This window comes from Mauremys mutica, chromosome 1, assembly GCF_020497125.1.
Source record: "Mauremys mutica isolate MM-2020 ecotype Southern chromosome 1, ASM2049712v1, whole genome shotgun sequence".
In the NCBI taxonomy this organism is placed as follows: domain Eukaryota; kingdom Metazoa; phylum Chordata; order Testudines; family Geoemydidae; genus Mauremys; species Mauremys mutica.
This window is the reverse complement of record NC_059072.1, coordinates 135,305,467-135,407,213: the sequence shown is the minus strand read 5'-3', so window position 1 is coordinate 135,407,213 and position 101,747 is coordinate 135,305,467. Positions and strand designations below refer to the sequence as shown.

The 101,747-nt window shown below is 44.5% G+C and overlaps 1 protein-coding gene across 1 annotated transcript; it reads right to left on the bottom strand.

Moving 5' to 3' along the window:
- Positions 1-16,340: 16,340 nt before the first annotated feature.
- CCND2 (cyclin D2) lies at positions 16,341-70,962 on the bottom strand. The gene is made up of 5 exons (XM_044996892.1): positions 70,239-70,962; positions 68,569-68,784; positions 65,751-65,910; positions 49,361-49,509; positions 16,341-22,449 (listed from the first exon to the last, which is right to left on the bottom strand). The coding sequence occupies exons 1-5, from the start codon at positions 70,431-70,433 to the stop codon at positions 22,294-22,296; spliced, it is 876 nt and encodes a 291-aa protein (XP_044852827.1). The 5' UTR covers positions 70,434-70,962; the 3' UTR covers positions 16,341-22,293.
- Between the last annotated feature and the right edge of the window lie 30,785 nt (positions 70,963-101,747).

The window sequence follows — 101,747 nt, the reverse complement described above, 5'->3', positions numbered from 1 at the left end:
CATTGTGTGACTGAAACCCAAAGGCTGTGCCTATTATCCATAAAAAAGACGGTTACTCACCATTGTAACTGTTGTTCTTCGAGATGTGTTGCTCCTATCCATTCCATGTAGGTGTGCGCGCCGCGCGTGCACGGCTCTTCGGAACATTTTTAGCCTAGCAACACCGGCGGGCCGGCTGGGCGCCCCCTGGAGTGGCGCCGCTATAGCGCTAGTTATATACCCCAGCCGGCCCGTCCGCTCCTCAGTTCCTTCTTGCCGGCTACTCCGACAGTGGGGAAGGAGGGCGGGTCTGGAATGGATAGGAGCAACACATCTCGAAGAACAACAGTTACAACGGTGAGTAACCGTCTTTTCTTCTTCGAGTGATTGCTCCTATGCATTCCATGTAGGTGACTCCCAAGCCTTACCTAGGCGGTGGGGTCGGAGTGAGACGTGGCAGAGTGCAAGACTGCGGAGCCGAAGGTTGCATCGTCTCTGGATTGCTGCACCAACGCGTAGTGGGAGGCGAAGGTGTGGACAGAAGACCAGGTGGCCGCTCTACAGATGTCCTGAATGGGGACATGGGCCAGGAAGGCGGCAGACGAGGCGTGCGCTCTCGTAGAGTGAGCGGTAAGACGGTTAGCTGGCACCCCAGCCAGCTCGTAGCAAGTTCTGATGCATGTGGTGACCCATGAGGAAATCCTCTGAGAGGAGACCGGCTTGCCTTTCATACGTTCTGCAACTGCTATGAACAGTTGTGGCGAACGCCGGAAGTATTTTGTTCGATGTATGTAGAAAGCAAGCGCCCTGCGGACATCCAGGGTGTGTAGCTGTTGATCCCGACTCGAGACATGAGGCTTCGGGAAAAAAACGGGAAGGAAAATGTCCTGATTTACATGGAAGGCTGACACCACCTTAGGGAGGAAGGCCGGGTGAGGCCGAAGCTGGACCTTGTCCGCATGAAAGATGGTGTACGGAGGACCGGCCGTCAGGGCCTGGAGCTCAGAAACTCGCCTCGCCGAGGTTATGGTGACGAGAAAGGCTGTTTTCCACGACAGGTGGAGTAGTGAACACGTAGCCAAGGGCTCAAAGGGGGTTCCCATGAGCCTGCCCAAGACCAGATTCAGGTCCCAGGGCAGAGTCGGAGGCCGCACTGGTGGGAACAAACGCTCAAGACCCTTGAGGAAGCGGGAAACCGTAGGATCGGAGAAGATGGATCGGTGACCGACGGGTGGCCTGAAGGCAGATATCGCCGCCAGGTGCACCTTCAACGATGAGACCACAAGACCCTGCTCTTTAAGTGACCAGAGGTAGTCCAGGATCGTTGGGATAGGTACGACGAATGGATTCAGATCTCTCTGGTCGCACCATATGGTGAATCGCTTCCATTTAGAGAGGTAGGTCGAGCGAGTGGAGGGCTTTCTGCTCTCCAGCAGGACCCGCTGGACTGCCGCCGAACAGGCCCGCTCAGCGTGGGTCAACCACTCAGGCACCAGGCTGTCAGATGGAGGGACTGCAGGTCCGGGTGGCGGAGCCTGCCGAAGTCCTGCGTTATCAGGTCCGGCCATAAGGGCAGAGGGATGGGATCTCGTACCGATAGCTCGAGCAGCAGAGTGTACCAGTGCTGTCTCGGCCAGGCCGGAGCGACGAGTATGAGGCGGGCTCTGTCCCTCCGAAGCTTGAGAAGCACCCGATGTACGAGCGGGAACGGAGGGAAGGCATACAGCAGGTGACCCGTCCAGGGGTAGAGGAATGCGTCTGACAGGGAGCCCGGGGCACGACCCTGGAACGAGCAGAACTCGTGGCACTTCCTGTTCTCTCTGGAGGCGAACAGGTCTATCCGGGGAAACCCCCACCTCCGGAAAATCGTGTGTACCACATCTGGGCGGAGGGACCACTCGTGGGACAGGAACGACCTGCTGAGATGGTCGGCCAGCGTGTTCTGCACCCCTGGAAGATAGGACGCCACCAGGTGAATGGAGTGGGCTATGCAGAAGTCCCACAGTAGCATCGCCTCCGTGCACAGCGGGGAAGATCGGGCTCCACCCTGCTTGTTGACATAAAACATCGCCGTTGTGTTGTCCGTCAACACCGCGATACAACGCCCTTGGAGACTGAGGCAAAAGGCTTGACAGGCGAGGCGAATCGCCCGGAGCTCTCTGACATTGATATGGAGGGAGAGCTCTCGGGGCGACCAGAGGCCTTGGGTGTGCAGGTCGGCTAGGTGCACCCCCCACCCCAGCTCTGACGCATCCGTGGTCAGAGTGGCGGATGGTTGAGGAGGGCGGAAAGAGACTCCGGCACACACGACTGCTGGGTCCAGCCACCAAGTGAGCGAAGCAATGGCTGGCTTCGTGGGCGTGACCACCATATCGATGGAGTCGCGGTGGGGCCGGTACACTGACGCGAGCCAAATTTGAAACGGGCGAAGGTGCAACCTCGCGTACTGAGTGACGAACGTACACGAAGCCATGTGGCCTAGAAGGCGGAGGCAGGAACGCACTGTTGTCCGTGGGAAAGCTTGTAGGTCTCGAACTAGAGAGACCAGAGACTGATGCCGAGGTTGGGGCAGGCAGGCCCTGGCCACATTGGAATCCAGGACCGCACCGATGAACTCCACTCTTTGCGAAGGGGTCAGCATCGACTTCTCGGCATTTATCATAAGCCCTAGACGCTGAAACAGGGCTAGGACCGTGGCCATGTGGGACGCCACCAGTTGGCGGGATGGTCCTCGGACCAGCCAGTCGTCGAGATAGGGGTAGACATGTATCCGACGACGGCGGATGGCCGCGGCCACCACTGCCATGCACTTGGTGAATACCCTCGGCGCTGTAGAGAGGCCGAAGGGCAGCACTGTGAATTGGTAGTGCGTATTGTTGACAACGAAACGCAGGTAGCGCCGATGAGGAGGGTAAATGGCGACATGAAAATACGCGTCCTTCATGTCGAGGGCGGCAAACCAGTCTCCCGGATCCAGGGAGGGAATGATAGTCCCCAGGGTTACCATGCGAAACTTGAGCTTGACAAGGTATTTGTTGAGCTCTCGGAGGTCGAGTATGGGTCGTAGGCCTCCCTTCGCCTTGGGGATTAAGAAATATCGGGAATAAAATCCCCTGCCTCGCAGATCGCTTGGCACCTCCTCTATAGCACCCAAGCTCAGCAGAGACTCGACCTCTTGTAGGAGGACTTGCTTGTGAGAGGGGTCCCTGAAGAGGGACGGGGTGGGTGAGAGGGTGGGGGCGAAACAAACTGAAGATGGTAACCAGACTCTACCGTGTGTAGCACCCAGTTGTCCGATGTAATTTGGGACCACGCCGGGAGGAAATGGGAAAGACGATTGAAAAATAACGGGGAAGGATCCAGAGGAGAGACTGATGGGCCGTCCTCGGGCGTCCCATCAAAACGCCTGCTTCGGCCCTTGGGGGGCCTTGGAAGGCGCCTGGGACTGGGTACGCCGATTGCCCGATGGTCTACGGCGGTTCAGTCTGCCCCTGCGTGTATTATCAGGCCGTGACCTGGACTGATTGAACGGGCGAAAGGGCTGCTGCCTGAAGGGCCTCCTCTGTGTCGCAGGCGTATGCATGCCCAGTGTACGGATGGCAATGCGCCCATCCTTAAGGGTCTGTATCCTGGAGTCCGTTTTCTCCGAGAATAAGCCCTTGGTATCGAAGGGCAAGTCCTGCAAAGTATACTGAACCTCTGGCGGCAAGGTGGACGATTGCAGCCAGGAGATCCGTCTCATTGTCACTCCCGATGCCAAGGTCCTGGCTCCGGAGTCTGCAGAGTCCAGTGAGCCCTGAATAGAGGACCTGGTAGCTTTCTTGCCCTCCTCCAGCAAAGCTGAGAACTCCTGCCTGGAGGATGATGGAACCAACTCCGTAAATTTAGAGAGGGCCACGAAATTATCGTAGGCATAGCGGGCCAGGAGAACCAACTGATTGGCTATGCGTAATTGGAGGCCGCCAGCCGAATACACCTTCCGGCCCAACAGGTCCATCCTGCGCGCGTCTTTGGACTTAGGTGCAGGCGCAGGTTGCCCATTTCGTTCCCGGTCATTCACCGACTGTACCACTAGGGAGTCCGGGGCCGGGTGGGTGTACAGGTACTCGTACCCAGTCGGGGGTACCGAGTACTTCCGCTCCACTCCGCGGGCAGTGGGAGGGATGGACGCAGGGGACTGCCAGAGCGTGGTGGCATTTCTCTGGATCGTCCGAACAAAAGGCAGGGCCACTCGCATGGGGGCCTCTGTTCCGACCACATTAGTGATCGGGTCCTCGTCCTCGATGACCTCCGCTACCGGGAGGTTAACAGCTTGTGCCACCCGACGAAGGAGGTCCTGATGGGCACGTAAGTCAATCGACGGGGGATCGGATGACGAGGATCCCGCCACCGCCTCGTTGGGCGAGGAAGACGAGGACTGGGCCTGACCAATAGGAAGAGGCTGAGGTTCGTCCATGGGGTGCGAGGCCACCGTCTCCACGGGATGTTCCGTCTGCACCGGCGGCGGTGGAACCTCAACCGGAGGCGATGGAGGGGGGCTGCTGACGGTGGCTTCCGGCACCCCATGTTCAGAAGGCCCCTGTCGCGGGAGGAAGGGGGCGCCCTGAGCCTCGTGACCAGCCCAGGTGGTCCAGAAACCCCATTGCTGAGGACCCAGGTCTTGTCCTTGTGGGTCCGCGCGGTAATCTGCACCGCTGCCGTCGTGTGAAGCGACCGACGGTTGGCGGGAAGGCCACGAGGGGGCAGAGGCGCTCACAGACTGCGCCGTCGATGCCACCAGTCTGTCCGTGGACGGTGCCGGGTACCGGTGCCGAATGTCTCGGTGCTGGGAGCGCGAGCGGGACCTTCGACCGCGAGAGTAGCGGGAGGTCGACCGCGATCTCGACCGTCGTCGACGGGAGCGGCTTCGAGAACGGCGTCGGGAGCGGTGCCGGGATCCGGACCTTCCTCGGTGCCGACGGTCCGGAGAGCGGGACCGGGACCTGGAACGCCTCCGGGAGTACGACCGGTACCGCGATGAGGAGCGGTACCGGGACTGCGACCGGCGCCGAGAAGGAGAGCGGTACCGGGATGGAGACCGGTGCCGTGACCTTGAACGGCGGGAAGGTGCCCGTCTCCGGGATCGGGACCGGGAGCGGGACCTGGATCGCCTTCTATCCCGTTCGTCAGGGGTGGCAGGTCGTACCATGGCCGGTTTGCCCACTGACGGAACAGCCCGCACCGGCGGTGCCGGGGGCCGGAGGCTCGGTGCCTCTGTTAGCTCTATGAGCTCCCTCGCCATCGAGAACATCTCGGGCGTGGACGGGAGAGGCAGCTCGACCGCGGTTTGCACCGGGGAGCGCGGGGGTACCGGTCTCGACGGCCCAGCCGGTGCCGGAGTCAACGGTACTGCGCACGGTCCGTGCGCTGTCGAAGTCGGTGCCGAAGGCGCCGCTACTGGCTGCTGCACCAGTGTTCTCGATGTAGCAGCCTCCACAGTCTTGGGCTTCGGCTTCCGTTTCCCAGATGGTGACTGGGAACGGTGCCGGGGCTTCGGTGCCGGCTGCTTCTTAAGAGTCTTGGTACCGGACCGGCCGGGGACCGCTGGAGCGCTCCGCACCGAGGACGACGGCGGAGCCGGAGGAGTCAGCACCGCACGGGTAAGCGCCGACTCCATGAGGAGCTGCCGTAATCTAATGTCCCGCTCCTTTTTCGTTCGCGGCTTGAACGACCTGCAAATGAGGCACTTGTCTGGTCGATGGCCCTCACCGAGACAACAAAGACAGGCTTCGTGAGGGTCCCCAACGGGGCATGTGCCGCTGGCAAGCCGCACAGGGCTTGAATCCCGGTGTCTTGGGCATACGCCCGCACCGGACGGGAAAAGAGGGGCTAAGCCCCCCTAATTCCCCCTAATCTATCTAATAACTACTCAACTAACTAATTTTAACAACTAACTATATACAATAAACACAAAACTAGAACCAAGGTGAGCTAGGTAAGTGGAGGACGACAAGCACTCCACAGTTCCAACTGGCCGTCACGGGCGGGAAGAAGGAACTGAGGAGCGGACGGGCCGGCTGGGGTATATAACTAGCGCTATAGCGGCGCCACTCCAGGGGGCGCCCAGCCGGCCCGCCGGTGTTGCTAGGCTAAAAATGTTCCGAAGAGCCGTGCACGCGCGACGCGCACACCTACATGGAATGCATAGGAGCAATCACTCGAAGAAGAATGGGGCAGATTGTTGCCACTCTCCACTTCAATAGGCCTTTGGAGAATATAGATGTTATTATTCAGTGCAGCTTGGCTGCTTGGATCTAGATGGGATATTATGTTTCAGCATCCATTGCCTTTGGGAGCTGTCTTCCAGGGCCACCCGGGCGGGGGAGAGGGGGAGGAAGTGGGGCAATTTGCCCCAGGCCCCGCAGGGGCCCCCATGAGAGTTTTTTTGGGGCTCCAGGAGCGGGGTCCTTCACTCGCTCCAGGGGCCCCGGAAAACTCTTTGTAGGGCCCGGGCCCAGGCCCCCAGAGCTTCTTCCTCTCCGGGTCTTCAGCGGCTGGGGGGCGGAAGGACCCCCCGCCGCCGAATTACCGCCGAAGCAGGACCCGCCGCCGAAGTGCCTGGTCTTCGGCAGTAATTCGGCGGCGGGGGGCTCCCACCGCAGGTCTTCAGGGCACTTCGGCGGCGGGTCCCAGAGTGGAAGGATTACCCGAATTACCGCCGAAGCGGGGACCCCCCACCGCCGAAGACCCCAGGCCCCCTGAATCCTCTGGGCGGCCCTGCTGTCTTCTCTGTACTGAAGGTGAGGTAGGTTACTGGCCAATTTGTAGAACTCTTTGGGCCACCTTTGCTCAATAACTATTATCATTTTTGTGAAACAGGAGGAGTGGGGCATAGAAGGCAAAATGACCATCAGATGAAACAAAGGGTGCATAGCTCTATCTGCACAGTTCCCATGAATGTCTGTTGATGCTCCATGCACTGAAGGTTGCAGGGCCAGGTCATTTATTTGTAGTAAAGATGACAAACAAACTAGCAGCCAAGGAGAAGAGCTAAATAAACCGCAAACTCTATTTTCTTGCCTAGAGGTTGTCTCTTTGGGTCCCAGTTGAGGCAGATAAGTGGGAGGACAGCGTACGTTGAAGCTTGCACTGTTGTTGCTTATGCTGAACCTGTTCTGTGGATAAACAGAGGGATTTTTTCTCCAATATTGTCAGGGCATCATCTTTTATTAATGAACTGCAAAAAAACCAACGCAAAGCAAAGAGACAAAATAAATGCTGATTGCATGTATAGATTCATAGATTCTAAGGCCAAAAGGGAACATTGTGATCATCTAGTTTGACCTGTATTGCACAGACTATAGGACTTCCCCAAAATAATTCCTAGAGCATAAAACATTAATCTCAGCAAAGAGAAAGCTCTGCCAACAAAAATTACGAAGGGGCTGCAATAATTGACTTTTGAGTAAACTAAATATGGGATTTTAGCCAAATGATAACTATGGGGTAGAATATGATAACAGCTGATATGTATCTGAAGGGTGTATAAAGCAAGGAAGAGGGGGAAATTGTTTAGGGTAATGAAGGTGCTCCATGGAGCTTTAATTAGGAATAATGGGATGAAACTGAGAAAATAATATTTAAGACAAATATCTGAAACATTTTGTAAATGTGAAATCTATTAGACATGTAGGAATGTAGTTGAAACCCTATTGCTATTTAAAACCACTGGTAACTGGACAGAGCATTGGAAACTATGATAGGGAACAGTCCTTCATTTTCCTTAATGGCTGGATCATGAGACTTTGTAAGTCTTTTATAATGTCTGTGATTCATTTAGTAATGGAAATTATTCTTTTTTCTTATTCTTTATTCAGCTGGGAACGGTTTATGCTTAGAAGCGAAGGGCAGTATTTCCCCAAGGATTTTATGAAAGTGTGGGAACAAAGGCCATCTACATATTAAGAGCTTGAAAAAATATTCTAAGTGAACGAGGGACACCTCCTAATTTTTTAATTAGTTTGATTTAGTATCTTATGTTAAAAAAACTCAACAACTTTCCTTATTAGCTTGTGTGACACAGAAACCCATTGGTATTTTGCTACCCTGTGTCAGCAACTCTTGTCGGGCCTGACAAAATCACTACACCTAACATTGTTATCATGATACACCCAAAAGCTGGCCTGGATTATTGGAAAACTAACTACTCACTGATCAGTAATATTCTTGTGAGATTTATGTACAGGGTGTGTACAAAGAGTGATAAGTATTTGCTTGAATTATGTTCTTAAAATGTGTTTGGCAAGCAAAGCATAAGCCCAGTCTGCCCTAGACAAAGGAAAGTGTATTTGCTTGTCTGACATTAGACGGAGACAATGAAAGTAAATTTACATATAAGATAAACAAAGATTTCAAGCTAACCAGCAGTGGAGAAGACATCATGGGGTCTCCACTCCAGCAGGAGAGAGATGCTTTGTCTGGGCATACTTTTCAAGGAATACATTTCAGAGGTTTGCTGGACTATTAAAAGAGTGGAAGAGAACCCCACAGTTGTCTATCATTTGAAGGATTCAAGGGATCAGAGCGCTTTAAATCACAGAATGGTTCTTCAACTAAGGGGGTAGAAATCTCTTGGAACTGAATATAGGTGAGAAACCTGCCTAGGCAAAGATTGTAGCTTGCTAAAATTAGGCTTTAGTTTTAGAAGTGTATTTTTACTTTTTTTTTTGGCTTGTAACCCTTTCCGTCTTTATTCCCTATGCCTGTTATCACTTAAAACTATGACTTTTTGTTTAATAAACTTGTTTTACTTTTACTACAAACTAATTCAATGCTGTGATTGAAATAAGAGTTTGTCAATTTGCAATGAAATTACAGGAGCAATGAAATTACTAACTTCTGTGAGTGCTGCTGGAGAGGGCTGGGCACTGCAGGGGTGCCTCTTGGGAACTTGTGAGTTTGGGTTCACTATTTGTTACCTGCAAAGCAAGGTTTGGACTGGTAGAGCCCTGAAGAGTTGGCTGGCAAGGCAGACAAGCTGGTGTGTCAGGGAGTTGTCACACAGTTTAGCAGTAGCAAAAACAATTGCTTGCTGAGGTTGCAAGGAAGAACAAAGTAATTCACAGTTCTGGGAACCCCAGCAGATTGTCACACTGGCAGAAATTTCTGGGGAAATTCAGGACTGGGAGTGTGTTGGAGTCTCTCTGTAAAAAGTAACTGGGCAGTGGAAGTCAGGGTGATGATACCTGCATGCTTGTAAGGCTGGCTGTTGGTGTCCAGGCTGTGAGCCAGAGCAGCATAGCAGTGAAGGCACCCAGAGTTGCAGGGCAGGGAGTGACACAGCCCCTTGCTGGTCTGGGTTAAACCCCAAAGCGTCACAACTTGGTGTGTCACTTTTCCACACATTATAATTACAATATTTACTATTACAGTGGATTTAGGTTTTTTCTCTTTTCTCTTCTTCACAATCTGAATTTGGTAGTAGCTGTGACTGAGTCAACTACTACCACCTAGTGGCTTACAATGAAATATGCACAGAATCTTTTCAACTTCAGGTTTCAGAATGGTTGCCGTGTCAGTCTGTATCAGCACAAACAATGAGGAGTACTTGTGGCACCTTATAGACTAATACATGTATTTGGGCATACACTTTTGTGGGCTAAAATCTGATGAAGTGGGTTTTAGCCCATGAAAACGTATGTTTTTTCAACTTCAGTCTATCATCTGTATGACACTGGAGGGTTATTGTTTTCTGTTCCCTGTAAAAAGCCACCAGTGTTAAAACTAACCAATATGAATTACAATTCTATTCTGTTTAGAAAAATACCATCGACCATGGGATGCTGTTCTGAGAAGGCCTGCTGAACAGAGATGAGGTCCACCTCTGAAAGAAGGGAAAGAATATCTTCAGATAGAGACTGGCTAACCTAGTGAGGTGGGTTTTAAAATAGGCTGGATGGGGAAGGAGACAAAAGCCCACGGATAAGTCCAGAACATGGAGATCTGGATGAAGGATCAGAATCTGGGGGGGACATAGGCAACCGCATCATGGACAAAAAGAGACAAGAGGGAATATGGAGGCTAAATCTAATGAACATCTTAGATGTTTGTATACTAATGCCAGCAGTCTGGGGAACAAACAGGAAGAACTGGATATACTAATGAATAATCACAATTATGATAAAACTGGCATCACAGAGATTTGGTGGGATAATTCACATGACTGGAATGCTGGTATAGAAGTATACAACTTCTTGAGGAAGAACAGGCAGTGGGGAAAGGAAGCAGTGTTTTCTAGCATATCAAGATATATACACTTGCACTGATGTCAAGATAGAAGTGGGAGGGAGACCAGTTGAAAGTCTCTGGATAAGGATCAGAGGGGTAGCCGTGTTAGTCTGCATGCGTCTGACGAAGTGGGTATTCACCCACGAAAGCTTATGCTCCAATACATCTGTTAGTCTATAAGGTGCCACAGGACTCTTTGTCGTTTTCTGGGTAAGGATAAAAGGGTTAAAAAACAAGGGTGATGTCATGGTACAGTTCTACTATCGACCGCCTAACCAGAAAGGTGGATGAAACTTTTTTTAAATAACTAACAAAATCATCCAAAGCACAGGACTTGGTGGTGATAGGGGACTTCAACTACCAGGAAATTAATACAGCAGAGCACAGATTATCCAGCAAGTTCTTGGAATCCATTGGAGACCACTTTTTATTACAGAAGATGGAGAAAGCGAGGTCTCCTAGCACTGTAAAAAAGCCACCCCCATGAGGGGAGTAGCTACCAGTGCTGGGATTGCGGTTCCCAGAGCTGGTGCACTGTCTACACTGCCACTTTAGAGCACTGAAACTTGCATCGCTCAGGGGTGTGTTTTTTCACACCCCTGAGTGAGAAAGTTTCAGCGCTGTAAAGTGGCAGTGTAGACAAGGCCTTAGACAAGTTAGATGTGTTCAAGTCGGCAGGGCCTCACAAAATACATCCTAGAATACATAAGGAACTTGCTGAAGAGATCTCTGAGCTCTTAGCTATTATCTTTGAGAACTTGTGGAGGACAGGAGAGATCCCAGAGGACTGGAAAAGGGGCAAATATAGTAGCTAGCTAGAAAAAGGGGAATAAGGACAACTCAAGGAATCATAGACCAGTCAGCTTAACTTTGGTACCTGGAAAGAATGAAGCAAATAATCAATCAAGTCTGTAAACACCTGGAAGAAAATAAGGTTATAAGTAACAGTTAACATGGATTTGTCAAGAACCAACCTAATATCCTTTGATAGGGTAACAAGCTTGTGGATGGGGGGAGCAGTAGATGTGCTATATCATGCCTTTATTAAGCAAACTATGGAAATGTAGCCTAGACCAACACATTGTAAAGTGGATCCAACTAGTTGGAAAACCATACTCAGAGAATAGTTATCAATGCTTCAGTCAAGATGGAAGGGCATATGGAGTAGGGTCCCTCAGGGATCTGTCCTGGGTCCAATTCTACTCAATATCTTCATAAATGATTTGGATAATGACATAGAGAGTACACTTATAAAGTTTGCAGATGACGCCAAGCTGGGAGGGGTTGCTGTGCTTTCAAGGACAGAATGAGAATTCAAATGATCTTGACAAACTGGAGAAATGGTCTGAAATAAAAAGGATGAAATTCAACAAGACAAATGCAAAGTACTAAACTTAGGAAGGAATAACCAATTGCACAAATACAAAATGGGAAATGACTGTCTAGGAAGAAGTACTGTAGAAAAGGATCTGGGGGTTACAGTGGATCACAAACTAAATATGAGTCAACAATATAACACTTGCAAAAAAAAAAGCAAACATCATTCTGGGTTGTATTAGCAGGAGTGTTGTACACTAGACATGAGAAGTAATTCTTCCACTCTACTCTGCACTGATAAGACCTCAAGTGGAGTACTGTGTCCATTTCTGGGCACCACAGTTTAGGAAAGATGTGGACAAATTGGAGATGGTCTACAGGAGAACAACAAAAATGAGTATAGGTCTAGAAAACGTGACCTACGAGGAAAGATTGAAAACATTCAGTTTGTTTAGTCTATAAAAGAGAAGACTGAGGGGGACATGATAACAGTCTTCAAGTAAGTACAAGATTGTTATAAAAAGGAGGGTGATAATGGGCTTAAATTGCAGCAAGGGAAATTTAGGTTAAACATTACGAAAAATTTCCTATTTGTGAGGGTAGGTGAGCACTAGAACAAATTACATAGGGAGGTTGTGGAATTTCTGTTGTTTAAGGTTTTTAAGAACATGTTAGACAAACATCTGTCAGGGATGGTCTAGATAATATTTAGTCCTATTTGAGTGCAGGAGTCTGGACTAGATGTCCTACTGTGGTCCCTTCCAGTCCTACATTTCTGTGATTCCGAGTGCCTTGAGCTACATACAGCTAAAATGTGAGCTATATTTGAAGAACCCTCATCTGCCCCTCCATAAACTCAATATGATGTAAAGAAAAGTGAGGGAATCATTTTTAGAAACATATTATGGCGATATAAGGTAAATACAATACATCCAGGCTTTTCTAGGTCTCAAGGGACACCCAAATCCTTGAGTTAGTTTCTCTTAACTAGGGGAACTGGTTCAGTAGCTTCTGTACTCTGGGGCTAGGGAATTGGAGCATAGCCTATTTCCCCACTTCCTTGATGCCAGGCGGCCTGCTTTGGTTTGTGAAACAGAGCAGAGCAAACAATGGTATAACCTTGTACAGCTGTAGTACCAATGTGCTCCAGTTAATGATTTAAGGAGCAGTCCTGCAGGTGACTTCACATGGGTGCAGAAGTGTCCCTCCATGCTGTCAACTGCATGGTCGGGGCCTAAATCTCTCCATGTCTCATCCCCATTTAACAGCAGGGGAACTAAAAATACTTCCTTTTCCCCCTTCTGTCTGTGTTGTCTATTTAGGCTCCAATCCTGCGGTGATTTACACAAGTGCTTTACATGTGAGAAGTCCCACTGACAGAGTGGGATTACTCACATATGTAAAGTTAAGCATGTGCGTAAATCTTTGCACAATTGATGCATTCAACTGGGGAGCTCTCTGAGGGCTGTTGCTTACTATGTGTTTATACAATGTCCAGCACAGTGAGGCCCTGATTTTGGTTGGCACCTCTAGGCACTATTATAATACGAATAAATATAAAGAAGGGCTTTATCTGTCATTGTTATGCTGTAGGTTTAACATCCTACCAAGAAGAATGGGGGAATTCACACTTGTCTCAGAGCTATTATTTCTAAGATATCAATACATCAGCTTAAAATTGGCTCATTCTTGGGAGGTTTTCTTCACAACTGTAAGGACCAGATTGTCTCTGATCTGTGTGGACCTCCCACTTCCAGCATGGAAGTGGTGGTTCAGCTGCCTCTGATTATCCCTTCCCCTCAGTATCCATGCTGTGGATTGAGGAAGGCAGTGGGCACTCCAAGAAAGGAATGGAACAAGCAAGAGAAGAGTTGGAGGATTAGGGAGCAAGACAAGTGAATGCATGTCCTTTCTTCCCCAATCCTTCCACGCCCAGCAGAGTCCCCTAGAAATGTGATACAGCCAGAGGCTCCTGTCACACTTCTGCAGTCCCCCTCCATGCAGTCCTTTAAGTGAGGTCCTTGGAGCAGACACAGCCAAGGAAGCCCCTGGAAGTGTTAAAGCCGGTAGGGCAATTCTGCGAAGGAATGGGATCAGAGATAAAGATAGATCTTTGAGTATCCACACTGTTTATGAGCCACACTTCACTTTTTCTCTGCATTAGTATTTCCACACGGAGTGGAAGAATGCAGAGAAAACTCACTGGGGACGTGGGGGGTAAGGGAGAAGACTATGGACTTACCAACTCCCTATAGATGGGCGTAAGATACCATATGAAAGGTCATGATCTGCTAAAACTCATTGTTCTGTCAAAATGTGTATATCATTTGTGTAATATGAAGTTATATGAGATATTGCTATATGGTTGTGGAAATATGTTGTGTTTGGAAGTCCCCCATTGCTAGTTCTCTGGTGATAACAAAGGAGGTGACCCACACCCAGGCAGGTGTTAAAAAATCCATGACCAGCAGGGGAATTGTAAACAAGAGATCTATAATTCAGTAAGGCCTTCTCTATACTAAAAAGTTTTGTCAGCAAAAGATGCCTTTTGCTGACAAAACAGTCTAGGTGTACACACTACAAAGCTACTTTTGGTGGCAAAACCCAGGCAGGCAGGTAGAGTGGATTGCTTCTGTCAGGATTGGGGGAGAGACTGTTGTGCAGAGCAGAGCCAGGGGCTGATGTCTCAGGATAGGTCGGTCAGCCTGGTGTCTCATCCCCCACCACCACTCTCGAGAAACCTGCATCATGTGACACTATACATTCCCCATGAGGCATTGCAAACCCTTCCCAAAGCACCCTGAGGCCATTTGCATAGTGGAATAGTTACCCACAGTGCACTGCTCTGTGTTGATGCAAGAGCTGTTAGTGTGGATGCACTCCACCAACATGAGGAGCATAGTGTGGACATGCAAGAGCAGTTTTAATTAAATTGCTTTAATTAAAGTGGCATAACTTTTGCAGACAAATCTTTGTAGTGTAGACAAGGCCTAAGCAACAGTTGTGCACTACACAATGAGGATTGCTCCACTCTGTGACTCAGCAAGGCCCACCAGGACATGGATCTTTCCAGGGACATGGATTGAGAGTATAAAATAAGGTGCAGTGACATCATGAGATCATCTTTCTCCTCCCACACCTATGCTGAAGGCAACAAGAACACTGGGAAGACAAAGACTTTGAACAGAGACGGGTCCCAGGCTGAGAAGGAAATTCTGCCTGTGTATTAAGAACTGTAACCTACCTGCAACATCCAGTGGGGTGAAAAAAGCTGTTTGATTCAACTCTTGCTTAGTCTAAAAGGTTAGGATTTAGAATGCATGGTTTACTTTTTATTTTCCTACGATAACTACCTCTGACCTGCCTACCACTTATAATCACTTAAAATCTATCTTTCTGTAGTTAACAAAATTAATTTAATGTTTTATCTTTACCAGTGAGTTTGTCTAAAGTGCTTGGGGAATCTGCTCAGATTACAAAGGCTGGTGCATGTCCACTTTCCTTAGACAAAGTCGCAAGCTAATTAATGAGCTTGCACTGTTCAAGAAACAGTCTTGAGCAGTGTAAGATGGTATATTTCTGGGGTGCAAGGCTGAGTGCTTGGGAGATTTGTTTCCCTGTGCATAGTTCATGAGTGGCTTGGAGAGCATTCGTGCAGTTTAGCTGGGCATGCCTCTGCATGCTGGTGGCTGAGTGATAACAGCACCTGGAAGGGTTTGCTGCTTGTCACTGGCAAAGAGACAGCCCAAGTTGGAGAGTTAAGGGGGCCCACAGTTCCAGGCTGTACCCCAGGGATCCCATCACAAGTGGTTCCTCATTTAGTAGTGAATCTTGGTCCTCCTTATGGGCACACAAGACCTGAAATGCTGAGCCGAATTCACTCCTGCTATTAGCAGGTGTAACTCTAGTGAAGTCAATGAAGGTATGCCAGCAGATAATTTGGCCTGCTGTTTTTACTGAACAGGCAGTGTAAAGGCAACACGGAGATCATGAAGTCTTTGCAGTGTCTCTTTATACGGCACTGTGGAGTGATGGAGAAGGGGCACTGTGGTCACGCCACACAAGTGAATGGGAAGGAATGGTCAGCTTACAGTATGCATCCATGAGCTTAAAACCCTGCATGTGTGTGAAGGAGGTGGTGGAACCTCAGAAGGTTGTGATCGCTTCTCCTGCCCGAAGTCTGAAATAGATTTGTTGCATGGAAGCCCATTTCTCCTCAAATTCTCCATGTCTTTGTCCAACACAAAGCCTTTTTTTTTCTTCTTCCAAGTTTTGCACAACACTTATGGAAAAGTTGAATAGAACTTAATTTTTCTGTAGGTTTTTTGTTTTTTTTTAAAAACACCCTATAGAAATGAATAGAGAATTAAATAAACTGCCATAGATAGAATTCTATAGGCTGGTTTGGAAAACATACAGAAAGGATTTCTTTCTCCAATAAATTACATACATTTTTAGACACATTTCTGTAGACCCCAAAGAATTCTTAAAACCCACTTTTTTGTTACTGGTTTTACCTCTATCAAATACTACAGGAGCTTTCCATGAAAGAAACATACCAGAGTGTGGCTGTAAGTCTTAACCAACAAGCTAACTTTTAAAGTACGTCTATTTTACCATGACACTCAGTTAAATATGGGGAGGCATTTTACATATACAGCTTACCTACATAAGTTGCTTTGCTGTGGAGAACAATTTATGAAAAGAGTACTGGGCTCTAGAAATGCACCTCTTTTTACAGGATTTTCATGCTGAATGACTAAAAACAGGACAGGCAGTTCAGGTCAAGGTGAGTTTATTGTCCATACAGCATACCTAATCCCGTCAAAACACATTTCTTAAAACCATCTTTAAACTAGTCAAAACAGCAGGTTATTAATAAAAATGACTTAACACTGAACAGAGACGACCTTTTAAAAGGTAATCGAGACTACACTTTATCAGAATCTTATCCATCAAAAAACAATCTCACATACTTTCTAAATACTTTTTGTTTACACTGATCATGTCTACTACCGCACTCTCTAGCATCCCCTGACCATATAAACATCCACACCTCTTAAAGGGCACATTGTGAGAGGATAACTTTGACTTGATATGGCATCACACTCATTAAAGCAAAAAAAAAAAAAGTTTGAGAACAGATACTGTGCAACTGAGAGTGATTTCTGAGGTACATGATAACATGGTAATACACATAGTGGAAAAAATCCAGTGGCCGGGTGAGTTGCTGGGACCTTTTGAGCTGTCCAATTATTCAAGCAAAGACCAGCAGCATTAGGTTGGGATAATAGCACTTCCCTACCTCACCGGGATATTAGGAGCATGTATACATTAAAGATTGTGAGGCACTCAGATACTATAGTGATGGGGACCATATAAGTACCTAATATAGAAGATAGATAGATAAACCAAATATTCCACTAAAAATGACAAATATTTGCCATACTATATCAAAGATCTGGGAAGGTACAATCTGCAAGGCACTTTTTTCAAAGTGGGTTGTAGAGAAGAAGGCTGGATTATGGTATTTGAAAAAAATCACACACTGGTGCTTTGAGATAGCACTTATTGATGCCAGACCAAAAAAAACCAAAAAAACAAAAACAAAAAACAATTTTGTCTTTCTTGTCCTCAGTTTGAAATGAAAATTGTGCAAAACATACAATAGTTTTCATTTTAAGTGATATTGTCAAGTTGTTAGGACCCAGATTTTACATACTTTTGAGTGCTGTGTATTATAATAGTAAATGCCCTCTTGATTCTAACCACATAGTAATTGTTTATTTTTTACTACACCACTGCAGCATCAAATGTATTTGTTAAAAATGACTGCACACAGTGTAGGTCCTATGAAATAAATTGTGCATGCGGGCTCCAACTGTACTTTTTATGTATCGGCTTTATACAAAATAAAGAACTACATTATTTAACTATATCATGCTCAGAGGCAGTTTTAAAAGGTATACTAAGGTACAAACAAAAAACAAACCTTACGTGGTAATACGAGGACTTGATTCAACAAACACATATACACCTGACTAATTTTATAGTAGTCCCTTTGTCAATGGGAGTACTCATACGGGTGAAGTTCTCACATGCATAGGTGTTTGCAGGATAAGGCTCTGAGTTATAATCTACCAGGTTCTTTAGGGTGAAATTCACCCATTACTGCATAATGCCTGAGTAATCGTGCTATATGCAGGGCGCACACATGGAGTGAGGGGAATTAAATTAATCTCTGATCTACTAACAGGTCAAAAGCTCCTATGTAGCTTCTCCACATCCCTTTTTGGAAACAAATCTGTGTATTCACTTTCCCATCCCCAGAACTCTCTCCAAGCTGGCCTGTTTCAAGATGATGTGAAGACCCCCCCTCTGCAGTACACAGGGGTACAGAATGGCAGTTAGCCCTTCATAACATAGTGAATTTCACTATACCTGCACTGAGTTCCACAGAAGTCTATAGGGCTCCACATGGGTGCAAGAGACTGCCTGCACAGATCTGATTGCAGGAGAGAGACCTTAATGATGAACTTTCCAAGGAAAATGTATGTACTGCAGGAAATGGTGCTAGTGATTCAGCAGACAGCACACTCTTTCTTCTGAGTCCATAGCGAGTCAATGCCTAGCATGGTGGTAGAAGGAACTGTGCTTGGGAAAGTGCTATTTTTTGAATGAAATGAAAATCAAAGTCCTGACCATTGTGGTTGTTAAAAGTGCTATGGTATTTTTCACAATTCTTAACCCTGCTGTCCTGGCCAAATTCCAATGTGGGTAATTACGTTCCATTCTCCTGGCCTACATTCTCCTTGCAGTTTCAATTCTACAAACAGTTGTTTAGTGCTGATGGCACATGACTGCTGTGTTCCATACCAGAAGTAGGTCAAGTGATCTCCATAAACACAGTGGCCAAATACTACGCCGACTTACACATGTACAGCTCCACTAAAGAGTGTTTTAAGGGGCACAAGTTAGCACAGAATTTGGTCCAGTCCATAAATCACTTTGGTATACACCTATATGAAAGGTACTATATGTCACAGTAAGATCTTATAAGGAGGAGGGCTGTGCAGAGTTTTGGGGGGCATAATTTTGCCACAAAAAAGAAGTTATTTTGTGGCTCCATAATCTCACTTTCCATGTTTTTTTCATAATACGAGTTTTTTGTACCAGAACCTGCTAAATTTCATGTTTTTAATGTGAAAATGTTTATTTTTGTAAGAACAAAATTCCACAATTTGGAAAATGTCAAGGTTTCCGTTTAATTATATGGCCATTTTAGAGTGAAAATTTTACTGTTTTCACTTGCTCTATCTTTTTAAGAAAAATACCTAACATTTTGCAGGACTTTGGCTGTTTTGCAAAATTGGACTGATTTCAGAAAATTGAAACAAAATACAAAATCTCAACTACTGTATCTCAGGGCCTGATGCTGCAAACACCTTTGCATGGACAGAGACAGCTGAAACTGCATGGAGTGCCATCCAAAGGAATTTGTGGGAACTGGACCTATGTTTTCGGGTCTCATTGAGAATACTTAACATAGCCTTAACAAAAAGGTGTTTTTTGTTATAATATGCAGTGTTAAAAGCATGTAAAATCTGGGGCTCAAAAAGCCTGGCAGTATTACTTTAAGACCATTTGTTTTGTCTTTTGATACCCAGCCACTGAGAGAAGACTGTTGGGCCTAATCCTGTAGTCCATACTCAGGGAAAACTCCCTTTGAGGATTACAAAAGTAATGGGCTGATTATTTCTAAATCCACTGCAAATTAAGGGCCTGATTCTACTAACACTACTGAGCAGAGTGCTTGCTACCACAAGTAGGCCCATTGATTTCTCTATGCCAAATCATGGCATGGCTAACTAGCAGTATGACAGGCAGCATCGTGGGCAAGGAAGCAGGCACCACACTGCTGGACAGCCCCCTCCCTACGCAGGTTGGTGGAAAGGGGTAGAGCCCTGGCTCCCCCACCCTCAGTGTGGCCAGCCATGTGGCTGCACTGGTGCACTGTGATGCATACGCTGCACTGAGTATAGACCTGGTGCAGTTTATTCCCTTTTTGAAGTAGAGAGGAGACCAGGAGGGGACTGTGACTCCTGGGGTCATAATCTGTTTTCTGGACTGCTCTAGGGGCAGCGTAACAATGCAGACAACCACGAAGTCACGATCTAGCCCTATGGGATTACTTATGGTAGTAAAGCATTACACTAGGTAGCAAAGGTACAATGCTCACTGTCCAGCACCTCAAGTAATCATTTGCATCGGGGCAAAGTACGTGTAAAATGATCCCAAACCAGAATTTTCTACTTATGTTGGAGGTAACATTTTAATATCCACAAGACACTCATTTTGCACAAATACAAATGACTGCATAAGGTGACATACAGTGGAGAATCAGGTCTTAAGTGCTTCTAGGATCGAGACCTATATGTGCAGAAATCTTTGCTGAACGGATCCTCGTGTTAATGTATTTTTTCCACTATGAAACGGATACCTAAGACCAAACGGGAGCCCAATGTCCCTGCAATCTACAACTGTTCCCCTACACAACTGAAGCAACTGTGCTTTGCTCACCAAAACACAGGCTTTGGCTGCCTTTTGCATTGACCATCCATGAGGCTCCCAGCGGAAAGAACTGTAAAGTTGTGAGGTATTGTGAAAATGGGAACCTTTTTTGTCCAGTAAACCTGAGGTAAATATACTGTCTTTGCAGGATGTGATCAGAAAAATAAAATAAAATAAAATAAAAAAAAATCATGAGTACGCTATTAGAAAACAACTGTACAGGGCATTTCCAGTAAATCTAAGAACTCATCTCCACTTAACCGTCTACTTCAGGATTTGAAATTTAAGCAGTAAAATAATATATTATAAAAATGTTTATAAAATAGCAGCACACTCAGTGAAACAATACAGCTAAGTACTGTTAATGTGAATAAGAATGAAACAAATCATAGCTTCTTAGCAGCGCAAAAAAAAAAATAAAAAAAAAATAAACCCCTTAGTTTCTTACTCCATTTTCTACCCTCATCTAGCCAAATATGGCAGAGTCCATTCATAAAATATTCTTCAAAGTAGCATGTTCTTTCTGGATTTTTAGCTTTAAAAAAATGCAAACATTAACATTTCATCCAACAGCTTCAAACTGTATATTTGCAATCTGTTAATACAATTGTGCAAAAAAAAAAAAAATCGCCCCATCTCCTTTGCCATCTAAATGCCTCTTCTTTACAGATGGAGCAGGAAAAATAAATTCAAGTACACTGAATACACCTTTGTAATAAAAATCAAAGTCACGCACCTTGATGTTTACCATTTGTGTCTTTTGCACCAGCAATTTTCTTTCATTGTCCATAGATAAGCATGCAGGTGGTGTTAAGATCCTTCTGACACTGAACAATACACAGAATTGTCAGACTTTCATCCGGAATGTTGTGACAGGAATGTCATCCGAAGCAGGTGTTGGAATTTCCAGCAACACCAGAACTAGCGAAGTACATCAGATATTGGAAAATATTGACTATTAAAAGCTATATGCATTGTTGCTTTTTTTTTTTTTTTTTTGCTCAGCACAATTGTCATAAACCATTTCATTTATCCCTTAGGAACAATTTTCAAAGTGCTTTTCGAATGAAATGGTTTATAATAATGCTAACTGTGGACCAGTAAAGTTATAAACATCTGGAAAATGTATTTTTTGGAGGGAGAGGGGGGATCAAAGGAAATCACATCTTCTTTAACACAGTGAGGATGTTAAAAAGGAAGATGGGCAGAGCATCATTTAATTGCCTTTACACCAAACTAAAGAGCTGCCAAAAGTTAACATTGATGTGTAGCATTAGCATTGTGAATGAATATAATGCTTTTTCACAGATGATCCACTGCATCTAGGAATCCAAAGTTCGGAGGTGGTCTGATTTGTTGACAGGTCATTTTTAATCTGTATATTTCTGCCATCTAATGCAAGCATTCTATACTTTGGCTTGGACCACTGCTGGAGAGCAGGATCAGCTTTATGCCAAAGATGCTGCTGTGTTTAGAATGAACCATTTCTGGAGAAAAAGTAGGAAGCAGTGGTGGTGGTGGGGGGGGGGGAAAGAAACACCTGCTCTTCCGGCTGGCAAAATAAAGCATCTTCTTTCTTAGGTAGCAGCTACCACAGACAGCAAGAGTAAACAAAACTAACATACAGAGATCCAACAAACTGTTCTGACTAATAACAGAGGTGATAGATCAGCAAATCTCTTCTGCATCCAAAATGGTTCAATCACTTCAGGGATCTTTTCCCACTTTGCCCTAACCCCTTAATTCTATTGCTTTGCAATCTAGTCAAGCCATAACATCACACACACAATTCCTTTCTTACGTTTAAAAAAGGGTGTGTATGCACTAGGTCATAATGCACGCACAAAAAAGTATATTCTACTTTGTTCCCACAAATGCAGGCTTACATTTATCTAGCTACTTTTTATGCTTTTATAAGCACTTAATATCACCGATACATAATCAAACAGCAAGTATCAAATATATCGTGGGATTCCCTTCTATAGAACATCACAGGCACCAAATGCTTTTTTAAATTACTTCTTTTTTTGTTTTTGTTTTGTATCTAAAAGAGCTTTAAATACGTTCTATGTGGGAGCAGATTAAAAAAAAAAGATTTCATTCTAAAAAAAAAGGGGGGGGGAGCAGAGGGAGCAAGCATGACTGTCTGGGCTGACGTCCTCACAGGTTGATGTCTCTCACATCTGTGGGAGTGCTGGCCTGGTCCAGTTCATCCACCATCTTAGAAGGGTTTCTTTGCTGTTGCTGCTGCTGGACTTGCCTAAGGTTGCTTACTAGCACCGACTCTATCTGTTCTTGGCAGGCTTTAAGGCAGTCCTAGAGAACAGGAAGCAAAGTGATCTGTTAGTCAATCTTTTCCTACTGTGCCAATCAAAGCGTCAAGACAAGGAGAAATGAGGCAAACCAAGATGGTCAGAGGCTACGTGAATGGAAATCATGCATTCACCCTAGAATTGGGCTATGAAGAGAAACAGGCTGCATGTCACTAGAAGCAGCCCACGTATGCAGCCCTTTGGGTGGAGTAAAGCAAATACCACATTTGTTACAATCTTGGCAACTTAAAATTCTAACTTTCCTGCAAGAAAGTAGTGCCTTTTGGAACGGGAACTCAATGATATTCATTGGCAATCTCCTGCAGGACAGATATAAATCCAAAGGCAGGACTATACCTAGCTATGTAGTAGCTATGTAGTAGCTGCTGCATTCCCTCTGTGCAAGAAGAAACATGCCTTTAATAAAATCAAGGTTTTTGTAATTGTCCAAAGTACTACATCTTACAGCACTGCCATGAAGTGGGCTGTTACTATAGAACACTGAAGTATTTTCTTTAGAAGGGTCAGCAACGAAGAGGTAAAAAGGAGATGCCCCTAAGCTCAGAGAATCTGTACCCAGACTCCCAAAAATGTAATCCTGTCTCCAAACACTGCTTGACAGTTGGGCCTCATGAAAGACAACCCTGGTAGAAACAGTACAAACACAGCTGGGAAGCAACCCGCCAGACAATCCAAGACACAGAGCACCAAGACCATTGTCAGCAGTTTGCAAGGATCATCTTCCACCCATGGAGCAAATTCAAATTCAAACAAGCAAAATTATTCCAACAACAGGGGAAAGAGCAGGCCAAAGCTAGGACACTTATGTCTCACTGAAAATGGCACAGGCATTCAGGGTGCAGGCAAAATTAAAATAGCAATAATTAACAATACAGTAGAACCTCAGAGTTATGAACATCAGAGTTACAAACTGACGAGTCAACCACACATCTCGTTTGGAAGTAGAAGTACACAATCAGGCAGCAGCAGGGACAAAAACAAAAACACCACCACCACCATCCCCATAATAAACAAATACAGTACAGTATTGTGTTAAACGTAAACTACTAAAAAATAAAGGGAACGTTTAAAAAAAAGATTTTAAAAAGCAAGGAAACTGTTTCTGTGCTTTTCATTTAAATTAAGATGGTTAAAAGCAGCATTTTTCTACTGCACAGTAAATTTTCAAAGCTGTCTTAAGACAATGTTCAGTTGTAAACTTTTGAAAGAACAACCATAACATTTTGTTCATTTGAGCATTTCAGAGTTACGAACCTCCATCCCCAAAGTGTTTGTAACTCTGAGGTTCTACTGTAGTATTATCAGAAAACTACTTCTGCTGTAGACTTCAAAGCACTTTATACCGAGGATTAGATAAGTATCATTATTCCCATTTCACAGACTTGGAAACTGAGGTACAGAGGTGAAGTGATTTGTATCAGGTCACACGTGGAGTCAGTGGTCGAGTCGGGAACAGAACAAAGTACTGCAGTACAACAGATCAAACCAGGGGCCTATCTGGCAAGCCCCCTCACCCACACAGTGGCAACCAGTGGAGTTTGAAGTCTGCACACAGGTATGCTTCGTTCCAGGCCTGCAATGTACATCTGTTGTCCCAGCCTGACTGGGAAAGCATAAGTCATGTCTGGGCATGTCCACTCCACTGGTGACATTTATGTGCTTGATACAATTTGTGCTGGTGTGATTATTCCACGTGATAAAATTCATGCTCTGCCAGGAATACCACTTTGTGTTGGACCCTGGAGACTCAGTGCTAGCAGTAAAGTCACACCCTCTCTCTGCAAAGAAACTACCATGCCTATATGGTGGAGCACCATTCCCAAACATTATTTGTACATGTAGATATACCGGCAAAAGAGTACAAGGGGATGGTTTGTTATGCTGATCAGATACAAGGAAGAGTGGACTGGATGAGACATTGGTCCTATCATGAACAAGAAACTTACCAAGGATGTGGAGGCCACTACTCAGTTCTAACATCAGTCAGCTAGGTACAGATCATGGCGGTATCATTAGAGCATCAGTAACAAGAGGCTAGTTCATCACTATTGCCTAGGCATAACTGGACCAGGATGGTGTCGTATTTTCCAGCTTAACCGTCAGAATCAACTGTTTCTTCCCTTATCGAGAATAACGTTGATCAATACCATTGTCAGATCACTAGCAGAGAGCAAGGCAATACTTGAAAACTGTGCTGCAGTGTCATGCCCGTGTGATGTGCAGTGGGTGGATTGTTACCTCTCTGTGTTTGGCATAGCTATGTGCCTCTTTAACACATGGCTCTGTGCTCCAGAGATGGAAGCCCCAACAAAGATTGATGAGACTGATATTAAACACTTAACTATAGGTGAAGAAAGTGGCAATTCCCATAGTTCAAGTTGCCTAATACTTTCCATTATAAGCCACTGCTTTCAGTTGCTTGTAACTTTGCCAAATTTCTATCCCTTGGGCTGAAATTTTCCATGCTTACTCTCTGTCTCAGGCTGACCTGATCTGGGAAAATTTAATCAAAACCAGCTCAGCCATTTCCAAGAATGAGGCTAGGGAAAGCAGGTAGTTTGACAAAAGTTAATTTAAAAAAATCCCAGCGGTTTTTCTGAAGAGCTCTAGCACCTTCAGGATTTGGAGTAGGACCTTCCAATTTGGATTAGGAGAAGTGTGGGGTCAGGTGTCGTATGCTCTCCCCATGAACATACACCCAGGCTAACCAAGTTATAAGCCTCTGAAAATTGTCATTTGTACATGCTCAGTACAGCCCATAAGAGCCTTGCTGCTAAAAGCCCCACAGAGCCCCTAACATACCAACTACACTGAAACATGCCTCAGGAACAGAGCTAGAGCTCTGGACGTACTATAGATGTAACAGATGGAGTAGCAGCTGCTGCAGGCCCTTAACCTAGGAGAAGGCAGAGATTAAAGTGAGGGGAAATGACATTCTCCTTGGCTTGAGGTGCCAACACTCTTCCTCCTGTTTCAATATACTTGCTCCACTGGGGGGAAGGTGTGCTGGGCATAAGGGAGAAACCATGAGTTCTAGTGTCATCTCTTTCACTTGTTTGTGTTAATAAGCCTGTGCACTTCACAGTCATTACTGAGCAAGGCTTCATACCCCTACCTTAAGGAGGCAGGCAACTACCATTCTCCCCATTTTACAGAAGAGGAACTAAGAGTTTACACAAGGTCACTTTGGAAAAGCTTAGCACAGAATTCAGGGACCAGATTCTAGGCTGTACGTCGCATGAAGTGCAGCGGGGACAACGATGTCTTTTAAGTCACCTTTGCACTATGCAGAATCTGGCCTGCTCTTTGGCATCAGTGTAGCCCAAGGGTCAGTAACCTTTCAGAAGTGCTGTGCCGAGTCTTCATTTATTCACTCTAATTTAAGGTTTCACGTGCCAGTAATACATTTGAACATTTTTAGAAGGTCTCTTTCTATAAGTCTATAATATATAACTAAACTATTGTTGTATGTAAAGTAAATAAGGTTTTTAAAATGTTAAGAAGCTTCATTTAAAATTACATTAAAATGCAGAGCCCCCCGAACCGGTGGCCAGGACCCAGGCAGTGTGAGTGCCACCTAAAATCATCTTGTGTGCCATAGGTTGCCTACCCCTGGTGTAGCCCTTATCATAAATTAGAGGAATCCCAGAGGCTGCTCTAGTTTATGGCAATCTGTCTGAAATAGTAATGTGCCCCTAATGACAGATATATTCACTCTGTACTGTGCTGATTATGAGACAGCCCTCTAAGATGTACCTTAGCTTCAGAAGAAGGAGAGTGTACATCATGTATTCATTCCACAGCATACTCTTTTAATTTCCTGGGGTCCGTTTTTCTTAGAACAACTAACCAGAATGTAAGTCTTCATCTGCGCTTTTCATGAAACACCCTTATTTCTGTCTCTCTGCATTCATACCCACACTCTGTGTATAGACCTGTTGTCCTCTGGAGATTAGAGGTATACTGTGGGCACAAACAATGAGTAACAATTTAAGCGAATACACAGGTGCACTGAGCAACCACAACTGCAGTTAAGTCAATGGAAGCAGGGGATGCTCAGCACCTTAGAAACTCAAGATAGTGTCTCAAGTTGGACACCCCCTCCCGCTCCCAAAATGCAGTGCCTAAAGTGGGAGGTCATGTCTAAAAATGCTGGCCTATATGACTTGCACTAGGCCACAGAGTGAGTCAGTGGCAATGCCAGGAACAGAATGCTGATCTCTTGACTCATGGTCTAGTATCCTATCCACTGGACTACATGTACTGTCAGCACACTGGATCAGTCATTGAATGGACATGTTTCAAAATGCTAACTGCATTCCAACAACAGGTATTTGTGCACACTGTCTGTGCACCATACCAGAGCAAGAAGGCTTGCCCATAATCCTGTATTAAGAACTCATGTAGCAACTATGCCAGCAGGAGTTATTCATATTAAGACACTTAATTACCAAAACCACGTTTTCTCTGGTTTTCATGAATCTACAAAAGACTTTGCTGCCTTATTGTAAAAGGAGTCCTGTTGAGGATGAAAGGCTAGGGTTGCCAACCCTCCAGGATTGTCCTGGAGTCTTCAGGAATTAAAGATTAATCATTAAAGATTGTGTCATGTGATGAAACTTTCAGGAATACGTCCAACCGAAATTGGTGACCTTATGCCAGGCCTAAAATTAGACCTCCTACCAACTTCTTTGGTATGAGGTGCATTGTGCTGTCTATCCCTCCTTATACTCTGCATACATGCTACATTCATATCAGAAAGCAAGGGACCGAAACCTACTGGATTCCTGCTCTTGGAGAGATGTGAAGTTTTAATACCCAGCTTGCTAAGCATGGAGCAGGAAGATTGAAGTGAAGGAGTACCGTACATGTCACTGAGAAAAAGTAACTAAATACCCTGGATTTATTGGTGATGGGAGGTGAAGCAAAAAATCTGGATTTTTACAGTGCTGCAGCCATTAGATGTTGGGGTATTTCTGTTGGGTTTTTTTGCAAGAGGTGTGTAGGGGGACTGATTGTTTTGTTTTTAATGGTCCTGCTGGTGATGACAAATCTGTCTAGTTATTTTAAGGTGAGAACTTTTGCTTTTATTCATCTTGCTGGGAAATGGTTGGACGCTTTCTATAGTCAGGGAATTGAACATTTAATGGTGAGGACTGGGCCTCTCGTCCCAAATATATTGCTGCCAAAAACCCTCAAAAATTCAAATAAATCCCATGCTCAAGAACACATGTGCATTCTAGGTCCATTACCAACATTCACATATTTAAGAAGTAGTAACTGTAATATCATGTTCCACGGTTTAGTAAAATGACTGGGCTTATGTTAAAATGTCCAGTGAGTCCATTATAGCATATTCTGGCAACTGCTTGTTGCAACATAATTGGTTTTCTGTTTGTGGTCTGTTTTCCTTTCCCATAAACTGCTGCTGATGTGCTTGTGTTCACTGGAGAAGACCTAAGCAAATGCATATAATCTATCATCAGACACAATATCTCGTTTTCAAACAGTTTTTGCAGCTAGATTGACAGAAGTGCAAGGTAATCAAGGGATGAGCCCCAAGGTCACACAGGAGTTTACCAGCACAGATGAACCCCCCACATCAGAAGGATTTCATTGAGTGTATACATCTCCCTATCACCAAATAAAAGTTTCCAGCCATGCTAACCTTCCTTCAAACAGGGCCTGACACTGCTCCCATTGAAGTTGATGGCAAAATGGTGCAGATCAGGCTCAGAAATAAAAAACTGGAAGAGTGCGGATATCCATTTGCAGAATATCATGAAACTTTGCATTTATAAAGCACGTTTCATACAACGATCTCAGTATGCTTTTAAAACATTAAGGGTCAAAACTGCAAACCAGAATGTCTTTCTAAAACAAACCAGGCATTTGCACAGCCACGTACCAATCTCAGTGCTTTACAACCCAATTCTCTACAGAACTGCAGGGTTTTGCATCTAACATAAATCCTGAAAATCCTCACCCAGTTAAGTCAGTTTCAGAACTCTCTTATAATATTATACAACTTTTAATAATTCATAGCAAAAACAAATAATGATCCATTTAATTTATGCAGAGCCCTAAAATGACACTTCCCAGGGCTGTGACGCACCTCACCACACCCTGCCCTTAGCGTGAGGAAATTTTGTCTGTGCCTGCGGTGTATCAGCTCCCTGTAACCACCAGTTTCTGGTAGCAGAAGTACTGCCCTCCAGGCCTCCACAGGCCTTGCTCTCTCTGTACAGGTTAGCAATAGGCACACACCAACCCCAAGTTCTCCGAGCATTCCCTGTAGTGTCCAGCCCCTTATCCACTGAACTCTCCCAGAATTACCAGACTCACCGTTCCCAAAGGAACTGTACACCCCAGCTCACTAGTTACACCTTAGAAAACAGCTCTGCTGAACACACAGCATTTAGATGTTTTTATAGTGAAAACAAGAATAAGTTTATTATCAAAGGACAGAGATTCAAGTGATAGTGAGTAAGAATACTGGAAACAAATGGTTACATATAAAACAAAATCATAACACACTTTTTGAAAACTAAACTTAACTAGCAAGGAATGTCTATCTTCTGCAAGAAAGCATACCCCAAGTTCTTTCCCCAGTATTTTCAACCAGTTTGGCAGAGATCCCTTCTCATAAAATCATGCCCGCTGACAGCTTGTCCTTATAGACTGAACAAATATCTAGGGGTTCATCTGTACCTTGGGTACAGTTTCAAAAGTTCATTGTATTACCCCTAAACAAGCTGACTTCTGCTGTTTCCCTCTTCTTGTTAATTTCCTCTCTGAAGATTTCACAATCCTTCATTAGCACGCAGCTCAGACTTTTGAGTAGAGGCCTATTGTGAACCATACAATACTTAATTTACAGGTAAACAGCCAGACAGATAAACGGTCCTTGTCTGAAAGAAAACCTGCTTTTCACTGTTGCTGGTGACCGCTCCCTTAATGCAGACCTTAAGAAATAATTTTCACTGTATATACGTAACTCCCTATACAACCTCTGTACGTGCATTTTGCAGTGATACTGATGACCAGGGTGACACAGGCTTTGAGTCCTCACATGACACTCTTGGGTGAACTAAAAATACCAGACTCTGGGATCCCTGTAACCCATATGCACCTGTTATGCCCTCTACCAGTTGGCATCAAGAGGTTCCTGGGTAACAATTACATCTGAGGCCTGGTCTACACTATAGAGTTAGGTCTCTTGTAAGGTATCATTACAAAGCTTATAATCTACGAGTGTGGTCATCTTATTTGTATAAATGTATCACTCTTGTATCTGAAACTAGAAATATAAAATATAACTCTGAAGGCCTATTGTAATTATGCAAAGTGTGGGCCATTAATGGTGGCTTGGAATCTTGATGGCTCCCATTAACCAGGACAATTGTCTATAGATGGTTGTGAATCTTCCTATATACATGTGTGCTGGGAGGTGGGTAATGAAGTCTTACAGTGACATGTGATCATGTCACCTGAACTGGAATCCATCTTTAACCTGGTGCTTTTCCACTGAGAAAGGGGGGGTGGGACAAAGGATTTCTGCCTTATGCCAAAGATATATAAGTGGGTGGAACAGAGAAAAGGGGGCAGCAACCATGAGAAATCTCCTAGCTACCACCTGAGCTAGAACAAGGGTTGTACCAGGGGAAAGGATTGTGCCCAGAGTAGGAAGGTGTCCAGTCTGTGAAAGAAACTTATTGAAACATCTCTGAGGGTGAGAGTTTATCTATATTCAATTTTAGTACTGTATTAGACTTAGATTTGCGTGTTTTATTTTATTTTACTTGGTAATTCACTTTGTTCTGTCTGTTACTATTTAGAACCACTTAAATCCTACTTTCTGTATTTAATAAAATCACTTTTTACTTATTAATTAACCCAGAGTATGTATTAATACCTGAGGGGGGCAAACAGCTGTGCATACATCTCTATCAGTGTTATAGAGGGCGAACAATTTATGAGTTTACCCTGTATAAACTTTATAAAGGGTAAAACGGATTTGTTTGGGGTTTGGACCCCTTTGGGAGTTGGGTATCTGAGTGTTAAAGACAGGAACACTTCTGTAAGCTGCTTTCAGTTAAGTCTGCAGCTTTGGGGCATATGGTTCAGACCCTGGGTCTATGTTGGAGCAGACTGGTGTGTCTGGCTCAACAAGACAGGGTGCTGGAGTCCCAGGCTGGCAGGAAAAGCAGGGGCAGAAGTAGTCTTGGCACATCAGTTGGCAGCCGCAAGGGGGTTTCTGTGATCCAAACCCTCACAACCGTCTTTTCTTCTTCGAGTGCTTGCTCATGTCCATTCTATTGTAGGTGACTCCCAAGCAGCACCACCAGAGGCGGGTAGAAGTTCATGGACATGCCGATTGCAACACAGCTCTTCCAAATCCAGCATCACCTCTAGCTTGCTGGGTGATAGTGTAATGCATCGTAAACATGTGTACTGAAGTCCATGTCGCGACCCTGCACATGTCCTGGATAGGGACATGCGCCAGGAAGGCAGCCAAAGACGCCTGAGCCCTAATCAATGAAGGCACAGCCTGCATCAACTCGTAACAAGTACAGATGCAGGTGGTGATCCAATTTGAAATCCTCTGAGAGGACATCGGAAGGCCCTTCAGCTTGTCAGCTGTCATGATAAAGAGCTGGGTCGATCTGTGGAAGGGCTTTGTGCTCTCCAGGTAGAAAGCCAGGGCGCGCCTGACATCTAGAGTGTGCAGCCACCTCTCATCATTGGTCATGTGAGGCTTTGGACAGAACACTGGGAGGAAGATATCTTGGTTGATATGGAAGTGCGACACCACCTTTGGCAGGAAGACTGGATGGGACCTCAGCTGGACCGTGTCCTTGTAGAATACCATGTACGGGGGCTCCAAAGTGAGGGCTTTAATCTCGGAGACACATGTCGCCGAGGTAATAGCTACATGGAATGCAACCACCCACGACAAGTGGGAAAGGGAACCAGAAGCCATAGGCTCAAAGGGTGGACCCGTGAGCCTGGAGAGGACCACGTTGAGGTCCCATTGGGGAACTGGGTCCCAGACCAGTGGAAAGAGTCTTTCAAGGCCTTTCAGGAACCTGATAGATATCTCATGCGAGAACACCGATCTATCCTGGATGCAAGGATGGAAGGCCAATATGGCTACCAGGTGCACCTTGATCAAAGAGAAGGCGAGGCCCTGGTGCTTTAAGTGAAGCAGGTAATCCTGGATGGACTGCAGAGATGACTGGGTCGGGGAGATATCCCGCTTTGATGCCCAGCAAGAGAAACGCTTCCACTTTGCCAGGTAAGTTGCACTGGTGAAGGGCTTTCTGCTATCCAAGAAAACCTGCTGTATCTGACTAGAGCAGGTTTGTTCCTCTGGATTCAGTCACGCAGCATCCAAGCTGAGGTGGAGAGAGATAAGGTTCGGGTGCAGGAGCTGACCATGATCCTGCGAGAGTAGGGTTGGGTGGCTGGCAAGTGGCCACGGGGCTGCCATGTCCAGGTTCATGAGCATGCCAAACCAATACTGGTGAGGCCATGCTGGGGTGATCATAATGACCCATGCCTTGTCCCTCTTGATTTTTGAGAGGACTCTGCTGATGAGCGGAACTGGCGGGAAGGCGTAAATCAGGTCCCCTGACCAAGACAGGAGAAAGGCAACGGATAGAGAGCGTCTGCCAAGGCCTTGGAGCGAGCAGAACTGATGGCACTTCCTATTCTTTCTGGTGGCAAACAGGTCGACTCGAGGAGCTCCCCACTTCTGGAGGAGCATTCTGACAACTTCAGAGTGAAGGGACCATTCGTGGTGAGAGAAGAAGGACCTGCTGAGGCGATCTGCCAGTGTGTTCCATACGCTGGGGAGGTGTGAGGCTTCCAGGTGGACTGCATGCTGAATGCAGAAGTCTCACAGATGGAGGCCTTCTGGCACAGAGCCGACGATCGAGCTGCCCCTGCCTGCTCACATAGAACATGGAGGCCGTGTTGTCCATCAACACCTGCACCACCCGACCAGACAATTGGGGAAGGAAGACACGGAAGCCAGACAGATGGCTCTGAGCTCTCTGGTGTTTATCTGTAAGGCCTGGTCCACACTGGGGGGCAGTGTCGAGGTAAGATACGCAACTTCAGCTACGGGAATACCGTAGCTGAAGTCGAAGTATCTTATCCCGACTTACCTCCCGTCCTCACTGCTCGGGATCGACGTCCGCGGCTCCCCCGTCGACTCCGCTACTGCCACTTGCTCCAGTGGAGTTCTGGAGTCGACGGGAGCGCGTTCGGGGATCGATATATCGCATCTAGATGAGACACGATATATCGATCCCCGCAAAATCGATCGCTACCCGCCGATTCGGCGGGTAGTCTGGATGTACCCTAATACAAGCTCCTTTTGAGACCATAACCCCTAAGTCTGCAGTATATCGAGATACGCTCCCCAACCGAGGTTGGATGCATGTGTGGACAGAAATGCCAGGTGCTGAGTGCCTCTGCTGCTACCCACGTAGCAGGCAGGTCTTGAAGTGGGCTTGACGGTTCAACGGGAGTCAGGTCCTGGCCACCGTCTGGAGGGGAAGACCTGCCCCACGTGGGTCTTAGCTCTCCTCCATCTCTCTCCTTCCCTTTATAGGACGTAGGATAATGCCCCTTCCCGGCCTTTCTTTGCTTTTTAGCCAGTATTGCGGATGGGGATCGGCGCCGGTCAGAGGCCATGGTGCATTGGAGCAGAGTCTGATCTCATCAGATCCGAGGCCAGAGGGAGGGCTGACTCCAAAAGGAGCTCTCGGAGACGAATGTCCTGCTCCTTCTTGGTCTGAGGCCTGAAGCTCATGCAAATGTGACATTTGTTGCTCATGTGGGTTTCTCCTAAACACTTCAGGAAGCTTCTATGGGGATCACTGACTGGCATAGGTTTTTTGCAACAGTCACAAGGTTTGAAGCCCGGGGACCAGGGCATGCCCCATCCCTAGGCAAAGTCCCATACGAGACTAACTAATTATTTCTAACTTAACACTAAGGGAACTATTAACTATACAACTTTAAACAACTACATATAACAAGTTCACTACTAGACACAGTAGAGATAGAAAAGCTTGCCGAAGCAAGGAGATGTTCCAGCACCGTCACTGGTGGTAAGAAGGAACTGAGGGAAGGGGGAGATGGCAGTGCCCCTTATACCGGCACATATGTGCACCACTCCAGAGGGCACCTGAGCCAGTCCCCTATGGATACCACTGAAGGAAAAACTTCCGGCACCAGTGCATGTGGCAAGCACACACACCTACAATGGAATGGACATAAGCAAGCACTTGAAGAAGAACTTTCAGTCACTACTGAACCAGCGTGGATCTCTATTGGCAGCTTAGGACCCAATTCTGCCAGGTCCTAAGCACCTTCTGGGAGATGCCTACTGCCGTTAGGGCCCACTAACTTCAAATTGAGGGTCTCAGTACTTTGCAGGACTGAGCTCTTGATGAAAGTATCTACAGTTTGTTTCCAACCCCTCTGTGCCATTTGTCCAACAAGATTTCTAGCCAGTTTTTTGGGGGGTTTTTTAACCAAAGATGAGGTTTAGAAAAGAATCTGAACTTAGGGAAACTGATCTGAAACTCAGAAACTTTTAGGTTTGCCCATCAAATAGTCAGGGAGTAAATACATCTGGGAATATGAAAGAGGCTCAATGGAAGTAGATGACATGCTATGGAACACTGTCTAAGAAACAATCCAGAAACTGTAGGTCTACTGATGTAACAAAGTCTCATTTTATTTACACTCATCTGGGTACACTGAAAGCCTATTAAACACCATCCTCACCAGGCAACATGCTTCATCAAGAAACCATCATAAAATATCCGCAAATGCTTTGAACACAATTCTGCTCCACTTAACCTCTTCTAAGCAAATAATTTTGGACTATGAGAGATCACTTAAGAGAGGTGTCACTATATTTTGGAAATCTAATATAAAACAATTTATCTAGTGCTTAGAGCAGGTTTAGACAATCTGGTAACAAAGATGCTTGCAGCCAATCTACATTAGCATTAAATGAACCATGTTATTTTTGAACTGCTTGCAAATCAAACATCTGCAAGCAAACCACAATTTTTGCCCTGTACGATAACTAGCTGAAGAACAACATATTAGAGTGGGGTTTTATTTATTTATTTGGTTTTTTTAATTAAATGATCTAAAAGACACCACTGAGCTACAATTACACACGTTTTTGTTTACACCACTACTTCACAGTTGCTGCCAAAGCTCAAAAGCTTAAATCCAAAGTCTGGATGCTTTGCTGAGTGATAAAATTCAGCAGTCCGAAAACACTGAAAAATTCCAGGACATCTCTGTGCAAAAAAAAGGTGGATTTTTCCTAAGTGTTTACTGGTACTTAAAGAAGAGACTATTCAAACGTCTCTGGTTCTCTTAAGCAACATTCCTGAAAAGGACCCTTTTAAAAACTTAAAGAAAAACCAGAGGAGGAAAACAGGAGAAGTACTTCTTTCAAGAAAGAGGAGATATGTAACAAATGTAAGGGGGTGCAGTGGGTGAGTGCTGTAACAGTGCTGGTCTCCTGTTATTTACATTTTGCTTTGAGAGCACAGGAATGCAACTACTCATGCATTTAGGAATAAGGATTTGCATAAATTCCAGCACAGAACCTGTGATCCACACTGTTAAGGACAAAAGACACTGGATTCCCACTTGGTCCCCAATTCCTGAAAGCACTTAAGCACATGATTAACTGCATGGAATTTGTGCATGTGCTATCAGCATAGGGATGCTTTCCTGAATCGGGGACTTGATTTGCAGTACACTGGCCCCTAACTCTGCGACACTCCTGTCTATACGGACCAAGGGCTGAAAAGTGACAATGTGAAAATGCCATCCCATGTCTCATGTTGTTGGTGTCTTATTGATTCCAGATCAAATTGATTCAGTTTACAAATAGAAAAATGCTTCTTTTGTTGTTCTCACTGGTTATGAATTATGGCTACAAAGTTTGCTTGTATAGCCCAGTTTACCCATCTCTAAACAGGGAAAATAATATGTTGCTCTCCCGCAGGGGTGTTGTGTAGGTAAATTAATTTAAGAGACACCATCATACTTAAGTAGGGTAAATAAAATCACATTTCTGCCAGAATTTGTTTACTTACTGTGTTACCAGGACTGCCTAAGATGACTATAACTGAAAGGGATCAGGGAAAACAAGTTTTTTCTCCCTCTAATTTTTCAGTTTTCTTAGTTCATTTGACAACACTGTGTTTACATTTAGTTCCACTGTTTCCCCAGGATAGGCATTGTTAGTCTTTAAGGTGCCACCGGATTCCTTGTTGTTTTTGTGGATACAGACTAACACGGCTACCCCTTGATATCAGGATAGGCAGTTTCTCCTGTTGTTTGGGAGGTCTTTCACAACCGAGGGGAAAATTTTTTTTTAGGAAAACATAAATGTAAAGCCAAAAAAACTGGCAGGAGGAATTCAGGGGCATTTATCACACCTCAAATTAAGTCATTTTTAAAGCTGAATTGAGATTTCAAGTTGACAGTGGTCCTTTAATGGTAGTAAAATACTTTGAGATCTTCAGATGACAGAAGTGCATATTAAATAACAAGAACAATATCAATAATAATGTCAGAGTTTATAAAAATTGGGATTCCTAGAAAACCTACAATATTTGTGTTGCATTAGACAAAGCTAAACTAGGGCTATGTGTGTATATAATGAGGAATCTTTGCTACTCATTATCTGTGTCTTCTGTCAGCTTGAACAGGTCACACATCTGCAGTGGTGCAGGTCGGGGCAAGCCTCCAACCAGATGATCACAGTCTATCACCAGTCCATGAGATCTGACAGCTATGTTTGTGATGGAGAGCTCATTACTTGGAGGTCTTACTTCCTCTGCAAGCTGGCTCGCTTTCACAGCACTGCACCCTTCTCTGTATTTATGAATGGACTTGACGGAACTCCACTATTAGCCTACAGTGTAACTGCATCACCCCATTGTTACTACACACGCACAGCACTCACTGGAGAACAAAAAGCTGAATGAGCTAGAGCAGCTGCCAACTCAGGCAAAGACAACTTAGGAAACTATCTCATTCTTCCTTTCTTTTGAGGCTATTTTGTCTGTTGTTTCCTTGCATACAAAATGCAGCCTGCAACAAATAAGGCAGGATAGGACACAGCAAGCCCTGTTACATGGTTCCAAAACCACAGGCCCTAAACCCTACAAAAGAGGGAATAAATGACGTGTGTGCCTTAGGAACAGTGCTCAAATGCTATCCATTCTAGACAGACTGCCAATGGATAGTCCATGATTTTATAATGTGGTTCAACAAAAACTTAATTCTAGAATGTGGCAACTCTGAACTTCAGTTAGATCTAGAGATTTGGAAGGATCTGTGTGAAGATAATATCAGAATTATTTCTTTGGCTGAAAAGTAATATAGATAGCAGATTTAATGTAGGATGTTTTAGGAAGGGCAAGAAGAGAGTATTTATGATATTTGCAGCAGAGGTTGTCATTTACTACGGGCCAGATTTTCAAAACAGATCAAAGCCACATTTTGAAGGGCTCAGAGCCCACCAATCAGGCCAGAGTTTCAGAAGTCCTCAGCTTCCAGCAACTACCACGGTGACACTTCATAGACAGATTTTCAAAAGTCCTCAGCACCCACCCTACGCCCAACAGGCTGATTGCTCCTGAAAACCTGTCCATTTATTCTAGTGCCCAATTTTGAGTGCTGAGCTCTATGGAAAATTTGGCCCTATATATCTGTACAGAGCCAACCACAATGGGGCCACAATCTGGTTGCCCAATAGGTGGTACTGAGGCACAGAGATAGTAAGGGTGGGATCCACAAAGGTACCTAGGCACCTAAATCTGAGTTTTAGGTGTCCAAGTCCCAGTTTTGGCTACACTGCTATCCACAAAACTCCCACCAAACCCTGTAGTCACCTAAACTCACTGGGTGACTACGTTTCAGGGTAAAGCTCCCTCAGCACTTATGTTTCAGCTTCGGGCATGTACACTGCTGACGCCTTCTGAGAGTCCAGATGCCCATCTCCCCACCTAAGCCCCAGAGTGCTTCACAAACCAGGTGAAGATAGGTGTTTGTCTGCCTACATCACATGTGGAGCCTGATCCTGTAGGCATGCTCAGAGGCTGCATACCAGATCAAGTCCCAGTCAAAAATCTGGCCAGAAGAAGAGATGCTCACCTTATAATCTTTAGCTCACATTCAATTCCCCCCTCACTACCAGAGGGGGAGAAAAAATGATTTGTACTGGGGTGTCCCATCTCTCAGGAAAGTGCTGTAACCACTGAGCTATGGGATATTCTGATATGAGGCTCCCTCAATCTCTCCTGATGGAAGCTTTTCAATTGGGCATAAATAATGAAAGAGTGATTAGATCAGGGGGACTGGACCCACGCCTCTCACGAGGGTGCCCTAACCACTGGACCACAGAGTCATTCTCTCATGCACTCTCTCTCACCTAATGGCTATTTAATATTTATCCACTGTGGAAAAGTCATTGGACCAGAAAGGGAGAATGATTCTGAAATCTAGTGGTTAGAGTACCCAACTGGGAGGTGAGAGAACCTGGGTCCAGTCCCGCTCCTCCCATCACTCTTTTGTTATTTAGCCACAATGGAACAGCTTCAACAGGACAGACAGAAGAAAACCCCATACCAAAGTATCCCATAGCTCAGTGATCAGAGCACTTGCCTGAGCAACGGCAGACCTCTGTTCAAATACTTTCTCCCGCTCTAGCAGAGAGAGGAGAATTGAATCTGGGTCTCCCACATCCCAGTGGAGTGCTCTAACCATTAGGCTAAAAGTTGTAAGGTGGGCACTACTTCCTCTGGCAGCCATTTTGTGTGGAGCAAGGCAAGCACCTAACTCATTCCAACAAGAAACTCAGTTTAGTTGCTTAAGCCACCTGACTCCAAGACAGGGGTTGCCATTTGAGTATTGCTAAGCAAAGCTAGCAACTCCTTGCAGCCCAGACATAGGCCCTATATTCAAGGGGGTGGGGCTTGACACCCCCCCTTCTGGTTGACATCTCGCATTGGCTAGTTTAGGTGAGTCCCCACGTAGCATACTGGCTTTTGTAGTTCTCTCCCCATTCATTGTACTGGAAGCTGAGGTGCTTAACTCAGCTTTGGGGATCGCAGCATTGTTCCTGTGATTTTCTAGACTCATTGCAACACCTAAGTCCCTTCATAAATCCCACCCTAAGTGATTTGCCCAACGTCACATAGAAACAAAGAAATGAACTCGGGAATCCCAGGTATAGCATCCTAACCACTGGGCCATCCTTTCTCATAGTTCATAACTGTTCACAATAGGGTTTCTTGCCCCTTCCTCTGATGCATCTGGTACTGCTGGAGACAAGAAGCTGCAGTAGGTGGAATGTTGGTCTGGTCCACTATGAAAATTCCTATCTTTTCATAGGGTTGCCAGGTGTCTGGTTTTCAGCTAGAAAGTCTGGTTTTAAGGGGACTTGTACAGTCTCTGATCAGAAGTATTCACCAGACACCAAAACTCCTGTTACCGCAATTTTCCAAGGCCATAACTAAGGCAGGGAGAGAGAGGCAGCACGGAGCTAGTGGGGTGGAGGGGTGCAAATATGGGTGCCACAAGATCGGGCCCAGCAGCGTCAATTCCCCAACCCCCAGTAGGATCAGGCCCGGTGGGATGAGCCAGAGCCCAGGGCGGAGCAATACCTGCCAGGCAGGAGCAGGGAATATGGGGAGGGGCTGACTTGCCCCTCGGCTGGAGGCGCATTTGGTTCCACTTTGCCCTGGCCTCCGAGTGGGGCTGGCTCAGCAGCTGCCGTCGGCCTGGAGGAACTGCTGCCGGGGTAAGAGAGTGGGGCCTGGCCCCTTGCTGACCGCTGGGCGGGGGAAGGATCCCTGAGGGGAGCTGAGTGGTCCAGGCAATTCTGACCATAATTGTAATGCAGGGTTCACCAGACATGGGGGACCAGAGGGCCATGGCCCTCCCACTTATTACCTGCTTTAAGGGTGAGCAGCTGGGCAGGGAGGGGGAAAGCACCAGGTCATTAACCCGCGCCAGCCCCTGCTCAGCTGGGGCCATCTTCTACCTGCATCTTGTGGGCAATCAGGCAGGCTCCACATCAGGCTTGCAGCTCCCAGCCCTGGCTCCACAAGCGGCAGGTGAGTAGTCCCCTTACGGGCAGAGGGAGCCCTGCTCAGGGATGGAGAGGGTGGGGAAGAGGATCGAGTGATGAGGGAGAGGGGAGAGCAGCAAGAGACGGGGCAGAAGGGAGAAAGGAGTGAGTGGGGGCAGAGCCTTGGGGAATGAGGCGGCGCAAGGGGTGGAGCCTCAGGGGAAGAGGAGGAACAGAGAATGAGGAGAAGTTCCTGCAACTCCTACTGTGGTGTCTGGTTTTGAGAAATTGGAAAGTTGGCAACGTTATCTTTTCAAGTTGTTTATTCTTCCACTGCAGTGATCAATTGAGAGATGGAGAGACCACTCAGTGAACTTCATGTGGATAGATGTGGGCGGTTTTAAACTTTTCCCCAACCAGTTACCTCTTTAGCAAATAACAGAAGACACATTCCTACTCTGTTGAAGAAAATGAGATCACAGTAGATGCCCACAACCTTACAATATCGCATACAGCTGTGTGAAAGCACTCTGTACTAGCTACTATCTTCTGTTTGGAAAAAGCACTTAAAATGTACCACACAAAGGTAATTTCACTACCCATAAAACTGTCAGGCCAAAACCTCATTAGTATAAGGTCCTGATATTTATTTTGGTAGCCAGAAGGAGCAATAAAGCCCAGCTCTCACACAGCTCAATTATTCCCTCATAGAGTGTGAAGGTCACAGTTCCTTCACACTACATTTTATTTTTTGCCAAATGTTGTACAGCCACTATTTAGCAAATAATCGTTATCGAATGATATTGGCATAATATACCACTATGTAACTTAACAGCTATTGGGCAAGGTTCTGATCTCACTTATGCCAGTGAAAATCCAGAGTAACTCTCATGAAGTCCACGGAGTTACTCCAGATTTACAGCACACAGTACACCAGTACCTGGCTCTCTGTTTTAGAAAGAAACAGTCACATAGGAAAGGTTTATTTATTTAAATGGAAGGAGTCTAAACTAAATTCTCTTTATTAATTAACATATTTTGGCCTAATTCATAATGAAGCATCTATTAAAAAATATTAGAGCACTACATGCCAAATTCTGCTCTTAGTTATGTTATTGTAAAGACCACTGATTTTGGAATTTGAGTTTATGCAGCTCTGGTACAGTTATTACCTTGTAAACAGGAAGTATCCTCATATACTTCAGCAGAAGCCTAGGAGAGTTCGTTATAGTTAAAGCTACATCAGCCTCTCATTATAACCTTCTATTTTCACATACTCCTAACTCTGGAGCTGAAATTCTTCATGCTTTATCTCAGATGGTGCTTTTTTTTTTTAAAGCTAAAGCAAAATCCCTTCGGCAATTTCTGAGTTATGCAGGGGTTAAAAAATATGCTTTTTTTCCTGTTAAGAAAGTTGTAAGATGCTTCTCTGCTCATGCATAACTCAGAAACAGCTGCACTTTAAAGTCTGAAATGTTCAGGGTTGCTAGTCCTCAGTGAGGATTAGACAGTCAATTTTACTAGCCATTACAGCTATGATGCTAACTGCAGCAGGACAAGACCCATGTTAATCTTTTCAGAGGGTAACATAACCCAGCAGCTGCTGCCCAGGGGACATGAATGGGATTAGTGCTAATTCTGCTGCCAGCTCCCTCCTTCTCCTCTCCTCAGGTACTCTTCAGGGTTCTTAAGGTTGTTGCTTGGGTTGGCAGGGGGAGAAGCTTTTCATTTGCAGAGCCTGTAACCTCTCTAGGATATTAATAATTATTATTATCTATTTAAATTATTGTAGTGCCTAGGAGCCATAGTCATGGACCGGGACCCCGTTGTGCTAGGTGCTGTACAAACACAGAACAGGAAGACCATCTCTGCCCCAAAGAACTTGCAATATAAGAAGGATCTTTTACCATACTATGATGCTCCTGGAGCCTAACAGTCCTAAATTCTTCCCTCCCCTCCCCACCCCCACTTTGAAAAACAGGCCAGTTCACATAGAAAAGCTGAAGTTATTGTAACAGTACAGTTACAGGTTTAAGTGATCACAAATCTGGAACGGAGAGCACACTATGGTTGTATATACAACTTTAACTCTGCCCCATTGCAGGACATTACAGTAGTCTTTACCCTTTACTAATGCAGTCTGATACTAACCCTTAAACAATGCAAAGATAGTATATTTTTTCTACAGTAACAGATATGCATTATAGGCAGAACTGGTAGAATCACCTATTACGGTTGCCTGACACTTCCCACTATAAAACTCTGTTTTCAGTTGCTTATAACTTTGCCAGACATTAATGGTTTGGTCTGAAATTGACATACTAGGTGTATGGAAAATTACTGGCAAAACAGTTCAGGCACTTCTAAGAATAAGAGTAGGGAAAAATACATCATTTTGCCCATGTTCAAAAACTCTAGGGACGTTTTCTTTGAAGAGCTTTAGCAACCAGATGCTTTGGAACAGGGACTGGCAATTTGGTAAGAGGATGGCTTCTGTGTCAGGAGTGTGACCACCCAAATTAGGCCAATTTATAACCTTTTGTAAAAAAAAAATCACCATTTGCACATGCTCAGTAGAGACTTCTTAGATTTTTAGCAGCTAAATTCCCCAAAGAGTCCATCCACACTGAGCATGCTCCAGCCAGGGGCTGAACAGGACCTTCCCTGCAGCTGCACCTCTGGGCTGCTGCAACTGTGCCGGGTCTGGGTCCCCTCATCTAAAGTGAAAGCAGTGAGCCTGTCTGTCCTATGCATTTACTGAGCCCCCTGCTGGGTCCAGGCAGTGCACAGAAGGAAGTTGACATTCACATGCAGTGTGGGTGGGAGAAAGGGCAGAGTGGGAAAAGGAGCCAGGGAAGGTGGAGAGGCTGGGACTGGTAACTGAAGTCTATATTATAATGCATATGCATAAGGGACGCAAATTAAGGTTGCTGGGTTTTTAAAAAAGCAAATTGAAAAAAAACAAACCACCAGAAATTCCATCATATTGCATAATATACCCACCTGGGAAAAAGAAAGAAAGTATTGCATTATACATCAAGAGTATATACACTTGTTCTGAGGTCCAGAAGGAGGTGAGAGACAGACCAGCTGAAAGTCTCTTAGTAAAGATAAAAGGGGAAAAAACAGGCATGACGTCCTGGTAGGGGTGTACTACAGATCACCAAAAGAGGAAGAGATGGATGAGGCATTTCTATAACAAATAACAGAAATATCCAAAACACAAGACCTGGTAGTAATGGGGGACTTTAACAATCAGACATCTGCGGGAAAAGTAATACAGCAAAACACAAAATTTCCAGCAAGTTACTGAAATGTATGGGGACAACTTTTTGTTTCAGAAAGTGGAGGAAGTAACCAAAGAGACAGTCATTTTGGACTTGATTCTGACAAAATGGGAGGAATTAGTTGCAAATCTGAAGGTGGAAAGCAATTTGGGTGAAAGTGATCATGAAATGATAAGTTTCGTGATTATAAGGAAAAGAAGAAGTGGGAGAAGCAGAATAAGAACAATGGACTTCAAAAAAGCAGAAAAACTCAGAGAACTGGTAGGTAAGATCCATGTGAAGTAAATCTAAAGGATAAAGGAGTTCAGGAAAGTTAGAAGTTTCTCAAAGAGACTATTAAAGACACAACCATCAATTATTCCAATGCAATGGAAAAACAGGAATAGGAAGAAGCCAACATGGCTGCATTAGAAGCTCTTTACTTACCTGAAAATCAAAAAGGCATCCAACAATAAGTGGAAACATGGATCAATTGCTAAGGAGGAGTACAAAAGAATAGCAACAAGCATATAGGGGAAAAATCAGAAAGGCTAAGGCACAAAATGAGTTACTCCTAGCAAGGGATATAGAAGGCAATAATAAGAGGTTCTTTAACTACATTAGCAGCAAGAGAAAGATAAAGGAAATGGTAGGTCCTCTACTTAGTGAGGAAGGAAAGCTACTGACTGATGACATCAGGAAGGCTGAAGTGTTTAATGCCTATTTTGCTTCAGTGGTCACTAAAAAGTTTAATGGTGACCAGTTATTTAACACAATAAATATTAAAATCAAGGGGGAAGGAAAGCAAGCCTGAATAAGGAAAGAAGGGGTTAAGAGGAACAGATAAGTTAAATATACTCAAAATTGTCAGAGCCTGATGAAATTCATTCTAGGGTCCTTAAGGAACTAGCTGAAGCAATCTCTGAACCATTAGCAATTATCTTTGAGAACACATGGAGGATGGGTGAAGTCCAGAGGACTGGGAAGGGGCAAACATAGTACCTATCTTAAAAAGGGGAATAAAGAGGACCCGGGAAACTATAGATCAGTCAGCCTAAGTTTGATACCTGAAAAGATATTAGAAGAAATTATTAAACAATCAATCAATCTGTACACACCTAGGGGATAACAGGGTTATATAAGGAATAGTCAGCATGGATTTGTCAAGAACAAATCATGCCAAACCAACCTAATTTCCTTCTTTGACAGGGTCAGTGGCCTCACGGACAGGGGAGAGGCAAGTGTGATTCCTTTTGCCCCATCCCCTCCAACATGCCCCAATCCTATCTCTTCCTCACCCATGGATTCTCATCCCAGTCCCATTCTCCTCACCTCGCCACTCCCACTCTCCACTCTTGGACACTCTTTGAGCTTCTCATCCAAGTCCCAGTCTCACTCCTCCAGATTCTCAGTCCAAGTCTGTCCCTCACCCCCAGTCTCCCATCACAACCATTCCCAGTTCCACCCACCAATCTCCCAGCCTCTTGTTCCCAGTCTCCTTGCTCAATCAGTCCCTGCTCCCTCCTTGCCGGCTCCTCATCCTCTCTCCCTAACCCTGACCTCCAGTCCCCCATCCCCATCCAATCTTGGTGTCCACCCCCAGCTCCCAGTCCCAGTCAGTCCCAATTTCCCCACCAGGCTCCTTGTCCCAATAAACTCCTCTACCCTCTGCAAATCTGGTTATTGTCCCTTCTGCATTTGAATCAGGCAGTTTCTTCAACAACGCTGCCTGGGCCCAGAATGGGGAGTGGGGGTGGTCATTGAGAGCACAGGAGAGACAGCTCCCTGCTGTCAGTTTGGGTGCCAGGACTTGGACCCGGCCTGGCCTGCAGCAGTCCAGAGCATGGAAAATTTCAGCCCAAATAGCTGAAGTTTGGCAATTTTACAAGCAACTAAAAATAGGGTCTTATAACAGGAAATGTCAGGCAACTTTAATAATAGGTGGCCCTACCAGCCCCACCTACAGTAGGAACCACATTGTAAAACATACGTTGACAATGTCAACTGAAAAAGATGCATAGAACCTCCCTAAGCCACCAGAGAAAGCGAAGCCTTCCCCTCCCTCTCAGGCTTGGTCTTGGGTACACCCTGCAACATGCCCTGAAAATCAATTAATTTGGGCTCTGTGTGAACAAGGGGAAAGGAAACTCCACAGAAAAAGACAATTCACTGTGCCCTTTCTCCAGCCAGCAAAACAGCACATGGGGAGATTCATTCTCTAAGGCAGCCAGGATCCCAAGTCAAGCAGGGCTTTCTAGGTGAAATGTCAATACTTTGAATTGCATCTGGAAATAAATAAAAAATAATACAACAGTGTAGCCTGCACTAGTTGGGGTCTCTGATTGTTTTTCAAGGGTAGAGTGAACTGCAATAACCAATCTGGAGGTGACTAGGAATAGATTACTGTAGCAAGGGCTACATCAAAGAGGAATGGTCACTATCTCTTTGCTTGCAACAATGAAAAACATGCTCTTTCCTAATACCTAGGAATCCAGGAGCAGCTAAAGGTTCTGCAGCACCCCTACAACTGCAAACCTTGCTAACCCCTATATGGTGAGTATTGCCCCTTCATCTACGGACTAGATATCCCCTCTATACTCTCCTACCAACATTTCTCCCATTCTATTAGTGTCATTTCTGTCCTATCCAGAATGAGCTTTAGCCAACTAGCAATCCTCCAAGCCACAATCTTGGCTAGACGCTAGGTCTGCAATGTCTGGGACAGATGAAAAGGAGACACACAGCTGAATATTGTCAGCATACTGATTCCACTGCAACCCAAACCTCCCATCCATGCTAAACAAGAGGAATGATGGAAAAGATTTCCATGGCATCCTGCGCTAGAGAAACCTTACAGCAGATGAGCAACTGCCCAACACAGGACTCATTGAGAAGAAAGAACAGAGCCACTCAAAAACAAACCCATCTAACGTTACCAGGGCCTGCAGACACAAATCAGCAGTATATCTGGGACTCTTTCCCCTCTCTGACGAACGCTCATTACTATGGAAACAATATCCAGAGCCTAGATGGAGTTCAGTGATACTGAAAATGTAGTCCTGTGACAGCTTAGGCAGCAGCCTGACGCCTCTCTTCCACTGACTGTCACCAGGGAAAAAGCTCTGAACTCTGATGGAGACTCCAGTTCTAAAATATAGGGCTTGGTGGCTACTAAGCTGCACTTGTTTCTATTCCCAGAGAAAATACTTCAAAAATACGATGGGGGAATTTTTAAAGGCACAAAGAGCAGTGAAGTGCTCAAACTTCCACTGAATGTCAATGGGAGCCAATGCCTTCCTTAGAAAAGTTCCCCCTAAACTTTTTAAATGTTTCTTTCTCCATGGCAAAGATAAGCAAAGACATGACAGGAAATGTAAACAGACAGGACCTAATCCCAATCCTAAAAAATGCTCCCTGCATACAACTACAAATAAAGTTGGGAGAAGTAGAAAAGTATTACTGTAATCCCTTTAGAGAGCATAGGAGGAATTGCAACAGGGATCAGATCCATGGTCCAATATCCTGTCTCTAACATTACCAGATGCTTTGAGGGAAGCCACAAAAAGCCTCACAGTAGGTAGATATGGGATAATGTATCCCCCATGAAGGCGTCATCCTAATCCCGATTAGTTAGTTTGTGGTAACGTGATGTTTTATTTTCCTTCTGATACTATTTTTTTCAGCACTATTACCAGAGCAGTACACATGTTGCAGCTTGTGTAAGCTGAGCTCACTGCACATATCAGGGGTTTCTTGTGTTCCTCCATCGCCCCCCACAAGCTCCCTGTGTGCTACCCTCCCATCCACCTCTATCTCAGGGACCACCACCTGCAACTCCCGCACCCCATCCCTCATGCCAAGGGCTCTGTGTGCCCCTTCATCCCCCCCTTGTCCCTCCACCAAATGATAAGGGTTATACGTGTCCCCCATTGCTAAAGGAGCACTATACAATAATTAATTTCCACTTTTACCAGGCCATGCAGCCTAAATAACATGTGATTTTCTCTTACTGCATTATCCTGCTGCATACTGCTATATATCACTCACAGTCTCTTGCCCTACACATGTCTATAGTAGAGATGTACAAAAAGCAACAAATACTTTCTGTAAATAATTTCATTTCATTTCATTACTAGACCCAGAAATTGTGTGTGAAATTTCCACAATCATGATCACTTTCACATTAAAAGCATGTGAAATTCAAAATGTTGCCTCTTTTCTATGCAAAGAAACTAAAAAAAATTCAAAATGTCACATTAAAAACAATGAGACACAGAGGAAAATGTAAAAAATTCTGCCAAATTTTTTTTTGCAAAACTGGACCATTCTTGGAAATCAGAAATGAAATGCAAAGACCTCGATTTGCTGGTGAAAAAATAGCAGGGCTTAGACAGTAATGCATCCAAAAATATAATAAATGCACAGAATATTATTTTTGCAAGATAAAAGAAACACAACAATTATAGTTAATACGTTAGGATGGCATGCAGTAAACAGATGGGCTTATGGTAGAAGAGCATCGTCTTGTCAGAAGCCAGCACCCATTTTCTTGTCATTTGAGTGCTGGTGAAACACGCTTGATTAACAGTCCTAGAGGTGGAAGTCCCATGTTTATCCACAGACGGGGTGCACCTTGGACAGCAGCAATGAAACTCCCCCCCAGCATAGCTCAACCAAGAACTTGTGAGACCCACCTCTAGGGGCAACAGGGTAGGTCATTCTCAGTGATCCTTTCACAGTGTTTGAACTCTCTGCTGAGACTGCCAACAAGGGTGTCGGGTTTTGGAAACTGACCTGATACCACCAAATTCATTTCACATAGACCATCAAAAAACTGCCAGATTCCCCTCTGTTATTTCTGAGAAAACTTTCCCATAACCTAAGAAGTGTCCTCAATGAATGTATAGTAAATGGAATAAAAAGAGAATTGATTTCTTTATCTGGATATACTGTACACAGTGCCTGAAGACTTTAAATCAAGGACCTTTAAAAAAGGTGCATCGATGAAGGGTCAAAATAACAGATGCATCATCCAAGGACTGCAAATACAGGCCCAGATTTAACCAGTCTTGCATTGGTCCCTGGTGTCGAAGATGGAAAACTTCATTTCCAGGGGGGATCTCAGGGAAACCCAATGCCTTCTGTCTGCTCACTTCATCACCCCTCATAAGGACGTAGGGTGCACTCCCCTCTGTGACAGGCCTGCTCTGCTGGCCATTGTTGATGGGAGGCGTGTCCAAGGCCTTCCCCCTACTCCCTTTGGGGTAACGCATTCCAAAAGACACTAGCAGGGACTGCCAGATGCCCCCTTGTTGCACCCACTTCCTCTCTCCAACAAATACACCCCTTGTGCATTCACAGAAAAGCCAGGTAGAGTGTGACTTAGGGTATGTGTACACTGCAGTTAGACACCTGTGGCTGGCCCATGCCAAATGACTCGGGCTTGTTTAGCTGAACCAAAAGAAGGCTGAGGGGAGATATGATTGCTCTTTATAAATGTATCAGAGGGATAAATATCAGTGAGGGGAAGGAATTATTTCAGTTCAGTACCAACGTGGACACAAGAAAAAGTGGATATAAACTGGCCATCAGGAAGTTTAGACTTGAAATTAGACGAAGGTTTCTAACCACCAGAGGAGAGAAGTTCTGGAACAGCCTTCCAAGGGGAGCAGTGGGGGCAAAAGACATATCTGGCTTCAAGACTAAGCTTGGTAAGTTTATGGAGGGGATGGTATGATGGGATAGCCTAATTTTGGCAATAAATTGGTCTTTGACTATTAGCGGTAAATATGCCCTATGGCCTGTGATGGGATGTTAGATGGGGTGAGTTACTACAGAGAATTCTTTCCTGGGTGTCTGGCTGGTGAGTCTTGCCCACATGCTCAGGGTTTAGCTGATCGCCATATTTGGGGTCAGGAAGGAATTTTCTTCCAGGGAAGATTGGCAGAGGCCCTGGAGGTTTTTCGCCTTCCTCTGCAGCGTGGGGCACAGGTCACTTGCTGGAAGGTTCTCTGCACCTTGAAGTCTTTAAACCATGATTTGAGGACTTCAATGGCTCAGACACAGGTTTGATACGGGAGTGGGTGGGTGAGATTCTGTGGCCTGCATTGTGCAGGAGGTCAGACTAGATGATCATAATGGTCCCTTCTGACCTTAAAGTCTATGATTCTATGATCGGGCTAAGGGGCCGTTTAATTGAGATGTAGATGTTCGGGCTTGGTCTGCAGCCTAAACTCTAGGACCCTAACACCACAATTAAACAGCCCCTTAGCCTGAGTCACCTGGCATGGGCCAGCTGAGGGTTTTTAACTGCAGCGTACACAGACCCTGAGAGTTTGGGGCCATTTCCAAAGCTTTGTAACCGTGTCTATGAGCTCAGTCCTGCAAGCCCTCTGCCTATGGAACTCCCATGGGCTAGCAGGATCAAGCAAATTATGTTGATCATATTTTCCACAGCTTTCTCAGCAAAGAACCAACAATGTTTTCAGGACACTTACCACATCTGTGTTTGTGATCTTGGCCAGGAATTCTGTTAGGCTGTCACCGGAGAGTGAACTTTCCCCATCATCAAGCTGAAGGCCACAGATGGCTGCTCCCACGCTTCCAGTTGCTATCATTGATGGTGGATTCATGGCGAAGTTAAAATCTGCAGAAACGGACCCAAGAATTATTCCAAGCACAGACCAGCAAAGCTGTAAGACACAGACACTACCAGCCAGAAATACTGAAGTCCTTTCTGCTCTGACTGAGCCAGAGAAGCTAGATGCAGACAGATGAGGCTTAAAGGTGACCTGCAAAAGAAAAAGAAATTGTATTTGTGCCCTTTTTTCCTTCCTTGTGATTAGGCTTGGCAGAATTCAATTTTTATTTTTTTATAATTTCAACAGTATTTTAAACACTTCTATTTTTATCAAGTTACATTTTCAATTGTGCATAATTATGGGTTTTATTCATTTTTTTCTCCAATTTCTATTTATTTAAATTTTCAGTTGCAGGAAATTATTTGGGAGAGGAGGTCAGACAATTATTTAATGACAACAGACATGCAAAGTTCAAGCTTTACAACCATTAAAACACAAACTGTCAGCTTCACAGGTCAAATATACAAAATAAAGATCCTTAAATCAAAGTTTGCAAGCAGCATTTTTTTTACTGTACATATTTGTAAATTTTGATTATCAATGGAAATATTTTTCAGGGGGTGAAATCGACGTTTGCCAACATTTACCAATAAAAAATCTATCTTCCAAAGGAACTTATGATGGAAAAAGAAGGCCTAGATAGTTCTTCCTTCCCCTCTTTTTTTAAAAAAGACGGCATGGGAGATTTCTGCTTGGTTTTTACATTAACAATTCAGGTCTCGTCTACCCTGGAATTCTATGTATAACTGGAGAACTAGTTGGAATATGAAATCAAAAGGAACTGAAACCTCAGCAGTTGAGTGAGAAGACTATTTGTGCTTGTTTTATTTAACACATAGGGCTGTCAAAAATATTAATTGTGATTAATTGCGATGAATCGTGCTGCTAAACAATAATAAAATACCATTTATTTAAATATTTTTTGATGTTTTCTACATTTTCAAACATACTGATTTCAATTACAACACAGAATACGAATTGTACAGTGATCACTTTGTATTTATTTTTATTACAAATATTTGCACTGTAAAAAAAAAGAAATAGTATTTTTCAATTCACCTAACACAAGTACTGTAGCGCAATCTCTTTATCATGAAAGTTTAACTTAATTTTGTAGAATTATGTACAAAAAACAACTGCATTCAAAAATAAAACAAAGTAAAACTTCAGCGCCTTCAAGTCCAATCAGTTCTACTTCTTGTTCAGCCAATCGCTCAGATAAACAAGTTTGTTTACATTTGTGGAAAATAATGCTGCCTGTTTCTTGTTTACAATGTCATCCTAAAGTGAGAACAGGCATTTGCATGGCACTGTTGTAGTCGGTGTCCCAAAACATTTACGTGCCAGATGCACTAAAGATTCATATGTCTCTTCATGCTTCAACCACCATTCCAGAGGACATGTGTCCATGTTGATGACGGGTTCTGCTCAATAACGATCCAAAGCAGTGTGGCCCGATGCATGTTCATTTTCATCATTTGAGTCAGATGCCACCAGCAAAAGCTTGATTTTCTTTTTTGGTGGTTTGGGTTCTGTAGGTTCCACATCAGAGTGTTGTTTTTTTGAGACTTCTGAAAGCATGCTCCACAATTGATCCCTCTCAGATTTTGGAAGGCACTTCAGATTCTTAAACCTTGGGTCAACTGCTGGAGCTATCTTTAGAAATTTCACATTGGAATCTTCTTTTCATTTTGTCAGATTTGCAGTGAAAGTGTTCTTAAAATGAACAACATGTGATGGATCTTCATCCGAGACTGCTATAACATGAAATATATGGCAGAATGCGGGTAAAACAGCAGGAGACATACAATTCTCCCCCAAGGAGTTCAGCCACAAATTTAATTAACACATTATTTTTTTAACAAGCGTCATCAGCATGGAAACATGTCCTCTGGAACGATGACTAAAGCATGAAGAGGCATATGAATCTTTAGTGCATCTGGCACGTAAATATCTTGCAACACCAGCTACAACAGTGCCATGCGAACGCCTGTTCTCACTTTCAGGTGACACTGTAATTAAGAAGTGGGCAGCATTAGCTCCTGTAAATGTAAACAAATTTGTTTCTCTTGGCAATTGGCTGAAGAAGAAGTAGGACTGATTGGACTTGTAGGCTCTAAAGTTTTACATTGTTTTGTTTTTTAGTACAATTATGTAACAAAAAACTACATTTGTAAGTTGCACTTTCATGATAAAGAGATTGCACTACAGTACTTGTATGAGGTGAACTGAAAAATACTATTTCTTTTGTTTATCATTTTTACGGTGCAAATATTTGTAATAAAAAATAATATAAAGTGAGCACTAATCACCTTGTATTCTGTGTTGTAATTGAAATTGATATAATTGAAAATGTAGAAAAACATCCAAACTATTTAATACATTTCAATTGGTATTCTATTGTTTAACAATGCAATTAATTGCAATTAATTTTTTAAATCGAGATTAATTTTTTTGAGTTAATCACGTGAGTTAACTGCCATTAATCGACAGCCCTACTAACACATATTTAACTCAAATATGTGGTAAACTCTTTGGAGAAAAGAAGTCTTTGTTAAAACTCATCATATCTCTTCCCCCCTCTGCCCTCCAGTCTGCCACACCTTTACAATTAAGGAATGAGAAAGCCCATAATGCATATTTGAGACCTCCAATGAGCCATCTAACAAAATCAGGGAAGACCAGACTGACATTCCTGATACTTTTAACAAACAAGCAGAACATTTTTTTTAATCCTTTCTAGAATTCTTTATATAGCAGAAAGAAACGAACACAATCCCAATTTGTTTTGTCCTTTATAAGTTACCTTTCTAAGGCTTTTTCAGTACTCATAGAGTGAATGGTATATCCACATTGCCTTTACAAAATCCTGGGTCTAGTTTATCTTGATTGCAAACTGCCGCTCAAACTGAAACTTGGTTTGCAAGTTCAACAGTAACTTAACAAAAATCTTCTTTTTTCTGGTTTTTATTCATAGCGATTGGAGGAGAGTTTTTAAACAAGTGGGTGGGGGGAGAAATGTATTGCATGTTTACAATCAACTTTTATTTTATTATTTACTATGAGTACTCTCAAAACCCAATTAGTACATAGTGTGAAACAGATCCTTGTCACTATAGTCAGCCTATTTACAAAAATAGACTGGCCCTGCAAATACCATGGTGGAGCTCTGGGCCAAACCTTCAGCTTGTGTAAATGGGGGTGGCCCCATTGACTTCAGTGAAGCTATGCTCATTTACATCAGCTGAGGATTTGGCCGTCTGGGTTTGATTCCCTATCTCAGTCCCTCACACACTGAGTTGGCTGTGACTGGAGTAGCTGTGGTGACACCATGCTCTTCTCAGGGAGGAATGCATCATTTGCTCACCAGCAACCCCTTGGGTCAGAAGGGACTGGGAATCTGGTTGGAATACTCAGCCAGAAAGATGGTGGCTGTGACACAGGGCAGGCCTCAGGAAGGAGGAAAAGAGGTGATATGACATGGATTCCTCATAGGGCTCTATTTGGAACACAGAGAATCATCGGAGCAGGGGAAGTTGTCATCTGAAGGCCAGCCACTTCACACAAAGTATGTTCTATAAAGCTCACCACACTTTCCCTCTAGGAGCTCAGTGCACATTACACTTTACAAACATTAGAGAACTATGTCTCACAAAACTCCTGTGTGGCAAGTAACTATTGTTTTATCCCATTTTACAGATGGCAAAGCTAAAGCACTGAGAAATAAAATTATTTGCCCACAGTTATGCAGTAAGTCAACTGGAGATCAGGAATAGCACCAGATTCCTGACTTGAAGTCTTCAGAGCTAGACACAATATCTTAGGTGTACCAGCATATATCTGAAGTGACTCCACAGAAGCAAATGGAATGATACGAATGAAACTGAGATCAGAGTCTAGCATGCTACTTCCTTATGAGGGCTGTAAATGCACATATTCATAATGGACCTAACCCTGAGCTCCTTCCTCAGGACCGTAACATACAACTGAATTTCAAGCAGAACTCCCTATTGTCTTCAACAGGGAGTTCTGCTTAAAAATGGATGGCACAACTGCAAGAACACAGGACTTGCCCACTGATGCTATAACAGAGCTGTACTACGGGCAGATATGGTATCTTCTAAGAAGAAGTGTGTGAAAGAAGGGCTACAGGGCCCCAAAATACAATTTAAAAACAGAAATGGCTCCAAAAATCAGGTAAATAGATGTTTTAAAAAAATTGTAAATATTTATGTGCATGAGTGACTGTCCAGGCCCCACTCCCAGTTCAGGGAGCACATAACAAATGTTTATAAAATAAAAAAAAAGTGTGCAAAACCATATTTACATGATAGAATTAGTGCCCAAAGTCTGCTCTCATTTACACAGGTGTAAATCTACAGTACATCCATTGACTTCAATAGATTTACAAAGGTGAAGGCAGACTTTGGCTCAATGGGCCTGATTCTCCTTTCCTATGTACTGGTTTTACACTGATCAAGCTCCACGGGGCCAGCTGATGCACGCCCACTAACTGCAGTGGTTTAATCTGGATTTACAGTGGTGTAACACAGAAGTCAATGGATCTGATTTACAGCAGCTGAGGATCTAGTCCAGGGGTCGGCAACCTATGGCACGCGTGCCAAAGATGGCACGCGAGCCAATTTTTAATGGCACGCGGCTGCCTGCTGGGACTCCGCGTGCCATTAAAAATCCTGCTGATGCGGCAAGCCATGGGGTCCGCGGTCCCGGGCTGAAGCACCGGGCCGAGTGCAGCAAGCTGCTGCCCCCTCCCCCGCCTTCCCCTAGAGCCCTGCCGCCGCACGCGCAGCGCTCTGGGGGCTGGGGCTAGGCGCTCCCGCGGGGCAGCGTTTGGCTCTGTGGGGAAGGAAAGACGCTCCCCACTCATCCGGCGCCCTGCTGCCGCACGCACAGCGCTCTGAGGGGCGGGGCGGAGCAGGGCTTGCGCGCGGGGGCGGCAGGGCTCCGGATGAGCGAGGAGCCTCATGGTAAGGGGGCCGGCTCCGGGGCCGGGGGGGAGCAGTCAAGGGACAGGGAGCAGGGTGGGTTGGATGGGGGGGTGGTATACTGGGGGGGTGGTTAGGGGCGGGGGTCTCTGGAGGGGGCAGTCAGGGATCGGGGGGGTTGGATGGGGCATGGGAGTCCCGGAGTCTGTTAGGGGATGGGGGTGGATAGGGGTCAGGGCAGTCAGGGGACAGAGAGCAAAGAGGGCCCTGGGGGAGCAGTTAGAGTGTGGGGGGATCTCTGGCGGGGTGGTCAGGAGACAAGGAGCTGGGGGCGTTGGATGAGTCGGGAGTTCTGGGGGGACTGTCAGGAGGTAGGGGTGTGGAGAGGGGTAGGGGCAGGCAGGGAGTGGGGGGTGCGTTAGATAGGCATGGGAGTCCAGGGGGTCTGTCTGGGTGCAGGGGTGTGGATAAGGGTCAGGGCAGTCAGGGGACAGGTAGGGGGTAGAGTCCAGGGGGGCAGTCAGGGGATAAGGGGCAGGGAGGCTTATATAGGGGGTGGGGTCCCAGGAGTGGGTAGTCGGGACAAGGAGTGGGGGGGATTGGGGGTTCTGGGGGTGGGGGCAGTCACCCAGCCCTCTGCCCTGAGCCCTGACCCCCCCCCACACACACACACCCAGCCCTCTGCCCTGAGCCCTGACACCCCCCCCCCCCCCACACACACACCCAGGCCCCTGCCCTGAGCCCTGTACCACCCAGCCCTCTGTTGACTCCTTCACCCCTCCCCATGACCCCAGCCCTGACTGGCACCCCCACACATACCCAGCCCCCCTACCCTGACACCTGCACCCCCCCTCACATGCCCCCAGCCCTTTGCCCTGACTCTGGCATCCCCCACATCCCCAGCCCCCCCACATCCTATGCACCCCGCACATCCCCACCCCCACCCTGAGCACCAAACGGGAGCCCCTGCACCCCCACCCCCCACATTCCCACCTGCACCCCTCACACCACATGGGAGCTGCCCAGGTAAGTGCCCCCACTCCCAAACCTCCTGCCCCAACCCTGAGCCCCCTCCCTCATTCTAGCTCCTGGCCAGACCCTTCACCCTCAGCCCTGTGCTCGGTCCACTCCAACTCTCAGCTCAGTGCAGAGAGAGGAAGAGAATGGGCCAGAACCAGGGAGAAGGTAGGTACCCACTGTATGTGGGCAGGGCCGGGACCCCAGACCGGCACTGGGCTGAGCGGGTCCGGCAGCCGGGATCCTGGCTGGCAGGAGCTGGAGGATGGAACCCCTGAGCGGCAGTGCTCAGCCCACTGCCGGTCTGGGGTCCCGGCCACCAGCCCCACACAGCCTGCTGCTGGTCTGGGGTTCTGGCTGCCAGACCCTTCCCAGCTGGGGTCCCAGCCACAGGCCCCACTCAGCCCACTGCCGGCCTAGGTGAACAGAACCCCAGACCAGCAGCGGGCTGAGTGGGTCGGTGGCGTAAGATCAACATTTTAATTTAATTTTAAATGAAGCTTCTTAAACATTTTGAAAACCTTGTTTTTTTAACAATACAACACTAGTTTAGTTATATAATATATAGACTTGTAGAGAGAGACCTTCTAAAAAACATTAAAATGTATGACCGGCACACGAAACCTTAAATTAGAGTGACTAAATGAAGACTCGGCACACCACTTCTGGAAGGTTGCCAACCCCTGATCTAGTCCACTGAGTACATTGGAGATGCTCCTGATTTATTCCAGTGTAAATGAGAGAAGAATCAGGCCCAATCAGGCTCTTAAAGAGGATATTAAAACACGATAAAGAACACGGGACAAATTCTGATATTAAGCAGATCAGTGCAAATCCAGCGTAACTCCACTGAAGTCAGTGGGGTTAGCCTAGATTTACATTGGTGTAATCTAGGATAAGAATCTAGCCCTAACTTTTAAATTACCAAATTATGTCATTACTACCTATACAAATAGCAGGCAGCTGATGTCTATAATGTAGTGTATCCCTCCCTTCCTCCTTTTTGAGGAAGCCATAGTGCTATAAACAAAGAAATCAAATCCTCTCCCTGAAAATCAAGTCAAATACCATTAGACATCTGACTTGTACCCAGAGAAGCAGAGATTCAGAATTAAGAATGAAACTCTGTCCTTCGCTCGCCCTCCCTGCAGTGCCAATAGTAGGTATTGCAGGAGCCCTCCAACCATGGGATATCACACATACTGTGCCCTATGTTTAGGCACAATGGGCTAAGTGAAGGGTGGAATCCCAGTCTTCACTCTGAATTTCCTTGCCTCCTAGGGATTTACATCAGGCCCGTCACGTTATTTGAATGTAATTTTTCTCATGGTTTATTTTATATCTATGAGTTATGTACTCCCAGAAACTCTCCTCCTAGGAAGCTGAATAAAGAGCCACAGTGCCCCTGCCAACTAGCACTGCTGTAGGTCTGCTTCCACGTGTGGTCACATGAGAACATTTCTATGCCCAATAACCTTGTTAGTTCCCTTAATGTCATTCATAATGCAAATGAGACAGCTCGCAAATGGCCAGAGGCCCAGAGCGCCTAAGCTCAGCATCCAGAAAGTCTTACATTGCTTCTAGCTCTACGCTAACTTCCCTCCATAACAAGCACCATAAACTTGGCTATCAAAGCTACACATGCCCAGTCTTTGTTGTACAACAGGCAGCGATTTGTATCACTGGCTTCTATTTTTAGCATATTAATTAACTACTGCAACTGGTAAGGCAAGTGTCTCCAACTGGAGAGTGTGGCGCCATTGTCTGAAGTCATCACCTCATCTCGCGCTATTGAAAATCATGGCAGTGACCTTCCTGCTGATATGAATTTAACCTGACATGCCCACAAAGGAATGGGGGGCGGTGCACCAATTTTGTGCACATGGTTCTCCACATCACCCGGGACCCTATTAGTGTGGAAATAGCTCATTCAAAGAAAAGAAGCCACATTGTGCTGGGCCACCTAGAGGGTTGAATAGAAAAGGCTGAGGAAAGGAGCAGACAGCAGCATAAAGGCTGTAATTAACATATTTCCATATTCAAGCAAAGCAATAACTACGTGAAATGTTTGTCAAGGTGCAACCAAAACATAAATATTAAGCACCATATCTGCAGGGACGCAGGACCGCTCTCCAAGCCCCTCACATTCCGTCAAGAGATTTAAAACAAGCTTTTTGTACAACGTTATTTTCAACTACACCCCTCCCTCCTCCTCCTACAAATGATACTGAGCCAAATCCTGACATCCTTTACTCAGTTTTTACCCAGGCAAAACGCCCATTGGGGTCAAGTCAATAGTACTTCCTTGGGGGAAAAAAGGTAAAATAAAAGGAGTAAGGACTTCAACATTTGGCCTGAAGAATATACAGGAAGGTTTTAATTGCTTGGTCGAGATGCTGACGATAGCCATATAGTGGGAATCCTATGAAAGCATTCCCTGTGTGATACCCATGTCAATGCTATGAGCCAAATTCTTCTGTCAGCTGTAGGTGTGGCTCTCATGGAACCTAGTGGGAATCTAGCACATGCATCAAGGGAAGAATTTGGCCCTAAATCTTCATAATGATTTATGTGATTGCAAAGCAAAGTACAAAAGAGGTTTAATGATGGCAAGGGCAGTATTTTGAAGTGCTACAATATGTCTGAATAGCAAAAAAGTACACCTCTACCTTGATATAACGCTGTCCTTGGGAGCCAAAAAATCTTACCACGTTACAGGTGAAACTGTGTTATTTTGAACTTGCTTTGATCCACCCGAGTGCGCAGCCCCTCTCCCCCCTCCGGAGCACTGCTTTACGGTGTTATATCTGAATTCGTGTTATATTGGGTGGCGTTATATCGAGGTAGCGGTGTATAAAGAAAAGAAGCAGATTATAAGAAACCACAAATGGTTTCACTTTCTATTCCCACCCAGGCAAAACCTACATGGAGTCCTATTCTATCTATCATCAATGTATATAGCATCTTATTCCACAAGTCCTTTAAAAACTATGAGTCTGATCCTGCAAGATGCTATTGACTTTTGTGGGAACTATCAGAGCACAAGCCACGGGGCTTGTGGCGCCATTGTCTGAAGTCATCACCTCATCTCGCGCTATTGCAGAATCAAGGATGCAGAGCTATTCTGCTGACTCAACTGGCATCCAGGCCCCTTGGACCTCATTACCAACCTAGGAAAATGAAAGGTTGAAAGTCTCTCTGAAGCAACAGGGAACTAGGGGCTGGAACAGAAAGATCCTGCAAGTCTGAACAATATTCAGTACATACGTGCACATTGTGTCAGGAGCAACGTGGGAACCATACCTACTTACAATTACCTTTTGTGAGTGTCCTGGTTTCAGCTTTTTAATAAGTTAGAGTTCATTTCTAGGATATAGTAAAGAATTTTTTCTCAGTGTTACAAATGAAGAGACTGCAGTTCCTATCCTGATGTAGGTAGAATTCCCACTGAAGTCACTGGAAGTTTTACCTACAACAGGACTACAGAATCAGGTCAGCAATCTATATACTTTGAAAATTGTATTTACTCCCCAAAACATAAATGGGCTAAATGAATCCATCATGAAACTCTGCCCAGCCAATACTGTAACCCCAGAGACATACGTGGCCCAATATTTTAAAAAGGAATTTTGGAGGAAACGAGAGGAGGAGTCTAAATAGTATGTTTAATTGTTCCAGGTTCTGATCCAACTTCAGTTGGACAGTATGTATATTGCTTTATTTATTATGCATACATGTTGTGAACTCTACTGTGTTCGTCAGTACGTTTCTTGCTTTCTTGTTTCTACTAGACATAGCAGTTATTTTTTCCATGTTAACTGCTTTGTTTTTAAACAGCAAAACCAGCCCATTTTTTAGCATTTTTTAGAAATAACATACTAGAACCAGGTACGGCCAAACAAAAGGCTATTAAGCAAACATGACACCGATTTAAGTGCTTCAATACTATGTGTCGATAAGATGGACAGAGACCAAATTCTATTTGCCTTGAAGAGTCCCAGTGACTTCAGTCACTGATCACATGAATAAGACAAATTAGATATGACCCTATATTGGCTCTGATCAGCGCTCCCCAAGGAAAGTCTGACAGAATATTCAAGCACCCTGAATACTAATGTTTGGAGTTAGTAGCACCACCTTTCATAGAAAATAAATGGGGAAAAGTATGTTTAACATGATCCAAGTAACCATGTATTATATGGCAGCTTAATAGAACATGCTGCTTAGCAGACCATGAGCTCTGTTTTGTGGATAGTTATTCTCCTTATTAATGTGAGAAGAATGGCAGATGTGTTGTGATCGGCGCAGTCTTAATGACAGCTGAACACTGATCGATCCAGGTGATACAGATGATTAATATTATTTATTGTGTTGTGGTAGCAGTAAGGAACCCCAATCAAGGATCGAGACCCACCTTCTGTTAGACTCCGTACAAATGAAAAATCTAACAGTCAGATCCGTAATTGGTGAAAGCCAGAGCAGACTCACTGAAGTCAATAGAATTATGCCAGTTTACGCCAGTGCAGGGTCTGGTACAAAGGGTATGCAGCAGAAGGATCCAGTCCTTCACTTCCCCCCAGGCATCTTCCCAGTAACAAGTCCAGCAACTCAGGTTCGGAGCTGCAGGGAGTGGATTTGCCCCTAAATGCCACACTATGCCTCTGTATTAATTGTATTGACCAAGATATGAAAACATTATTGTATACTCTTAATCAACTGCAACGCTGTTAGTGCTGGCTACAGTTGGGGGGAGTGGGAAAGGATTCCATATGTGGTGATATTCTATCTGCTGCTTCTTATCTGATTCTTCAGATGTAGTTATACCATATTTGGAGCCTGATCCTGTGCCTCAATGAAGCCAGTGGCAAAACATTACAGCAGCAGGATTGAGCCTTCGTTTTGCTGTGAAGCCTGACATATTGCTCAATATGTCACCTTCACCTGAATTATCAAAAACCCTTCTTTTGTGTCCCAACAGCGCTGTATGGCTATGCCTCTTTCAGGCCCCATTATACCAGAAATAATCATGTAACCATGGCCACTTCACCCTGTATGCTTTTTTCAAAAGATTAATACCTGCAGCAAAGCATTTATTGTATCATTGTTTTTTCCACTGATTTTAGAAAATCCAGGCTGCTGTTGAGAGTTACTGCATAGCACCATGTATTCTCTTTTGGAGGGACAGTGTTGAGCACAATGGCCCTCAAAACAGGCAGAAAGAGGGAAGGATGGGTGAAGACTGAACATAGCAGGGGTGCCCAGGGCATGTCCTAAGGCACAGATGTGGCCCTCCGAGCTTTAAACTACTCTCTCACAATAGAACCACCAAGCCAAGTTCTCTTCATTGTGATCTGGGGTTCATGACTCAGCGCTCAGCATGTCCAAAGCCTGGTCTGGCCACCTCCACTTTCATCCAAATATCTGTTTACCTGGAAGTCTTGTAGTAAATGTTATGTCCTGCCTCTGATAGGTGAACATAACATAAGGTGGGAGCCAGCAATCTGGACTCTGACAGACCTGAAAGAAGGGGGAACAAATGGAGATTTCAAGTCAACGAAATGCTGACTGTTCCTCTGTCCAGCCGCAGTCTGGGATGTCCAGCGCACAGCTCTAAAACTAATGCATCTACTTACTCCTCAAGGAGTCATTCTGTGGCTTGCAGTGCGGTATCCCCAAGCAGGCAGGGCAACGCAAGTGAAAGAACAACTCCAAACTGAACTAGGGAGCCCGCAAAGGTGAAAGGATAAGCAATGATCTGGTTCCCCTCTGTGGAGGGAGCGTCTGGACACAGCAATCTGGCATCTATAAAAATGTAAAGGACCACTGAAGAAGGAAAGTATAGACATGACAGGAAGTGATAAAGGGACAGAAAAGGATTTAAGCAGAGGCAGGGTAAGGATGAACTCTGTGTTCAGGAGGTGGTGATAGGCAGATTTAAAGACAAGAAAGACTTGGAAGGGAAATGAAAGTTTGGGGTCAGGGATGACCCTGAGATTTCTGATCTCAATTTTCAGGCTAAAGTCTAGGTTACAGAGGGTGTGACCTAAGTCAGAGAGGAGGAACAAAGAGAGCTTTTTATGCTCAAGATGAGCTCCGGTTTTTCAAATCATTCAGTAGCAGGATGTTAAGGGGCAGCTAGCTGCAACCGGAGGGATGTGTTCTTATGTCTGCTGCACTCATGTAAATCAAGAATAAAGCCACAGACTTCATGGAGACACTCTGGATTTACGTCCATGCAACTGGTTTCAGAAACTGGCCCCAGAGTCAAGACAGACAAATAGATGGGAGTCAAGAAAATGAAGGACTGAGTTAAGGGGAAATACAGAAATGGGTGTCATCTATAATATTACTATTTAACCCTAGGAGGGAAAAGTTAGATAGCAAAGGGGGCCGAGTTCCTCTCCATAAGAACGGCTATACTAGGTCAGGTCAGCTGTCCATCGATCTAGCACAGTATCCTGTCTTCTGAGAGTGGCCAATGCCAGATGCTTTTAGAAGGCAGAGAACAGGGCAATTATCAAGTGATCTATCCCCTGTCATCCAACCCCAGCATCTGGCAGTCTGAGGCTTAGGGACACCCTGAGCATGGGGCTGCATCACTGACCATTATGTCTAAGTGATTCCCCTAATCACCCATCACAATCCAACACTCCACCAGTGTCCACCCAGCACTCTCATCCAAAACTAGCAACGGTTGCTTGCTGTGACTCCAATCCCTTTGCTGACACAAAGGATTATGGGACTGTGAACAGGACAAGAGATCACAGCTCGTTTGGTGGTCACGGGTGGGGAAAACTTGAAAACCTCTGATATAAAGGTTCCACCAGAAATGAAAAAGGAGTAGTTAGAGAGCTAGGATTCAAATTAGAGGAAGAAAGTGCAGGAGACACCAGTTTCTTACATGAGACACTCAAGAGGAGAAAGTGATTGATAGTAAAGAAAACTGCACTGGGGTCAAACAGGAAGTGAAAAGATCCACGGTCAATAGCAAGATCATTAACCACCCACAGATGGTCAATTTTGGTAGTGGGAAAAGGTCAAAAGCCAGGCAAAAAGTGGCTAGGGAAGTTGTACTGGGAGAAATGGTCATAGCTTGGAGGAGGCCACCGTGCTCAGAAAGGGCAAATGGCGATATAAAAGAGCAGATTTTACCTGAACTGAGTAAGATGTTTTGTGTGAGAAAGGGAAAAGAAATCAAGTGACGATGGAGTGGTTAATGATAGCTATGAAGTAAAGGGAAAGAAAAGGTGACAACGACTGGAGTTGGAAGGAAGTCCAACAAGAAGGGACTTTTCTTCACAGACAAGAACAATAATGCTTTTGAGGAGAGAAGTGGAGAAGGGGAATTATAACAAAAATGTGGCATTTACTGTAAAACAAATAATAAATTACACAGCAATGCCAGATTGCTAGTAAATCAAGGGGGAATGAGGCCCCCAATCTTGAAACTGCAGTGAGGTTATATACACCTTTTTGATTCCTGAAAAGTGAATGTAATCATTTCCTCAAAACAAATTGTGGCAAACAGGATGGGAAGAAAAGAAGATATTCCATTGTCCACAGCCAGCCCCATCAGTGACAATCCACGGACTCTTAGATTATATACAATACACTGGGCTTTCCATATCTTCTGATGGACAAGGAGCTCTGAACTGCTGTCTCTTCAGGCTCAAGCCAAGGGAATTGAATTCATGAACAGAATCCATGTACAAAAGAACACAGGTAGTGTGGGAGGAGATACAAGATGGAGGAAGGTGCAAACTGGTCATTGGCTGAGTAAAGGATAGAGTTATATATATTGATAGTTGCTTGGGGGGAAATGGAGTCAACAGACAGAGAAATCATTGAGAGAGAATGGAGAGGTACCCAGGCTTTGGGACACTGGTTCACAAACTACAGTTGATGGCCCTCCAAAGATCTGCAGTATGAATAATTTTGAGAAATAGGGAATTGGAGACTGAAGCCTGGAAGGGGAGGTGGGTCATTTCTCTGTCACAAAGTGGCCTGATGAATGAAAAAGCTGGAGAACCTCTGCTTTAGTGGATGAGTTCACCAAAGCAAAGGCAGGAATAGGCTGGTTTGAGAAGAACAAAATCTGAAGTGCCAAAGGATTGATCTCTGACAGCAAGACCAAAGCTAGAGCAAGGGTGTTGTAACTTCTGGATGAATGGGTAGGAGAGCCTGTGAAACACCAAGAACTTCCAGAAGAAAAAAGAAGTCAGAGATGTTAGGATTAACCCCCTAATGCTTACACTAGAAGAGGTGAAGCCAGTATATACATAACAACTGATGAATCCTGAAGGAAAGGGTTCATTAGGCCAAAACTGGCTGATAAATTACCAAGAGTGATCCTGCAGTCATAAACCAATACTCTCATTTAATTCAATGGAGTCTTGCCCGAAAAAAGGGTCTGATGGCTGTGGAAGAAGGTCAAAAAGGTGTTTAAAAAAAAAAGGGATGGGTAGTTGTGAGTTGAGACTTAGGTCTTGTGAACACTTAAAACTGAAGCTGACATAGCTACAGTGCTCAGGGGTGTGAAAAATGCCAACCGGACCCCGCTTTAGATGCACCGGTATCAATGGAAGAATGCTTCCATCACCCGAGCTACTGTCGCTTGGGGAGATGGCATTCCAACAGCAATGGAAAAACCCTTCTGCCAGTGTAGGCTGCACTCACAGTACGGGGATATACCGGCATAACTGCTATATAGCAAGGCTGCTCTAGTCCCCACAATGTAGACACAGCATAAGGAAAGCTGAACTCTAGATTTGACAATGTCAGCCATGGGTCTGTCACATATGAATAGACACGTCTGTGTGTGTGTGTGCGCGCGTGTGTTAGATGTGTGTGTATTAATCTCAATGGTTAAAAAGTTAATCAAATTTAAAGAATATATATAGTCCATAAAATTCGTATTTAAAGATTAAAAGGGGTAAAAATCTGTCTGGGCATTGGTCCTGCTTTGAACAGGGGGTTGGACTAGATGACCTCCTGAGGTCCCTTCCAACCCTGATATTCTATGATTAAAATCTGTACAAGTAGGAAAACTAGCCTACTGTGCAAAAGACAGTTATCAACTCTCAAATACCATTAAATAATAGTAACTATTTATATTATGGTAGCACCTCAGCCCCCCAGTCTAGACTCTACTCTGCTACATGCTGCACAAGTTCATAGGTAGAAATAGTCCCTGTTCCAAAAAGCGCCATACATTTCTGCCTGTAACATGATTGATTGTCAGTGAACTGTAATTCTGCCACCTCCTCAGAGGACTAATGATTAGACCTATTGTAAACAACTGTATCTGAATCAACAACAGCATGATGCAGAATTTTATAGGGATGCTGTTAAGTAGTTTAAGGCTCAATTGCTAGGTTTTATTTTTTAAAGAAGGATTTTTACATAAATTAAAATCCGTTGAAAAATTAAATAAATAAATGTAAAGACTAAATTAGATTTAATTATTTAAACATTTCCATAGTGTATGGAAACCCAAACACAGGAGAAGCAGAAAATATAACTGTCCATAAACACAAAGTGAAAATGACTGCTGAGTTTCTTGGTTAACTTTGGAGTAAAGTAAAAAAAGTGTTTGTTTTTTTTAAAAAAGTGTCACAGACACAAAGCAAACTTGATGTTTTTTCCATTCTTTCTCCTTCCATAATCTAGTGGTATCACAAATAAGACATATGTTTACATATAATATTTTATCTTGGCAGTGTCATTGTAACATACATATTTGGCAATTTAAAACAAAAAATGCTCTCCTCATCTCATCTTTTTCCTTATGATACTAAAGAATGAAGTGCCTATAATAATATATGAAAACATTCAGATAACACGAGACTTCATAAAGAATCTGTCAACATTCCATCGCAGCTTCTGATATTTTTGGATGTACCATATCTGTCCTCAGAAACCACCTTTATGACCCATTAAAAAATGAACAGATAAAGCAGAAAAATCAAAGGTTCTGATCCAGCATCTACTGAAGTTAATGGCAAAATTTCCATTGACTTCAATGAGAGATGGCTACCATCAGGCCACAATGATTTAACTCATTATTGCTGTTCTCCAGTGCAAGAATTCTGCATTAGCAAACATATGATTAATCTCAAAGCCTTATCCTGCAACCCTTATGTGAATAGTCCCATCGGCTTCAATGGGCCTTCCCATGTGAGCTAGGGATGTAGGACAGGGCCCTTTGTATCACCACAGGCTGCAATCTATCTTTCTAAGACCACTAAAAGCAGGAAGCAGTGACCCGAAACACCTTGTCTTACCTGTGGCACAAAGGGCAATAAATGTTTGTGCATGCTTCCGGATCAAAAGCAACTTGTCTGTAGGTAGAGGCAGTTTTCTTAGAATGTGTTCAATGAAATCATGTGGCGTCACTGCTGCAAGATTCCACTTCAACTTTCCCAGCACCACCAGCTCCCACTCCTGAAGGAAGAAAACAAAAAGAAAAATCATAGGCAAGCCTGACGAAAAAGAACAAAAAGCTTATACTCATTTTACTGATTGTAATTATATCACTGCTAAATTGGTTTTGCTTAACCCTTTTTTCAATACGCCTCTGATGCTTTGAAGTTGTTGACTTTGCTTTTCCTTCATTTTTTTCCTTCACTGGAAATGTCAAGCTACACTGAAAATAATGAGGCCTGGCAGCTCCTGCCAAGATTTTACTTTTTTTGTATCCAGTGTTGAATGCCCACCCAGAAAGTTTAGCCTGCAATTAGATATTGCCAGGTCACTGTGGTCCTTCCCTAGTAACTTATTTTAAATGGCTAGCGTGCTTAATTTATAGCCATTTAAAGCCCAGTGGATAACTAGGCACACAAATAAGTAAAACGTACATTTTCTTTTTCCACTGAGAAAATTAGCCCCACAGAACTTTCTCTACAACTGTTTTAGAGATGTCCTTTGCTTCAAACTGTACTTCACGTATGCCACAGCATGTTTTGCAGAAGGGAAATGCATATGACACATCCAAGAAGAAGACTGTAAGACATCTGACAATGTACCACATAGGCCCCAATCCTGCATTCTTTGCACGCACAAAACTCCCCGAGAAGTCACAAGAAGTTTTTGGGTGCACAAGGAATGACGGTTCAGGCCCTTAAAGTGTGGGTATACTTCAAAAAGCAGTTACATATAAAAATGTCACCTTTTCATGCAACAGATCTGCTCCTTGGGTGCCTTCAGAGCCATGTTTCCTTCCTTTAGTCTCTAAAATAAGTTTTTCATACATTTTACTGCTATTAGTCCTACAGAGCCATCATAGGTCAGAGAGAGGGAGCTGGATTCCACTCCGCTTCATGCATCATCAGAATTATTAACTACATTCCATTTATAGACTCTTTAATCTCAAGGATGCATGAGCCTGCAGAAAGCCAGCAGCACTCTCAGAGCCCAGCTTGAGTTTGTAGGGCTGGCAATTGGAAAAAAAACATCTTTTTTACTTGTGAACTTAGTAGATCTGAACTGGCATCTGTGAGAGACAATAAACATGGAACCCCACAACGGCATTTTTACAGTCACTTTTCAGAGTAGAACCCTACTTTAATAGATAACAGCTGTACCAGAAATATTGCTATTGGGATAATATAGAACCCTTCAAAAGCTGGAAATCTTCACTAAAATATTTCCATAAGGGTGACCTGAAACCAGGCCTGCATAAATTTCTCAAGAAAAATCATAAAATATTTTAATAAAATGACAATTACATTCATTACGGACTGATCTTTCTAACACTACCAGACACAAGCCCCAATTCAGGAAAGTATCTTTATTCAGCAAAGCACTTAAGCATGTGTTTAACTTTAAGCACATGTTTAACTCCCCCTGAAATAAAAAAATGTTAAGCATGTGCTTAAGCGCTTTCCTGAAGTGAGGCCACAGTGTTTATTGCCATAGGTAGTACCACTGGTGGAACTATTAACAGTGTATTAAGCACAGCAGCATTTGGGGGGCAAGGCCCTTCCTTTTAGATTGATTTTGCAACCTTTCCACAGATGGAACTCCACTGGCTTCAATGGGTGTTTCACATAAGAAGCACTTGTATGAATTCAGGGCCAGATTCTATAAATTAGGATCTGCGAGGACAGAAATATTTGATTGAAATATGCATTCTTATAAACTAATAATACTTAGCACTTACATAGTACTTTATATCTTAAAAGTGCTTTGCAAATATTATTTCATCAGAAATCATTTAAATAACTTTTTTCAGCTCTCTCACCTTAGGATCTGATCCTGAACTCCTCACTGAGGAGACCCTAATTTACAATTACACTTAACATAAATGAAAGAAATTTAGAAACAAGACTTACTGCATCAATAGTGAAAAAAGTTTGAAAGCAAATTTTCCAAAGGGTGATAAAAATCCTCCATGAATATTTATTTTATTTGGTAAGTAACCTGAATAAAACCAAGTGACATAACATGGGTTTTTTTTAAAAGTCCCTCATATTGCAGACAGCTCCTTTAAAACTGAAAGCAGAAAAGAAACTACAAACAGAAGAGATTCTGGCAATGCTTCAAAAATGAGGTAATTTACAATTGTGCATGTCTGACACTGGATGGCAGTGCAGCACCAGAGCACCAGAAAGAAAGCACCTTTACAAAGAACCCATCTCAGAAAGTTTCTTGCCCATTTAAACACATGTACATATATGTATGTGCATGCTATCAAAAAGAGATCTTCTGCTAACTATGTATAAATCCCTTAAAAAACAAAAACAGTAACCAAAACCTTCAGATGATCTCCGAAGGCATTTGCTAACCATTGTGTTAAATAAATAGGAAAAGGACAAGAATATTAAATATTAGGCAATTATATACAGTACATTCAAAATGAATGGGGAGATCTCCCCCTCAAACAATCATGCTATTTTCATACAGGAAACTTATCTTGATCACTTTCTATCAGTGCATGAAAATCTTTAACACCTTCAACTTTTCAAATATTGTTTAAAAATTATAAATGGGCAGGGAAATGTATCATTTGCTGGGCTCTGGAAGGAGGGGGGAGGTTGTCAGCACAAGAGCTGATGGTGGAGGGGGAGAGGGGCACACTGGAGGTAGAGTGGGGCTGCTTACCAGCAGCTCTTGGGGTTTGATGGAATTGTCCGTATATATGCAAAGTTTCTCTGCAGTGAGGGGGATTGTCTCTTTCAGCTTGGAGGCCAAGAACATGCAAACTGCCCCCAGCAGCTGCAGATGGCACTTTCTGGTGGGCACCACAGCTAAAAATCTGTCCAAGTAATTCATGGCTAGGGGGAAAACCTCTTCTTCACACTTCTGCTCTTCACAGACCTGCAGTCAAGGAGTGGGGGTGGGGAGGAAAGCGAGAGAGACAAGAAAATGAGCGATCACATGAAATTAACCAATGGTTCTAAATTATTTTTGTTTGTTTTTGTTTTGTTGCGGGGAGCTAGATTGGGGGGAGGGAGCGATCTCTGGAGCGGCTGGGAAGGCTGTCAATCGGCTTTCACATTCCTTTGGTTCATTCACTAAGAAATGAATTAAGTCACAGTGTGGGAGCCGAAAGCCCATCGAGCAGCAGCAGCAGCAGCAGCCGCCGCCGCCTCAGACTTTGCGACCCAATTTTTTCTTCTTCTTCTTTTTTTTTTTTTTGCCCTTTTTGGATTTCGTCATATTTTCAAAAAATAAATAAAAATATCTACACCGCCCCGTGGGCCCCTGTTTTTGGAGCGATGGCATCCCCAGGCGCCCCCCTACCATTCCCGACAATTGTAAAAATTCCCCAGGGGGGTGTTCTCCCAGCCCTGGGCCCGCGAGTCGGCAAGGGGGGGAGGTGGGGTGGGAAGAGCCTGGATCCTCAGCAGCAGAGAATGGTTTCAAAAAATGATCAAAAATCCAGCCCAGGGGGGAAAGGGGCAAATTTCACATGAAAATCAAGAGGAGGGTCTGGGCTTCCCAGCCTGGGGGGGATGGGCGGGGAGGGGTCCCCCCAAAGCGAGATCTTAAGGGGAAATGATGGGGGCCAGCGCAAGGCTGCAAAGCCTGGAGGGCTCTGGGCCCACAGCCGCCCTTGCAGGGGAAGTATTGGGGAGCGGGAGGGATTCCCCGGCTCACCGGGCTCCCCAGCAGCCTCCCCTCAAGCTGGGGGCCAGCCGTGGTGAGAAGGGGGTGCATTTCAGATCCCTTCTTTTTGGGGTGGGGGTGGCTCAGCGCTTCTAAGCAGAGTTGCATGCAAAGCAACATGGCGAAAAATGGCACGTCCTGAGCACTGCATACGTGGGCACAGAAATACTTGTTGGGCAAAAATCGGAGGGGGTCGGTCACCCCTTGTTTTTTGCACGGCATCTGGGGCAGCTCCCCTCGCCATAAAAGCGTCCCTCCAGCAGATCCAGTAGCCTGGGGGAAGAGGAGGGTTTTCTTGTCCTTGTTTTGCAAATGACTTTTGCAACTTTCCTTCGCCCCCATTTTGCACCCCTCTTTGCAAAGCAGCAGCCCCGGAAGGGCAGTTTTCTTCACAGGTTCACACTCAAACGACCGAGACACAATCATTTCACATCCCCTTCTGCCCCCCACCCCCCACCCCGACAAGGAAAGCACTGAATGAATTAGCAAAAACCATGATCTGGGGGGAAACGCTGCAAGAAAAGAAGGGACAAAACAAACTCAGGAGAGCTTGCAGCCACCACCCCTGTGCAAAGGAACCCCCTAAAATCCCGAACTAGGGGCAAAGAAGGGAGACAGACCGAGGCGGGGGGGGGGGCTCTGCCTCTCCATTTAATACAAACCTCCAACATCCAGGTCGCCACCATCCTCCTCATAAAGGGCTGGATGTCCTTCTGGACGCATTTGAAATAGGAACATTGGGGCAGATACCTCTCTTCTATGGTTAACAAATTGTGCAAAACGCGGTCATCATAGAGCAAGTTCGGGTCGGGCAGAGCTCTCCGCATGGGATCCACCTCGCAGCACAGCAGCTCCATGGTTCCAAAGAGATCTCCCTCTTTCTCGGATGGAAAAGTTTTTTGGGGGGAGGAGGAGGGGGCAAAGGAGGAGGGGTGAGTGGGTGGGAGGCAGTCTGCAGGGCTTTCCAGCTCCCTCCTGCTTCCTTGAAAGTTCTCTCTCCTCTCTCTCGCGCTCTTGATTTCTAGCCTAAAGTTGAAGCAAAAGTGACGCAACTCACTAGGGCAGGCGGTTCTCTCGCTTGTTATTATGGAGAACAGCAGCTGGTCAGATGTAACATCAAACGCGTTGTTTTCCCCCTCTATAAGCTAACAAGGAACCAGGAGGCCCTTGTATAGGGCACACACAAAATGACAGCTTCTCTTTTTCTTCGTTACAGCGACCAAACAAAATCGTTCCAGACTTTCTGCTGCACCGGGCAATCTGGATCCAGATACCTTTTTTTTTTCTCTTAGTTTTTTAATTGCTTATTGCAAGAACAGAACCGAGTGGCTCACCGAATATGAGCCTAGTTTTGTGTGTGTTAACCATGATATTTCCTTGCTCACTGGAGATCCTCCTGCTTCTTCCAGATTAAACAGAAGCTTTCGGATACCCCTTTCCCCACACACACATTCTCTCCCCCTCTTCCCCCCCCCCCCCCCCGCGCCGCCCCCAATCCTCCTGACCTGCAACCAGGAGGAAAACTTTGCTTGCCAGCGAAAGACTAAAGGCAAAACAGAGACCGTACAAAAGAAGATTCCAAGGCTGTGTGCTTGCTGATGCTTGTATATTTTGCAGTATTTTCACGCTGCTGTTTGGGGAGATCTAGCAGTGGCCATAATGCAACTTCCTCGAATATGTCGATGCATTTCTGACTAACAGCCAGAACTGTGTTAGCACTGCATGGTCACACTGATATAGCTTTCTAGGAAATATAATGGGGGTGGGGGAGCAGGAGGGCGGATTTGTCCCGCACTTGCTCTGTGACTTTCACCCTTCAGCACTGCATTTTTTCCTGCATCAGTTATTCTTAATGCTCCCCTTTATATTGTATATTTTTTTTAAAATTGCACTTGGCAATAAATGTGATTTCCATCATGCTTGATTTGCTATGAGGATCATTCATGCTCTTGCTTTTTTTGCATCTATTATTTGAACCATGGAGTTTAACTTTTATTCTGGGGCTTTTTTTTTAACCTTTTACAGCACACCTCAGTTCATTGCCACTCCTCTGTGCCTCCCAGCCTATGCAAGGCAGCATTCTGTGAAGTGTGTCAAGTTTGTTAAGTCTCTGTTGCAGCCTTGCTGGAACCAGAGAAGAACCGTATGCTCCTAAAGATGGGTTTGCATGAAAAGTAAGATGGCAAGGCAGAAAATAAAGAGGGGTGTGTGGCTAGCATACCTCCTAATCACCCCTTCTGTCCCCCCAGTAAAATGAAGGTGAAGTGGAGGGAAAGAAAATATCACTTTAAAAGTGTGAGTTCAGAGTTTGGGGAGCTGCTTCCCCTCCCTCTATTTGCATAGCCAATAGCTCTGGGGCTTTTGCTGCTGCGCGCTGATTGTTACTGGGCAGATTATATTTTAAGGAAGAAGCATTCCTCACTACATCAAAAGAAACCCAGGAGGGGGAAGGGGGTGGGGAAGACACACACACACAACCTTCTGACCTTATCAACTGGGGAAAATCAGTATCCGGTCTACTGTAAAAAAATTAATCAAAGATCAAAGATCAAAATTGCTAATTGGAAATTAGCAATCACCCCCAAAACCGAAAACAAACCAAACAAAAAAACCCACCCACCCACAACCCTCAAATTGCAGTTCAAAACGAAACAGTATGTACTGAGGATGAAACTGCCTTGGTTTAGCTGCATGAGGAATAAAGTCACATTTAAAAACAAAACTTTCCCAAACTGAGTAGATATTTTAATCAGTGATGTGCAATGTTTGTTTAGCTATCAAAAAGACAATCTGGACCTTTTTACAGCACCTTTGATACTTGCTAATGAGTGGAGCCATCATAATGAGGTATACACTATTCCTATTATCTTTCATCAAAAGGCATCTACCTCCTGCCTCCCAAAAAGCAAAGAACCACACGTGATTTCAAATCCATGCGCCATACGAACTATGGTGTAAATCATTTTTAGCGTCTTATCACGTCATTGTCTGGGAGCTTATCAGTAAAAGTCCGCAATAGAAAGCACTGGAAACGTATCTATTTTGCAAATTTTGTATTTTATTACGGCATTTGGGGAAAGGAAGGAGGGAATCCCTCACCCATGCATATAAATTGAGATCTATGCTACTCAATGAAAGGCTCTTAGACTTTATCTTCCCCTATTCATTTCCCTTCCTATTGCCTGACTGCTCCTGTAAAATGGGGAGTGCGTTGTGTCAATGAACTCCCCCCCCCCCCAATCTTAGTGAATTTATAAGCTCCAAACCCAGTAATTGTGATTATTTATTATTATTTTCAAGGAAAAGGGAGAGTGATATAATATCCTATTGGCACAAGCTAATTGACAAAAGTTTCTAAGTTTTAAAAGTTGATAGATTTCTAGTTGGATTGGATATAAATTAATACTATGTTGTCAGAAAGCAGGATTCTTGTAACAGAGAGATAAATATGCAGGAACCTCCACCTACAACGACCCCAATCATCAAGGGGAATAAACTAAGTGATCATTTCCCCGATTGTAGATACATCTCTCACAGTTTATAGTCCAGGTATGCTAATTCAACTTTTATTTTTAAATAATACGTGATGATGGAGCATTTCAAAATTGTGTAAACATTTTGTTCATTTTTAAAAAAAATAAAAACCATGCAAATTGTGCACCAGAGATGTGGCTTTTGCCTTCAGAGGTGTTGTGCAAATTCATTCCAGTACAATCGCTTAAAAAGCCACTAGTCTTTTAAGTAACCGTTTTCAACTCCCGACTTCTATTCTTTGAAACGCTACCGTTAAAAAGCAGGCGAGGTTCTCATTTTCCTCTATTAGGGTATAAAAGAGGCTTTTGCTTTGACTGTATGTGGCGATGAGGGTTGTAGATGCAGTTATGTGTTGCATGAAAAATCCTGTCATTTCCCGACTGCTTTGTGAGTTATCTTGCAGTTTCAGAATAAAGCAGCAAAAAACAAGTTGTCTCTTAATTTTGTCCTTATGCCCAGGGGCGCTTCCCTAATAAGGCTATTAAAAAATACCGCTTAACATTTGGAGACAGCAGATGTTTTAACAGTCTCAATTTAGAGATTAATCGAGTGCCATATGTTGAATTACCACCCCCTTCCCCAAAAAACTTTTCACATACGCTCTCTCTTCTTCTGATGAGCTGTTTTGGCAGTTAAAGAGCATAAATGATTAAACCAAACACTGTTAGGGGTTTTTTTTTGTTTTAAACAGACACGCATTATGTTTATGCCAACACCTTGCAAAAATGACCCCAGTTTCTGGAAAGGTTCTGTGTGCAGCCTCATGGGGAAATCGCTCCCTGCAGTGATGCCCCTCGGTGCAGCTGCAGCCCGCACACGCATGCTGGATTTTCGCGGAAATTTAACGTCATCCTGCCAACACACGTCGGAATCATTTTTCTCGGGCGCCTCTGCTGCCGCTGCTCAGTGTCATGCTCTTCTCGAAGCGGTGTGGTCTGCGCTAGAGGGGGTGGCTGTGCTGCTGTTAGCCTTATTGCAGTGGTTTAAAGGGCAGTGATCCGAGCTAAAGCTACTGCCATTCGTTTTAGGGACGTTCCTCTATTTACTATATTTCTTTATATTAATAATGATAATTAATACACTAGTAATAATGAACGATACTTTCTTCTTTTTTTAATATGAAAGCGCTAGGTGACAGGGAGAGTCTTCATTATGTATCTTGTACAGCCCCGAGTTTATCCAGCAGTAATTTAATTAATTTTTTTTCCAGCTTCTCCTTTGGGGGGAAAAAAATAAGGGAAGTAAGCAGCCTGAAGATATTTCCAGGCACACGGTCCGATCAAACTTTGTCTCCAAGCCAAAGACTAACAGCACCTTTTAAAAAAAAATCCCAATGGAGAGAGGGTTATTTAAATTCAATAAATAAATAAATAAATATTCCCTTGCAGTGTTTGTAACTTGAACACAGGAGCATGCTTGGGGTATTAGCATCTGAAAGCGAAACTGACTGAAAGCAATCTCCTTCTTCTCCACCTGAAACAGAGGTTCTCAAACTGGGAGTTGGGACCCCTCAGGGGGTCGCGAGGTTATTTCATGGGGGGGGGGGGTCATGAGCTGTCAGCCTCCACCCCAAACCCCGCTTTGCCTCCAACACTTATAGTGGTGTTAAATATATAAAAAGTGTTTTTAATTTATAAGGAGGGGGTGTCGCATTCAGAGGCTTGCTATGTGAAAGGGGTCACCAATACAATAGTTTGAGAACCACTGACCTAAAATAACTGTATGGGTTTGGGTTTTTTTTCATCGTGAGAGCTGAGAGAGATGCAGAAAGTAAACAAACAGCATGAATCATAACATGTAAAATAGATTTTAAAATATTTCAGTTTCAATAATCTCAAGTGTTATTTATGAGATCACCTTTTGTTAATGTGATTTTCAACTTTTCAAAGTTGTGTTTTGTGTGTCCACAGGTCAATTCAATGTAGGCAGCATAGTAAAAATTTACCTTTCCACCCCTCCCGTTCTTGGTTATGTGTGTGAAAATTAGGATTTAGAAATCATAGGAACTGTGTGCACCCCACCCTTACAGCTACAAAAATTGTATTGCTAATTTTAGACTCTTAATTCTTTGGGCAAGAGACTATATCATTTGAGATATTATACTTACATAAAATCACCCATGCAGCAAGCAACATTTGCCCTCCAATAAAATAGTGTCTGCACTTGGATGGTGCTTTCATACAGGCAGAACAGTTGATAAACAGATGAATTCCAAGGTGAGTGTTGTAATGAATTTTTAAAGAAATTCTTCCTTTCCATTTTATGCAAAATTCACCTGTTAATCTCTTTAATTAGTGGAAGTTCTTCAGGGCAGGGACTTTCTTTTACTATGTTTGTACAATGCCCAGCACGTTGGGGCCATAATCCGTATCATAATGATAAAGTTAGATTGAAAACGGGTTCGCTAAAGAGCTACCAGGCTGTTTCTAAATCTGGAAAACATGCCTTATAGTGGGAGACTTAAGAAACTCGTTATATTTAGTTTATCCAAGAAAAGCTTAAGATGTCATTTAATCATCATGGTATACAAATATCTATATGGGTAAGAGATTCATCGAGTAGATGGCTCTACAATCTAGCAGAAGAGGCATTAGGAGATTCAGAGGTTGGAAAGTGAAGCTAGACCAATTCAGACTAGAAATAAAGTGCACATTTTTTACACTGAGAATAATTAACCATTGGAATATGTCACATAGGGACTTGATAGATTACCCATTAATTGAAGTCTTTAAATAAAGACTGGATAGCTTTCTAAAGCAGTGGTTCGCAAACTTTTTTACTGGTGACCCCTTTCACATAGCAAGCCTCTGAGTGCGACCCTGCTGTCTGGTATAAACTGTTATATTGTTCATGGTTTATTGAGTTACATGCGTGTATCAGACCCAATAATCAGTTTTTAAGGATATTGCTGCAATCCAAGATGGAGTTTGAACTGTCATCTTGTGACTCCATTTTGTGACCCCTCTGTGCACTGTCAGCCTGGCCTGGATGTAATTGGATTGAACTGGTTTTAACTGCCTCTGGGTGATCCCAAGGCCACACCACCTCAGAGTGTTTTCTGCCTTTTCCAGGATCATACCATGTTTTCCCGCCACAGCCTCTATAAAAGAACTGCAGTCACAGACTGGTGGAGCAGTCCATCACAGCGACTGTGCATACGCGGTTCCGGTCTTCGTGGCACCATTGCACCATTGAAGAATACCATTCATTCCCGAGGTGAGAAGAAAGAAGAAGAGGCATTCTACCTTACTGGTCCTGCTCCTGGGAATGTCAACATCCAGAGAGTTCTCGGTCTGCTTCTTCAGTCCCAACAGTCATCGAGGGGCTCTCCAGCACTCTTCCTCCAATGGGTTCCAATTACCCACGGAGTAGAGGTCCTGGACTTCACCACCTCCACTGAAATGCTAGGAATATAGTGAGACAAAATAATTAGAGTTTCTTAATTGGGGTCATATTTTTTTTGAATGCCAGGGTGGGTTCGGTTTCATTTTCAGCCTGAGCTTCACGCTTACAGGGAGAGCTGCAGTGTCACTGGTTCATTTTTGTTATACAGTTACTGCTCATCTACATTTGTCCCTTTCCTTATCTGTAAGTTTATCCCCTAATACACTTACCTGTTTGTTTTAACCCTTATTTTTGGTCAATCTTTATTATTCATGCTCCACACAAGGGAAGAGGGAGGGAGATCTGCACTAGTCCACCAGTGACAGATACGGCAGAGGGCGAGTCTGCTCTTCTGAGAAAAAGAGGCTTGTTTATATTCTGTTACCTACACCCACTTACACAATTAGAGTTATCTTGGCTCCCCTTTGAGATAACATTTCTGGTGACCCGTGGTAGGATGCTCTGGGGACTGGATTAGCCATTTCCTTAGGGTCCTGTTAGGCTATTTTATTTTTATTTTGTGCACAGCAGCAGCTTCAGTCCTTGAGATTTGGGGAGGGAGTTCTTACTGGGATATTATTGTGTTAGCCGAAGGGCAAGTGAACCTGTTGACTCCTTTCCCCCTCCTTTGACAAAGGGTGGGATTTTATCCTAACCCCATTGAAATCCTGTTATTGTGGACCAGGGGTTGCAGGGATGCCCGAGCCCCCCAAACAGGTAGCAGTTACTGGTTGCCCCGTCCAGTGCCATTAGTGCCTTTCCCTGTAAAGACTGTGTCCGCAAGTTCGGCCGATCGCGGCTCCCACTGGCCATGGTTCGCCGCCCCAGGCCAATGGGGGCTGCAGGAAGTGGCGCGGGTCGAGGGCTGTGCTGGCCGCCGCTTCCCGCTGCCCCCATTGGTCTGGAGCGGCAAACCATGGCCAGTAGGAGATGCGATCTGCCGAGCCTGCGGACACGGGAGATAAACAAACTGGCCTGGCCCGCCAGGGTCCTTACCTTGGCAAGCCGCGTGCCAAAGATTGCCGATCCCTGCTCTAACGTTACAGGTGGCTCAGCTTGAACAGCAGCTAAGAGACCTTAGCACTAAAACTGCAGCCGCTGAGAGAAAAGCAGAAGTTAAAATACAAGAGCTGCTGGAATCTCAGGCAGCAGTTAGACAGCTAATTGAGGAGACTGCTGACAATCGGGAATGGCCCACCTCCCATGTGGAGTGTCAGTGCCACATCAAACAACTGCAAGACCAATTGCAGCTAACATAGGGGTTAATGAAGGCAGTTGATACTAACCCCGCTGGCTGCCTTAACAATGGATTGGTGTGAGGAACATCCACCAGAAAATTGGTATGGGAAAGAGCAGCTACCCTCTGCACCTCCAAGCTAGAGGAGGTGGAAGCTGCACAGAAAGGATGCCCGTTGGCTCCTATGGTGACCACAGTTACCCAATTTGAAAACACTGGGCAACTCCCCTTGGTAAAACATGAAAGTAAAGTTCTCACACCAGAGCAGTCTAGAGCCATGGGAAAGCACATGGTGCCTTGTAACCGAGATACGGTGCTTAACTGGCTAGCAAAATTATCTGTTACACCACATTTGACTCAAGATGATGTGATATGTATACTAAGGGAATGTATGTCTAGTGATGATTTTGCAGCTCTTCCTTATAATGTATTAATGGATGCAAATAATGAACCATCTACTATCTATTCATGTGTATTTTGATTGCTTTATCCACATGATAATGTAATGGGCAAGGGATATTCAGAAAAGCAGAGTGTTGATGAAAGGCCAGAAAAATATTTTCTGAGGAAAAAATTGTTATTCTGGCCGGCTAGACTAAGGGTGAACCATAATGGGGTAATCACTTACGATACACCCTAGTTAAGAGAACTTTATGTGCAGGGTTTAGCTCCTAGCATACGGGTCCTAGCTATGGGTTCAATAGATATACGTAACACTCGGCTACCTATATTAGAAGCAAGAGCATGGGAGATTTTTGAACTACAGCAATTGGGCCCATCAAGGAATATCAGTAGAAAGGAAGGTAGCTGCATATAACAGCAAGGAGACAAGAAATGGTAAAAGCAGCAACACAGGACAAAGTTCTCCCAATACTAAATGCCAGGACAACAAGAACGTTATGTTCAGAGGAACTGGGGATGAGATAAGGATTTTTAAAAAGCTTATGCTAAAAAGATTGTCTCAGTATGAGCCATGTGTCGGACAAACTAAATAAGCAAAGACTGTCAGCAGAGGACATGTTTCTAAAATTGGCTAAATATGAATCTGGGCAAAAAGCTGGAGGGCCAAGTTCCGACGCTCCTGTAGAGTCTGTCTCCACTAGCAGTACTTACTGAGGAGGCCGAGCTTCCCGAGCCCCTGGTATGGTAGCCCCTGTAGTTAGCGACGAGTGGGGCAGGCCTACAGTAAAAATTAAAATCATGGGAAGCTTCGGAAAAATAGAAAAACCAATGCTGGTGGATACAGAGGCCTCCACTAGATTGTTATGTCTCCAGGGAAGTCCTACAGCTAAGAACTTGCCAGTAAGGGAACTGAAATCTTTGGTCTCGTATAATGGTAAAGAAATGTCATTCCTTTTACTTATGATGTTACTGCCATATTGGGTTTCTTTCTACACAGGCCTCATTTGGACTGCAAAAATTGGATGGTACAGGCATATTAGGAATAAATCTGTTGCAATGGCTAAATATAACTATTGACTTACCTAATAAAATGTTAATTCGAGCAGAACATGGAGAAGCAAGTATTCTAATCCCTGCAACACACCGCATCTGTGCTGTCAAGGCTCCAGAAGAATTGCAGCTTCCTGTATGGGAGACAGAAATCCAACAAGTTACCAACAAGTATAAGGAGGTGTTTGCTCCTAACAAACTGAGTTGTGGAAAGGTTCAAGCCTTGATAAAGATAGAAGGTCCTGATCCAAAGCCTATACATCAATACCGGTATTCTGCAGAGCCGAAGGAGGGAATTTGACCCACAATAGAGGCATTATTGAATCAAGAAGTGCTAATACTTTGTCAAAGTGTCTGCAACTTTCCTATTTGGCCAGTCAGAAAGGCCGATGGAATCTCCTGGAGGTTAACTGTGGACGATAGGGGATTAAACAAAGTAACACCCTAGTTGGCCCCTGTTGTTGCTAAATTTCCAGACGTGATGAATTTAATCATTGAAGGTGCGTGCTGACACAGCATCCTAGATATCTCTACTGCCTTCTTCTCCATACAATTCCATCCCTCCTGCTACTATAAATTTGCCTTCTCCTATGAAGAACAAGAAGTCACCTTTACAAGAGTTCCCTAAGGGTATCGCAATGCTCCAAGTTTATGTCATCGCATCATAGCAGCATTATGGAAAACCGCCTCCTACAATGACAACATTGTCAGTTATGTAGATGAGATACTGATAGCTACCAAAATCAAACAGGACAACATCAAAGCTCTAGATGACGTACTAGGAACTCTAAAAACAGCAGGGTTCCTAGTAAACTCAACCAGAGCTCAGCTAGTTCAACAACAAGTAGTCTACTTAGGGGTGCAACTGGGCCCTGCTGGGAGGAAACCTGATACCTGTTGAATAGAGCTAATATCTAAATTGCCAGCTCCAACAGATGTTAGCACACTCAGGTCCTTCCTAGCAGGGCCACCCAGAGGATTCAGGCGGCCTGGGGTTTTCGGTGGCAGGGGAGCCCCTGCCACCGAATTGCCACCGAAGACCTGGCACTTCGGTGGCGGGGGGTCCTTCCGCTCTGGGACCCGCCGCCGAATTACCGCCGAAGACCCAGAGCGGAAGGAGCTCCGGGGTCCTGGGCCCCGCGAGAGTTTTCCAGGGTCCCTGGAGCGAGTGAAGGACTCCCCAAAAAACTCTCATGTGGGCCCCTGTGGGGCCCGGGCCCTGGGGCAAATTGCCCCACTTGCCACCCCCCCCTCCCCGGGCGGCCCTGCTTCCTAGGCCTGGTTGGTTTTTCCGGGGACTTCATTGAAGGTTACAGTGAAAAGGCAAGGCCACTTTACTAGCTACTTAGGAAAGGCCAACTATGGAAGTGGGGAGAGAAAAAGCAAAGAGCTGTACAAGAACTGAAGCAAGCCTTAATGGAAACACCTGCACTGGCATTCCCACAGGTAAATAAACCCTTTCACCTCCAACTAGCAACCACTAATACAGCAATCAGCGCTATCCTACTGCAACATCATGGAACTTCCTTGAAGCCCATAGCATATGGGTCTAGAGTGTTATCAGAAGTGGAACAGCAATTCACTGAATGTGAGCGAGAGGTATTGGCTCTTGTATGGGCACTGGCTCATTGGGAGTATATATAATGGACATGGCTCTTATAGGGTTAAAGACCCCACATGCTCCTGTGAAGTCTGTACTAACTGGGAGAGCCAGCTCCAGAAAAGTAAGCCACCCTAGTCTGGCTAACTGGACCCTAGCTTTGATCAACAAAGAACTACAAGTAGAAAAGGTTGCACATCCCAGCCTGGCACCATTCGCACTTTGTGTTCCTGCACCAAAGGAATCCCTGATGAATCATAAGTGTCCTCTTCCCCAAGAGTAAGAATCCTGAGATCGTATCACCTTTCAAATTAGAGTCAGTGTTTGAAGAGGCTAAAACTTATAACTGAGACCTATGGGTTGTGGATGGAAGCAGCATGTATATCAATGGAAAAGCAGCCACAGGGTTTGCGGTTTTACATGTTTCATCAGATAAAGTATTCCAAGGAACCATCATACACAACTCAGCCCAGGCTGCAGAAATAGTGGCAATCATTGTAGCCTTGGAAAATGTTGAATCTTCCACAATTATTACCATCTGTACAGATTCTGAGGGCATTGTTGGACTGGATGGTTATTTGGAAAACAAGAGAAATGAGAACAGCAGACAACCAGCAGTTGTTTATGCTGGATATCTGCAATATGCATGGTGTTTAGCTGAATCTAGGAGGGGTGACGCTTTCTTGTTTAAGGTTAAGGCCCACTGCAAGAATCAATCACAAATCACCCTCCTGAACAGTAAGGTGGATCAGCTAGCGAAACAAGCTGTGAGCTTGGGACCAGAGTTCAGATGGAATAAGGTAAAAGCAACCATTAATGTCTTAATCCACTGATCACCAAGACATCATAAGGTTACAATCACAAGACCCAGAAATCAAGCAGCTAGTAAAGGATGACAAATACAAATCCTATACCATTCAACAACATTCGTCCGGTTTAATTATGGCAACTAAAAATAAGAGTAAAGACCAGGAATCTGAAGAGGATGGTATTCCATTGCTTGTGATCCCAAATGTGCTTTGACAAGAACTGATAAAATTGGCACATAGACAGGGTCATTTGGAGTCCAGAAAACTCTATGTAAATTGGCTACTGTGGCCTGGTGGCCAGAGATTGCAAGAGATTCTGAGCACTATATCAACAACTGCCTGGGATATGCTCAGAACAACCTAGACACCAAAATCGTCAAGGGACCTCTTCTCCATCAACCAGTTGATGGCCCATGGCTAAGGGTGCAAATTGATTATATTGGCCCCCTACCTTGAGCAAATAGGGGAAACCAAAATTGTTTAGTGTGCATCGACCCCTTCTCAATGTGGATCGAGGCTTATCCTGCACATAATTGCACAGCTCAAACTACAGTCAAGTTATTGCTGGAAAATACATTCAGTTGGTTTGGTGTACCAAGAGTCAGTGATTCTAACCAGGGTCCTCATTTCATCCTGGAAATAAGCAAACAACTGTGTATAGCCCTGGGGGTGCATCAGAGATACCATGTAGCAGGCCACCCTCAAGCATCTTGTAGAAAGATCAAATGGATTTCTGAAGACTGCACTTCAGAAAGTTATCAATTCCTCAGGGAAAAACTGAGATCGATACCTCCCATTAATTCTTATGGCAATGAGATCCACCATAGGATCCCACGGTTTCACTCCTCATGAGGTGTTATTCGGATGACCTGTGGTAATGCTGGAGCAATGGTGGGTGCCAGGAAGGGTACCCCCTGACAAATATCGACCAAGAGCAATAACTGACCAATATATAAAATCCATGCTAAGGGTCATCACTGATGTGCAAGGGGCAGTAGCTGTCACCCTAAAAGCAAATTGTAGAAAGATGGACTCAAGGCTCAATAGTAACCTTAAATTCATTGAATGGAATATGGGTGATCAAGTACTATTCAGAAAAAAAAAAACATCCACTCAGTCCTAGATGGGTCGGTCATGTTAACATTATAAACAAAGCAAGTCCTACTACTTACCAGCTGGAACTGAAGTCTGGGAAGAAACGAGTCACCAGATGGTTTCAAAGCACACAACTCAGAGCGTGGAAAGGAAACATCTGTTCTGACAACTCTGTAAAGGAAAAGGAGAAAAAAATTAATCATAAACCACCTTGTCGCAACCCTAAACTCATGCTCAAACATGGCGTCTGTATGGCCAATTGTCGGTCAAAAGGTCACATTGGTACCGTGTGCAACACCGTAGTGCGGTGTGCAACATTATAGTGCTGTGTGCCTATTCCCGAACCTTCTATCTGGTCAATTGTGGGTCAAGTTGGTGCCGTGTGCTACAATACCAGCATGTTGTGTGCAAAAGAGTAGTGTGCCAGGTGCAGCTCCTGTTGACGTAGAGGGCTCCAGCTCGGAACCTGGAGGGCGAAGGAGCTAGGGACCAATTAGACGCTGGCACGAGTAAGAGTCTTCGAATAAAACTGTATCTCGCACCAAAAACGGCAGGAGTGCCCGCGTGTTAGCTGGAAGGCCTGATCACCCTTTCAGCCAGGGTCTCCTCCGGATTTTGCCGGCTCGTGTCGTGTCGTGTTAGGATTACTTCCCCTCAATTCGTCATGCACTCTGTGTCTGTACTGCTGGTCAGCTGCGCCAGGAGTGTGGTATGTGCATTTTAATTTCTGTAAACACTTTGTTTGCTTAGCCTCTTCCTTTTTTTTCTTTTCTTTCTCCCTTATTTGGTGCAAAGTTGTGTATACAGTATAGGAGAATCAAATTGTTGTATTGATTACTGTTGTGGTTAGTTGGTGTATTTCACAACATTCGGTTAATGCGTGCACAGTTTACTCAGTTTGCTTGTCTATTTTGGATTTTAGTAAGCGGTTAATCATAGGTCGTTTAGTTCTTGTTGTTAGATGCAAATAGACTGTTTTCAAATTGTGTGTGGTTTATCTTGATAGTATTTCTAGTTGATAAATTACATCCCCCTGGCCCAAGTTGTAACTTATCCCTTGTTAATAAACGGCCACATGGTTTGAAATTTCAATCTGTCACGTTTTGATTTTCCTCTCTCAATTAAATACTTACTCGAACCTGCGTTTGTCTCGGACACACCTTAGGTAAAATTAATATTTCTGTGTTTTCTCTTTTAGGGTACTGAAGAAAGCATGAATACTCCTGGGGAATATCTGATGTCTACAGTTATGGTGTGGTTATGCATATGGATTTTCAAGGTCTAATAGTTCAAGAGAATGAGCATTGGTTTTGCCAAGTGAATGAGAGTCTACTCTACAAGTGGAAGGTCCTTGTTTTTTAGTGTAACCAGGAAGAGGATTCAGAAAAGGAGGTATATACACAAGAGGACTTCGAAAATGAGGAATATGAGGAGGATTATGAGGAGGATTACAGGAAGGAAAACAAAGGTGCTATAAACCAAATGATGCCAAGGGCACCACCTAAAGCCCCAACAAAACCCTTTCCGGAGGAAATTAGGACAGAAGCACCGTCTAAGGTACCATTTAAAATACACACTTTTGGATTTAAATGGGGAAAATGAGATTTGCCAGCAACTCAAATCCCTCTCACTCCTGCGTATTGGGTCATTCTTGAGGCTGTTATGATGGAGTATCTACCATTTACTCCTATGTAATGGAAGGATATTGTTATTTAACCATAAAGGAGAATAAAGATGTCAATGTCGTGTCATTCACGCTACATGACAATCGAACACATGACCCAATGCTAAATCCAACTGGACAACTGAAATATATTAAAAAGTTATCTAGTGGATGTGTGTGAATGTTGGATGCTTCCCCTGTCATAGGCTATTCACTGGATATAAAGGACTGGGACTCATCCAAGTGTGTCAATTTTAAAATCAGTGCACCTTCTACCACAATACCAGGCTTTATAAATATCACTTCTAGTCTTCATCACCATAATCTTCAATCTACCTCAATTAAATTAGATGTGTATCCTCCTTATACCAACAAACATTTAATCATGAATTTATCCTGGCAGATATGCAGAAATCAACATTCTCTCACTTTGAATAACTATGTTTTATCTAAGTTTTGCAAATTGGATGACTCAGTAAAATGACACAATGTCACCTACAAAGGAATTCTCATGGTCCATACTAGTATTTTGCACTCTGGGCAGTAGACTGTTAAGGGCCCATTTGAACTGGAAACATCATTCTAATTGATCATTGCCCCACCACCACAACTTAGTTACACGGGACCTTTTGTTGTCAAAAAGGATGTATCAAGAATTATGATGATTGAACCTCAATTCACCCTAAAGAAGATCATAATGCCTATTCAAATCTCTATCATTCCATTAGCACCTTTTGTAATGCCCTTATTAATGGGATGGAGAGCATGGCTACAAGGAATCTTGCCATCCTCCTTACAATAAAGGAAGAAAGGGGATGTGATAGCATAGGTGCTCAGAAGAGTAGGAGCTGGACTTGGGGTAATTAATACCATTGATCTAAACTTCCTTGCCAAAAGAAGAGGTGATCTAGGTCATGACATGTCAACCTTATTGGAGCCGTTATCATCGGCACTAATGGGATTAGGAACCACCAAATTCAATATTGTAAATATCTTCCCAGATATTGGGAGCTCTTGGCATCCTTCAGTCAAATCTATCTGAGGCACTTATCTGTATGGAAGCCCAGCAATGGTTATTAAATGTGGCAAAAGCAATTGTAGGAGATGGCCTAAACGAAACATGCCTTTGGAGTTAAAAAGAATAATTGGAAATAACTCTAATGAATTTGAGAAAAGGCATCATGAATGGTGGAGACTCGTTAATTTTACATACTATCCTCATAATGAGACTATTATAGCCCTTGTACTCATTTTAAGGTCAGCTGTTGAGGAAAACATCCATCTTCTCATTCCGCTGGGAATTTTTGCCAACCAATCTCTAATGGTGCCTCTAGAAGAAAGTAAATGGTTGCATCTTAAGGGAAAAGCATATAAACCCATTAATGTACAAGCCTTTACTGAGCAGAAAGGGCTGGGATACACTTACACCTTGGGCATATGGAAAGAGGCCCATGTGTGCCTAAACTCTTTGTCAGGAACATGTATTACGAGCTGCACACCAGTCCCTTGTTGGCCATAGTGCAGGTAGACAGACATTGTGTCTGTGTAAGAAGTCTGTGTCCATTGTTTACTGTAAATAGGTTTTACCATATAATCAACAATTTTACTGCAAATATTTGTTTGTGTCAAGTATCTAGTCTAAGGGGATGTGATATAAATATGACGCTGCATGGCCTGGAGTCAGAAGTCATTCAGTCTGAATATTGACTATATGACTACATAGAGCCTATACATATTGGAGCTAACTTAGAGCCTATCAAGAAGTTACTACACCATAAACAGCTCACCTATTATATCAACAACTTAAAAATGGAAGGTCTTAAGACTCTTCTCATGGTCTACCATTCGGTGGATAAGATCAAACGAATCCTCAAGAAAGTAAAGGATGAAACCACAACACTACATTAGTGGGAAGGTATTTTTAACACCAATGCAGGTGAAGCTCATGCTGCTTGGATCATCATGCTCCATCCAATTATGCTACTCTTAATCATACAATTTCTTTTAATCATTTATGTAGTCATATTAAATGTTTATCTGTGCAAGCTCAGAAAGGTTAAGAAAAGGTCTAAGCAAATCCCCTTTGATATCTCTGTTCTTAATACCTAGGTATAATTATTTAGTTAGATACTTGCCTGTTATATTATCTGTGAATTTTTATATGTGCATTGTTATGTTGAAACTTACCTTTGTTATAATTCTACATTGTACCAAGGTTGTTTGGGACCTTTGTACTTAGTTAAGTAAAAAGGCCCCAAGGAGGGGATATGCTGGGTATGAACTGTTATATTGTTCATAGTTTATTGAGTTACATGTGTGTATCAGACCCAATAATCAGCTTTTAAGGATATTCCTGCAATCCAAGATGGAGTCTGCACTGTCATCTTGTGACTCCATCTTGTAACCCCTCTGTGCTCTCTCAGCCTGGCCTGGATGTAACTGGACTGAACTGGTTTTTCCTGCCTCTGGGCAGTCCCAAGGCCACATCACCTCAGACTGTTTCCCGCCTTTCCCAGAGTCATACCATGTTTTCCTGCCACAGCCTCTATAAAAGAACTGTAGTCACAGACTGGTGGAGCAGTCCATCACAGCGACTGTGCATACGCTGTTCTGATCTTCGTGGCACCAGTGCACCATTGAAGAATACCATTCATTCCCAAGGTGAGAAGAAAGAAGAAGAGGCATTCTACCTTACCGGTCCTGCTCCTGGGAACGTCAACATCCAGAGGGTTCTCGGTCTGCTTCTTCAGTCCCAACAGTCATCAAGGAGCTCTCCAGCACTCTTCCTCCAATGGGTTCCAATTACCCACAGAGTAGAGGTCCTGGACTTCACCACCTCCACTGAAGTGCTAGTAATATAGTGAGACAAAATAATTAGGGTTTCTTAATTGGGGTTATATTTTTTTTGAATGCCAGGGTGGGTTCGGTTTCATTTTCAGCCTGAGCTTCATGCTTACAGGGAGAGCTGCTGTGTCACTGGTTCATTTTTGTTATACAGTTACTGCTCATCTACATTTGTCCCTTCCCTTATCTGGAAGTTTACCTGTTTGTTTTAACCCTTATTTTTGGTCAATCTTTATTATTCGTGCTCCACACAAGGGAAGAGGGAGGGAGATCTGCACCAGTCCACCAGTGACAGATATGGCAGAGGGCGAGTCTGCTCTTCTGAGAAAAAGGGGCTTGTTTATATTCTGTTACCTACACCCACTTACACAATTAGAGTTATTTGGCTCCCCTTTGAGATAACACTCCTTATAAATTAAAAAAATGTTTTTATATATTTAACACCATTATAAATGCTGGATGCAAAGAGGAGTTTGGGGTGGAGGCTGAAAGCTTGTGCCCCCCCCATGTAATAGCCTTGTGATCCCCTGAGGGGTCCCGACCCCCAGTTTGATAACCTCTGTTTTAGAGTATAAGATATAGCTTAAACAAAAGTTATGGGCTTGATGCATAAATTACTGAGTGAAGATCTATGCATTGTGTTATGCAGGAGGTCAGACTAGATTATCATAATGGCCCCTTCTGGCCTTAAAAATATACAGATCTATGAATCTATAATTGCCAATAACATAGGTAGATGAAGATGTAAGGCTCAACCCTTACTCATGAAAAACCCCATTGAAGGCAATGAGCATTTTGCTGGAGGAGGGCTAAAGAGCTGCATGTTGATTGCCACCACTATATGATACCTATGAAATCTTTGATTGTATTGGTTTCTACTGAAGTTTACCAGTCTTATGGCTTGATACCATAATGGGTTATGTGTGTACAGGAAGGCATTAGTGACTTGATCTTTCACCCACTGAAGTCAGTGGAAAAGCTCCCATTAATATCAGGGAGGCAGGATCAAGCAGTAGGTTCCCTGAACTCCCAGTGAAATCAGCAGAAACTGAGAGTGCTCAGCACCTTACAGATTTTGGGCTGTTGGTGTGTGGAAACTTGGGGGAACAATTCCATTCTTCTTTCTTTGTGTGTGGAAAAGTTCATTTTTGCAGCAGAGAGTTGAAAGCAGAGCAGGTACATGTGTGAAGGGGTAATTATGGAGGGTCACTGATAATATTTGTCATTATTATTAATTAATAAATAATAATTTACTGAAATACTTTTGTGCCTACTACATTTAGCATAGTGATGCTTTGGTGCTTTATTTTTTACTGATTATGGATTTTGATATTAGTGATCACAGAAGAAGGAAGGTCCAATGGTTAGCACAGTAGCCTGCACTGTGGGAGACCCAGGTTCAGTTTTGCTCCCCCACAAATGTACTACATTGAAGTCAATGGGAGTTTTGCTAATGACTTCAGCAGGGTCAGGATTTCATCCACAGGAGCAGGTCTTCTGCTGTTATAAACTGTCAGAACTCCATTGACTTCAGTGGAACTATGACAGTTAACATCAGCTAAAGCTCTGCCCCACAGAGTTTAATAGAGTGAGATTTATTATAGACTTTTTAAAATAATTCTATTACACAGAAATTGTTATATTGGATCAGACCAGTGGTCCATTTAGTTCAGTATTCTGTATCTGAGAGAGATCGATAGCAGCTACTTCAGGGGAAAGTGCAAAAACCCCTGCCACTGACAATTATTGAATAACCTCCCTAAAGACAAAATTCCTTTTTAACTTCCATCATTTGGAGGCTGGTTTACACCATGCAGCATGATGGTTTATCTCCCTTCTAAACTGTCAGAGATAATTTTTTTTTAAATTCTATAGAATAGTCATTACTTTCTATTAAATTCCAAATGATTTTTCTATAAGTGTTTGCTTGTCCCTATCTATTATGTTCTAGTAGCAGTTGCTAAAAAGCAGCATGATGAAGAATAGTGAAACCATGACAAGAGGGAAAAAGACTGACTATTTTTAGTCAATTTTCTGAACTTTGGAAGATTGGAGATTTTAGTTAAATCCACATCAGCCGTAAATTGTCCTTTATTTTCACATTCTTGGGTGCAGAGAGTTTGAGAGTCTAAAGATGTTTAGCGTCATCAAAATCTAAAGTCTTGTTTCGTCTCTTTTGTCAATTTTACAGCAGTGAAGTTTCACTGACTTCACTCTTATTATTTGCAGTCTAAAAATCCCAGGTGAGGTCTGGGCCCCATTATACTAAGCACTGAACAAACACAAACACCTCCCCCTCTACTGGCCTTTAGAATCTTGTACTGATTGTAAGCTCTTCAGGGCAGGAGATGACTGTGGTATTTACATGCCTTGTACAGCACGCAGATATAGTTTATGTTTAACAATTAATAAGCAATGACAGTTTCACTAGATCACACGCTGATTGAGTTTCCATTCATTGCTGTCCTGACAAATTAGCTTGCATTTTTCAGGTTTAAACTTATTTGGTTATTATTAACTTCTCAAAGTCCTGTTGTGTGATTACTCTGTCCTCTCCGCCATGTACAACATCTCTCACTTTTGAGACTTCTGCAAAAACCAAAACAAAGTGGGTTTTTTTTTCCTTTTCCCGGATCATTAATGGGGGGCGGGGGAATAAAACACACACACCCCAAAAACAAACCCATGGGTAATCATCAATCTTTGCAGCTCCTTGCTGCATACATCCCTCCAATTGGGGTGGATTGTCTCTTCCTTATAGTGTATCATCCAATATCCAATGCATGAAGTATTGATGCTATTCAAGCCAAGCTTCAATTAGCATTTATTTTTATAAATGTAAATTGAAAGAAAGATTGAATGCAAAGCTATAAAATAAATCAAAGTTCAAAGAACACAAATTTTTCAAGTAATGGGTTGAGAAGGAATGTTACAGAAAACAGTTTAAAAAGGGATCACTCCCACTAAATCTAGTACGTTAAATGGGAGGGAAAGAGTGGCTGGAAGACTATAAAGATCCTTTTCCCCCCAGTTTTATTACTTGTGTGCATTCAAAATGATGGGTGGGTGGATTTTTCTTTTCCTTTCTGTTATGAGATCCTAGAAATGCAAGTTGGATGGTAAATAACTGTGATATAATCACAAAAGGCCCAACTAGCTAATCAGATAATCTGTGATAATCAGGACTCTAACAATATTTAGGTTTCAGAGTAGCAGCCGTGTTAGTCTGTATCCGCAAAAAGAACAGGAGTACTTGTGGCCCCTTAGAGACTAACAAATTTATTTGAGCATAAGCTTTCGTGAGCTACAGCTCACTTCTTCGGATGCATAGAATGGAACACACAGACAGGGGATATTTATACATACAGAGAACATGAAAAGGTGGAAGTATGCATACCAACAGGCAGAGTCTAATCAATTGAGATGAGCTATCACGAAAGCTCATGCTGAAATAAATTTGTTAGTCTCTAAGGCCTGGTCTACACTAGGAGTTTATGTCGAATTTAGCAGCGTTAATTCGATTTAACCGTGCAACCGTCCACACCAGGAAGCTAAATAGTTCGACCTAGAGGGCTCTTTAGTTTGAATTCGGTACTCCACCCCGACGAGGGGAGTAGCGCTAAATTCAACATGGCTATGTCGAGTTAGCCTATGTGTGGACGGAAATTGACCTTAGTAGCTCCGGGAGCTATCCCACAGTGCACCACTGTGTTGACGCTCTGGACAGCAGTCCGAGCTCAGATGTTCTGACCAGCCATACAGGAAAAGCCCCGGGAAAATTTGAATTCCTTTTCCTGTCTGGCCAGTTTGAATCTCAATTCCTGGTTGGACATCGGGGCGAGCTCAGCAGCACCGGCAACGATGCAGAGCTCTCCAGCAGAGGGGTCCATGCAATCTCAGAGTAGAAAGAGGGCCCCAGCATGGACTGACCGGGAAGTCTTGGATCTGATTGCTGTGTGGGGCGATGAGTTTGTGCTTTCGGAGCTGCGCTCCAAAAAACAGAATGCAAAGACCTACGAGAAGGTCTCCAAAGCCATGGCACTCAGAGGATACAGCCGGGATGCAACGCAGTGCCGCGTGAAAATCAAGGACCTGAGACAAGGCTACCAAAAAGTCAGAGCGGCAAACGGACGCTCCGGAGCCCAGCCCCAGACATGCCGCTTCTACGAGGCACTGCATGCCATTCTCGGTGGGTCTGCCACCACTGCCCCACCAGTGACCGTGGACTCTGAGGATGGGATAGTGTCGACGGGCAGTTTCTCGGTGATGTTCGCGGATGGGGAAGATGAGGAAGGGTTTGTGGAGGACGAGGCAGGCGACAGCGCTTACAATACTGATTTCCCCGACAGCCAGGATCTCTTCATCACCCTCACAGAGATCCCCTACCAACCCTCCCCGGCCGTTAACCCGGACTCTGAATCAGGGGAAGGATCAGTCGGTAAGTGCTATAAACATGTAAACATTCATTTTTCAAAAAACAGGAATAAAAACGATATGAAAAGAAGGTCAATGCATATGGGGATAGAACAGAAATCCTCTTGGGAGAGTTCCACGAAGCTCTCGTAGAGGTACTCGAAAAGCCTCCGCAGGAGGTTCCTGGGGAGAGGTGCCTTATTGGGTGCTCCGTGGAAGCACACTCTTCCGCGCCAGGCTATCCTCAGGTACAGTGGGAGCATTGCCTCCACGAGCATGGCAGCATAGGGCCCTGGTTTGTGCAGGGTTTCACGCAGCATGCGCTCTCTCTCTGTCTTAGTGACCCGCCTCAGGGTGATCTCGCTCGGCGACTGCTGCATCTAATTAGGGGAATTAGTGTAATGTTACTATTGGGAATGCTTCACTTTTCCTTTGCATAACACTAAGCGTCGTTTAACAGCCACGTGGTGGAGGCTGCAGAGGGGAAGCATACAGGGATCTTTCCCGGGGACAGCCACGAGGGGGTGGAACAGGGTCAGAGTTTATGCTTTCCGGATTGCCTGCTGCAGGAGGGCACTGCTATACATTAACTTTTAAGCAGCCTAAAGTTTACGGCTTACCAGGCCTGGCTGCTACACGGATTCTGCTGTCCTGCCCCGCTTGTCTGATCTCCAGTGCAAGACCCCAGGCAATGAAAGCGAATGCCGAAAATTCGAACTTGTCCTGAGAGCGCATGAGATAGGTGCCGTGTATGGTCTTGTTCACAGAGACAGACTAGACTGTGTTCAGTGTTCGCAAACATGTATCTTTGCAAGGAAATCACTTCCTTTTTCCCATCACACAGCTGCGGCTGTTTCCCGACCTGCCCCGGCATCCCCCTCACAGAGGCTGGCGCAGATTAGGCGGCGAAAGAAAAAGACTCGGGACGAGATGTTCGCTGAACTGATGGCCTGCTCCAGAACCGAGGCGGCCCAGCAGAGCCAGTGGAGGGAGACCCTCTCTCAGTACCAGCGCTCACACAGCGAACGGGAGGACAGGTGGCGGCAGGAAGACCAGCAGTCGACTCAAACGCTGCTTGGCCTAATGAGGGAGCAAACGGACACGCTCTGGCGCCTTGTGGATGTTCTGCAGGACCGCAGGCAGGAGGAGAGAGCCCCCCTGCACTGTATCTGCAACCGCCCTCCCCTGCCACAAAGTCCTGTCCACCCCTCACCCAAAATAACAAGAAGGAGGGGTGCTAGGGGCCGTGAAAACTGTCACTTCACCCCAGCAGAGCGCTCATGTACCAAACAGCTCTCATTCCCTAAAGTTTGAGAATTGCTTCCCTTCCTGGCTCACCCAATCCCAAATCCCAGTTTCATCCCCCAACTGTGTAGTTGAGTATTAAAAATAGTTTGCTGTTAATTCCTTTTTCTGTCATGTTTCTTTGCAGAAGACTTTGTGTGAAGGGGGGGAGGGGTTTGTTAATTGCATAGGACAGTCACCATTAGCAGGGTACAGACACGGGGGCAGGATCAACAGCAGGTCACACACAGAGTGCAGTCACTAGGCACCTGGGTCACTCTGGGAGGTGTCTGCTGCCCCAGGTCAGTCTGGGAGGTGTATGCTGCCCCAGGGTCCTAGCGCCTGGCATCCACAAATGGCAAGGTCAGGCTGCCCTTACCATGCCCTTCCACCCTAGCCATGAGCCTCTCCGATGCCCTGAGCCCCAGCCAGAGCCATCATCCCCCTACACCTACTCACCCTTCCCACACACCCCTCACCCCTTCCTGCAAACCCACCCGTTCCTGCACACCCTCCTGTAACCGTCCTCCCCCCAGAGACCGCTGTAGGAGCAGGAGCCTGTCATTCCTCGAGTGTAGAAGCGGTCTGTACATCACTGCACACCGTACCCACCACAGTCTGCGTCCCTGTTTGAACCCTTTAACGCGAATTCGTTAGTAAAGAAAACTTTGTTAATTAACAATGTTCCAATAACTTTATTTTTAAACGTCTGTTGGAAGGGGGGAAACCTGGTGAACGGGGTATGTAACCGCTGAAAAAAGTCAATAGTAACTGAAACAGGGGCAGGTTCAGCTTCTCTGTAAAGAGACTGGACAGTCATAGGTTACCCTGCTCTCTGAGGAACCTAGCTTTCAAAGCCTCCCGGATGCACAGCGCTTCCCGCTGGGCTCTTCTAATCGCACGGGTGTCTGGCTGAGCGTAATCAGCAGCCAGGCGATTTGCCTCAACCTCCCATCCCGCCATAAAGGTCTCCACCTTGCTCTCACAGAGATTGTGGAGCACACAGGAAGCTGCAATAACAATGGGGATATTGGTTTCGCTGAGGTCCGAGCGAGTCAGTAAGCTCCTCCATCTCCCCTTGAGACGTCCGAAAGCACACTCCACCACCATTCTGCACTTGCTCAGCCGGTAGTTGAAGAGTTCTTTGTCACTGTCCAGGGCGCCTGTATAGGGCTTCATGAGCCAGGGCATTAGCGGGTAGGCTGGGTCCCCGAGGATCACTGTAGGCATCTCCACATCCCCAACAGTTATTTTGTGGTCTGGGAAGAAACTACCTTCCTGCAGGCGTCTAAACAGACAAGAGTTCCTGAACACACGCGCGTCATGAACCTTGCCCGGCCACCCGACGTAGATGTTGGTAAAACGTCCCCTATGGTCCACCAGTGCTTGCAGCACCATTGAAAAGTAGCCCTTTCTGTTAATATACTGGCTGGCCTGGTGTGCTGGTCCCAGGATAGGGATGAGAGTCCCATCTATAGCCCCACCGCAGTTTGGGAATCCCATCGCGGCGAAGCCATCTATGACGACCTGGACGTTTCCCAGGGTCACTACCTTTGAGAGCAGTAGGTCAACGATTGCGTGGGCTACTTGCATCACAGCAACCCCCACGGTAGATTTGCCCACGGCAAAGTGGTTCGCTACTGACCGGTAGCTGTCCGGCGTTGCAAGTTTCCAGAGGGCTATGGCCACTCGCTTCTGCACAGTCAGGGCTGCTCGCATCCGGGTGTCCTGGCGCTTCAGGGCAGGGGACAGCAAGTCACAGAGTTCAAGGAAAGTTCCCTTACGCATCCTGAAGTTTCGCAGCCACTGTGATTCATCCCAGACGCACCAGTCCGTGCTTGTTTCCTGGGCCCAGAATCGCCGTTCCACAGCATGAACGTGACCCATTGCCACCATGATCTCCGCGGCGTGGGATCCCGTGCTTTGTGAGAGGTCTGTGCCACTCTGACACTTCATGTCCTCACCGCGCTGCCGGAGCCTCCTTGCTCGATTTCTCAGCAGCTGACTGTGGAAGAGGTGGACGATAAGGTGCGAGGAGTTGACAAGGGCCATAAGTGCAGCGATGATCGCAGCGGGTTCCATGCTCGCAGTGCTGTGGCGTCCGCGCTGTCACTGACCAGAAAAGTGCGCGAACAGATTTCCCGCAGGCGCTTTCAGGGAGGGAGGGCGGGAGTGACGGTTGAATGATGACAGTTACCCAAAACCACCCTTGACACATTTTTCCCCCAGCAGGCATTGGGGGCTCTACCCAGCATTCCAATGGGAAGCGGGGACTGCGGGAACTGTGGGATAGCTGCCCAGAATGCACCGCTTCCAATGTCGACGCTTGCCCCGTTAATGTGGACTCACAAAGTCGAATTAGTGTCCTTAGTGTGGATACACAAATTCGACTTCATATGGTCGAATCCACAAATTCGACCTAAGTTAAATCGAACTACTCTTGTAGTGTAGACGTACCCTAAGGTGCCACAAGTATTCCTGTTCTTTTAACAATATTTAGTGCCTTCTGAATATTAACTAATTAATCGCCACAACACCACTGGGAGGTAGAGAAGTAGCGTGGGATTTTTCCAGGTCCTCAGTATTGATCTACCTCTACTCTCATTGAAGTAAAAGAAGATTCCCTTTTATTTCAATGGGAGCAGAATTGGATCGATACCCAGTGCTTTTGAAAAATTCCATCCATAAGTAATATTCCTATTTTACAAAAAGAGAAAGCTGTATACTGAGGACCAAAGTCATCACTGGCATAAGAAGGTGTGACTCCTAACAGTGTGAGTTGTACCTATTTACATCCAAGCTGAATTTGGTCCAGATATATTAAGTGACCTAGATTAAAACTGAAGGGTTCCAGATTCCCAAGTCTGTGCCTCACCCAATAGACCACATTGCTTACCATTAAACCATTCAATGGAACTGTTCACAGATATGGAAATGTTAGTTGTAGTGTCCCAGCCATATCCCAATGGGTATAATTACATTCTGCCCCCCTAATTCTCTCTGGGATTTCAATGGGACCCGTTAATCTCTTTCACTTACTACCCTAAATTGTTGTGTAGTATTGCTGTGAGCTATTAAACAGTTGTTATGTTTATCCCCAGAAGCAACTATATTTTAAAGGGAGGTAGAGTGATTCTACTATTCTGCATGGTTTTCCTGCCACTGAGCCCTGTGTGGGATTTGCTACTGAAATGAATGAGGCATCTTGCATAAAGACAGGTTGCAGGATATCTTATAAAGAGTGTTGCGATCCTCCAGGCTCAAAAGTGCTACAAAAATGCAAGGTATTTTGGTGTTGCTATGTGAATCATTGTGTTCTAGGGACACTATGGTACTACATATTGGGGACAAGTTGGACTTTCCCCCATTTTTTATTTTGTACAGAAGAATATACAGCATGCAAATGAATCATGAAAACAAATGGATTTTCTGAGGGGGAGAGGGCTTTTTGTTTGTTTGTCCACTGGCATTTGGATTATTTCTGTTGCAAACTTGACAAAAAATCCATCTGTTGGAAAATATTAGTTTTATAAAATATTCTGGTTTGCATGACCATTGGGACAATACTATAGAACTCCTCCTTGCATTCCTGGAACCATGGAATCGTCCCTGATTCTTTTAATGTGGGCCTTATCTCATTAACTCAATAAAACATCAAATGAAATGAACAAAGTTTAATTGTCTAACCAAAAAATGAAAAATTACCAAGGGACATAAAACATTTAAAAAACAAATAACCTGTGTCAATGTGAACAATTAAACCATTCATTGCTGTTTGCAGAATTAGCAGCTCTTATTAGAGTTAAATATTTGAAATACTTTGCTGTTGGGAAATGAACCAATTTCAAAAATGTAGAGTGAAGTAAATGAATAACGTTGCATGTAATAATAATGTCACATTTAACAAAATATTGTTTGCTTCACTCATTTTTCATGTGTAATGTAATGTTTTATTCTTGTGGCTTCTACGCATTACTGTAATGCAAAGTAAGAATAAGAATATAATTTTAAAGTTAATTATAAAATAAACGCATTTTAAAACGCTATGACTCTTGATGGTGATGTTTACAGCCCGATATTTCAGTTAGCTGGCAGTTGGCCCCATTGGGCATTTCAGTGTGCAATTGATAGACTAAGTAATCAATCTATGTATGTAAGGTGAAATCCACCCCATTCACGAGATCCTATGCACTCTGTAAGCTCTTAGGGCACAATTCTGATGTCTGTTTCCTCACTGATTTTGGTGAAAGTTTACCTGAGTAAACACTGAGTAAAGACCTGTGTTTGGCCCTGTGTTTAGCGCCTGATCAATGCAGTGAATTCCTCCCTCAGTTCTAAACTCTGCTCTCTGTTACATCCAGACAACCCTCACTGGTTTTAGATTCTGATCCTTAGGGTTAAGAAAAAAACATTTTGATGTAAGTATTTTTCAGATAATAAGAGTGGCACCATATGTATGTTTAGAGGTACAGCTTTCTCTCCTAGGGTGACCAGATGTCCTGATAAAATCGGGACTGTCCTGATATTTAACCCTTTGTTGTGCATCCCGATCAATGTACGACTGGGACGCCATTTGTCCTGATATTCAGGTAAGGAGGCGAGCGGGACGGAGGTGCTGACTCCGTGGGTGCTCCAGGGTTGGAGCACCCACGGGGAAAAATTGCAGCCAAGCTCCCCACTCCTCGCCTCCTTCTTCCCCCTTCCCTCCAGCGTGCCGTGTCCCTACTCCTCCCCCCTTCCAGAGCTGTTTGGCAGCACTTAGCACTTTCCAGGAGGGAGTGAGGAGGAGCGCGGACGTGGCACGCTCAGGGGAGTAGGTGGAGAAGAGGCAGAGAAGGGGCGGAGACTTGGAGGAAAGGGGTAGAATGGGGGTGGAGCAAGGGTGGATGCTTGGGTGGGAAGAGGCGAGGGGTGGGAGAGCACCCACCCAGCAGAGGGGAAGTCAGCGCAGTAGGGGTCAGTGGCGGGTGGGGGTGCGTGTGTGAAGAGGAGTGTGAGCAAGGTGAGTGGTGGGTGGGGGACTGAGGAGGGACACAGCAAGCCAGCAGGGGGCTGGAGAATGAGGAAGGTCACGGTGAGGGGAGGGGCGAACGAGGAGAGAGCAGGACCTAGGGAAGAGTGGGAGCGGAGCCTGGTAGGAGTGGGGGTGGACTGTGGGCGGGGCTGATGGCACCCCAATGTGTCCTGATATTTTAGTGTTGTGATCTGATCACTCTTTTCTCTCCTGGGTGGTGGCCCAAATCCCAAATACCTTTCTACTCCCATTGACAGCAGTAAGAATTTTGCTTGAATAAGGATTGAGTAAAGACTAAGATTTTTCCCAGTGTGCAGGAAATTAAGGCCCATAACAGCCCTTATGCTGAGGTGAGAATAGATCCCCCACAACGTTCATTAGAACCAAACCCACTGCTGCAGACATCTTGGGAGTTACATCGGCTGCTCCATTGTCCAAAAGGGAAAGATCTCCTCAGCAATGATGGCGGTAACAATGATTTTTGTGAATTGGGTTTCTCTAAGATTCCCTTTTCCCAGAGGTTATGGTAAAGACCCGCCGAATCTGATAACCCTACTTGGGAGAGTGATTCTGTCTTGATGGACTGAATGCCCATCTGTTAGAAATGACATTTGATAAGGGCTACGAGGATAGGAAAGTTCTGTCTCCATTGGCCTAGTCAAAAACTGGTGGTCCTGGAGTAGTCAGAAGGAAGGAAGTCCCTCAGCTGAATTCTGTAGGGAGCACCTACCTGTTTGTCCTGATGGCGGAGCTTCTGACCAAGAACAGCTCCAACTGGGGATCAAGAATTCCTACTGATTGCTCCATTGTTCCCAGATAAGTGGAGGAGATGGTCTTTTCCCTACCAGGGCCCTTTTGGAATGATTGTAGCCTGCTGGGAGACAATGTAATATGGGAAAGGACTGGTCCCAACCTAGTATAGGGAGCTGTGGTGCATGGGAGTCATTCATATGAACAGCACCTTTGTAATATGGTGATTGGCACACTGTGCATTCCCTAGAAGAGAGACCTCACCTTTCCTCCCTACCTCCCAGCAGCACTACCACTTCATTTGGAGGAGCCAGGATTTTTCTTCTTGGCTTGTAAACCTTTCTCCTTCAGTACAGTTCTCTCCATTCTGCTGTCAGCATACATGATTTGCCAAGAATGACCCTTGCCTCCCAGTTGGCTCTGTCTCTGTTCATCTGCAAGTATTCAAATCATTCTTCTGAATGCTAAATGTTGTTCAACTACTTTGAAAAGCAATCTTTCCATAAGAACAGTACTGATCTTGCAATTAACAAATGAGCAGCTCTAAATATGGAACAGAAGATCTGTAGGATTGTGAATGGAGCTGAGTAGAATTGCGCTTTTTACTAATACCACAATTAACAGTGAACCAGTCTCATCTCTTCTTTAATCAAACCTTCCATTTATCTCCACTATTTACAACCTTGGTTTCTTCCTCTTGAGGCATCTAGATAGACTTATGTGTAGTGCTGGGGAGGAGCCGGTGGTCGTGGTACATGTAGGTACCAATGACATAGGGAAGGGTAGGAGAGATGTCCTGGAAGCCAAATTTAGGCTGCTAGGGAAGAAACTGAAATCCAGGACCTCTATGGTGGCATTCTCAGAAATGCTCCCAGTTCCACACGCAGGGCCAGGTAGGCAGGCAGAGCTTCAGAGTCTCAATGCGTGGATGAGACAATGGTGTAGAGAGGAGGGGTTCACGTTCATTAGGAACTGGGGAAACTTCTGGGATGGGAGGAGCCTATACAGGAGAGATGGGCTCCACCTAAACCAAAGTGGAACCAGTCTGCTGGCACTAAACATTAAAAAGGTTGTAGAGCAGTTTTTAAACTAGGAGATGGGGGAAAGCCGACTGCTGCAGAGGAGCGTGTGGATCGGACACAGACTTCTCTTAGGGGAGAGTCTGATGATAGAGAATCTCCAGGTTATAGTCAGGAGCAGAGGACTGAAAAGTATAATGTAAGGGCCGGATCAGATGATAAACAGTCACATAAAAAAGAATCTGGCACATCAGAAAAAGGCAGGCTAATAAACGGGGCCAAGTTTTTAAAGTGCTTGTACACAAATGCCAGAAGTCTAAATAATAAGATGGGTGAACTAGAGTGCCTTGTGATAAAGGAGGATATAGATATAATAGGCATCACAGAAACCTGGTGGACTGAGAGCAATCAATGGGACACAATCATTCCGGGGTACAAAATATATCGGAAGGACAGAACAGGTCGTGCAGGGGGAGGAGTGGCACTATATGTGAAAGAAAGTGTAGATTCAAATGAAGTAAAAATCTTAAGCGAATCCACATGTTCCATAGAGTCTCTATGGATAGAAATGTCATGCTCTAGTAAAAATATAACATTAGGGATCTATTATCGACCACCTGACCAGGACAGTAATAGTGATGATGAAATGCTAAGGGAAATTAGAGAGGCTATCAAAATTAAGAACACAATAATAGTGGGGGATTTCAATTATCCCCATATTGACTGGGAACATTTCACTTCAGGACGAAATGCAGAGATAAAATTTCTCGATACTTTAAATGACTGCTTCATGGAGCAGCTGGTATGGGAACCCACAAGGGGAGAGGCAACTCTAGATTTAATCCTGAGTGGAGTGCAGGAGCCGGTCCAAGAGGTAACTATAGCAGGACCGCTTGGAAATAGTGACCATAATACAATAGCATTCAACATCCCTGTGGTGGGAAGAACACCTCAACTGCCCAACACTGTGGCATTTAATTTCAAAAGGGGGAACTATACAAAAATGAGGGGGTTAGTTAGACAAAGGTTAAAAGGTACAGTGACTAAAGTAAAATCCCTGCACGTTGCATGGGCCCTTTTTAAAGACACCATAATAGAGGCCCAACTTCAATGTATACCCCAAATTAAGAAAAACAGTAAAAGAACTAAAAAAGAGCCACCGTGGCTTAACAACCATGTAAAAGAAGCAGTGAGGGATAAAAAGACTTCCTTTAAAAAGTGGAAGTCAAATCCTAGTGAGGCAATTAGAAAGGAGCACAAACACTGCCAACTTAAGTGCAAGAGTGTAATAAGAAAAGCCAAAGAGGAGTTTGAAGAACAGCTAGCCAAAAACTCCAAAGGTAATAACAAAATGTTTTTTAAGTACATCAGAAGCAGGAAGCCTGCTAAACAACCAGTGGGGCCCCTTGATGATCAAAATACAAAAGGAGCGCTTAAAGACGATAAAGTCATTGCGGAGAAACTAAATGGATTCTTTACTTCAGTCTTCACGGCTGAGGATGTTAGGGAGATTCCCAAACCTGAGCTGGCTTTTGTAGGTGACAAATCTGAGGAACTGTCACAGATTGAAGTGTCACTAGAGGAGGTTTTGGAATTAATTGATAAACTCAACATTAACAAGTCACCGGGACCAGATGGCATTCACCCAAGAGTTCTGAAAGAACTCAAATGTGAAGTTGCAGAACTATTAACTAAGGTTTGTAACCTGTCCTTTAAATCGGCTTCGGTACCCAATGACTGGAAGTTAGCTAATGTAACGCCAATATTTAAAAAGGGCTCTAGGGGTGATCCCAGCAATTACAGACCGGTAAGTCTAACGTCGGTACTGGGCAAATTAGTTGAAACAATAGTAAAGAATAAAATTGTCAGACACATAGAAAAACATAAACTCTTGAGCAATAGTCAACATGGTTTCTGTAAAGGGAAATCGTGTCTTACTAATCTATCAGAGTTCTTTGAAGGGGTCAACAAACATGTGGACAAGGGGGATCCGGTGGACGTAGTGTACTTAGATTTCCAGAAAGCCTTTGACAAGGTCCCTCACCAAAGGCTCTTACGTAAATTAAGCTGTCA

Bases quoted from the DNA above. Each gene is read 5' to 3' on its own strand.
- CCND2 (XM_044996892.1), bottom strand. From the start codon at position 70,433: ATGGAGCTGCTGTGCTGCGAGGTGGATCCCATGCGGAGAGCTCTGCCC. The intron at 68,785-70,238 runs GTTTGTATTAAA...CCTTGACTGCAG, and splicing joins TGGCGACCTGGATGTTGGAG to GTCTGTGAAGAGCAGAAGTG. The intron at 49,510-65,750 runs GTAAGACAAGGT...CCGTTTCTGCAG, and splicing joins TATTGCCCTTTGTGCCACAG to ATTTTAACTTCGCCATGAAT.